Genomic DNA, 105,781 nt, shown 5'->3' with positions numbered 1-105,781 from the left:
GCAGGACTACAGCTGAACATCAAGAAAACAAAAGCAATGACTACAGGAGAATTACACAACTTAAAGGTTGACAATGAGGAAATTGAAATTGTTCAAGACTTTCTATTCCTTGGCTCCACCATCAACCAAAAGGGAGACTGCAGCCAAGAAATCAGAAGGAGATTGAGACTGGGAAGGGCAGCCATGAAGGAGCTAGAAAAGATTTTGAAGTGTAAGGATGTGTCACTGGCCACCAAGACTAGATTAATTCATGCCATCGTATTCCCTGTTACTATGTATGGGTGTGAAAGCCGGACAGTGAAGAAAGCTGATAGGAAGAAAATAGATTCCTTTGAAATGTGGTGTTGGAGGAGAGTGTTACGGATTCCGTGGACTGCCAATAAACAAATCAGTGGGTTATAGATCAAATCAAGCCTGAACTGACCCTAGAAGCGAAAATGACTAAACTGAGGCTATTGTATTTTGGTCACGTCATGAGATGACAAGAGTCACTGGAGAAGACAGTCATGCTAGGAAAAGTTGAGGGCAGCATGAAAAGAGGAAGACCCAACAAGAGATGGATGGACTCAATAAAGGAAGCCACAGCCTTCAATTTGCAAGATCTGAGCAAGGCTGTCAAAGATAGGACATTTTGGAGGACTTTCATTCACAGGGTCGCCATGAGTTGGAAGCGACTTGACTGCACTTAACACACATACACACACAGCAAGAAGCAGAGGTGGTTTGCCATTGCCTTCCTCTGCAAAGTCTGCCTTGGTGGTCTCCCTTCCAAGTACCGACTCTGCTTACCTTTCAAGATCTGACGCCATCGGGCGATACCACGCTGCCTCCCCTCCCTTATGGCATTACCAGGAACATTAAGAGCCGTCCTGGAGCAAGCTGAGACAAGTGGTCTCTGCAGGGCTGGCACAGCACAGGGTCCACTTGGCTCAGACCCAGGCACTAGTCATAGTGGCAATAGGGAGAGCGAAACCTGCGTCTGTCCGCACTGTCGCCACTGCCCAGGTCTAGGTTATCATCAGGGCGACCCAAACACAGGAAGCTGCTTCATATTGAATCGGACAATTGACCTATCAAGGTCACTACTGTGGATTCAGACTGGATGGAGCCCTCCAGGGTATCAGGTACAAGTGTTTCGTATCTCCTACTACCTCGTCTGCTTTTAATTGGAAATGCTGGGCATTGAACCTGGGGCCTGCTGCATGCAACACAGATGCTCTTTCATTGAGCCATAGGGTACTTTCGCTCACTTTCACCCCTCCTCTGTCTCGGTTGTTCCTTGGAGTTATGCTTGAGTTTCCCCTCCATTAGAGATGACCTCGCTGCCCGCCCTCACAAATCCTGGGACTTCCCGTCCCTCTATTAACCTGATTCTTCCCTCTCTCCTTAGCTCAGCCCACTTGAAATCCCCGTGCATAAGGCAACGTTTGGGACATAGAAGCTTGGTTTCTCTCACAGCAAGCATACAGCCAATTACAACACAGCTTGTCAAGAGGCGGGGATTCAAATGCTTCCTGCTTCCTTGGAGTTCTTTCTGAGTAAAAGGCTTTTTAAAACGAGGCTTGGGTTTCTTCCCCCCCTTTCGAATAGCTTTTTTTTGTTCTTAAAATGTTCTTTAAATGCTTTTTTATGTGGCAACTGGGTTTGGGGGGGGGGCTTTTGTCTCACTACAGCCAATTACAAAGCAGCATTTCAGGGGGCGGGGATTCAAATACTTCCTGATTCAAGCTTGGAGTCTGCGGGTGCATAGACAAAGTGTGGGTCCAGCGAGCAACAAACCTCAGGTAAAACTCCCATGCATAAACAACCTTAGTCGCTCCCCTGAGGTTCAGCTTGCTCCTTGCTGCCAGTGGCCCACTGGGAACTTTCCCAGGTAAGTTAAAGAGCCAGCTCACCCCTAGGCATTTACCCATTACACAAAAGCACAGGATGGCCATTCCCAATGTAAAGCCTCTGTCTTATTGTATCAACATTCAATCACAATAAAACAGTTGGAAGTTGAAGATTCAAAGCAGTTTGTTTTTATTGGCCAATACACAAAAAGCTTGGTGAAAATTGCCTAAAGCGCAGAGCAATTTCCACACACATCAAAGGGTTGCAAGCATGGATATAGACTTTGATAATGGGTGGTCACAGAGACGTCATACACACATAGACTCAACTGTCCAATAAACCCTTATAGACGTATGAGCACCTATTTGCATATCCAATAGAAAATGCTCTTCAAGGCGTTCCCTAATGGTTAATGAGGAAACACAAGTTTACATTCCAGGATGACACTTCTTGTTTTAAATCAAAGCTCCAGGCTTAATTAGAGAACCTGCTTGTACCAAGTGAGAATGACCTCACTTAGTCAGTTGCAGGTCAATCTGACCCAGGTCTCACAGTAGCAAATGTCTGTTGACCAAAGATTGCTACTTTACCCATCATGCATTGTGATTCTAGATCTGTACATAAGAATATATATGTGTGTGTGTGTGTGTGTGTGTGTTATGCTATGTGAATATGCATATATGTGACAGAATATATGTTTTCCCTATAAACTAAGTTAATAAGGCATTTCACCAGGAACACATGAAAAAGTATTCAAACAGAGAGTAAAACGGGAGCAAAGTAGGTATTGTGGAGGCAGACACTGTAACCCTACCTGAGAGGAAAGAGTATAAGTGATAATTGTGATCAAGGAATGGTTGAGGAGCAGTAAGGCTATTGTCTGAGTAAGGTAAATGGGTCTGTCACTGAGGGTTTGCCTCAAGTGGCATCTGATGAGGAGTCGAGGCCTTTGAGAAAATAATGTTAATGTTCCTTAATGACTGCAGATGTTTCTTCAATGGGAGCTAATTGTGAGGAGATGATCTACAGATAACCGCCCTGTTCAGGGGCAGGTCAGAGCTTGGAGAAGCAGCTAGCTAGAAAAGGAAGCACAGGCCTTTAATGCATGGCTGTTTCCCTCCCGAGTCGCGTTCACCCCTTTGGGTCTTTGTTGCGGTTATGCATGCTGTTTCTGACCGTCAGAGGTCCCCTCGCTCTCCCCCTGCCTTTCCCCGCGTTTTGCCCGCGTTTTCAAATTTGAGATAAAACAGGTCCCAGAAAACGTGGGCAAAACGCGGGGAAAGGCAGGGGGAGAGCGAGACAACCTCTGACGGTCAGAAACGGCATGTATAACCGCAACAAAGACCTGAAGTCTTCGGAGGGGTGATGGAGAGGAAAACGACAGTGCATAAAAGACTACAGTCTTTCTCTCCATGCTCTGATATGTGGAGTAGGGCATCAGCAGAATTCTAGGGTGCCTCTTTGTCTCCAATTGTGCTCTAAGCGCAGTTACCACAGCTTGCAAGTGCGTTCTCTCTGTCTCTCCCCCTGCCTTTTTCCCTGTCAAGTCACAGCTGACTTATGGTGACCCCTGGTGGGGTTTTCAAGGCAAGAGACAGTGCAGAGGTGGTCTGCCTTGTCTGCCTCCACTTCACGCCCCTGGTATTCCTTGGAGGTCACCCATCCAAATACTGGCCAGAGTCGAAGCTGAGAGTTTGTGACCGCCCCAAGGTCACCCAGCAGGTTTCCACGGCACAGTGGGGATTTGAACCTGGGTTTCCCAGCTCCTAGTCCGACACCTTAGCCAGTACACCACACTGTCTCTCTCTGTCTCTCCCACCATCACCAAAAAAAGAAAGAAAAAAAGAAGTCAGGCCATGTAGCACTGACCCTGGAACACTGCCCCATCAAGGAAGCAGGGGACAGTCTGATTCACATGGCTTTATGTCCAAAGGAAATCCATTCCATAATCGCTCCATCTCTTGCTTCCCACCTTAAATGAAACAGGAGTTTGAAGAGTCAAGGCACAGCAGGAGCCCTTTTATGAGTTGGCCGCCAAATGCTTCAGCTCTCACGCAGAAGCAGCTGGTATATCCTAAATTCAGTTTTCCCATACAATACTGAAAAGTGCATTTCTCTCTCTCGTGCAATTTGCAGTCGTGCCTTATTATCGACTGTATTTCTATTCTATAGTCTGTTCTGTTCTGTCAGGGATGCTCTAGGCTGATCCTGCATTGAGCGGGGGGTTGGACTAGATGGCCTGTGTGGCCCCTTCCAACTCCATGATTCTATTATTCTATTCTGACTTTCCGGAAAGGCACTCAGGACAATGCATGTAAATAAAGTGCCCTCAAGTCGCAGCCAACTTGCGGTGACCCCTCATGGGGTTTGCGAGGCAAGAGATGAGCAGAGGTGGTTTGCCATTGCCTTCCAGTGTGGTGTAGTGGTTAAGAGCGGTGGACTCCAATCCGGAGAACCGGGTTTGATTCCCCACTCCTCCACATGAAGCCAGCTGGGTGATTTTGGGTTAGTCACAGTTCTCTGAACTTTCTCAGCCCCACCTACCTCACAAGGTGTCTGTTGTGGGGAGAGGAAGGGAAAGAGATTGAAAGCTGGTTTGATTCTCCTTAAAAAAGGTAGAGAAAGTCAGCATATAAAAAAAAATCTCTTCTTCTTCCTCTGCATATCAACCCCAGTCTTCCTTGTTGGTCTCCCATGCAAGTACTAACCTGCTTAGCTTCTGATATCTGACAAGCTCAAGGCTAATCTGGGGCATCCAGTCTGCCACACAATTAAATGGATCTCACCTTTTACCTTGACAACAGTATTGTGAGGAAAGTTAGGTGGGGAGAGTGACTGGCGTGGCCCCATTTCACCCAGAGAGCTTCATGGCAGCATGGGAATTTGAATCCAGGCCTTCACAGCCCTAGTCTAACACTAATGTCTGTACCAAACTGGGCGGATATGATTAATGCAGCTGGAAATGAACGTGCTTTGTATCCAAGCTAGGTTTCATGATTGCATTCTTAGATCAACGTAAGCCCAACTTGGGTAGGAGACGCCCCCCCAAAGACACTTGCTAGGCAAGAGGTAAGATGGGAGCATGGTACTGGCAGGCATTCCTCATGGTTTGGCTGTGCTCTGCTCATGCGCATGGCTGCCAATATTGCACTGAAGGCATTGTGAGTCTAAAAAGGAATGCTTGAGCCAAGGACTTGCTCCTACACACATTACTGGCATTTTAGAGAGCAAAAATATCCCATGTCTTGGAATGTCAGTCCCATCTTCCTGTATCTGTTACTGGCCAGAGCTCAGGCCCAGCTCCTCTGGGGCTACCAATGAATTCAAATTCAGGTCTCTGCTACATAGGGTTGTCAATCACCAAATGCTAACTGGAGATCTCCTGTTATTACAACTGATCTCCAGCTAGGGTTGCCAACCTCCAGGTACTAGCTGGAGATCTCCAGCTATTACAACTGATCTCCAGCCGACAGAGATCAGTTCACTTGGAGAAAATGGCCACTTTGGCAATTGGCAATTGGCAAATTGGCAAATGGCATTAAAGTCCCTCCCCTCCACAACCCCTGCCCTGCTCAGGCTTTGTCCCAAAAACCTCCCGCTGGTGGCAAAGAGGGACCTGGCAACCCTACCGCTACACCATGCTGGCTCTCAAGCATAATATTATGGAGAACGTGAGGTATACAGATTTTCAAGTAACAAATATGGCTGTTAATAGCTCTAGGAAGGGTCGGGTTTAATAGTGTACCATTGCAAAGTTCTGCAGGATACACAGGATCTAGCCCTTTTTCCTTCCCTCCCTGTACAGCTGCAGTTTACTTTTTAAAAACAATGGGAATTTCCAGTCACGAATCACGCATCGTCTTATCGAGCTTGACCCCCAGCTCAGCCAAGATAATTGTGAAGCCCAGCAGGCCTGTCCAGGGCATTTTATGAACTGACTTTGCAGTCTTGAATATTGACCCATAATCCTTTTCAATGCACTGGGGCACCTTGACAGACAGGCCTATACTAACATGGTTCCCTGAAGGCAGAAAAGGTTCACAGATGCTGGCTGAAGGCCTGCCCTACTTAAGAACATAAGAAAGGTTATGCTGGATCAGACCAAGGTCCATCAAGTCCTGCAGTCTGTTCACACAGCAGCCAACCAGGTGCCTCCGGGAAGCCCACAAACAAGACGACCTCAGCAGCACCATCCTGCCTGTGTTCCACAGCACCTAAGATAATAGGCATGCTCCTCTGATCCTGGAGAGAATAGGTATGCATCATGACTAGTATCTATTTTAACTAGTAGCCATGAATACCCCTTTCTTCCATGAACATGTCCACTCCCCTCTTAAAGCCTTCCAAGTTGGCAGCCATCACCACATCCTGGGGCAGGGAGTGCCACAATTTAACTTGAAATGTGAATGGAAAGAAATGGGTAGAAGAGAGTGCAGCGCTCAGAGCGCATGCTTCAATTCTGAATACAGCCACATCTCAGTTAAACGTGTCAGAAGGGTGTGGGACCAGGAGGGTTGTTGATTCAGAGGTGTCCGGTTCGATGTGCCAAGCATCCAACAAGGGGAAAGGCGCTGAAGCTCTTTCCTTATTATCCATCCTCTCTCCTAAGCAAAGGGAGGTCCAAGTTACACACACTGATCTCATAGAAAAGGCCTCTCTGTGTGCCACAGCCACGCAAACATTTTCTCTCCCTCCCAGATGCTCTGAAACTCCAGCAGTTTCTTCCACCCAAGTCTCAAACTGGTAACTAGGAGACGGAGCCAAAAACACACTTCTTGCCTCGCTCCCATCCATTCATGACTTTTAAACACTAATCCCCTTTGTACCTCTCCTCCGGAGCCAATCCTCGCCTGCAGCCCATTCAGCCTGGTACAGAGTTTTCTTGCAAGCTTCCTTTAAAGGACGGGGAAGGGAGGAGGGGAACATTAAAAAGAAAGGTTGGGGAAAAAAGTCGTCTTTTCTTCCTGTCCCGATCTCGGTCTGGAGTGGAGAACTGTGTTTGTATGTTCTGTGTCTTTGCAGCAGAGTAAAGTCAGGGATTTCAGTGAGAGCAAGAGCCTGTCTGTCACAGCCCTAGAGCAGCATTCATTCCCAAACAGTGTATGCCATTCACGGGCTGCCAGGCCTGGACGCAGAATACAGCTGAACTCAGAAGGCTGCGAGAGGCTGAGAAAAAGGAACGGAGGTGGGAGAGAAGGACACACCAGGCGGATAAGAGAGGCAGAAAGAAAATGGAGGATGGGTGGGGGGGGGGTTGCCAACTGATCCCCCTTTATAGCAGCCTGGCTTGATCCTGTGTCTCACTGAAGACAGTTTGCACAATGCCTAGATAAGCATGATTATTACAGTTGCCAACCTCCAGGTACTAGCTGGAGATCTCCCACTATTACAAGTGATCTCCAGCTGACAGAGATCAATTCACCTGGAGAAAATGGCCGTTTTGGCAATTGGACTCTATGGCATTGAGGTCCCTCCCCTCCCTAAACCCTGCCGTCCTCAGGCTCCGCCCCCCAATTCTCCAACTTTCCCAACCTGGAGCTGGCAGCCCTAATGATGATTGTCTGCTAATGGCTGCAGATTAAGCTGTTGGAAGCACAGGAGCCAGTTTTCAAAAAGAGCTGGCAGCCCTCATTAAAAACTAGGAATGAGAAAACACAAGAAATAAAGGTCACAGGCACAGAAGCATATATTTTAGGCTTAACTTGCCCCAACCCTGGAAACTGTAGGGCTTAACATTTGAATAAGTAGGTAGCAGAAAATAGCTTCTAGTCCTGAATACGGCTCTCAGGCTGCTGTTGCTGCTTACCCAAGGCCATTTGAGAAATTAAGCACTACATGGACCAGGCAAGCCCTATCTCATCAGATCTTGAAAGATAAGCAGGGTTGGCCTTGGTTTGTACTTGGATGGGAGACAAGTAAGGAAGTTCTGGGTTGCAATGCAGAGGGAAGCAAAGGCCAACCAACTCTTGCCTTGAAAACCCCTTGAGGGGTTGCCATAAGTTGGCTGCAACGTGATGGCCCTTTCCGCCACAGTATCTTCCAACAAAAGCCAGATCAGGTTAGGTACTCTGTTTGGTATTTTGTTAAATATTTTGTTATCATGGGGGCAGACAAAAAACAACTGAAGCCAAGCAACCCCTTGATACCAGATGATTCGAGCACTCTGCTACATGATTTTTAGGGTTGCCAACCTCCAAGTACTGGCTGGAGATCTACTATTACAACTGATCTCCAGCCAATAGAGATCAGTTCACCTGGAGAAAACAGCCGCTTTGCCAATTGGACTATATGGCATTGAAGTCCATCTCCTGCCCAAACCCCGCCCTCCTCAGGCTCCACCCCAAAAACCTCCTGCCGTTGGTGAAGAGAGACCTGGCAACCCTAATTATTTTGTAAAAGTTCATTGCACAATTTGTTTTCTTGAACACTTAGAAAATAAATGTGGGTTCGTTTCCCAAGTCTGCATTGACATATTAAAACGTCATACAAATCGGACTCCCAGTTTGGAAGCCAAGGTGGAGGGGGAAAAAAACTCCATGTGGAAGCAACCCAAATTTCTTAGAGCTCCACATACTCCATATGGTACCAAAGCCAAAAAGGTGATGCTTTCCTGGTGAGACATACAGAACAACCCTTCATGTGTTACTTTTTTGGTTGTTTGAGAAGGACCAGGTGCAAAAGCAAGTTCACAGACAAGCCATTCCAGTCCCAGCACAATGTTAACTTGCTGTAATTTTCAAACATCCCTAGAAAGCAGTTCTACCCACTCAAGCAAATACAGTTCTCAGGTTAATTGGTGTTTTTACAGCATTCTGGAAGACAGAAATGCGGCAAGTGAAAATCCTCCTGACACAGAGTAGTACAAAAAAAACTTAATCTGCTATATTTCTTCACAATGGGCTGCTGTTTGAACAAGACACCCTTTGCCTTTGTTCACATTAACACAGTTTAAGGAGTAGTCTATAGCTTTAGGCAAGGCAAGTTCACTCCCTTCCTGGGACTCTGCCATTTCAGAATTTACACTTAAATCTCCCCCTTTCAGTTATGACCTAACCATAACTTCTACAGAGCTTTAAGAAGGTATGCGACGCGGACATTGTTTCTTGTCCTGACACAAGTAAATACGTGCCTTTGGGTACTTTGGAGACAAATCAGATTTTATTCCAGCATATGTTTTCATAAAATAGGGCTTACCATGCCACAAGTAATATTGCCAACTCTAGCTTGGGAGAATCATGCAGATTTCCAACCAGTGCCTGGGGAGGGAGCTCAGCAGGGATGTGATGTCAGAAGAAGAGTTGGTTTTATATGTCGACTTCCATAGAATCATAGAGTTGGAAGGGACAACCAGGGTCATCTAGTCCAACCCCCTGCACAATGCAGGAAACCCACAACCACCTCCCCCCCACAACCCAAGCGAATCCCACTCCATGTCCAGAAGATGGCAAATATGCCCTCCCTCTCATCATCTGCATAAGATCATAGAATCAGCATTGCTGACAGATGGCCATCTAGCCTCTGCTTAAAAGCCTCCAGGGAAGGAGCACTTACCACCTCCCGAGGAAGCCTGTTCCACTAAGGAACCCCTCCAACGGTTAGAAAATTCTTTCTCATGTCTAGATGGAAACTCTGATGATTTAATTTCAACCCGTTGGTTCTGGTCTGACCTTCTGGGGCAACAGAAAACAACTCAGCACCCTCCTCTACGTGACAGCCCTTCAAGTACTTGAAGATGGTTACTTTCTCTACCACTTTCTCCCTCCCTCTACAGCTGCAGTTTATGGGAATTTCCAGTCACCAATCGTGCATCATCTTATCAAGTTTGACCCTCAGCTCACCCAAGATAATTGTGAAGCCCAGCAGGCCTGTCCAGGGCATTTTATGTACTGACTGTGCAGTCTAGAATATTGACCCAGAATCTTTTTCAACGCACAGGGGCACCTTGACAGACAGGTCTATACTAACATGGCTCCCTGAAGGCAGAAAAGGTTAAATCACCTCCCCCCCCCCCACAAAAGGCCCCTTGGGAGGTGGGTGGGGCGGAGAGAGTTCAGAGAGAACTGTGACTGGCCCAAGGTCACCCAGCAGGCTTCATGGGGTGGGGTGGGGAAACCCACCCGGTTCACCAGATTAGAGCCTGCCACTCATGTGGAGGAGTGGGGAATCAAACCCGGTTCTCCAGATTAGAGTCTCTCCCCCCTAATCACCACTTTTAACCACTACACCACGCTGGCTCTCGGAATCCACCATCCCAAGAGTCCACCGTCCAAAGCTGCCATTTCCTCAGAGGAACTGATGTCTGTCATTTGGAAATCAGTTGTAATTCCAGGACACCTCCAGGCTCCACCTTGAGGTTGGTAACCTCAGTCACAAGATGCCTGCTTGTTTTTGCTGCAATGGACTGACACAGCTACCTTACTGGAATTCTTTCCTGACAGAGGCTCTGTGCTTTTAAACATTCATATTACAGACAGATATTCTACAGGCAACTTTTCCAGGCTTAGGAATGAAGTTATCTTTGTTTTTTGAACTTTATAACTTTGCAACTATGAATGTATTAACTAGAACATACAATTGATCCTCTTTTGTATTTTTTCTTTTTCTTTTATTTTCTTTTTATTATTGTATTTGTTTGTTATGTTTTGTGTTATAAAAAAAAATAAAAAATAAAAAGGAATGAAGTTACGAAGTGCGGCCTGTGGACTTTCTGTCACAAAGTCACAGAGCACCTATGAAGAAAAAAAAGGTCACATTTCTACCATGTAGGTCAGAAGTCACTCTAACCACTACACCACCCTGGCTCCCACACATTAAATAATAAATTCCATACCATAGAACTCCCGTACCTTAAACAGGTAGACAATGCATTTTTGTCCATCAGTAGGGTTGCCAACCTCCAGGTACTAGCTGGAGATCTCCTGCTATTATAACTGATCTCCAGCCAATAGAGATCAGTTCACCTGGAGATAAATGGCTGCTTTGGCCATTGGTCTCTATGGCATTGAAGTCCCTCCCCAAACCCCGCCCTCCTCAGGCTCCACCCCCAAAACCTCCCACAGGTGGCGAAGAGGGACCTGGCAACCCTAGCCATCAGACCAAACTATGCTGGGGGAAGCCTCACCTGTTAAATGGCTGCCTGCGACCCAGCGACTTAAAAAAACAAGAACCCAGCCAGAGGGAGAAAAAAGAAAAGGTGCTCTTGAGGCAGCGTGGTGTAGTGGTTAACAGTGGTGGTTTGGAGCGGTGGAGTCTGATCTGGAGACTGGGTTTGATTCCTCATTCCTCCCCATGAGCAGCGGAGGCGAATCTGGTAAACTGGATTGGTTTCCCCACTCCTCCACACGAAGCCAGCTGGGTGGCCTTGGGCTAGTCACAGCTCTCTTAGAGCTCTCTCAGCTCCACCTACCTCACAGGGTGTCTGTTGTGCGGAGGAGAAGGGAAGGCGATTGTGAGCCGGTTTGAGTCTCCCTTAAGTGGTAGAGAAAGTTGGCATATAAAAACCGGCCATTCTTCTCCTCCTCCTCTAATTTTCACAAATTAAGCACCAGTTTTGTGCTAGCAATTCCCTCTTCCCCTGCTGGTTCATAAGACGAATGTGGGCTGGTGGTGTGAGGACTGTTTGCACAGAACCCGGGCCAGTACAGGAAGATTGGCTCCTGTCAGGAGGAAAATGGGGGAAAGGCTGAATCTCTTCCAGGCAGCCTTCCAAGAACCACAAAAAGCTCCCCCAGCTTGCACTCCCAAATGAAACATGGAAATTAGTCGGTTCCCTCATTACAGGCACCTGGGAACCAGAGAGCTCCTCAATAATTTCTATAGCCCTTTTTTTTTTTTTGGTCAAAGCCGAGGCAGTCAACATGAAGCAAAACCACAGCTCGATAGGGATTCTTTTTCCTGGATCGTAGTTCTGCCAGAAGATCACACCAAGCTCCCTGCCCAGAGCCAAAGTATGACCCTTTGGGGAGCGAAACACTCACAAGAGGGCTTTCTTTAGACTTGGCTCATGCCGGCCTGAGTCACAAGGCAATTACGGCCTTGCTAAGGTAAGGAAACAGCTCAGTAACCCCCACCCCAAAAAAAGCTTCTAAAGACTCCCCCATTCAGGCAAGTTTTACGGGTGATAGTTTCCAGTTTCCTCAAAGTGTTGCAAAGCTTGAAAGGAAGCCACCGCTAAATTAATAATTAGAGCCCTTGAGGGGGGATGTCCGATTTCTTTCTAGGAAGCGTTCAGGAAATTGGCTAACAAAAACGCTCATAAAGCCAAACCTTACAACTTTTGTAGCCTCCGCAGCTTCGCCAGAGCGACCCGGGGTTTCTCAATAGGCCCTTTTGTAACCGGAGCGTGTTCCCAAGTTACAACCAAAGGGGTTCCCAAGACCAACCTCTCTTTTCTTCAGCGTGGGAGAGATGCGAAAAGGGTTCTCTGAAGATGAAAGGGGATAATGAAGGAGCAGAACATCCAATCTGATGGAGGAGAGCAGCTGTATGATAAGCTGCAGTTCGCCAGGTGTAGGTTTTTCGGGTATGGAGAGAAATTGTGTGTGGCGGGGTGGTGGTGGTAGGGGTAAGCTGGAATCCTGACCAACATTTACGTCTATGAATCAGGGAGAATCAAACCTGGAGAATCAAATGTGAACCAGAAATTGACATGGGCATTTATCTAATATGAACGTGAATTGAATATTATATTGGACCACAAGCTGAAGAAAGCTCTTCCAAAATGCAACTGGGTTGACCTTGCGTCCTTGTTGGGTCCACCCTTTGTTGAGTCTACCTTGCTTTCCTTGTCTGATTCACCTTTATACTTGTACTTGTACTCAAAAGTTTGGCTTCTATAGTTCTGTACATACCTGCTGTGTCCGGTTTTCTATGGTTTGCATGTATGCTCTATTTCGTTTCTAGAACCAGCGTGGATGCTGGTTGTTCTTTATGGTACCAGAACCTTATTTTCTGGCTCATTTTTTTCAACTTTTTTTCAACTGATTTCTGTTTCTGCCTTTTTGTTTATAGACGATTTGTCAGCTAAGCCTATTGTGTGCTAAGGCATGAAGTTAATGCCTTTGTTAATTTCCTTTTCCCGTTGGGAATATATGTATAAATTTCTTTAATTTATTCCTGACTATCAGTAAATTCAGAACTATTTTTTGGGTGTTTAATTTGAGCCTTCGTGCTGTATATTTTTTATAGCTGTGACTACTTTCAGCACAGGTTTTCGTTTAGGGTTGTAACCTCCACATAGTGGCAGGAGATCTCCTGCTAATACAACTGATTACCAGCCGATAGAGATCAGTTCCCCTGGAGAAAATGGCTGCTTTGGCAATTGGACTCTATGGCATTGAAGTCCCTCCCCAAACCCCGCCCTCCTCAAGCTCCACCCCCAAAACCTCCCACCAGTGGCGAAGAGGGACAACCCGGGGGGGGGCAGAGCTTCACTTTTGGGATGTCTGCCAGTCATATTACCATTCAAAGGTACCAGAGGCCTGCCCAAAAGAAGGTGGACATTCTGAAAGTAGATATTTACACCCCACTTCCCCGCCCCACAGGGACCCACAGCCACTTACATCATTTGCCTCCATTTTGTCTTAAAAACAAACCTGTGAGGCAGGTTCGTGACCGGCCCAAGGTCACCCAGTGAACTTCCATGGCAGAGTGGGGATTTGAACCCAGGTCTCCCAGATCCTAGTCTGACCCGTTATCCACTATATCATACTGGCTCTGTTAAAAATGCTGCGGAAATAATAAATAATAGACACCTTAACACTGTGGTACTTATTCTGAAGCTCACAAAGAGCTACATTAGCAATCAGCATCAACCAAAAAAGCCACCTAACCTTTACTTTCATCCTTGGCATGAGGCGAGGGTTGCCAACCTCCAGGTAGTAGCTGGAGATCTCCCGCTATTACAACTGATCTCCAGGTGATAGAGATCAGTTCACCTGGAGAAAATGGCCACTTTGGCAATTGGACTCTACGGCATTGAAGTCCCTCCCCAAACCCTGCCCTCCTCAGGCTCTGCCCAAAACACCTCCCGCCAGTGGCGAAGAGGGACCTGGCAATGCTAAACATGAGGCCCGCCTGCACCTCAAGGGAGGCATGCTGTGTTCCTCTGGCAGTTGCTGTTTCAAGGTGGGAAGGAAATCAACTGCCAACCACAAGCTCCACCGAGGCAAGGGCCTTGCCCACTTTCCTGAAACATGGGCAGGTGCCACGTCGGGGAGTAATGCTCAGAAGATCAACAGGAGACTTGTCAAAGAGCTACTATCACTTCAACGTGTAAATGCTCAGAATCTGTTGAAAGGAAGATCGCTGGATGAATTTCAGAAGAAATGGACGCCTTATCATGACTATGCAAAACTGAAAGTGCAACATTAAGTAGGAGATGAATAGGATTGCCAACTTCCAGGTACTAGCTGGAGATCTCCTGCTATTACATCTGATCTCCAGCCGATACAGATCAGTTCACCTGGAGAAAAGAGCCGCTTTGGCGACTGAACTCTATGGCATTGACGTCCCTCCCCAAACCCCGCTTTCTTCAGGCTCCGCCCCCAAAACCTCCCGTTGGTTGCAAAGAGGAACCTGGCAACCCTAGAGATGAAAGATATTTGTATTTAGCAGTATAGTAGTATGTAGGTATTAGATGGTATTAGATGAAGTGGTTATAAAACAGGGTTAGTATGTAGTAGAAAGTGGAGAAAATAATTATAGTAAAGTTAAATTAAGGATGATAAGCATCGTTAATTAAAGATACAATATATATTGTTTATAATTTTGTAATTTAGAGATAAGAGTCATTATAAATTCGGAATTGATAAATAGTTAGACTAATACACAATGTATTCACAATCTAAACGGAATTAGCTGTGTTGGTTCTAGAAGAGTGCATTGATAAATCTATTGTAAGGCTTTAAAATAGGGCTTTTGCAAAGGCAATTACTTACCGAAATCCCCAGAAGTGTGAATATACTGTATGTATGTGTATCTCTGTAATTGTTATGTTTTTAAGTGAAACTTTGAATAAAATATTTATTAAAAAAAAAGTGTTAATGCTCAGAAGTGTTTGCTGATATACCCCTGAGCCCTGCTGCTTTGTTGCCCTATTTCTCCCCACCCTTTCCTCCTGCCGGTTGGGTAGGACAAGTAGAATTTCCCCTGGTTCCAGGGGGTGGAAGAAGCAAGCAAGGGAACATTCAGTGGGGCAGTTGCGGAAGGCACCGTTGCGTTCTTTTCACTGCGGCGAAGCTGTTGGAGAAACGGCAGGACCGACTCTGCCGCGAGGCAAACAAGGCAGCAAATGTACCATGACTCACGGAGAACAATTCCGTGAGAAATGTCTCCTAAATAAGGACTGTAGAAAGGATCAGAAGCAGCACTAAAAGCACGGTAATTTTATTTCAGCGAGGCTATTGCAGAACATCTCTGAGGGGTCTGAGTCTATTAGCAGCAAGGATGGTACTGTAGTTTAATTTTCTACCTCGGGCTCTAGTCTAAAACATCTCCAGCCAGACAGTCCTAACTGTGTCTCTTCAGGTGTGGCACAGTTGTTAATAATGCTGACGTTGGAGCTGCTCTCCTTCCGTTATTGCTGTTTTTCACTCTTTGAATGAGAACTAGTGTGCACGGAGCGGAAAAAATGGCCACCATCCCTTACTGGTAGGATTGCCAGCCTCCAGGTATTAGCTGGAGATCACCTGCTATTACAACTGATCTCTAGCCGATATAGATCAGTTCACCTGGAGAAAGTGGCAGGTTTGGCAGCTGGACTCTATGGTGTTGAAGTCCCTCCCCTCCCCAAACTCTGCCCTCCTCGGGTAAAAGGTAAAGGTCCCCTGTGCAAGCACCGGGTCATTCCTGACCCATGGGATGACGTCACATCTCAACGTTTCCTAGGCAGGCTTTGTTTTACGGAGTGGTTTGCCGGTGCCTTCCCCAGTCATCTTCCCTTTACCCCCAGCAAGCTGGGTACTCATTTTACCCACCTCGGAAGAATGGACGGCTGAGTCAACCTTGAGCCAGCTACCTGAAACCAACTTCTGTTGGGATCGAACTCAGGTCGTGAGCAGAGCTTGGACTGCAGTACTGCAGCTGACCACTCTGCGCCACGTCCCAAAAACCTCCAGCAGATGGCGAAGAGGGACCTAGCAACCCTACTTACTGGGCAGCCCAGCTGTTATGGAAGTCACAGGCTCTCTGTTCTTTCCACCCGTAAAACAGGCACACCCATCTCACAGAGTTGCCCATGTGAACATGAAGAATGGAGGCAGCCATGCGGGGCCATAGCAAAATCCGCAGATAAAAGCCTTGAATTACTTCTTTAAAAGACCTAGCCTTTCCACGCTATGCTGTATTATTTTGGTTGGTCTAAATAAGAAGGTATTACATGGCTTTTGGTTTGGGGCAAATTAACATGGTACCTATTAGAAAACATTTTACTCAGACAGACAGAGCTCTACATGTTAGAGGGGGGGTGTGTGCCAGCAAACACAAACCCCAAGGTATACACAAAGCTTCCGCTTTGTGCAAAGAAATGAGGAATGTGGAGGGGGACAGGTCAGGGCACCAAAAATTCCACTCATTGGCAAGGCTGGCCTACTCTCTCATTACTCAACCAGGTTCCACAGCCATATTCTAAATAATGGGAACACAGAATGTGGGACTGGATACAGGATACTCCTTCCTGCCAGGAATTCCGAGGAGCTACTAGATCGGTGGCAATAGATCATAATGCTACAGAGATCGAGCAATTGCTGATTTTGCATTCAAAGCCCCCCAAAAGCCCTCCAGTGCTGGTGGGGGGAATGGCAGCCAGGGGAAGGTGGGGGAAACTGCTTCGTGGATGCTCTGCTACCACTGTGAATGTGTCTGTATTTGCTGTAACCATGAAAGCTACATGGAGAATTGTCCACAGGTGGAAGCAGGCCAAGTCCAGCAGCAACAAGGAAACGAAGTCCTGACTAGTAATTCATTGTTAACAGGGCCCTATCTTTCAATGGAAGTGGGGTGAAGCGGCCAGCAAATTGGCTCCACCTACTAACTCCTGTACGACTCAGAAGGTGGGCGAAGGCTGCTTTGAACCTTCTCTGTCCCAGGGTGAACTACACAAGCATTACTCTCGTGGTACCTCCCCCAAGGACATTGCATTCTATGGATAATAACTTGCTGGTGTTTGGGAAGGACTTCAATGCCATAGAGTCCAATTGCCAAAGTGGCCATTTTCTCCAGCTGAACTGATCTCTTATTGGCTGGAAATCAGCTGTAATAGCAGATCTCCAACTCATACCTGGATGTTGGCAACCCTACCTATTGAGCACCTGTTTTATTAAGGTTTACTAAGGTTTATGTTGTTTAATGTATATGCATTATGGCTTGTTGTATTATGGTTTTAATAGAGCCAACGTGGTGTAGTGGTTAGGAGTGGTGGTTTGGAGCAGTGGACTCTGATCTGGACAACCGGGTTTGATTCCCCACTCCTCCACATGAGTGGCAGACTCTAATCTGGTGAACCGGGTTAGTTTCCCCACTCCTACACATGAAGCCTGCTGGGTGACCTTGGGCTAGTCACAGCTCTCTTAGAGCTCTCTCAGCCCCACCTACCTCACAGGGTGCCTGCTGTGGGGAGGGGAAGGAGGTTGTAAACTGGTTTGATTCTTAAGTGGTAGAGAAAGTCAGCATATAAAAACAAACTCTTCTTTTTCTACTGCTCTCTAATTAAGCGCCATCTGTTGTTTTACTTTGGCTTATGTTATTTAATATGTTTAATGTATTATGGCTTGTTGTATTATGGTTTTAATGTTGTTACCTGCCCTGAGCCCGGCTTCGGCTGGGGAGGGCAGGGTAGAAGTCTAAAGTAATAATAATAAGTAATAATAAAATACTGCATGTACTGCATGCCTGAGAAAAAGGCAAAAAAAAATTTTTTTTAAGCCTCGTTGTACAGCTTGAGAGCATTCTCCCCGTGTAGTGGGCATTTTCTGTCAAGGTGGACAGGAGAAAGAGGCTTCTCTCATGCAGGAGAAATAAGCTTGAACGAGGCTGAATGGGGACAGATGTACAGCCTGAAAGGGCTTGATTGAGCTCCAGGGCTGCCGCTGCCAATTCCTTGGGTAAGGCCTGGAGTGAAGACTAGTGCTACACACCCTCAAAATGTTTCCATGACAAAAATATAAAACTCCTTAAGGGGTGAACTCCCTGCCCTGGGATGTGGTGATGGCTGCCAACTTGGAAGAGTTTAAGAGGGGAGTGAACATGTTCATGGAGGAGAGGGCTATCCATGGTTACGAGTAAAAATGGATACTAGTCATGATGCATACCTATTCTCTCCAGGATAGGAGGAGCATGCCCATTATATTAGGTGCTGGGGAACACAGGCAGGACGGTGCTGCTGCAGCCGTCTCGTTTGTGGGCTTCCTAGAGGCACCTGGTTGGCCACTGTGTGAACAGACTGCTGGACTTGATGAGCCTTGGTCTTATCCAGCATGGCTTTTCTTATGTTCTTATGTAACTTCTGGCAAAGCTAAGAGATGTGTCGAAGGAGAAAGAACCTGAGACAATGGGAACAGAGGATACAGCCCACAAAGTCTAAAAAAAAAAATGTCTCACAGATAGCATAGTCGCTATTATCCAACTGCTACTTGGTTCCTTTAATTTTAGAAAACTATCTACAGTTAATAATGATGCTGTGAAATGGAGCTTTCCAGTTCACAGAAAACTCCCAAGTCCCATTTGTTCGTGAGCTCTTTGGAAATACAGAAGATTTCATGGGCGCTACTTTCTTTCACTGACTACATGGAACATGTGAAGTGCAAAAACATGGCGCCGTCACCAAGAAACAGGCCCTGTGAATGGTCAAATCCCCTAAACATGTTTACAGCACACCGCTCTTTTTCCCTTTTGAGAAATGCACGTTGCCTTTTTACTAAATGGCACTGGCACACCTCTGCAGATGCTGGGGCAATTTCACAAAAGCACCTTAAAAAAAATGATAGGAGAAGGACCCACCCGAGCTTGGGGAATGTCATTTTATTACTCCAACACATGATTTTTAGGCTCAATTACCCTTGAGGAGTACATAGAGGGCAGGAAGCGCAACAGCAAAGACTGTGCATGTGAAGGCTGTGCTGTAGATCGAGTTCCTCTTCATTTGCGCTTCCAGTCTCCTCTCTGTGTTGCACAGCTCTAGAACCACATCTTGTACCTCCCAGGACTGTCTGTTCCCTTCCACAGAAGGGCTGAGTAATACTCTTTCCCCAGGTGCGGGAAGAGTGGCACTTTTTATGTTCTGCACCTCGGAAGCCATTTCCCCGAAACTCTTTTCCAGGTTGCTAAGCTGCTGTTGCAGGCCTCCGAGCAACGAACTCATTTGTTTGGAGTGGCTCAGCTGTTCTTTGATGGAAACTAAGAGGGGGTCTGTTTTTAGCGGGGGGCTCGGGCTGCCTTTGGCTGAGGAGGCCCCCTCCTTCGCTTCCTGTGACGTTACAGTCACAACGTTCAGGATGCTCTTCAGGCTGGCGATGAGACCGCTCAGGTCCCTCTGCTGGGAGTCGTGGCTGGAGGCCTGTTCTCGGATAGCTTCCTGAAGGCTTATTGGTCCCTTTTGCGCCTCAAGAACCAGGGCTTTTAACTCCTGCAGCCTAACACGGTTGACGTACGTGGAACCGAGGACTCCGATAACGGCCCCCAGTACCGACCCGATAATGGACCAGTTCTTTGTTTTCTCAGCTCTCGTTCGCTCTTTCTCGTGGCTTTCCCTCACAGCGGCAGAGAAGAGAGAGAACATTTCTCGCTCAGATTCCTCGGCAGTTAGGTAGGTGGCTCGGTACCTCTTCTCTTCCTGTAAGGTATTGTCAAAGAGCAGCACATTAAACTTGGAGAAACCCAGGAGTTCCATCAAAGTTTATACAGAGCATCAGGATAGGTTGATGTTAGGGTTGCCACCTTTTCAAGAAGCCCTGCTCCTGTGTCTAACAGCAGCCTGAGGGGCTAATGTTTATCTCTGCACCAGGAAAGGCTTTACCAGCCAATTTCTAAAGATCAAGCTGCTATTACAAGCTGCTATTATGCAGCTTGTAATATTATTATGCAGGAGCAGACCGGACTCTCATTCATCTGGGCTTTTGGCAACCCTAGGCATTACAGCTAAAAATCTGGAACAAGCTCAGCACGCAGAAGGTATGAGTTTCAATCCCCAGCAGCACCACTTGAAATGACTGACATGAAGCTGCCTTATACTGCAAAAGACCCTTCATCTATCAAGATCAGTCTACTCTGATTGGCAGAAGCTGGATCAGACCAAGGTCCATCAAGTCCAGCAGTCTGTTCACACAGTGGCCAACCAGGTGACTCTAGGAAGCCCACAAAAAAGATGACTGCAGAGGCACCATCCTGCCTGCCTGTGTTCAACAGCACCTGATATAATAGGGCATGCTCCTCTGATCCTGGAGAGAACAGGTATGCATCATGACTAGTAGCCATGAATACCCCTCTCCTCCATGAACTGTGTGAACAGACTGTTGGACTTGATGGGCCTTGGTTTGATCCAGCAAAGCCTTTTGTATGTTCTTAAGGCTGGCAACCACTGGTCTAGATCAACATCTCTCATCCGGTGTTGCAAAAGGGGAGGCTGCCAGACTAGATTCTGGGAGATCCCTGGTTCCATGACAGAGCGGAGACTTGCAGTTTCTTGAGTGTCTTTGGGCCAGTCACACACTCTCAGCCTACCCTACCCCACAGGGGTGTTGTGAAGATAAAATGGAGGAATGCTGCAAGCTACTTTGGGTCCCCGCTGGGGAGAAAGATGGGGTATAAATGAAGTAAATAAATAAATCCAACGTTACAGGAGGCTGATTATGTGGGCACATGAAGTTGTCTGGCTGCCTGCCTGAGCCATTTCACCTCTGGTAACAAGCAAACTAAGATCCTTACCTACAGAAGTAGAATCATAGAATCACAGAGTTGGAAGGGACCACCAGGGTCATCAAGTCCAACCCCCTGCACAACGCAGGAAATACACAAATACCTCCCCCCCACACACCCAGTGACCAGAAGATGGTCAAGATGCCCTCCCTCTCATCATCTGCCTAAGGTCACAGAATCAGCATTGCTGACAGATGGCCATCTAACCTCTTCTTAAAAACCTCCAGGGAAGGAGAGCTCACCACCTCCCGAGGAAGCCTGTTCCACTGAGGAGCCGCTCTGTTAGAAAATTCTTCCTAATGTCTAGATGGAAACTCTTCTGATTTAATTTTAACCTGTTGGTTCTAGTCCGACCTAGCAACAGAAAACAACTCGGCACCCTCCTCTATATGACAGCCCTTCAAGTACTTGAAGATGGTTATCATCATATCCCCTCTCAGTTTTCTCCTTTTCAGGCTAAACATACCCAGCTCCTTCAACCTTTCCTCATAGGACTTGGTCTCCAGACCCCTCACCATCTTTGTTGCCCTTCTCTGGACACGTTCCAGCTTGTCTACATCTTTCTTAAATTGTGGTGCCCAAAACTGAACACAGTACTCTAGATGAGGTCTGAGCAGAGTAAAGGGATACCATCACTTCGCGTGATCTGGACACTATACTTCTGTTGATGCAGCCCAAGACCACATTTGGGGCTTTCTGAGAATATGGAATCCTGTCCATCCTAGGGAGTAACTGTTTAAGAAATACTGTTTTTGCCCTTTGCCTCTTAATATCCAGGCCTGAATTTTGTTTGCACAAGCCTTAACGTGGATTAACAGCCCCCATCCTACGCTGAAAGAGTACGCTCACTCCAGATAAGGCTCAACTAATCTTCACGAAGTTCACAGGCTTCCGGCGCCGCTTTTTATTGAACCGTAGCTGCACTCCTTTTCATTGTGTGTTTTTCTCACAGTCATCCATGCCTTTAACTCAAAATGTTCTCACAATCACTTCTGGGGTTATGGATCGTCATGGTACCTCCTAAAGAAGAAAAATACTTTTTTGGGGAGTGGGGGAGAATATAAAAAAACAAGTCATACCCTATCGTTTGGTCTGAGACCAGATCCCTGTAGCTTGGCTATACTAATAAGCAGAAGAGCGCTGACAGGCAGCTCTAAATACGTTTACTCACAAGTAAATTTCAATGGGATTTACCACACCGTAAGTACATTTAGGACGGTGGCCTTATTTTGAGAAGATGCCAGGAGCTACGGATTCCTTTTCAATTACACCACAGGGCAGCGCAAGGCCCACAAACTATGTGAAAATATGTATCCATCACTTCCGTCTCCTGTAGGCTTTTATTGCAAATACCTTTGGCTCATTCCTGCGACACAGTAAGCGATCTCGTTTCCTTTCCGGCTGAAAGCCTGCAAATCCCCCTAAAAATTTAAATTTTAAGCTTCTTGGTATGGGGATTTGGCCTTGTGTACGTGACAGAAAAGCCAAGGTGCCCACGCTCTGAAGAAAGCGTCGAAGGAAAGGGCTCGCTGTTTGGACTAGCTGCCTGGTCTCCACATGAGGACCAGATTTCCATCTAGTAAATGTTTTATCCATCTTTTCTTTTAAGGAAGTTTGTGTGTCTCTCTTTTAACTGAGGGGACAAACATGCTCTTCAAAGGCAGGCGGTGGGACATTCATGGAACGTTATTGGTTGTTCAAGTCGGAGAAGAAGAAGAGTTGGTTTTTATATGCCGACTTTCTCTACCACGTAAGGGAGAATCAAACCGTCTTACAATCTCCTTCCTTTCCCCACAACAAACACCCTGTGAGGTAGGTGGGCTCAGAGCTGGCTTCATGTGGAGGAGTGGGGAAACAAATCCAGTTCACCAGATTAGCCTCCGCCGCTCATGTGGAGTGTGGAATCAAACCCAGTTCTCCAGATCAGACTCCACCGCTCCAAACCACCGCTCTTAACCAATACACCACTGGGTAGTCAATGAGGCCAGTTTATCTGGGCCACAGAATATGAGCTCTGTACGTGGAGGAATATGGGAGTCTGGTGATTATGTCCCTACCCCACATATTGAATTTCATGACTAAAGCAGTGGTCTCATCAGTAAGTTCTTACACAGAGCAACTATTTTATTGCTTTTTGGAAGGACCTGATGTTATGGCTTGTGCATCCCCCTGCCTCTTTTCACAGACACTCTAAGAAGAGCATCAGGATGAGATCACTCGGTAGTGCAGAAGATTCCTTTTTAGCACTGGCAGATTTAGAGGCCTGCGACATGACCGGGATGGATCAAATCGATTTAAATCACAATTTAAATTACTCGTCAGTAAGACTAGATTTAAATCATGGTTTTCTACATAAACAGCACTTCCCATGATGTTGTTTCATTCAGACAACCAGGCCTTGCATTTCTTTGTTGCAGTGTTTGCATTTTGCACACATACCTGCCTTACCCATAGGTAGAGGAACTTCATTAAAATATTCCCAAACTGGGTGTCTTTTATGGCCTACTGCCATTACTGGTTTTCTCCTCCAGGAAGAAAATAATACGATAAACCTCAGGCTGTACACACAAAGATCCCAAGACTTGTGCAGAATTCTGCTCAAAAGGTTTCCCCATCATTTTTACTGATGCCCCTCCCTCCTCACACTTAGCTCCTTGTGCAGATCTATTCCATTCCAATCAATCTTCTATTCATTTAACTTATTGAAACTTAGCACTTAAGAGGTAAGGGGTTGATTCTGTGTACACAGATTTGCAAAGGAGCAATGGGATTAAGGTCTTTTTCTCAACTCTTGTATGTTTATTTTATAATATTTTTTGCTGTGAAGAGGCATGTTATCTCTGCAGGCCTAAATTCTCAGTTTCGAGAACTAAAAAAACCAAGCATCTGTGATAATACCTTCTAGATAGAAAAAGCTGCCCAAAATAATTTTACAGAAACCTCTAGAAGAGCTTGAAATTGTGAATGGATTAATGGAATTCATTTACTAAAAAAAAGGTAAACATTGCATCAATGTACAGCATCATGCTACATAATTAAAAACTAATCCTTATTTCATGACAAATAACCTTTGGACTATAATGTAGGAAACTATCTTTAGATAGATTTTTCCCTCAAAAAGCATTTTATCAAAAAATCCCATTTAAACTAAAAAAATCCAATTTTTTTAAACCGTTTATTTTTATCCACCCTGCACATTACTCTGATATCCCATGCTTGCAGCTCAGCATATTCCTGTGATTGCCAGCTTTTGAAAGGTGGGCCTGAGATCTGTAAAGGGAGACTGAGCAAATATTTCTGGTGTTCACTGCCCTCTACAGCTTATTGTCACTATCTGATACTAAGGAAGTCACAATAAGGTATGTCAACGAGCCAAATGCAGCTTAATGTGGCACAAAAGTTTGGGTCTGGAGACGGGTTGGCGCATGGCCAACACACATCCTCATTTAAAGCAAATTCTTCTTGTCCCTAAAGGAAGAATAAAGCTTCTAAGCCTTCCACGCTGTACATGGGAAGTCTTCCCTAGAACTCCACGCCACAAATCAGAGAGCCTGTTTGGTGCAGTAGTTAGAATGCTTCGACTAATATCTGGGAGACAGGTGTTCAAATAACCTCCCTGCCCTGACTCTCGTGGGGTGACCTGGGGCTACGTGCTCTTGGCCTAACCTGCCTCACAGTACTGTTTGTGAGGATAAAATGGAAGAGGTGAGACTAAAAGGTGCCCTGTGTTCCTGGGAGACAGGATGGGGTATTAGGGTGGCTACAGAAAAAAATGTCCTGCCCCCAGGGTAGTGTCGTGGTTAAGAGCGGTGGTTTGGAGCGGTGGACTCTGATCTGGAGAACTGGGTTTGATTCCCCACTCCTCCACATGAGCGGCGGAGGCTAATCTGGTGAACTGGGTTTGTTCCCCCACTCCTACACATGAAGCCAGCTGAGTGACCTTGGGCTAGTCACAGCTCTCTCAGCCTCACCTACCTGACAGGGTGTCTGTTGTGGGGAGGGGAAGGGAAGGTGATTGTAAGCTGGTTTGATTCTTCCTTAAGTGGTAGAGAAAGTCGGCATATAAAAACCAACTCTTCTTCATAAAGGCATAATGGGATGTTTTGTCCCAGGTAATGTTATTTACCTCCATGCCATGAAAAGCTTCAACTTCCCATTTCTACCCATTAAGCCACTATGGCCCAGGCTAGCCTGATCTTGTCAGATCTCAGAAGCTAAGCAGGGTCAGCCCTGGTTAGTATTTGGATGGGAGACCACCAAGGAATACCAGGGCTGCTATGCAGAGGAAGGCACTGGCAAACCACCTCTGTTAGTCTCTTGCCATGAAAACCCCAAAAAGGGATCGCCATAAGTCGGCTGCGACTTGACGGAACTTTACACACACAAAGGGATAGGACGTTCTTTCTCTGAGGTTTTGGCAATCCTGGATAAAAACTGACCTATATGTAGAACTTGGCTGGGAATCGCCACAAACGAGGCCTGCCTCTCTCCCTGTGCGTCCCCCACCCCTACATCCCATTTGTCACTCACGCTATTACAACCAAGACAGAGAAACTGGTATTTATGAATGGTTAGCATTTCATAAATTTCACACGGCTTTTAATGCCATCTTCAATGCAATCATATCTGCATTTGGTAAAAATCTGTTCCAGGGATCTCGTCAGATCTCAGAAGCTAAGCTGAGCTGGTACTTGGAAGAGAGACCTCCAAGGAAGACTGCAGAGGAAGGCAACAGCAAACCACCTCTGGTTAATCACTTGCCTTGAAACCCCCACCAGGGGTCGCTATAAGTTGGCTGTGACTGCGGCACTTTAAGGTAAAGGTAGTCCCCTGTTCAAGCGCTGGGTCATTATTGAGCCATGGGGTGACAGTGCATCATGACGTTTACTAGGCAGACTATGTTTATGGGGTGGTTTGCCAGTGCCTTCCCCAGTCGTCTGCACTTTACCCCCAGCAGTCTACACTTTACCCCCAGCAAGCTGGGTACTAATTTTACCGACCTCAGAAGGATGGAAGGCTGAATCAACCTTGAGCCAGCTACCTGAAGCCGACTTCTGTCGGGATCACATGAACACATGAAGATGCCTTCTACTGAATGAACACATGAAGATGAACACATGAAGATGCCTTCTATCCTTGGTCCATCAAAGTCAGTACTGTCTACTCAGACTGGCAGCGGCTCTCCAGGGTATAAGGCAGGGGTCTTTCACATCCCCTAATTGCCCTTTGACTGGAGATACTGGGGACTGAACCTGGGACCTTCTGCATGCCAAGCAGAGGCTCTACCACTGAACCACAGCTCCTCCCCTCTCAGGTTGTGAGCAGAACTTTGACTGCAGAACTGCAGCTTACCACTCTGTGTCACGGGGCTCCCTTCGCAGCACTTTACACACATACAAATCTGTTTCGGTAGCCAATTCTGTTGAAATCAGTGCTGCATTAAATCATTGGTGCCTTCAGAGTCTCCATCTGGAACATATGCATAAACGCCTGTGCGAACACATCTGTGCTGCTGGGGAGGAACTCCATCTGCCTATCTAGAAGGTAGCGACAGCTAGACTAACGGGATCGCAGCGCTTCCCTCTTCTGCCACAAGGGCTCTCCCTCCACGGGAATACGGGATAGTTCTGTTCCTTGTAGCCTGAAGCAGGTATGGAAGGAAACAAAGGAGAGAATGGAATATCTCCACCATGAATCCACACAATGCACAGGAGACATAAGGTGGCCCAGCGCACGCGTGTGATCCATGCACACTGGCAGCTTCTCCCCGTGGCCTTCTCTGCTGCTAACTAGGTCACAGGAAAAATGTTTATTAAATCCCCGCAGTTTAAAAAAAAGACGAAAAACCCAACAAAACAGCTTAGCCTTTTGCAAGCCCACAAACCGAACTACGCTATGACCTGCAATTAGAGAGACGAGTAAAATGGGATTTGATGGGCTGGTGGCCACAAAGCTTATTTGGTACCAGACTCCAGTTTATTTTCGAGCAGCTGCTTCTAATTTTCTATGGAAAGCCCAAGGATCAGCACATGGATCGTGTGCCCAATGATGTGGGGGGCTGTGACTGCAGTTGACAGGGAAATTAACACAAACAGCGGATTGGAACACAGTCCCCTGATCGACAGCTTGAAATCATGCATGTTAGCAAGTCCACATCAGTCGGTGGGAGTTACTGACAAGTTAAGGGCATATTGCAGTGAACTCTTAAAGTGGTAAAGCTGAAAAAATGCCTTCACACTCAGACCTTCCACCTATGAAGGGCATTGGTCTATTGGAGACGTGATAGAGGTCTATAAAATTATGCATGGCTTGGAGAGAGTGTAATTCTAGAATGCAGGGTCATCTGCTTAAGCTGGAGAGTGAGAAATTCAAAACAGACAAAAGGAAGTCTTTCTTCATACCACACATTCCAGAAGTCCAGTGGCATCATAAAGATTAACAGCATTGTTCCAGTTAGTATAGCAGACTCTGAACCTATGCCTGTGATTCTACCCCAGGATAAAACACTCTGGGGGACTGCAACATTAATGAGAGACTGATAAAAGGAAGTATTTCTTCACACAACACACAGTTAAATTGTGGAACTCCCTGCCCTGGGATGTGGTGACGGCTGCCAACTTGGAAGGCTTTAAGAGGGGAGTGGACATGTTCATGGAGGAGAGGGGTATTCACGGCTACTAGTCAAAATGGATACTAGCCATGATGCATACCTATTCTCTCCAGGATCAGAGGAGCATGCCCATTATATTAGGTGCTGAGGAACACAGGCAGGATGCTGCTGCTGCAGTTGTCTTGTTTGTGGCTTCCTGGAGGCACCTGGTTGGCTACTGTGTGAACAGACTGCTGGACTTGATGGGCCTTGGTCTGATCCAGCATGGCTTTTCTTATGTTCTTATTCTGACTACCAGCAGCTCTCCAGAGTGTGGGGCTGGGGACCTTCACATCACTTGCTTCCTGATCCCCTCAGCTGGAGACAGAACCTGGGACCTTCTGCAAGCACAGCAGGTGCCCTGCCACTGAGCTACGGCCCTCTGAAGGACATCTTCACAGAACGCAATTATTAGCTTATGGAATTTGCTGCCACCAGATGTGGTGATGGCCTTGAGCTTAGAGGTCTTGAAAAGGGAAATAAGGCACTCATGCTGAAGATATCTATCAATGGCTCTTGTTCATGCGAGCTAAACGAAACCTCCATGTTCACAGGCAGCATGCTACTGAACTGCAGTTGCTGGGAGGGGGCAAAGAGTGGGGGAGGGCTGCTGACACCTTGTTTGTGGGCTTCCTGGAAGCTTCTTGGTGGGGAGGGGCTGTGGCTCAGTGGTAGAGCATCTGCTTGGTGTGCAGAAGGTCCCAGGTTCAATCTCCGGCATCTCCACTTAAAGGGACTAGGCAAGTAGGTGATAGGAAAGACCTCTGCCTGAGACCCTGGACAGCCACTGCCGGTCTGAGTAGACAATACTGACTTTGATGGACCAAGGGTATAGGGCAGCTTCATGTGTTCATGCGTTCACTGTTAGAAACGTGATGATAGACTTGAAATAGCATTGACCTGATCCAGTGGGACTCGTTATGTTAAGTAAGAAAGCTATTTCAGGCAGAAGACACAGATAAGACCCTTTCAAAGAAAAAGATTAAATTTCCTGGCAATTATTATGGTATCTTGAGTGTTTATAGTGACAGCTATTATGCAACCCAACCTGTATAGCAAGTTATGCCTAATCACCGACCTAGAAGGCAGACCATCCCAGAATGGTGCACGCACAAAAAGAAGAAAAAGAGAATTTAACAGTACTGCATTCTTTCAACCTGCGGTGGAACAAAGTGGGATAAAGAGATTTTACTCAAGCCTCTCCCGCAGTCAAACTAAAACGATCCTGATTTGGGAAGAGAAGGAACACAAGGCCAATTGAATATTTCTTCCAGAAGAACCCCGTCTGTTCAGGAGTGAGGGCAGGTTCACTGAATCATAGAGTTGGAAGGGACCACCAGGGTCATCTAGTAGTCCAACCCCCTGCACAATGCAGGAAATTCACAACTACCTCCTCCACATACCCCCAAGTGACCCCTACTCCATGCCCAGAAGATGGCCAAGAGGCCCAGATGATGGCCAAGGTTAGCGGAAGGCAAGACAAGTGGAACCAGACAGTGGGCCGGGAAGAACATCAGGTGACCAGAAGACTGGGTGTGGCACAGGCAAACAGGTCAGTGTAAGCCTCTTTTCTCAAACCGTGTTGAAGGATGGGACACAAGATGCAAAAGCCAAGAACCGGGGTGGGGGAGTCAATCTGAGGTTGTTGCTTACATGGTCCATCTGCCGCTTGCCGCTCTGCTATGGAGGCAGGACAGGCTCAGCAAAAGACTTGGCTCAAGACCCTCTGCAACACAGCAGGCTTCATGTGGAAGAATGGGGAATCAAACCCGGTTCTCCAGATCAGAGTCCACTGCTCCAAACCACCGCTCTTAACCACTACACCACAATGGCTGTTTTCAGAATGCCCAGTCACAAAGAATGCTCAGGCAGGCTACAGTGTTATCACAGTTCAACATCTGAACTAGATGATGCAAATCAAATCATTAGGAGAACTATTTTCGCACAGAATTTGTGATGTCCCGCTGTCCTTCCCATGTCCTTTCAAAACAGCAAAATCACAGAGTGATTTGGCCCAAGATCCACACAAAGAAGATGTTTCCGCCACAAGAAGCATCTAAAGGCAAAAGCGAACGTGGGATGTGGTTGTGTCATATCATGCCAAGTGGTCTTACCTGCAATAACCGGTGCTCCAGAGTCGCCAGCTCCAGGTACTGAGAGTCATCCCGTGAGACTCTGTCTAAACGGTCCCGAATGTCCTTCAGTTTGACCTGCTGGGACTCCCAGGTTTCACGGGCTTCTCGTACAATCCCTCGAGCTACCATAAACTTTTTCTCAGCCTGGAACGGAATGAGCAAGGAAGAAACGTTTTACCATTTAAACGTCCACCAACAGAATCCACAGAAGTTGCAGTGCCTCTTTTCGCTTTAACAGTTTCTTTTTTCAGGAGTGTGGGGTAAAAATTAAGAATCAAAAGAATGCAGGTTTTGATTTTCTCCAAACAGCTGCTGGATTGGCAGTCCCTACGTGCCTCTCAGGGTCAATTTATACATGAAGTCTTAAAAAAAGGTAAAGGTCCCCTGTGCAAGCACCGGGTCATTACTAGGCAGACTTTGTTTACGGGGTGGTTTGCCAGTGCCTTCCCCAGTCATCTTCCCTTTACCCCCAGCAAGTTGGGTACTCATTTTACTGACCTCGGAAGGATGGAAGGCTGAGTCAACCTTGAGCCGGCTACCTGAAATCAACTTCGATCGAACTCAGGTCGTGAGCAGAGCTTGGACTGCAGTACTGCAGCTTACCACTCTGCGCCACGGGGCTCCTACATGAAGTCTTACTCAAGTCCTAAAAGCTTTCCCTGATCTGTCCCAGTCAGGGACAGACTGGCCATTTAACTTATAGGGAAATTTGCTGGTAGCCTACTCCTCAGTGTTTGGGCTGCAGAAACTTTATGGATTATTAATCAACATTTCAACACCAGTGGTTTCTTGTGCAAATAACTTGGGGAACTCATTGTCAGAGCAGGCAGTGATTAAAAGAAGACTTGCTCAAATTCACTATTACAGGATACAAATAACGAGCAAATGCAAAAAGCAAAAGTGTTGATAATATAACACAAAACCACAACAGTGACAGGTCTGCCGGCTAGTATCCTGTTTCGATATCCTTCTTTGGACTGTAACTGTAGCTATCATCAGAAATGAAGTAATCCTTTATGACATTTATGTAATACGAAACAATGAAACCATAAATTCAATTAACACGCGCAGTGCAGATGGCTATGGACTGAAGTTGTTTTTGCTTTTGTTCATACTGTTGTGGTTTTGTGTTGTATTATCAACACTTTTGCTTTTTGCATTTGCTCGTTATTTGTATACTGTAATGCATGTTTTGCAATTTATTTGAACCTTTGTTGTTTATTATTTTGTAAAACTTTGGAGTAACTACAAATTCACTATTAGCCATGATGGCTTAAGGGAAGACTCCATGTTCAGAGGTACAGGCAATATACCTTTGGATATCAGTACTGGAGGGCAACAAAGGGCATTCACGCCTTCTTGTGGGCCTTCCAGGAGCAGGCACTGTGTTAAGCAGGACGTTAGACCAAAACTTCTTAAACTGTGGGTCACCACCCCATATGAGGTCGCGTAACTGAATGTAGGGGGTTGCAGTTTTTTTAAATTTTAAAATAAATTTCTTTATGATTTACTATCAGTAAATGTTTGATTTGTATACCTATTTTAAATACCTATACACCTGGGGTCGCGTAAAAATTTCTCGGGCGAAAAGGGGCCACGAGAGGAAAAAGTTTAAGAAGCCCTGTGCTGGGCTAGATGAACCAATGGTTTCATCCAGTAGCGCTGCTCATATTTTCTTATGGCTTGGGGAACTGCTACGACAGAGAGAAGATGAGGTGTCATTTTTTTAAGGTTGCCCATTCCAGGCTTTTAAAAATGGACGCTACAATAGGAGTTCCGCTGTGAGATGGATGGTTCTCTTAAGGCAGGCCAGTCTCGGCCTCAGGAAAGTCACCTGACCCTAACGACCCCACAGTGAAATTCTCTGTTTCCTTACAGAACCTATCCACCCTAGAAAACGCTTAAAGTCGATAGCAGCACAAGAAGCTTGAAAACAATAACTATTTCATTTTTCCTAACACTACCTCTGTCACGTTTCCCTGCGCCTCTCGAACTTCATTGAGTCCAACAAACTCCTCATATTTAGCCCACCAGTTCTGGGCAGCTGCAGAGATTCTCTGAAGGGCACTTCTTCCCAAAACCTTCCCAGATTCTTTTAAGCGATGGAGAAGGCTTGTAACTACTTCCACAGGAGTGTCAGCCTCAGGCCTCTTGGAGGCTGGTAAACAGTATGGCCGCACGGCATGCACTCGTGTCCTTGGACTTCTCAGAGCGAACAAACGATGGTGCCGCATAGTGCGGCACAAGGACAGCAGCCGTGCCATGACGCCTCATCAAACCTGAACGTAAACCGAGTTCATCGTGGACAATGCCTACAAAGATATAGAAGCAAAGCCATAAATGTTGCCATGTCAACAGTTGGCTAAAATCTCATTGATATTAAAAACAGAAATTCCAACTATAAAAATATAAAATTCATAAATACAAGTATAAAATACATAAAATCCTAAGAGGGCGCTACTTTATACACAGGTAGTAAGACATGTCATCCCAGCAATTTGCGGCTATGGTAACCCTTGGATTTTCATCCAAGAGGAGCTTCCTTGCCCTCTCTGCCTGTTAGTCCACGGCTGGATAAATTTGCCACGAATCTCTTCATAGTAAGGGCAGTGAATGAGAATATGCTCCATGGTTTCTACATCCCCTATACCACACCGGCATAATCTCTCAGAGATGGGGATTTTTAATGTTGCCATGTTAAAAAGGCATAAATAAAACTCTTGAACTACATCTATTGAATGCAGATTTAGGCAAGTATCTAGAACAACCTTGAAATATTTAATTTTTGTTTTCAGGATCACAGCAACTGGGGTGTGTGTGATATGGATCCACAGATAGAGATATTTCCAGAAAATCTGAAGCTGTAGAGAAAGTTTTTTGTTGTTGGAGGGAGGGTTTGGAAAATAAGAGAAATTGTGGGAAATGTGGTCAGCTACTACTTTATTCTACTACTCTGTATCTCAGTCAGCATACACAATTGTATTGTTTGGCATATTTAGGAAATTTAAAAGTAGAAATGTCTTCGTTGTCCATAAGCAAAATTACAAATACATGCAGTTCTAAAGAGAGATATGCAAACTATAGCACCTTAAACTGCTTTAGCACATATATATTAACTTTCATCATCCAAGAGGGAGGAGAAAATGTACAGGGAAAACAGGACTCAGTTGTTGTAGTAAACAAGAGAAAGTGTCTTTCTTGGGCAGAAACAATTTTATACAATAACACAATAGGACAAGAAGCAGTATTGGGGACGACGACATTTTTTCCACATGTCAAGCTTTTACATTTCCCCTCACAGCATACTTAAAAGAGGCAAAAGAAATACTTGCAAAACAAAAACTTACCCAAATGATCTACACCTACTCTGGAATGGGCTGAATCTAATGTGACTCCCTTGGCAATCCACACCAACTACTGGGTTAAAGAATACATGTATCTAAACGTTAAACCTTACTGAATCTAGCCCCTAAGCCAGAAGTTGAGCCTCCTTTGCCTCACTAGATCATTATTCATCCTCATTAGGACTGTGGGACTTCTTGAAAAACCCGGACAGAGACTCTAGAGCTTTATCAGCTGCATAACAGACAGAAAAACATTCAACAACTTATTTATTTTATTACCTTTTACCCCGCCCTCCCTGGCCCAATTGCCAACCATTCTGGGGAGGGCGCAGGGGGGGGAGGGGCTTGAAAGGAAGAACTGCAGCCATTAATTATCTCCTGTAATTATTAAAGCAGAGGGGAAAGTGGCAATCCTGTTCCCAACTTGCAAACTTGGAAGTGAGCGACTGCGGAATTAAGCACATAAGAAAAGTCCTGCTGGATCAGACCTAGGCCCATCCAGTCCAGCAGTCTGCTCACACAGTGGCCAACCAGGTGCCTCTAGGAAGCCCCCAAACAAGACGACTGCAGCAGCACCATCCTGCCTGTGTTCCACAGCACCCAAGACAATAGGCCTGCTCCTCTGATTCTGGAGAGAATAGGCGATGCATCATGACTAGTATCCATTTTAACTAGTAGCCATGAATACCCCTCTCCTCCATGAACATGTCCACTCCCCTCCTAAAGTCTTCCAAGTTGGCAGCCATCACCACATCCTGGGGCAGGGAGTTCCACAATTTAACTATGCAATTCTTTAACAATTCTACTACCATGCGTTGAATTAGGGCTGCATCTCCTCTGCAACACCCATTGCTCTGCTCCTTCTTTAGCACTGGTGTACCCATTAGCCCACATTTGCCCCTCGGCATCCCCACCCTCCTGAATTCCATTGCTTCAAATTTAAAATTCTACGTCCTCTCCTGTCACTCACTTTGCCTTCTTCCTCCAGCTCGCGGGCGAGGGCATTACCCAGGTCACGTGCGCCAACTGCCTGGCAAATCTCAACAGGAAACGGCATCAAGGTTCGGGCGGAAAATGAAGTATGGGTAGATTTGTCATGGTCGGCAAAAGGCGGGAGCAAAATGGTGGAACTGATTTTAAACTATAGGGCCGACGTAGATGAATTTGTAAAACAGCCAGCCATTAGTTGGTTAATTATTATTTTTTAATACAAAATGTTCTTGAAAACGAGAAAACCGGTTATAATTTCCGGATGCTCACAGGATGGTGTCGCTCTAGGACCCCCACGGGAAAGAAAGTTTTGGCCAGAAAACAATAAGATGGGGATTAGCTTTGATAGCAAACGTATATATTGTATTTAAATATGCAATTTAAATTAAGATGGAAGAGAGTGAGGGGAAAGTCATTTTATGTTTTAACGACTATAATTTTATGTTTTAACTACTATAATTATTTCCTTTTTATGACCTTATTAAATTCTAAATAACTGATGTTTTTTTTCTATATGTGAATGAAATGAAGACTAATACAAATTTATTTTTTAAAAAAAACGGACACCGGAAGTGCGAGAGGTCGTCTCGGTCCCCATCGGGAACTTCCGGCGCGAGGACGCGTCTCCTTATTTCCAAGGGGATGATTTGACCGTAGAGACGGAAACGGATAGAGCGACGCTGGCTCTGACGTTGGCAACGGCTCGCGGCGGGGGGGTGGTTGTTTTTAAACCGGAAGCTTAGTCGTTTGCCGCTCTAGCGTTGTGCTCGCTCTCTGGTCAAGCTGGTCTGGCATTTGCCCCTGTGGTTGTCTGTGAGCCGCCGCTTCTGGCCGGTGGGGTGTTTGCTTCTCCCGCCCTTCCTGCGCTCCAGGGGCGGTTGGTGCCAGAACCAGGCAAGGGCCGCTGCAAGCAAGCAAGCCAGCCAAGCAAGCAAGCACTCTCTACCATGTCGGGAAGAGACGGTAACGATGGGTGGGGGCGCGGGGGTCGGTGTTGTTAGCAACGTCATGGTGGTGGGCTTGGTTCTTAGAGGCTCTGACGTTTGTGCACGAGAAAGGGAGTGTGGCTATAGAGGGTAGGGCAAAGACGGAGGAGCCCAGGACTACCTCACAGGGAGGTTGTCGCGAGGATGAATGGGTAGGGTCGGAGCCCGGTACGCTGCGTTGAGCTCCTTGGAGAAAAGGTGGGGTCAAGCTGTGTTAGTGCGAAGGTTTGGCTCGGTTGGTGCCAATAGCAAAATTAGGTGGTTGAATTGGGAGAGAGATGAATGGGTTGTGTATTCGGGAGAAAGGTTATCGTTTAGCCCCTTGCATGGGATGCTGGTTTTCCTCTTACAGGTAGTAGAAAAGAGCAAGAGTCCAGTAGCTCCTTAAAGACTAACAAAAATATTTTCTGGCAGGGAATGAGCTTTCGTGAGCCACAGCTCACTTCTTCAGATACTTATTCGTATCCTGCCAGAAAATATTTGTGTCTTTGCTACTGGACTCTTGCTCTTTTCTACTACTGCAGACAGACTAACATGGCTATCCACTGTGAATTATCCTCTTACAGGTAATCATTCAAAATGTCAAAAAGTAGGATCCCTGCCCTACAAGTCGGGACTATGTTCAGTCTTCTCAGGCCTCCGCCGCCTCATGCATGGGTACACCAGGCCTGCAATTGGTTGGGTGATGATGGGATGTGCCTTTTGAGATGAGGAAAGAAGTGATAAATACTGGCGTGTGTACCTAAAAGTGAAGGTTCGTGTAGTGTTTCTCTACCCCGTATTCTGATCTGCCCTCCTCTGCTGTTACTGCAGGTGGCAAGAAAAAGCCCTTGAAGCAACCAAAAAAGCAATCAAAGGAAATGGATGAGGTATGGATGGACAAGGAGGCACGGGGGAGGAGCTGGACCGGACTAAAGGGTGGGCTTGCGTCATTTGGGAAGACTGGTAATCCTCGGTGACACTGCAGTTTGGATTAGCCTCATGAGCCAAAAATAACCAGTTTCCGTTGCTCATGTGGGAGGCGCATTCGGCAAGGTGTCACCTGTCGCTCCAGATTTCTCTGATTATGACATCATGTGCTTGTGTTGACAGTTGCTCTTTGGAGAGGTGGGCTTTTTCTGTCTCGTTTTCTTCCGTATAAAAGGGACAGCTCTCTTTAGCGGAGTATGGCTTTTTAAAGTGATAGTGCATATTTGATATGGGGTTGACCACCATTGTTAAATGTCTTCACAGGAAGACCGAGCTTTCAAGCAAAAACAGAAGGAGGAGCAGAAGAAGCTGGACGAGCTGAAGGCCAAAGCTGCTGGGAAGGGCCCGCTTAGTAAGTGATGTTCTTCTGTGCAAAGGAGGGATTATCCTGAGGATTATGACTGCTGTGTAAATATAGAAGGGGGAGATGAAGGTTAGGTTAAGGGTGTGGGGCAGGAGGGGGTGCCCAAGCTCATTCCAGGTTGGGCATTTCCAGTGCTTGATTGTGTCCCTTTTCTGGCAGAAAGCAGCCCCATCTGAATAAGCAGATGCGGTGCTGTCCACCTTCTTGCACCTGACATTTTGCAGCATGCTGACACACCGCAAGTGCGGCCGACTCTAATCTGGAGAACCGTGTTTGATTCCCCACTCCTCCACATGAAGCCTGCTGGGTGACCTTGGACCAGTCACAGTTCTCTCAGAACTCTCTCAGCCCCACCTACCTCACAAAATGTCTGATGTGGGGAGAGGAAGGGAAGGCAATTGTAAGCCGGTTTGAGTCTCCTTAAAAGGTAGAGAAAATCGGGGTATAAAAACCCACTCTTCTTTTTGTTGTGGGGTGCCTTGATGGGACCCAGCTGCTGGCTTTTTCCAACCTTCACACTGAATATCACTCTTGTCTTGCAGCCCATTTTAGGAGACACTTCCACTGAGAGACGATTTTTTTTGTTTACATCCATGATTCACATTGGCTTGCTGACCTCTAATAGTAATATGCACGGCAAAAGGGTTGTGTGCAGGTTATTAAAACAACTTGTAATTACTTTGATAGTTTTCCTAAATTGGAATGGGCACACAAAAATTCAGAGTGCCAGATCGTGCAATCTAGAATAAAATAGGCCTTATTCCTTGTTCTCACATCTCCCTTAGAAGCAGGTATTTTTAGACTTTCCCCCCTCTGCAGCCCTCAGTGGGCAGGTGGGGTCATAATGGGAAGGGCTTTCTCCCAAGAGAGCAATCTTAGGCACCCTTATTGGGATATAAATTCAATTACAAGCAATAATTCTAGCTTTCAAGCAACATGCATAGGATAAAGCAATAATGGAGATCCGGAATAATCTAGACTGATTGAGGCTTTAAAGATCAAAATTGGCGCCTTAAGTTTTGGCTTGAAAGTTGCATACTTTTTGAGCGTACATCTGCGTCATCGGAATGCTTGATTCTGCTTTGGTCATCAGAACTGGATGTCTGCAGTTTTTTTTTGTAATTTAGCCCGAAGTTCATGACATTCTTAAAAAAGCTAAACAAACCAGAAATACAATACACCGTGACAAAAACCCCACATTAACAATTAGTTACTTCATCAAAGATTGAGCCAGTAACAAACAGTTATGTACAAGAATTACAAATTGTGGCCAAATAAGTAAATAGCCAAAATATTAACAACAGTGTTTATAGCAGTAAGGTGTTTGCAGTAGTAGGTACAGGAATCCAGACATAATCCTGTTTTGAAAATCTTCATTGGCTGAAGCTTAATTCTTGATATGCTGTAATACATTACAGCTTCTGGTTTATTCATTAAAGTGGCAGGTTATTTCTCTGAATTGCAGTCGAGACAGTTCTTATAGCACTTGGTCAACCCTCAGATCTGTTTTATTTTTGCTTTTGTGAGGTCTCCAACCTTGAGAAGTCCCAAAAGAAATTTGCATTGTTCCTGGAAGTCTGACATATCTGATATTGTTTGGCCCACTGGACAAGTACCTTGAAAAGCAATCTCCTTTCAAAAGTTCCACTAGTCCTTTCTCTTGTAAACTGAAGAGCTCCTGCTGTTTCGCTGGCTACCTCTAGATAGCAACATGGTACAAGAAGCAACATGGCTTCCTGATTGAAGTCCTGGCCATTGAATGCCTGCTAAAAGATGAAGCTTTTACAATTGGGGGTAGATGTGGACTTAGATCAGTTCAATAAAGTGTACCACAGTTGTAGGGCAGCCACTGAGAAGATGTCAGTATGTGCTTGGAACCGTCAGGGAGAGCCAGTGTAGTGTAGTGGTTAAAAGTGGTGGTTTGGAGTGGTGGACTCTAATCTGGAGAAGTGGCTTTGATTCTGCACTCCTCCACATGAACGGCAGACACTAATCTGGTGGACTGGGTTGGTTTACTCACACATGAAGCCAGCTGGGAGACCTTGGGCTAGTCACAGCTCTCTCCGAACTCTCAGCCCCACCTACCTCACAGGGTATCTGTTGTGGAGAGGGGAAGGGAAGGTGATTGTAAGCCGATTTGCTTCCTCTTTAAGTGGTAGAGAAAGTCGGCATATAAAAACCAACTCTTCTCCTGGGTCAAGAGACAAAATGGCAGTTTTTGCCTCCAGTATATTTTTATAGTTTAAACAAAAAAGTGATCTGAGGAATTTGGGGCTAAAGCCCCCAAGGCTTTCTAGATCCAGGCCACCACTTGAACTGCCCAGAAGGTGCACATGACCGAATGCAAGCGCTGGAGTACCAGTGTAACTCTGTCTATGACCCTGTAAGGAAGTGGGCTATGGGCCAAGTGAAACAGGTAGAGAGGAGATAGAAAGAAGCTGCATGTCTTGCAGCGTTTGCAGAACTTTCTCTGGAGTTCATTAATACCATACCATTACCTGTTCTCTCAGACACTACAAAAGTATTTTCTGGCAGTTTCCTTCCGTGCACGTAGATGAAGTGAGGAGGAAAGGATGCCGTGAACCCCAGGCCAAGAGATGGCATTTTTGTTTGCTCCTGGTAGAACACGTTAACTCTGCTTGCGGCTAATGCTTAGTGGTGTCTTTCTTCTTGCAGCTGGAGGTGGTATTAAGAAGTCTGGTAAGAAGTAGCAGGTTGGATGGACGACATGGCAAGTGAAGCATTTTGTTCCCCTTGGACGCTTGGCAGCGGGACAGAACTCATGTTGTAGGATATGTTAATTTGTGCACCTTTGTACTTTTTGTTCAAACAAAATAAATGGGGGGTTGGTTGGTTAATGACTGTTCTCTCTTCACCTTCAGCATGTGTTATTACCAAGATGCCAGTATATCTAAGGTCTGAATCTGTTTAGAATCACCAGTGTCCCAAAAATTCAGTCGTTCAGTGGCAGTAACCAGTGTCTAAGTATTAACTGCCACATTTCTTGCCCCGCCTATGCTTCAATGTACCATTTCAGTAGGAATCTTTATGGGGAAAACATGGATTCCAATAAAGCTGTCAGGGTCCAGAAGCACATCTTTTTGAAAAGTGCGCTGTAAACAAGATCTGGCCAGCCACACATGCAGTTGGATTTATTTTAATAAACCTGTTAACCCACAAATGTTTCGCCGTTTCTGGCTTCATTTTAAAAAATGACTTTAAAGGGAATGGGAGGGGGGAGAAAACCACGCTGTTCTGAACGCCCCTGAATTCTCAAGGGGAAATTCCTGGAACAGGCAATGCATCTGAATTGCCTACAGGGAATGTGAGATTGCTCCTTCCCTACTGAGCAGCAGTGTTGAGGTGCAGTCAAACCTTTGGCAGGGAGGCAATGAAGGAAAAAGGGAGGGGCAGTGATAGCACAGGATCACTATGAGCTATGGGAGTTGCACATTCTCCGGCTCTCAGCTTTTCTTCATGGTTTTTTTAATTGGTTCTGGCCCCACAAGGCTTATCCCCTGGTTTTTGCACCCGTTTTTGTGTCTTTAGTTTTCACTTGTCCTCCCTCCCTGGGAGGGGGTCTATTTCTTCTAATAACCACTTTTTTCTTTCTTTTTTTGCTATTAAGTCAAGCTGACTTATGGTGACTAGTGGTGTGATTTTCAAAGCAAGAGACTTTGGGAGGTGGTTTGCCATTGCCTGTCTCCACGTCACGACCCTGATATTCCTTGGAGGTCTCCCATCCAAATACTTGCCAGTGTCAGGCCTGAGATCAGCAAAGGAGTTCATGATCTTTCCTCTCATCTTACAGAATCCTCTTTCTTTGAGGATTCAATTACCACAGCACAGGCTGCAGCCCTCTCTACTGGTGGTGGGAAGTGCTGTCACGTCGCAGCCAACTTATGGCATCCCTGTAGGGTTTTCAAGGCAAGAGGTGATCAGAGGTGGTTTGCCATTGCCTGCTTCTGCATCACAACCCTGGACTTCCTTGGGGGGGGGGTGTCTCCCATCCAAGTATGAACCAGGGCTGACCCTGCTTAGCTTCCGAGATCTGATGACTGCCTGGCCCATCCAGGTCAGGGCTACTCTGCTACACTGTGCTGTTACCTGTGATGGTATCTGCCCCCTTCCATCACTGGCCAGAGGGAGGGGCAAGTCCTAGAGGCAGCTTCAGCCGTTTACTGCTTCACCGTGCTCAGGCAGATGAGAGATCTGCAGCTGTTTCCTCTGGGTGTGTGTGTCTCACTGCTGCCCCAAGTGGAAGTGGAAAAGGGCATCTAGAGGTCATTCAACCTGGGGAATTATTGGGGGAGGGGCCATGGCTCAGTGGTAGAGCCTCTGCTTGGCATGCAGAAGGTCTCAGGTTCAATCCCCTGCATCTCCAGTTAAAGGGACCAGGCAAGTAGGTGATGTGAAAGACCTCTGCCTGAGACCTTGGAGAGTTGCTGCCAGTCTGAGTAGACAATACTGACTTTGATGGACCGAGGGTCTGATTCAGTGGAACGCAACTTCATGTGCCCCAAGGAATTGGCCTTGCCTTTGAGGCCGTGGGCCCTGCCTTTGCAGCTGTTGTCTTAGCCATCATCCACAGGTTCCAGTTGTGCCACTGGTGATCTCTTTGTACCACAGCTCCTTCGACAAAATTGTGAAGAAGTTCATTACACGTGAGTGTTGGACGATATCCATAAGCAAGAAGCCAAATATTAAAGTTCAGGTTCACCAACCGCTATCAAGTAGGTTTTCGGTCTTCATTCATTCAAGCCTAGATCTGCTGACTTCCCATGAGATGATTGGGATGCTTGTCTTGGGCATTGTTGATGAGCAGCCGTGGCCGGGGTGGTGGTGGAATGAAGCATGCCAAGGAACTGTGACCTGGGCATTTCCACCTTCTCTGACTTCTTTCACTATAAAGTAAGGAGGGAAAGGGTGGGGTGAGTTTAGGTCTCTGTTACAAAACCATCATTTATATCATAACAATTTCTGAACTTTACTTTCTGATTATCATATGAATTATCAATGTAAAAAAATGGAGTCAACAGCCTCTGGAAGGGTCAGAATTCTTGCCTCATCTCAAGTTTTGCAGCACACAAACCGGCCAGTCCCTGCGACAAAGATTGAATGGACATAAGTCTGACATCAGAAACCACAACATTCAGAAACTAGTGGGGGAACATTTTAACCTTCCAGGATATTCAGTTGCTGATTTAAGAGTAGCAGTTCTCTTACAAAGGGAGATTAGAGAGAGATGGCTGAATTACAACTAATAATGAAGCTCAAGACTATGCATTCTCCAGGACTTAATAGAGATTTGGGATTACGGTCTCATTACCAATGCTGACTTCTCCTCGCCTACTACCCCTCTGCATATCACACCTAATCCAATCACGCCTGCTGATGTCATTTACTTGCTTTTTACATTGCCATTGTGTGTCTAATTCAATTGTCCCTACTTAAGGATAGATGGAATCACATTCTAGCTGTATCTGTAGAAGTGAGCTGCGGCTCACGAAAGCTCCTACCCTGCCAGAAATTTTTTTAGTCTTTAAGGCGCTACTGGACTCCTGCTCTTTTCTACTGCTAGTGACAGACTAATATGGCTATCCATCATGATCTATCTCAAGTATTCATTTTCAAGATTATGAACTTTTCTATCCTTCTCTGCCCCCAGGGAAATGCACTATTCAAGTCCAGCTGCCCACGGTGGAAACACAAGGGCACAATGCAGAGAATGTCGCAGAATGGGTACCGAACACCATGCTGAATGTATTCAGCCAGACAGAAGAGGATATCCAGTGAACCTGCACTTGATTCTGCCCTCTGTTTCCCCCTCACTGTCCCATGTGCTTAGTGACAGAATTCTCACATGCCGTGTAAAGGTTAAGGGTTTGCTGAGTATCAAAAGAGAGCCTTGGAGTTCCTTCTAAACTTCCTCTGCCTTTTGGGAGCCACAATTGCTGCACTTCAGGCTGCCAGAAATGCAGATCTGGGGGTAGTATGTTTTGGCCCATTGCTTCTTACATGGCTGATGGGTGGGAACAGGCTGAGCCCCCAGGAATGAATGGAAATACAGGATAAAGGAGGAAAAGGGATCGCAGCCACTTCAATCTCTTCTTTTTCCACCACTGGGAGGGTGGGGGTCCTTTCTGTCCCAGCTTAGGTTATTCTGTTTTTGTCACCTTTTACTTTTGGTTCCCATCTGTTTTTAGCAAGTTTAAGAGTTTCCTCAGTCATCCATCCAGGCTTTTCATTTCTTTTGGCTATAGGAATGGTCTTTGTGCATTCTTCCTTGATAATATCTCGTTTCAAACTATAGTTCTTCTGGTTCGCATTCACTTTAACTTAGTAATGTAAATCTGTTCTTTAAACTCTTCAGGAATGTTGCTTAGATTGTATTATGGCATTATGAATGTTTTGGTGTTCTTCTTCAGCTTTATTCTAAATTTTGGTATTAACAGTGGTCTGTACCACAGTTGGTTCCTGGTCTTGATTTAGCAGAGAGAATAGAGCTTCTCCATATTCTGCTTCCATTTATGTAATCTATTCGATTTCTATCTGCTGATCGGTTACCTAAAACGTGTTTACAATGAACAAATTGTTTCCTTCACAGAATGCTATGAGTCGCTCTCCTGCTTCATTTTGTGCTTTGTTTCCTACGTTTACGTTCCAGTCACCTATGATTATAAGCACATCTTTTTTAGGTGTATGACCAATTTCTTCCTGGACATGTGCATAAAAGCTTTCCATTTCTTTCTCATCAGCAACTGTAGTTGGGGCATAAACTTGAACAATGGTTATGTTGATAGACTTTCCATTAAATCTGATATTATTCGGTCAGACTCATTCGGCATTAGCACAGTGGGGATCCATTTTGGGAGCAAGAGCAGTAAGTAGATTCTGACACAGCCAAGAGTTTGAATGAAGACAAGCCGCCTGAGCTGGGAATGTCTGCCAAGACATAGGTCCCACACGCTCAGTCAAGAGTCTTCTCGATGTCCGCATTTAGCGCAAGAGAAGAAGAGTTGGTTTTTATATGCTGACTTTACCACTTAAGGAAGAATCAAACCGGCTTACAATCATCCTTCCCTTCCCCACCCTACAACAGACACCCTGTGAGGTAGGTGGGGCTGAGAGAGTTCTAAGGCGTCATGCGGAGGAGTGGGGAAACCAACCCAGTTCACCATATTAGCATCTGCTGCTCCTGTGGAGGAGTGGGGAATCAAACCCTGTTCTCCAGATTAGAGTCCACCGCTCTTAACCACTACACCAAGCTGGCTGTCAACAAAGAGCCCTCATAAAGAAAGCCTATTTGCCTACCTGAAAATTTACAACTTAATGGTACACAATGACACATTGACCCATCAAATAAGTGTCTAAAAATGTTGCAAGTTCACCTAGCCCAACGTGAGTGCAACCTTTAGTAAATATGCCCATTGAGAAACTCCCAATCTACTCAAACCAATAGGATGATGGGGTTAGAATACCGAATTGTTGAACGGGCTGTACCATTTTACAGTGAATGGGGAATCTCTCTTTTGAACGCTCCTCCATATGAAACAAAAACTCATTGTTTTGATGTGGTAAACCAGAGGTTCGTGGAGGAGAAGGAGACCCGAGACCGTTGTTTGCAAGAAAACAGTTATTTATTCAAAGCAGCTGCTACCCAGAGCACTCTACCGAGTAAAAATCTCTGAACCCTGATTGTACTGAGGAAGGGATATTTATCCAAATTCAAGATATGACAACCCATCAACATTCAGGGTAAAGCTGATGGCACTCCAGACATGGAGGCGGCAGTATAGTAACAGTTTCCCCCAGTTCTTGTTATGGTTTATTGCAACCCTCCATGACTCTTGCCCCAATTCCTTAGCACACAGAGATACCCTGCCCAACAACGAGCTATTCCCAGGCTGTCCTAATACATTTCAATACATTTTACAGAGAGGAAAAGAGAGTACTGCAGATCGCTAAATCAGTGGATCTTCCATAGTCAGGGGAAGTCTACCCTGCTGCCTCAGTTTCCAAATAGAAAAGCGGCAAGACAAGCCAAGCACAGGGTGGTTTTCTTCGATGTGTCCTTTTTCTATTTTCTTGGGGTGTTTTGAAAGGCGATCAAAGCTGGACAGGCGATCAAAGCTGCCCTACCCTCCCCCCCCCCCTAGCCTGGAAATGGTACAGACCACTCGCCCACGTTGTTTGGCCCTGCTGCACGTGGCAGGAGTTGCCCGGGGAGCGATTCCGCCTCGCGGCCACTGGGTGGCTCCGGCTGCGCTTCGGCAGGGGGCTGCCCGGCTTCTGGGCTGGTGTCCGTGGCTCGGGGGGTGGGGGGTAGGGGGTAGTGGGTGGGGGGTGGAGCCTTCTGGGCCAGACCTCCAATGCTGCCGCCTGCAGCCTCCATTGTGAGCAAGGGGAGTCCCATGCCGGGCAAGCGCTCTGCTCTTCCGGGGAGACCGATGTCGCTCTGCGCCCAACCCATGCGGCGACTGTCGCAAGCTGGAGCCAGGTCCTTGGGCCAGATCTTGCAGCAGATCTTAGCTCTTGGACAGAGGGAAATCCCAGGTAAAGGTGGTGGAAGAGGAGGAGGAGGGAAGGGGGGGTGGAGAGAGAGGAAATGAGGATCCACTAATAATTGATTTAGCTTGTGTAATTCATTAGGCAGATTTAAGGCTGCGAAGCGAGTAACTTCCAATGCACTTAAACCTGTTTTGGTGTTAATTTTATGGCAGTGATCCTAAGATCTCAAGCTAAGCAGGGTCGGCCCTGGTTAGCATTTGGATGGGAGACCACCAAGGAAGACCAGGGTTGCTGTGCAGAGGAAGGCACTGGCAAACCACCTCTGTTAGTCTCTTGCCATGAAAACCCCAAAAAAGGGGTCGCCAAAAGTCGGCGGCGACTTGACTGCACTTTACACACACACAAACACACATTGTTTGTATAGCTAATGCCAGTAAAGGCTTCGTATTCGAGAGGAAATGGGTATACAAAGAGCGCTTCCTACCCGCCCCTTTGCTTCGGGGTGGGACACGTCTCTGTCCCATTCAGGGTTACTGCTCATGCCTCACGTGCTGTGAGCAGAAGAGATCCTGGGTGAGGGACTAAGGGAATGCTTACTTCAGATCACTTGATCCGAATTAGTTATACCACAGCGCTCTTTGAATCAGCGCTGCAAATCCCGTTAGTTCTGATTACTTTATACCGTACCGTTCTTGGGTTCAGCGCTGCAAATCCCCTTAATTCAAGTTAGTTGTACCACACACCACTTTCACACACGCTGAACAATGCCCCCGCAATCCACTTTCAGTGCACTTTGCAGCTGGGTTTCACTGTGTGAAATGGCAAACTCCACTTGCAAACGACCGTTTAAAGTACATTGAAAGTGGGCTGAAAGTGCATGTGAAAGTGCCCACCGTTCTTGGAATCAGCGCTGCAAAACCCCCCCCCCCCCAAAACCCCCCTCTCATCTTGCCCATGCCACTGAAGGACCATTTCGGTACTGAAAACTTCAGGGCCCTTGAGACACTTCCTGTATGAACTTTCTCTGCTTTAACTACCTTCCTTTGACACCGGAAGGCGCCCTCCCCGCCCTTTACCCCTTGTCTTTCTGGGACAGTGTTGATGACTGGCTCCTTCTGTTTGCAGGTGGAATTGAATGCGCTACACTGTTCAAAAAGAAATTCAGCTGTTCAAAATAAATGTGGTAACAGTTTGGAATGTCTCTTTGCATCCTTGTGATGAAGAGAGCCGCGGCACCTGAAAGACTGCTTAGTTTATTCAGATGTGCGCACTTTACCTGGAAGTAAACCCTTGCCTATACTCACCCATGTCACAGGAAACAAGGCCAGAGGTTTTCAGACTTTCTCATTTGAGGGAACGCTTTCCAGATTGGTATGTTTGCATGGAACTGTCTGTGTTGCAGACGATTCTGGGATATATTCCAAGCCTGGGCTATGCATGCGATGAAATGCACCAATCGAGTTTTGAGGTGGTAAAATGGACTCTGTCATGTCAAACTGAAGGGTCCTATTTACAAATTCTCCCCTACATAAACCGCTCCCTGCCGCTAAGAAAACTTGTACGGTAGAGGCTGGACTGCCCTGACCTGGAGGGCCCCAGGCTAGCGCGATCTTGACAGATCTCAGAACCTAAGCAGGGTCAGCGCTGGTTAGTACATGGATGGAACACCTTAGGGAAGGCCAGAGTTGCTGTGCAGAGGCAGGCAAAGTCAAACCACCTCTGTGGGGTCACCATAAATCAGCTGCAACTTAATGGCGCTTTCCTCCGCTGGCGATTGGACTGAGCTAGACTCTTTCTCACGTGAGCGCTAATTTTTCTTTTCTTTTTTTAACTTTTGCGGAGGGTTTATGTGAGGGAGCATTCAAAAACGCTCTCCTTCACTTGCACTCCTAAGTGAGTGGATTCCTACCGCATCATATTGCTGTATGTATAGCCCCCTTCTGGATGTACACCTTAACGTGGTGAGGGGGTAACGTGGTGTGTCAGCGAAGCTGGGAGCAATACCGAAAGGGGTCTAGACTCTATCAAGAGACTAAACTCCTAGCAGAGTCACTCACGACGGAATGGTCACAGCTGAGACACCAGTCGAAGATGCGTCCACCCCCTTAAGGGATCAATGGCCACATCCGCAGAAGAGGACAGGCAGTTCCAATGGGGAGGGGGGCAGAGGAATCCCTGAAGGTTAGCTACTGGGCAGCAGCAGTAGTGGAAGGTGACACTGGCGGAGGATCTTTCGTAGACAACGGCAGTGCCACTACGGCTAACCCTGGTTAGTACTGCGCAGAAGAAGGCACTGGAAAACCACTTCTGACCAACCTTTACCTTGAAAACCCTATGATGAGACAATCCAAAATGAAAACTCAATAAAGGAAGCCAGAGCCTTCAGTTTGCAAGATCTGAGCCAGGCTGTCAAAGAGAGGACATTTTGGAGGACTTTCATTCATAGGGTCCCCATGAGTCGGAAGCGACTTGACGGCACTTAACACACACATAGGCCAGGCCTCAGTTAATGCTACTTGGGCCCAGGCTTGTTGGGCCCTGCTGTCACCCCCAAACAATCTGAGAATGCGACTCTGTGTTACAAGGAACGATCAAAAACGGCGGGGAAGTCATCTTTCAGCAAATGTTACTTGGTGTCACTAATCTTTTGTTTTAAAAATTTATTAAGAAAATATGAGAATATAACAATAAAAGAAAATGGAAATATAACATTACTAAAATACTCATAATACAAATTCTTGAAAAGAAACTAAAACGGTGCTGCTAATATAAGTAAAATGCCCATAACAGTGAACCAAGCAATACTCTTATCTATTTATCTAAAATCCACATGATTATTACGTCACTCCCTCTCTGTGATTAACACATTGTGGTGTTTTTTCCATCCTTGAAATTGTTAAATTCCAGCGAGTGTCCAGTTCTTCTGTATTTTTGTCATTGTTATAATACGTCAACTTAATTAAAGCATAGGTTTCTTTAACCTTATCAAGCCAATTATTTAAATAAGGGAATTTATTACTTTTTCAATATCTCGCCAAATTTGTTCTAGCAACAGTTAGTATATGGAAAAACGTAACTCGAATATCCTTTGATTTAGCTAGAAAGGTGTCTCTAATCTTCTCAGGGAAGAAGCCCTGATAAGACTCTGAAAACCCTCAATGTTCTTTGGTATAGTTTGAAAACTAGGTGGCCTTTAAGGTGTCACAGGATTCTGCCTTAGTCCACTTTGGTGACAAATCACAAAATCACAGAAAGTTGGAAGAGACCACAAGGGCCATCCAGTCCAACCCCCTGCCATGCAGGATCCCACAATCAAAGCACTCTTGACAGATGGCCATTCAACCTCTGCTTAAAGACCTCCAAAGATGGGGACTCCACCCCCCCCCCAAGGCAGCGCATTCCACTGTCGAACCCCCCTCACCGTCAGAAAGTTCCTCCTAATGTTTAGGTGGGATCGTTTTTCTCTTAGTTTAAATTCATTACTCTGTGTCCTAGTCTCTGAAGCAACCGAGAACAAGCTAGTTCCCTCATTAACATGGCATCCCTTCAAATATTTAAACATGGCTATCATGTCACCCCTTAACCTTCTCTTCTCCAAACTAAACAAACCCAGCTCCTTAAGTCTCTCCTCATAGGGCATGGATTCCAAACATTTGACCATTCTGGTCGCTCTCCTCTGGACACGCTCCAACTTGTCAACATCCTTCTTAAATTGTGGAGGCCAAAACTGGACACAGTATTCCAAGTGAGGTCTGACCAATGCAGAATACAGTGGTAGTATTACTTCCCTTGATCTAGACACAATACTCCTACTGATGCAGCCCAGAATTGCATTGGCTTTCTTAGCCTCCATATCACACTGTTGACTCATATTCAGTTTGTGGTCCACTAAGACTCCCAGATCTCCTTCACATGTACTGTTGTCAAGCCAACTATCTCCCATCCTGTACCTGTGCCTTATGTTGTCTCCTTACAGTTCTCCCTATTGAAATCCATTTTATTGCTTATGGCCCAGCTCTCCAGTCTATCAAGGTCATTCTAAACTCTGACCCTGTTCTCTGGGGTATTAACTACCCCTCCCAACTTGGTGTGATCTGCAAATTTGATTATCATGTCCTCTATTCCATCATCCAAGTCATTTATAAAAATATTAAATAGTACTGGTCCAAGTACAGACCCCTGTGGCACTGTGGTGACTGTTTGCTTGGGGCCAGAAGGTTGCTTAATAAACATCCGCGTTACACTGGAGCCATCGTCCTGTGGTGCAATCTTGTGGGAAATGTATAAGAACGAACCAACCACATGGCCCGTTGTTTTCGCTTTACAAGGATTGGGTGTTTTTCTTCACCGTAACTCATGTCTGAATTCTTCCATTAGGTGAGAGATTTGGAAGGGAAAATATTTCAGCCTTCAGATCGGAAACACCAGGCAAGATCTCTCCAAAAAGACCTCCCAATGACGACGTTCCTGAGCACCCAGATCAAAGTAGTTCCTTCAGGAGTTTGGGGAAAGGGCCGCAGGCAATTGTTACGGAGGGGACGGAAGGCAGAGAGAGCCACGAGGGCGTAAAAGTCAGGAAACGCAAAGGGGCCGTCGTCTACCGGCAGGCCCACATGGGGGAGAAACCAAACATCTGCATTGAGTGTGGGAAAAGCTTTCTCCAGAGCTCAGATCTCATTAATCATCGGAGAATTCACACGGGAGAGAAGCCCTTTACGTGCCCAGACTGTGGGAGGAGTTTCAGCATGAGCTCAAACCTCCTTAGGCACCGGAGGACCCACACAGGGGAGAGACCCTATAACTGCACTCAGTGCGGGAAAAAGTTTACTGATAAATCAACTCTGATCCAACACCAGAGAACCCACACAGGAGAAAAGCCTTATCAGTGCCTGGACTGCGGGAGGACCTTCAGCCGTAGCTCCCATCATAAAAGACACCTGAAGAGCCTGGCAGGAAAACATCACGGCCAGCGTGGCCATCTTGAGAACGCAGCCAGCAAGGCCTCCCCTGCCCTGAGAAAGGCGGGACAGGCCAAGAAGACTGTCCCCGTCAAGTTCCCAAACACATGCGCAGAGTGTTGGCAGAGCTTCAGCCAAAACTCAGACCTGATCAAGCACATGCGCATCCATACCGGGGAGAAACCGTACGTTTGCGGCCACTGCGGCAAGTGCTTCAACGTCAGCTCCAACCTTAACCGGCACCAGAGAATCCACACGGGGGAGAAGCCCTACGCCTGTTCTGACTGTGGGAAGAGCTTCACGGACAAGTCCACCCTCACCCAGCACCATCGCACCCACACGGGAGAGAAACCTTACCGATGCACTTACTGTGGGAAGCGTTTCAGCCACAGTTCTCACCACAAAAGGCACGAGAAAATCCACATGGGGGAGAACCCGGCCGTGTTCATGCCCCTGCAGGCCTACCCCAATCAAATGTTCTCAAGCGCGCAGGTTTCTTGAGAAAGATGGAAGCCTGGCTGGGTCTGTGTGGCAGGGGGAGATCGTGTTCTCTGGCAATCTCAACCCACCCGCCTATATGACTCCTCTTCTTAAACTGACTGGAAACCCAATACCTCAGAACAGGATGTAAAACTCCAGTATTAGACCCTCTTGCTTGGGGGGGGGGGATTTCCTAAGCATTTAATTTTTCTGTCAGTGCAATCCTGAGTTACAATTAAGCCCATTCACTTCGGTGAACTGTGAAGTGTATAATTCTGTTTAGGATGACATGGTGAGATTATTACTTTTTTTTTTTTTTAAGCGTAGACATTGTTATAATCATGCAGGTATTCGTAAAGCTTTTGTAACTCCCCAGTGTCTCTTCCCCTCAATCCTAAACTTAAGTAACCTCTTGTAGGAGTGAGTTCTACACGCTAACAAGACATCATCTTTTAATCAAATACATAATCTCTTTGTTTACCTTTTTCTTTAGTGGTGATTTTTTGGGGTCAAACATTTAACAAGTCTTAAGTATTAAACTATGTCATAGATATGTAACCCCCCTTCCCTCCCAGTCCTCCCACAGTGTGGTTTTGCCTCTGACCTGAAGGGGGTAATAATATGCTGTGAAAGAGGCAGTCAGAAATCCTGGCCTGATTCTATGGCATAGTCGGGCACGGAAGCTCTTCTGCTCCTGTCCAGGAATTTTTCGGTTCCCCATTATCTGTGCCCCACAGCTTCTGGGCTGTAACCTGGGGATGGGCCACAGCCTATAGTAATGGCAGAGCATGTGTGCTTCATGCAGGAAGTCCCAGGTGCACTCTCCATTTAAAGCAGGGGTGTCAAACTCATGTGTTACAAGGCTGGATATAACATAAATGTCACTCGGTTCACAAGGTTGGAAGAGACTCCAAGGGCCATCCAGCCCAACTCCCTGCCATGCAGGATCCCACAATCAAAGCACTCCCGACAGATGGCCATCCAGCCTCTGCTTAAAGACCTCCAAAGACGGGGACTCCACCACCCTCCGAGGCAGCGCATTCCACCAGCGAACAGCCCTCACTGTCAGAAAGTTCTTCCTAATGTTTAGGTGGAATCGCTTTTCTCTTAGTTTAAATCCATTACTCCGTGTCCTAGTCTCTGGGGCAACAGAGAACAAGCTAGTTCCCTCGTCTACATGACATCCCTTGAAATATTTAAACATGGCTATCATGTCACCCCTTAACCTTCTCTTCTCCAGACTAAACAAACCCAGCTCCTTAAGTCTCTCCTCATAGGGCATGGATTCCAGACCTTTGACCATTCTGGTCGCCCTCCTCTGGACATGCTCCAACTTGTCAACATCCTTAAATTGTTGGGCCATGCCTTGCCAGCACAGATCGGAGGTGGGGGTGGCTGCCTCGGCTAGCATGCGGGCCAGATAAGAGCTCTCAAGGGGCCAGATCCGGCCCGCGGGCCTTATGTTTGACACCCCTGATTTAAAGGATCTTCTCAGATAACAGGTGCATGGATAGGCCTGAGATCCAGGATAACTCCTGCCAGTCAAAGCAGACAATGCTGGGCAAGATATGTGTGTTAAGTGCCATCAAGTCGCTTCCGACTCATGGCGACCCTATGAATCAGTGTCCTCCAAAACCGTCCTATTTTTAACAGCCGGGGGGCTTATTGAGAGACAAAGGACTGGGACAATGAAGGCAGTGGAGAATCATGGGAGATTAGCAGGGATGCTTGGGCAAGGTAGGGGGGCCAACCTCCAGGTGGCACCTGAAGATCTCCTGCTATTACAGTTGATCTCCAGGTGAGCAAGATTGGTTTCCCTGGAGAAAATGACTGCTTTGGAGGGTGGGGCTCTATGGCATTATACCCTGCTGAAGTCCCTCCCCTCCCCAAACCTTGCCCTGCTCAGGTCCACCCCCCCAAATCTCCAGGTATTTCCCAACCCCCAGTTTGCAACCCTAGGGCAAGGGCATCTCTTGTCTCCAATACTGTATGGTGCGAGAGTAAGCACCAATGTATGGGAGAGAAGGGAAGGGTATATGAGGAGGGAATCATTGAGGTCCCAAATAGGAAATCTTCTCTCCCCTGGCTCATTACCATTTCTTAAACTAATACCAATAAACTTCAATATTGTAAAACCAGATTTAAGGTACCCCTGATTTAAAAATATATATTAATAGCAGCCATTTAAGAAATTCCTGACAAAACACCAGTCAGTAGCTCAGACCAGCACAAACAACCAAACTTGGAAATCTCTAGCAAGGCCAATAAACAAACAGGAACGAGGGCGCAAAAAATACACATGTAGGGAAATAAGACAACAGCTGGGGGGCGTGGGAGACCCACAGTTTAACTAAAGGTACGGGACAATGTTTTCACTCAGTGCCTGTCACAATAAGAACATAAGAAAGGCCCTGCTGGATCAGACCAAGGCTCATCAGTTCCAGCAGTCTGTTCACACAGCGGCCAACCAGGTGCCTCTAGGAAGCCACTAACAAGACGACGGCAGCAGCACCATCCTGCCTGTGCTCCACAGCACCCAAAATAATAGGCATGCTCCTCTGATACTAGAGAGAATAGGTATGCAGCATGACTAGTATCCATTTTAACTAATAGCCATGAATACCCCTTTCCTCCATGATCATGTCCACTCCCCTCTTAAAGCCTTCCAAGCTGGCAGCCATCACCACATCCTGGGGCAGGGAGTTCCACAATTTAACAATGCGTTGTGTGAAGAAAGACTTCCTTTTATCTGTTTTGAATCTCTCACCCTCCAGCTTCAGCAGATGACCCCGCGTTCTAGTATTATGAGAGAGGGAGAAAAGCTTCTCCCTGTCCACTCTCTCCAAACCGTGCATAATTTTATAGACCTCTATCATGTCTCCCCTTAGCCGCCTTCTTTCCAAGCTAAACAGCCCTAAGCCCAGGCCTTTCTCTTGTTGCCTTATTTAATACGTATTTGCCAATAACGAGATCCTCAGACTGGAGAGTTGTGACCCACCTCAACACCCACACCCTCCTGTTATGTTACTATACCAGGTGTGATGTAAAGTATTTCTTTTATTAGTATGTCTTATTTTACAATCCTGCGCCATCAGCTATGAATCAGGACCTCTTTTCTTTGGATCCTACAGAACGTAGGATCCAAATGTAGGAATGTAGGCTTATACAGGTAGAGAATAACATGCAAGTCACATACAACAAAACACATAAATTTGTTCAGTTTCTGTGACCTGTAATAGCTTCCTAAGAGCCCTGTGGCGCAGAGGGGTCATCTGCAGTACTGCTGTCCAACCTCTGCTTGTGACCTGAGTTCGATCCCGACGGAAGTCGGTTTCAAGTAGCCGGCTCAAGGTTGACTCAGCCGTCCATCCTTCCGAGGTTGGTAAAATGAGTACCCGGCTTGCTGGGGGTAAAGGGAAGATGACTGGGGAAGGCACTGGCAAACCACCCCATAAACAAAGTCTGCCTAGAAAATGTTGGGATGTGACATCACCCCATGGGTCAAGAATGACCCGGTGCTTGCACCGGGGACCTTTACCATTTTAAAAATGTCTAGTGTGTGGGACCTGGAATTCTCCTAGAATTACAGCTGAGCTCCAGAATACAGGGGTAAAGTGTAAACGACTGTGTAAATGACAAACCACTCTGCAAACATAGTCTGCCTAGTAACGTCACCTTTATCTTTAATACCTTCCTACTCTTTCATTCATAGGGTCGCCATGAGTCGGAAGCGACTTGACGGCACTTAACACACACTCTTAATTGCATACATTTACCAGAACTGGGAGGTGAGTTATACTGAATGGTTACAATGTTGGCCCTTTCAACCTGTCAAACTTAAAAGACAATAACTGGACAGCTTTAAAAATTTGCTGGTTTTATCGAGGAACAGCAGTCAAAACCTTCCTTGTCAAAAAGTATACACCACAGTCCCTACTGGACTCCCTGCCCAATCAGGATACCTCCTATCCCTTCTCCCACCAAACACCAATTTCCTATTTGTCCCTTAGTTGCTGTGCTTCAGTGGCAGAGTATCTGCTTGGCGTGCAGAAGGTGCCAGGTTCAATCCCCGGCATCTCCAGCTAAAGGGACCAGGCAAGTAGGTGATGTGAAAGGCCTCTGCCTGAGACCCTGCAGAGCCACTGCGGGTCTGAGTAGACAATACTGACTTTGATGGACCAAGGGGTCTGATTCAGTAGAAGGCAGCTTCATGTGTATTTTAACCTCCTGGGTTTGTTTCTTCACTTCAGCATTCCAGTCAGCCTTTTTGAAGCTGGTCGGTTCATGCTGAATGGGGCAGAAATATTCTCCTGTCCATCACAGTGCCTGCAACCCCAAAGGCTAGTCACCAGGTCAACTGATGTAGAGAGGACCTTCCACAACTGGTGTGCCACAACTGAAAAGGCACACTGGAGCTCCCCTTAGAAACCGCCGTCACAGATCTTAGCTGGTGGGCAGGTTGTATGGGAGGAGGTGGTCCTTTCATTGAGTTTTCCTTTGCCCATGATATGTCACTCATTTCACAGGGCTTTTGGGGAAACAATAAACCAGGGATGCTAAAGACAGCTACCCTTAAAGTCATATAGGATAATGACAGCCCAATGTATGTTTTTTTTCCCCAAAAGGTTGAGGCAGGGAAGCGTGCAGACAGGGATTGCTCTGAGACAATCAGATTATCAACAATACATAAAAGACAGGCAAATATAGTAGTCTAGATTGCTATCTTTATGGCCTGAAGAACATGACTGTACATGGATAATCAGTAGGAAACATGCATACCATAGTTCAAGCAGCCTTCTGTGCTTACTTTGTATATGTGTACAATCTGGACCCTGGGTTTATCTGTGGACACATGTGAAATGGACTCTGCAAATGTGAAACATGGGAACGTGTGTTTAGACTGCCTGTACACACACTGAATGCCTCCAATGTCTGCCGTAGCTATGCCCTGAAAGGCAGAGAGAAGGATAAAGGAGAACATATATATTAAAAAATTAACATTGGGTCTCATTATTTTAGCTTGGGTTTAAAGCTGGATCTGAAAAAGCTGAACACTACACTGCACTACAGTGCGCCGAGGGGTGCGTGAGTATGCGAGGTGAGGCAGACCTGTGGCATTTCTCCCTCAACGAGCAATTTCTTTGGCCAGATCACTAGTTCTGTTCCTACTGTGATAAAGAAAACCGCCAAGATTAGACTTGTGTGTGTCTTCAAGTTAGGCTTTTCTTTGCTTTTGTATAGGACAGGGTTTAATGGGATCCTGGGTTCAGTCAAGAATTGCCACCTCTCGCTTGGGAAATTCTTGAAGATTTATGGTGGTGCCTGAGAACGGCGGAGTTTGAGAAGGGAAGGAACTCAGTGGGGATGTGATGCCATAGAGTCCCCAGAAATAGTGGGAAATTTCACATACTTTAATGGAAGCCATAGAGGCCATTCTCTGAAGGGGCTATTTCCTCCAGGCCTGATTGCTGTAGTTTGGACATAAGGTTGCCAACCTCCAGGTGTTGGCTGGAGATCTGCTATTACAACTGATCTCCAGGTGATGGAAATGAGTTCCCCTGGAAAAAATGGCCACTTTGACAATTGGACTCGATGGCATTGAAGTCCCTCCCCTCTCCAAACCCCGCCCTCCTCAGACTCCACCCCCAAAATCTCCAGGTATTTCCCAACCTGGAGCTGCCAAACCTATTTGGACACCCAGTTGTAATTCTGAGGACGCCATGTGCAAGCCTGATCTGGTCAGATCTTGGAAGCTAAGCAGGGTCAGCCGTGGTTAAGACTTTGATGGGAGACCACTTTGATGGGAGACCACCAAGGAAGTCCAGAGTTGCTGTGCAGAGGCAGGCAATGGCAACTTTACTCCTGCCCCAGGCCTTCTTTAAAAAAATCGGCGTGGTTCCGAAAGGTTTGGGAACCACTGGTCTCTAAACCATATTTAAATCGGAAATGTATGGACAGGCTGCGGCTTCCTTTACGGAGTCCACCCACCTCTTAGATCAAGACATATCCCTTAACATTTCCCAAATGAAGTGCATTGGCACAAGACGTTGTCCGTGCCTCCTGTCCTCCCACAAATTCCCACGTGGTCCTTTGGCTGTATGAATGCAGCCAGCGGGGCCAGCGCCAGGGTCCGCCCCTGTTGCAAACCCGACCGGGGCCGAGGGGAAAGGGAGGGCTGCAGCCAGCAGAGGGCTCCGGCGGCGGCCGCCGCGCCCAGGCGGCCGCCGCTCTCTTTGTCTGCTCGGGGTCCGAGGGTTGCGCTTCCTAGGTCGGCTTCCTCCATTGCGAGGCCGAGGGGGGGGGGAAGCCCAGGCCCGGCTGGGGGGACCTTCTCTTGCAACGCGGCCGGCGCCTGGAGAGAGCGAGAGAGATCCCGGGGACCCCCCGCACGTGGGGACGGCGGGCGGGCTCTCCCCGCACGGGCTCTGATGCGCGCCTCCCAGGTGCGGCGGGGGTTAAGTCGTGTTGTGGCATCACGGCTGAAAAAAGAGCTGGGAATCAGGGGGGGTGGGGGGTGGGAGAAAGAGGGGTCGGCTCGCTGTGCAGATTGTAACCCCCCCCCGTTGTGTGTGTGTGTGTGTGTGTGTGTTAAGTGCCGTCAAGTCGCTTCCGACTCATGGCGACCCTATGAATGAAAGTCCTCCAAAATGTCCTCTCTTTGACAGCCTTGCTCAGATCTTGCAAATTGAGGGCCGTAGCTTCCTTTACAGAGTCAATTAATTATGTTGCGTGTGTTAAGTGCCCTCAAGTCCCTTCCCACTCATGGCGACCCTATGAATGAAAGTCCTCCAAAATGTCCTCTCTTTGACAGCCTGGCTCAGATCTTGCAAACTGAAGGCTGCGGCTTCCTTTATTGAGTTTTCGTTTTGGATTGTCTCGTCGTAGGGTTTTCAAGGTAAAGGTTGGTCAGAAGGGGTTTACCAGTGCCGCCTTCTGCACAGTGCTAACCTTTATTGGGTCCATCCATCTGTTGTTGGGTCTTCCTCTCCCCCTTCTTCTAGGTAAAGGAAAAGGTCCCCAGTGCAAGCACCAGGTCATTCCTGACCCATGGGGTGACGTCACAGGGTTGGTATGCCAGTGCCTTCCCCAGTCATCTTCCCTTTACCTCCAGCAAGCCGGGTACTCATTTGACCGACCTCGGGAGGATGGAAGGCTGAGACTCATGGCGACCCTATGAATCAAAGTCCTCCAAAACATCTATCTTTAACAGCCTGGCTCAGATCTTGCAAACTGAAGGCTGTGGCTTCCTTTATTGAGTTTTCATTTTGGATTGTCTCATCGTAGGGTTTTCAAGGTAAAGGTTGGTCAGAAGGGGTTTACCAGTGCCTTCTTCTGCGCTGTACTAACCTGGGGGGGGGGGGTTACCGCACTTGTATTCCCAGCCATGTATTAAGAGTTTGAAAACGTTATAAAAAACGCTGTCCGCACTTTCTGTGTATTCCCAGCGATGTATTACGAGTTTGAAAACGTTATAAAAAATACTGTTCGCACTTTGGCCCCTTTAGCTGTGAAGACGTCTTCCAACCGTTTTTTAGCCGTGGTATCCAAAACCCCTTTTAAAGCAATGTCTTTTATAACATTTTCAAACCCTTAATACATCATTGGGAATACAAAGTGCAGTAACCCCCCAGGGTTAGCCGTAGTGGCACTGCCGTTGTCTACAAAAGATCCTCCGCCAGTGTCACCTTCCACTACTGCTGCTGCCCAGTAGCTAACCTTCAGGGATTCCTCTGCCCCCCTCCCCATTGGAACTGCCTGTCCTCTTCTGCGGATGTGGCCATTGATCCCTGAAGGGGGTGGACGCATCTTCGTCGGGTGTCTCAGCCGTGACCAGTCCATCTTGAGTGACTCTGCTAGGAGTTTAGTCTCTTAATAGAGTCTAGACCCCTTACGGTATTGCTTTGACAGCCTTGCTCAGATCCTGCAAATTGAAGGCTGTGACTTCCTTTATTGAGTCCATCCATCTCTTGTTGGGTCTTCCTCTTTTCCTGCTGCCCTCCACTTTTCCTAGCATGACTGTCTTTTCCAGTGACTCTTGTTGTCTCATGACGTGACCCCCCCCCCATTAATATACCTTTAATGGAATATAGGTCTGTCTGTAGATCAGATCACGCGAAGTGATGGTATCGCTTTACTCTGCTCTGGTTAGACCTCTCGTAGAGTACTGTGTTCAGTTTTGGGCACCGCAATTTGAGAAGGATGTAGACAAGCTGGAACATGTCCACAGGAGGGCAACAAGGATGGTGAGGGGTCTGGAGACCAAGTCCTTTGAGGAAAGGTTGAAGGAGCTGGGTATGTTTAGCCTGGAGAGGAGAAGACTGAGAGGGGACATGAGCACCATCTTCAAGTACTTGAAGGGCTGTCATATAGAGGAGGGTGCCGAGTTGTTTTCTGTTGCCCCAGAAGGTCAGACCAGAACCAACGGGTTGAAATTAAATCAAAAGAATTTCCGTCTAGACATTACGAAGAATTTTCTAAGTTAGAGCAGTTCCTCGGTGGAACAGGCTTCCTTGGGAGGTGGTGAGCTCTCCTTCCCTGGAGGTTTTAAAGCAGAGGCTAGATGGCCATCTGTCAGCAATGCTGATTCTATGACCTTAGGCAAATGATGGGAGGGAGGGCACCTTGGCCATCTTCTGGGCATGGAGTAGGGGTTCACTGGGGGTGGGGATGGGGTGGGGAGGTAGTTGTAAATTTCCTGCTTTGTACAGGGGGTTGGACTAGATGACCCTGGTGGTCCCTTCCGATTCTATGAAAGAGGGGTCAGGTCGCCACAGATGTAAACCCCCCCCCCCGGTTAAGATACCTTTAATGGAATATAGGTCTGTCAATAGATCATAGGTAAATGAAGCTTCCATGTTCAGCAGCAGTATACCTTTGAGTGTAAGCAACAGGGGATGGCCGTGTCGACCATGACTTGCTTAGGAACTTCCCAGGGGCCGCTGAGGGAGTCTGGATAAGATGGCCCTTTATTTTGAGTTTGTATGTTTAGTTTTGCACCCATGGGGTGGGGGTGAGCGTGTTACAGCGTATTTGTGGAGAGGTCGGTCACCTCTTCTCTCTCAGCGCTGCAAATGGGAATAATGGCTTTGGCAGTTTGAGAACAACTTTGCTTAGTGCCACCTCAAAAGTTCATGGCAGAGACAAGGTTTGACGGTGCTTTCCACCACCACTGAGCTGACCTTGGCTATGTTCCCTGGGACTGCAAAATTGTACCCCCTTTATCAGGTATCATTTAGTTCTTCATGTGAACCAGGACTGGCCCTGAAGGTGCTATCCCATGCTACTAAGGCCGATAATACTTGAATGAGCGCCTTCAGTAGCATCACCCCCCACGATCGTTGCCAGGAAAGAGGATGATGGGGAAAAACCCACGTGATTCGTAGCCTCACAAGTAGATGGCACAGGTAGGGTTGCCAACCTCCAGGTACTAGCGGGAGATCTCCTGCTATTACAATTGATCTCCAGCCAATTGAGATCAGTTCACCTGGAGAAAAATGGCCGCTTTGGCAATTGGTCTCTATGGCATTGAAGTCCCTCCCCTCCCCAAACCCCGCCCTCCTCAGGCTCCACCCCCAAAACCTCCCGCCGGTGGCGAAGAGGGACCTGGCAACCCTAGGCACGACATTTCATCTCATTGTAACGGTGCCCAGGCTACTTACAAAGACAGACTCAGCAAACACGCACAGGTTTAGGCTTCTAGTGTTTTTAATCCATGGTCGATAGATACATATTAAAATTAAGTGGTTCTCACAATAACAGTTACTTGAAAATTATGCTTCCTCAGGTGACAGTGTGGTGGCAGAAGGAGAATATTGGGCCATGGAGGACAGATGGCAGAGCTCTTCTTTCTAAATGTTTCAGAAGATGCTAACCACCAGTCCCGAGTACAGCCAGCCCCGCGACCGCAGCCACCAAGCTAAAGGAGTGGAAGAAGGGATGCCCCGGTCCCGCCCCATGAAAGCCGTTCGAGGCATCAGAAAACGCAAAGACTTTGTGGTGCATCAGGGCACTCAGACGGAAGAGAAGCCCAACATTTGCATCGAGTGTGGGAAGACTTTCAGCCAGAGCTCCAGTCTGGTCAACCACCGGCGGACGCACTCCGATGAAAAGCCCTACAAATGCCCCGACTGTGGGAAAAGTTTTGGAGTCAGCTCCAGCCTGAACAGACACCAGAGAATCCACACAGGCGAGAAGCCCTACAAATGCCCCGAGTGTGGGAAAAGATTCAACGACAAGTCCAACCTCACCCAGCACCAGCGGATCCACACGGGCGAGAAACCCTACAAATGCATCGACTGCGGCAAATGCTTCAGCCGCAGCTCCCACAAAAAGCACCACCTGCGACACCCGCTGGGGAAGAAGCTGAAGAAGGGCGCTCAGGCGGATGGTGCTTGCGCTGCGGCCAGCACAAAGCCGAAACCCAAGCGGAAAGTGGAGGTGCTGAATACCTGCACGGAATGCTGGCAGAGCTTCACCCAGAATGCCGATCTCATCAAGCACATGCGCATCCACACCGGCGAAAAGCCCTATCAGTGCAACATCTGCGAAAAGAGCTTCAGTGTCAGTTCCAACCTGTTCAGGCACCAGCGAATCCACACGGGGGAGAAGCCATACGTGTGCTCGGACTGCGGGAAGCGATTCACCGACAAATCCACCTTAGTTCAGCACCAGCGAATCCATACCGGGGAGAAGCCCTACGCCTGCAGGTTTTGCGGCAAGAGTTTCAGCCACAGTTCCCACCACAAGAGACACGAGAAGATCCACAAGGGAGAATACTCTTTGTTAGCTTTCCCTGCCCCGATGATCTAACCCCAGGTACTGGAGGAAAAGGACAGGGACTGCTAGTGGGCATCTGTTTTCGGAAGCATCCTAATTGTTTTCAAGGCTAGCAGCTAAAGCTTGAGGTTAGGATGGGGTCATGATCTGATTGCCAGACCACTGGATCTCAGTTTAGTGATTCTTGGATCAAGCCCTCTTGTTGAAAATAGAGCTCTCTTTTCAAAAAGGGATCCTCCAAGCGAGTCAGCAAAATGGCAAGGTAAAGATTTTCCTGGACTGTACCACTTGAGACTATGTATGTATGTGGGCGGCGGGGGGCCGGGGAGCATGTATCCTCCTCATCGACCAAGCTGGAACCTTTCTCCCTGATGTAGTAGTTCTCCACATACAGGGAGGAATATTTTTTTGTAACATGGAACAGTTAATCATAAATGCAGTCTGAAACGGCATATGCCAAGAAAGGATCGGCAGCGGGATTTTGCTACGTGTGTTTATTGGCCTTTGGTCTCTATGCAGAGGCTCTGCCATTTTCTTTCAGAGGTTGTTCTGGCTGTGGATTAACATCTTTACTAAAAACAAGCTTCTTACTCCCACTTGGAAATTGTTGAACACCCTCTGCTTCTTGCTAACCTCAAACGCTTCCTGTTTTTTTTTTTTTTAAGATCTGTTTTTAGAGCTACATACAGACTGTGGTTCTTCCACTGTGTAAACATTTCGTCCATAAGCTAAGGAGCTTTGAATAAGCATGTTCAGACCTCGAAAGCATTGCGCGGGGGCCGTATCCTTCTTTTCAATGTACTTTTCATAGCGGCGAGAGGGAAAGGCACCGGAAACTCCGGCCCCCACCGATTCCAGCTTCCAATGAAGACTGAAATGGAACTCTGAAACCTCCTCAAAGACCCACGTTCAGATTTTCCTGTCCCTTGGAGAATATTATTAGTTACGTCAGGACATTTTATGCGTGGCATTTGCTCTTTGTATAAGGCCTCTCTTTGTCAATCCTGGTGTATCAAAGATGAAATCGACCCTTTGCCCTTTACAAACTATTCCTCCATATAGTTGTGGATTTCGATTAAAAACACAAACAAAAATATTTCCTGTCGTATTCTGAGTGTGTCCTAAAGGAAGCACGGACCAGGTTTTCTTGTCTCAGAAGGATGAAACAGCAGGGCACCCCTTTCACCCTGCTACATCCCACTCACCATATTAAATGCTTGCTATATCTCAATTATTTTACCCTATCTCTTTAAAAGCGTGGCTGAGCTGAGTGCTCAGTCGTCAGGGACACAGAAATGTATAATAAGACGGGGACATTGGGCTTTCTCTTTGTGTATTAAATTTGCATAGAATTTGCATGAGGTACATTAAAATGGCACGTGGAGGATACTGGCCCCAGAGTTTTAAGCTCTATTGCACTCCCTGCCCCAGGATGTGGTGATGGCTGCCAATTTGGAAGGCTTGGAAGAGGGGAGTGGACATGTTCATGGAGGAGAGGGCTATCCATACGGGTATTTTGTCTGCTGTGCTGAATCTCCAGTGCTCGTAGATTGTTTTAAAACCTTGCCTTCCAGAGTTTATTTTGGATTGCAGCAGATGGGTGGACGAGTTTGTCTTGGAAGGTTCATTTTACTGACTGTAGATGAATCAAAAGATAAATACGCTCTTTGGGGTGGAGGGAAAACTTCTGTTTCCCAGGGAAAGATAAATAACTGAGCTTTGCTTTTCCAGCAGTGGCCAGCCAGATGCCTCCAAAAATGCAAAGATGATGTTCCCTCTGGTTATCTCTGCCTTGAATCTGGTATTCAGAAGTACATTTTACTGTCTTTGTACACAGAGGCATCATTCCATCGATATGGCTTAGAAGCAGTGATCTCCTTGTTATGAATTTGTCTGAAATTTTTGGAGAACACGTTGCTACCTCCACACTTTGGGCTGTGAATTCCATAAGCGAATTATGTGAAGAATTTCATTTTCTTCAGAGGTGACTGCCAATCAGCTGTATTGAGTGACCTGAAATTGTAATAGGAGGGATAAACATTTCCTTCTCTTCAAAGCATTTGAAAATTTCTGAACCCGTTTCCTCTCTCATGCCTCCTCCTCCTCCTCCCTCTTCAGTTGTTGCTCCTCCTCATCAAAATTGCAGCCTCAAGCTGCTGAGTTCTTTTTAAAAAATATTTTATTAGGTTTTGGGGTAATACATAGAAGGAAAGGGGGTAAGGAACAGTTATCTTGACATGTCTTATTGGGTTAGCATCTAGGACAGTTGTAATAGCTGGAGATCTCCAGCTAGTACCTGGAGGTTCTTATATAAATTACAGCACACCTGCTTCACCTTCAAAATATCAAATAATTTTTTTTGACATGAAACCAAAATTTAGTGTATGTATATCTATTAAGGTTCAAACCAGGAGGTCGGTAAAATGAGTACCCGGCTTGCTGGGGTAAAGTGTAGACGACTGGGGAAGGCAATGGCAAACCACCCCGTAAAACATGGGAGGTTTTGCCTTGGGTTTGCCGCTGTCTAGATGCACATTTTCCCCATCCAAATTCTCAAAACTCAACAATAAGCCCCTTGGCAGAGTTTTGAGAATTCAAATGGGGAAAATGTGCATCTAGAGAGCGGCAAATCCAAGGCAAAACCTGTGCATAAATGGCCATGGTGTGCCTAGGAAATGTTGGGATGTGACGTCACCCCATGGGTCAGTAATGACCCGGTGCTTGCACAGGGGGACTACCTTTACCTTTTACCTATGTTCTTAAACAGGGTTGGCAGAGAAAGGCAATGGCAAAACTCTCTTGCCTTGTGGGTTGCCCTAAACAGGGGAGGGGCTGTGGCTCAGTGGTAGAGCATCTGCTTGGCACGCAGAAGGCCCCAGGTTCAATCCCTGGCATCTCCAGTTAAAGGGACTAGGTAAGTAGGTGATGTGAAAGACCTCTGCCTGAGACCCTGGAGAGCCGCTGCCGGTCTGAGTAAACAATACTGACTTTGACGGACCAAGGTTCTGATTCAGTATAAGGCAGCTTCGTATGTTCATATGTTCAAGTTGGTTGCGACTCGATGGCCCTTTACACACACGATACAGAAGTGAAGCCGGTCTACCTGTACCTCTTGGTGTGTGTGATAAGTGCCGTCAAGTCGCTTCCGACTCATGGCGACCCTATGAATGAAAGGCCTCCAAAATGTCCTCTCTTTGACAGCCTTGTTCAGATCTTGCAAACGGAGGGCTGTGGCTTCCTTTATTGAGTCCATCCACCTCTTGCTGGGTCTTCCTCTTTCCCTGCTGCCCTCAGCTTTTCCTAGCGCGACAGTCTTTCCCAGTGACTCTTGCCTTCTCATAATGTGACCGAAATACGGCAGCCTCAGTTTAGTCCTTTTCGCTTCTAGGGTCAGTTCAGGCTTGATTTGATCTAGAACCCACTGATTTTTATTTATTTATTTATTTTGGGCCGTCCACGCTATCCGTAACACTGTCCTCCAACACCACATTTCAAAGGAGTCTACTTTCTTCCTTGAAGATCATTCACAGTGGGTAGCCGTGTTAGTCTGTCTGCAGTAGTAGAAAAGGGCAAGAGTCCAGTAGCCGTGTTAGTCTGTCTGCAGTAGTAGAAAAGGGCAAGAGCCCAGTAGCCGTGTTAGTCTGTGTGCAGTAGTAGAAAAAGGCAAGAGCCCAGTAGCCGTGTTAGTCTGTGTGCAGTAGTAGAAAAGGGCAAGAGTCCAGTAGCCGTGTTAGTCTGTCTGCAGTAGTAGAAAAAGGCAAGAGCCCAGTAGCCGTGTTAGTCTGTGTGCAGTAGTAGAAAAGGGCAAGAGCCCAGTAGCCGTGTTAGTCTGTGTGCAGTAGTAGAAAAGGGCAAGAGTCCAGTAGCCGTGTTAGTCTGTGTGCAGTAGTAGAAAAGGGCAAGAGTCCAGTAGCCGTGTTAGTCTGTGTGCAGTAGTAGAAAAGGGCAAGAGTCCAGTAGCCGTGTTAGTCTGTGTGCAGTAGTAGAAAAGGGCAAGAGTCCAGTAGCCGTGTTAGTCTGTGTGCAGTAGTAGAAAAGGGCAAGAGTCCAGTAGCCGTGTTAGTCTGTCTGCAGTAGTAGAAAAGGGCAAGAGCCCAGTAGCCGTGTTAGTCTGTCTGCAGTAGTAGAAAAGGGCAAGAGCCCAGTAGCCGTGTTAGTCTGTGTGCAGTAGTAGAAAAAGGCAAGAGTCCAGTAGCCGTGTTAGTCTGTTGCAGTAGTAGAAAAGGGCAAGAGCCCAGTAGCCGTGTTAGTCTGTGTGCAGTAGTAGAAAAAGGCAAGAGTCCAGTAGCCGTGTTAGTCTGTCTGCAGTAGTAGAAAAGGGCAAGAGCCCAGTAGCCGTGTTAGTCTGTCTGCAGTAGTAGAAAAGGGCAAGAGTCCAGTAGCCGTGTTAGTCTGTCTGCAGTAGTAGAAAAGGGCAAGAGCCCAGTAGCCGTGTTAGTCTGTCTGCAGTAGTAGAAAAGGGCAAGAGTCCAGTAGCCGTGTTAGTCTGTCTGCAGTAGTAGAAAAGGGCAAGAGCCCAGTAGCCGTGTTAGTCTGTCTGCAGTAGTAGAAAAGGGCAAGAGTCCAGTAGCACCTTAAAGTAGAAAAGGGCAAGAGTCCAGTAGCCGTGTTAGTCTGTGTGCAGTAGTAGAAAAAGGCAAGAGTCCAGTAGCCGTGTTAGTCTGTTGCAGTAGTAGAAAAGGGCAAGAGCCCAGTAGCCGTGTTAGTCTGTCTGCAGTAGTAGAAAAAGGCAAGAGTCCAGTAGCCGTGTTAGTCTGTCTGCAGTAGTAGAAAAGGGCAAGAGCCCAGTAGCCGTGTTAGTCTGTCTGCAGTAGTAGAAAAGGGCAAGAGTCCAGTAGCCGTGTTAGTCTGTCTGCAGTAGTAGAAAAGGGCAAGAGCCCAGTAGCCGTGTTAGTCTGTCTGCAGTAGTAGAAAAGGGCAAGAGCCCAGTAGCCGTGTTAGTCTGTCTGCAGTAGTAGAAAAGGGCAAGAGTCCAGTAGCACCTTAAAGTAGAAAAGGGCAAGAGTCCAGTAGCCGTGTTAGTCTGTGTGCAGTAGTAGAAAAAGGCAAGAGTCCAGTAGCCGTGTTAGTCTGTGTGCAGTAGTAGAAAAAGGCAAGAGTCCAGTAGCCGTGTTAGTCTGTGTGCAGTAGTAGAAAAAGGCAAGAGTCCAGTAGCCGTGTTAGTCTGTCTGCAGTAGTAGAAAAGGGCAAGAGTCCAGTAGCCGTGTTAGTCTGTCTGCAGTAGTAGAAAAGGGCAAGAGTCCAGTAGCCGTGTTAGTCTGTCTGCAGTAGTAGAAAAGGGCAAGAGCCCAGTAGCCGTGTTAGTCTGTCTGCAGTAGTAGAAAAGGGCAAGAGCCCAGTAGCCGTGTTAGTCTGTGTGCAGTAGTAGAAAAAGGCAAGAGTCCAGTAGCCGTGTTAGTCTGTCTGCAGTAGTAGAAAAGGGCAAGAGTCCAGTAGCCGTGTTAGTCTGTCTGCAGTAGTAGAAAAGGGCAAGAGTCCAGTAGCCGTGTTAGTCTGTCTGCAGTAGTAGAAAAGGGCAAGAGCCCAGTAGCCGTGTTAGTCTGTCTGCAGTAGTAGAAAAGGGCAAGAGCCCAGTAGCCGTGTTAGTCTGTCTGCAGTAGTAGAAAAGGGCAAGAGCCCAGTAGCCGTGTTAGTCTGTCTGCAGTAGTAGAAAAGGGCAAGAGTCCAGTAGCACCTTAAAGTAGAAAAGGGCAAGAGTCCAGTAGCCGTGTTAGTCTGTGTGCAGTAGTAGAAAAAGGCAAGAGTCCAGTAGCCGTGTTAGTCTGTGTGCAGTAGTAGAAAAAGGCAAGAGTCCAGTAGCCGTGTTAGTCTGTCTGCAGTAGTAGAAAAGGGCAAGAGTCCAGTAGCCGTGTTAGTCTGTCTGCAGTAGTAGAAAAGGGCAAGAGTCCAGTAGCCGTGTTAGTCTGTCTGCAGTAGTAGAAAAGGGCAAGAGCCCAGTAGCCGTGTTAGTCTGTGTGCAGTAGTAGAAAAAGGCAAGAGTCCAGTAGCCGTGTTAGTCTGTCTGCAGTAGTAGAAAAGGGCAAGAGCCCAGTAGCCGTGTTAGTCTGTGTGCAGTAGTAGAAAAAGGCAAGAGTCCAGTAGCCGTGTTAGTCTGTCTGCAGTAGTAGAAAAGGGCAAGAGCCCAGTAGCCGTGTTAGTCTGTCTGCAGTAGTAGAAAAGGGCAAGAGCCCAGTAGCCGTGTTAGTCTGTCTGCAGTAGTAGAAAAGGGCAAGAGTCCAGTAGCACCTTAAAGTAGAAAAGGGCAAGAGTCCAGTAGCCGTGTTAGTCTGTGTGCAGTAGTAGAAAAAGGCAAGAGTCCAGTAGCCGTGTTAGTCTGTGTGCAGTAGTAGAAAAAGGCAAGAGTCCAGTAGCCGTGTTAGTCTGTGTGCAGTAGTAGAAAAAGGCAAGAGTCCAGTAGCCGTGTTAGTCTGTCTGCAGTAGTAGAAAAGGGCAAGAGTCCAGTAGCCGTGTTAGTCTGTCTGCAGTAGTAGAAAAGGGCAAGAGTCCAGTAGCCGTGTTAGTCTGTCTGCAGTAGTAGAAAAGGGCAAGAGCCCAGTAGCCGTGTTAGTCTGTCTGCAGTAGTAGAAAAGGGCAAGAGCCCAGTAGCCGTGTTAGTCTGTCTGCAGTAGTAGAAAAGGGCAAGAGCCCAGTAGCCGTGTTAGTCTGTCTGCAGTAGTAGAAAAGGGCAAGAGTCCAGTAGCCGTGTTAGTCTGTCTGCAGTAGTAGAAAAGGGCAAGAGCCCAGTAGCACCTTAAAGTAGAAAAGGGCAAGAGTCCAGTAGCCGTGTTAGTCTGTGTGCAGTAGTAGAAAAAGGCAAGAGTCCAGTAGCCGTGTTAGTCTGTGTGCAGTAGTAGAAAAAGGCAAGAGTCCAGTAGCCGTGTTAGTCTGTGTGCAGTAGTAGAAAAAGGCAAGAGTCCAGTAGCCGTGTTAGTCTGTCTGCAGTAGTAGAAAAGGGCAAGAGTCCAGTAGCCGTGTTAGTCTGTCTGCAGTAGTAGAAAAGGGCAAGAGTCCAGTAGCCGTGTTAGTCTGTCTGCAGTAGTAGAAAAGGGCAAGAGTCCAGTAGCACCTTAAAGTAGAAAAGGGCAAGAGTCCAGTAGCCGTGTTAGTCTGTGTGCAGTAGTAGAAAAAGGCAAGAGTCCAGTAGCCGTGTTAGTCTGTGTGCAGTAGTAGAAAAAGGCAAGAGTCCAGTAGCCGTGTTAGTCTGTGTGCAGTAGTAGAAAAAGGCAAGAGTCCAGTAGCCGTGTTAGTCTGTCTGCAGTAGTAGAAAAGGGCAAGAGTCCAGTAGCCGTGTTAGTCTGTCTGCAGTAGTAGAAAAGGGCAAGAGTCCAGTAGCCGTGTTAGTCTGTCTGCAGTAGTAGAAAAGGGCAAGAGCCCAGTAGCCGTGTTAGTCTGTCTGCAGTAGTAGAAAAGGGCAAGAGCCCAGTAGCCGTGTTAGTCTGTCTGCAGTAGTAGAAAAGGGCAAGAGCCCAGTAGCCGTGTTAGTCTGTCTGCAGTAGTAGAAAAGGGCAAGAGCCCAGTAGCCGTGTTAGTCTGTCTGCAGTAGTAGAAAAGGGCAAGAGTCCAGTAGCACCTTAAAGTAGAAAAGGGCAAGAGTCCAGTAGCCGTGTTAGTCTGTGTGCAGTAGTAGAAAAAGGCAAGAGTCCAGTAGCCGTGTTAGTCTGTGTGCAGTAGTAGAAAAAGGCAAGAGCCCAGTAGCCGTGTTAGTCTGTCTGCAGTAGTAGAAAAGGGCAAGAGTCCAGTAGCCGTGTTAGTCTGTCTGCAGTAGTAGAAAAGGGCAAGAGCCCAGTAGCCGTGTTAGTCTGTCTGCAGTAGTAGAAAAGGGCAAGAGTCCAGTAGCACCTTAAAGTAGAAAAGGGCAAGAGTCCAGTAGCCGTGTTAGTCTGTGTGCAGTAGTAGAAAAAGGCAAGAGTCCAGTAGCCGTGTTAGTCTGTGTGCAGTAGTAGAAAAAGGCAAGAGTCCAGTAGCCGTGTTAGTCTGTGTGCAGTAGTAGAAAAAGGCAAGAGTCCAGTAGCCGTGTTAGTCTGTCTGCAGTAGTAGAAAAGGGCAAGAGTCCAGTAGCCGTGTTAGTCTGTCTGCAGTAGTAGAAAAGGGCAAGAGTCCAGTAGCCGTGTTAGTCTGTCTGCAGTAGTAGAAAAGGGCAAGAGCCCAGTAGCCGTGTTAGTCTGTCTGCAGTAGTAGAAAAGGGCAAGAGCCCAGTAGCCGTGTTAGTCTGTCTGCAGTAGTAGAAAAGGGCAAGAGCCCAGTAGCCGTGTTAGTCTGTCTGCAGTAGTAGAAAAGGGCAAGAGCCCAGTAGCCGTGTTAGTCTGTCTGCAGTAGTAGAAAAGGGCAAGAGTCCAGTAGCACCTTAAAGTAGAAAAGGGCAAGAGTCCAGTAGCCGTGTTAGTCTGTGTGCAGTAGTAGAAAAAGGCAAGAGTCCAGTAGCCGTGTTAGTCTGTGTGCAGTAGTAGAAAAAGGCAAGAGTCCAGTAGCCGTGTTAGTCTGTCTGCAGTAGTAGAAAAGGGCAAGAGTCCAGTAGCCGTGTTAGTCTGTCTGCAGTAGTAGAAAAGGGCAAGAGTCCAGTAGCCGTGTTAGTCTGTCTGCAGTAGTAGAAAAGGGCAAGAGCCCAGTAGCCGTGTTAGTCTGTCTGCAGTAGTAGAAAAGGGCAAGAGCCCAGTAGCCGTGTTAGTCTGTCTGCAGTAGTAGAAAAGGGCAAGAGCCCAGTAGCCGTGTTAGTCTGTCTGCAGTAGTAGAAAAGGGCAAGAGTCCAGTAGCACCTTAAAGTAGAAAAGGGCAAGAGTCCAGTAGCCGTGTTAGTCTGTGTGCAGTAGTAGAAAAAGGCAAGAGTCCAGTAGCCGTGTTAGTCTGTGTGCAGTAGTAGAAAAAGGCAAGAGCCCAGTAGCCGTGTTAGTCTGTCTGCAGTAGTAGAAAAGGGCAAGAGTCCAGTAGCCGTGTTAGTCTGTCTGCAGTAGTAGAAAAGGGCAAGAGCCCAGTAGCCGTGTTAGTCTGTCTGCAGTAGTAGAAAAGGGCAAGAGTCCAGTAGCACCTTAAAGTAGAAAAGGGCAAGAGTCCAGTAGCCGTGTTAGTCTGTCTGCAGTAGTAGAAAAGGGCAAGAGCCCAGTAGCCGTGTTAGTCTGTCTGCAGTAGTAGAAAAGGGCAAGAGTCCAGTAGCACCTTAAAGTAGAAAAGGGCAAGAGTCCAGTAGCCGTGTTAGTCTGTGTGCAGTAGTAGAAAAAGGCAAGAGTCCAGTAGCCGTGTTAGTCTGTCTGCAGTAGTAGAAAAGGGCAAGAGTCCAGTAGCCGTGTTAGTCTGTCTGCAGTAGTAGAAAAGGGCAAGAGTCCAGTAGCCGTGTTAGTCTGTCTGCAGTAGTAGAAAAGGGCAAGAGCCCAGTAGCCGTGTTAGTCTGTCTGCAGTAGTAGAAAAGGGCAAGAGCCCAGTAGCCGTGTTAGTCTGTCTGCAGTAGTAGAAAAGGGCAAGAGCCCAGTAGCCGTGTTAGTCTGTCTGCAGTAGTAGAAAAGGGCAAGAGCCCAGTAGCCGTGTTAGTCTGTCTGCAGTAGTAGAAAAGGGCAAGAGTCCAGTAGCACCTTAAAGTAGAAAAGGGCAAGAGTCCAGTAGCCGTGTTAGTCTGTGTGCAGTAGTAGAAAAAGGCAAGAGTCCAGTAGCCGTGTTAGTCTGTGTGCAGTAGTAGAAAAAGGCAAGAGTCCAGTAGCCGTGTTAGTCTGTCTGCAGTAGTAGAAAAGGGCAAGAGTCCAGTAGCCGTGTTAGTCTGTCTGCAGTAGTAGAAAAGGGCAAGAGTCCAGTAGCCGTGTTAGTCTGTCTGCAGTAGTAGAAAAGGGCAAGAGCCCAGTAGCCGTGTTAGTCTGTCTGCAGTAGTAGAAAAGGGCAAGAGCCCAGTAGCCGTGTTAGTCTGTCTGCAGTAGTAGAAAAGGGCAAGAGCCCAGTAGCCGTGTTAGTCTGTCTGCAGTAGTAGAAAAGGGCAAGAGTCCAGTAGCACCTTAAAGTAGAAAAGGGCAAGAGTCCAGTAGCCGTGTTAGTCTGTGTGCAGTAGTAGAAAAAGGCAAGAGTCCAGTAGCCGTGTTAGTCTGTGTGCAGTAGTAGAAAAAGGCAAGAGCCCAGTAGCCGTGTTAGTCTGTCTGCAGTAGTAGAAAAGGGCAAGAGTCCAGTAGCCGTGTTAGTCTGTCTGCAGTAGTAGAAAAGGGCAAGAGCCCAGTAGCCGTGTTAGTCTGTCTGCAGTAGTAGAAAAGGGCAAGAGTCCAGTAGCACCTTAAAGTAGAAAAGGGCAAGAGTCCAGTAGCCGTGTTAGTCTGTCTGCAGTAGTAGAAAAGGGCAAGAGCCCAGTAGCCGTGTTAGTCTGTCTGCAGTAGTAGAAAAGGGCAAGAGTCCAGTAGCACCTTAAAGTAGAAAAGGGCAAGAGTCCAGTAGCCGTGTTAGTCTGTCTGCAGTAGTAGAAAAGGGCAAGAGTCCAGTAGCACCTTAAAGTAGAAAAGGGCAAGAGTCCAGTAGCCGTGTTAGTCTGTGTGCAGTAGTAGAAAAAGGCAAGAGTCCAGTAGCCGTGTTAGTCTGTCTGCAGTAGTAGAAAAAGGCAAGAGCCCAGTAGCACCTTAAAGTAGAAAAGGGCAAGAGTCCAGTAGCACCTTAAAGACTAACAAAAATATTTTCTGGTAGGGTAGGAGCTTTCGTGAGCCACAGCTCACTTCTTCAGATATCTGAAGCTCATACATCTGAAAAAAAAATATATCTGAAAAGATATCTGAAAGCTCCTACCCTACCAGAAAATATTTTTGTTAGCCTTTAAGGTGCTACTGGACTCTGGCCCTTTTCTACTTTCTTCCATGTCCAGCTTTCACACCCGTCCATAGTCACAGGGAAGACGATGGCATGGGTGAACTTGATCTTGGTGGCCAGGGACCCACCGCTTGGTCCTCCCCTGCAAACCGCCTGGAGTCCCCTAACAGAGGCAGGCAGGATGCACATGGGGTGCTATTCATAAATCACTGGGGCCGGTTCCTTGAAAGCCCCGGCCGAGCGCCGCCGTCGGCCAGCAGAGGGCCCTGGCATGGCTGCGAGGCTTGCTTTCTTTTCTTTGTTTGTAGGGTCAGCCTTTAGGATTGAGTTTCCTGGGTCAGAGGTAGCTGCTGCAAAAGCCGTCGCCTCCTCCTCCTCCTCCTCCTCGCCTCCTTCCATTGTGGAGGGGGGGAAACCCGCGCTCGACCACCAGCTCTCCTCCAGCCGAAAGGGGGGGGGGAAAGATCTCCCTCCAGGAAGGGTCCTCTAGCAGCCTTCAATGCATTGGGGGGGAAGAGGGGGGCGCGGAGGGGCTGATCCGGGCAGGGTCGGGGGGAGGGCTCGCCCCCTCCCCACCACTAAGCTCTGAGCCCAAGCAGGGGTGTTTTTTTTTTTTTTTGCATTAGCCGCACAAAGGCGCCCTCCTTCTCCCCCACCCCCCACCGACCCAGCCCCCTATTTGTGGGGGTCGCCACCGGAGAGGGGGACTCCGCCGCAGCTGCCTTGGCTGACCCGCATGAGCTCTGGCTGCCTTGATCGCCAGGTAGGGATGAGCAGATCCCCCCCACCCCACCCCCACTCCCCAAGCGTTGCAAAACGAGAGAAGAGTGGCGGGGTGGGGGTGGAAAAATGCACCCGTGTTTTTTTTGGGGGAGGGGGGCTTAGGTTTGCCCCTTTGCATCTGGAGCAATCCAGGGCTCGGGGTGTGTGTGGGGGGGAGAGACATGGCTCCGGATGGCCGTGCAGGGGACCGGGTCGCTCCTCGCCGGCCCTGTTGGCTCTAGCCCTGTGCCTTCAATCTGCATCCTCCGTCGGGGCAGATCTCTTTCCTCTGGGGGTCAGAGCGGAGCCTTGCAACATGTGGGGTGCTGAGGAAGGAAGAGTGGCTCTGGGCATGGGCAGAGAGCCTTTCCCTCCCGCCTCCGCCGCGGCCCTGCCGGCACAGCACCCTTTGGACTTAGGGCTCTGTTTCCGGGGCGCAAGACCCATGCCAAGGGTGTCCTGTGTTCAGCATGCGCACGGGCCCTATACAAATTGCAGGGCTTGCGAGCCATGTGCATGACAGCAGCGGCTTGTGGTAGGTACCGGTGTGCGTCTCGTTGGTCAATGATCCTGTCGGGTTGCGCTGTGTTCCTGGAAAGGGCCCCCAGTGTGCAAAGCAGATCTCAAAAGGGTTTGAGGTTGGGGGTCCCGCTGGAGGACCCGGTTCTCTCTTCTTAGAGGGAGGGTTGCCAGCCTCCAGGTACTCAGCAAATCCAACATAGCAGAAAAAAAACAAGCATTCAATAAATGCAAAGAATGTCTTTGTGCAATTTGGGCATATCGTTAACATGCAATTGTACAATCATTGTCTGTGCAATACTATGCAGGATAAATCGTAAACAACTTGTAATTACAAATGTCTGAATCACAACCAAAAAGTCTTTTTTTGCGGGTATCTCGCCGAACTTGCACCAAGGAGACGTGGATATACTCTCAATAGCGTCCAGACTTGGTGGTGGAAGTAGCAGGCATCTTTCGTTGCTGCTGTTTGGAGTATATTAACTCCTAAGTAGAACGAGTGGCAATAGTAGATCACGTATATATATAACTACAGGGTGCCGGATATTCCCTGTTTCGACCATTAGGGGGGGTCTTCTTCAGCTATATCCACGTCTCCTTGGTGCAAGTTTGGCGAGATACTCGCATAAAAGACTTTTTGATTGTGATTTAGACATTTGTAATTACAAGTTGTTTATGATTTATCCTGCATAGTATTGTCGAAGGCTTTCACGGTCAGAGTTCATTGGTTCTTGTAGGTTATCCGGGCTGTGTAACCGTGGTCTTGGAATTTTCTTTCCTGACGTTTCGCCAGCAGCTCTGGCCGGCATCTTCAGAGGAGTAATACTGAAGGACAGTGACAGTATTGCACAGACAATGATTGTATAATTGTATGTTAACTATATGCCTAAATTGAACAAAGACATACCTTGCATTTATTGAATGCTTGATTTTCTGCTATTTTGGATTTGCTAACTAACTGTACAGCAGGCTAACTTTTATTTACCTAAGCCTCCAGGTACTAGCTGGAGATCTCCTGCTATGACAACTGACCTCCAGCCGATAGAGATCAGACAGTTCACCTGGAGAAAATGGCCTCTTTGGCAATTGGACTCTATGGCATTGAAGTCCCTCCCCTCCCCAAACTCCGCCCTCCTTAGGCTCCACCCCCAAAGCATCCCACCGGTGGGGAAGAGGGACCTGGCAACCCTCCTTAGAGAGAGAGGAACTACTTTGAAAGCAGGCTGAGGTCGGGGGGGTGTGCCGGCTAATCTTGAAGGGTCCCTTATGGGGGATGGTCAGCCACCTCTTGTCTGAAGGAGCAGGAAGGGTTGCAAAACTGACCTTTCTCAGCATTGCGCGTCACTCCTTATATCGCCAAATGAAGGGGCAGCAACTGGCAGCCCGGGAGCGAAATCCAGCCCTTCCAGAGGTGCCAGCTGCCTGCTCCCCCTCTCCAGAGAGCGGTCGGGCTTTGGCAGCGAGGCATTCAGTGCCCTTTGCGCCCGCTCAGAGGATCCTGCGGTGTATTCTTGCGTCTTGTCATCGGCTGCATCTGAAACGAATGGCAGGCACTGCTTTTGGCTTGCGGGGCTGCTCTGCGTGAGGTTGGCTGTAGGCCATTTCATTTTTGTAAGTGTGCCAATGACTCTTGAGGTGCATCCCATGTTTGGCATGCCTCACCCCCTCCCAACAAGAAGGACTAGAAACCTACGCTTTGAAAAAATATTTTTAAACCTCCTTAGTATTCTTAGGCCGCTGAATGCCGCCAGCAGTACCATTTGGTCTTTTCTGTCCTTCTGACACACACAATACCCAGAAGGCAGCGCAACTGTAGTGCAGAGCTGAGCAGCCGGCCCTCCAGAGGCTTTTTAGCTCTATGATTTTGTTCTAAATGCTCCCATCTAGGCAGAAATAGCTGGTCTGTCTTCCTAAGACAATCAGAAGCAATTGACCGAGATATATCTCTGTGTCTGTCTGTCTGTCTGTCTGTCTCTGTGTGTCTGTCTGTGTGTCTGTCTATATCTCGGTCAATTGCTTCTGATTGCAATTGCAATATATCTCGGTCAATTGCTTCCGATGGCTATATATATTGCCACTGCAATCAGAAGCAATTGACCGAGATATAGACAGACAGACAGACAGATATATCCAGTTCCTGATTGAAGGCTGGTTCCTGCATCCCTTTTTCTCCTGTTTGCATCTAAGGAAACAGTTAAACGTTGCGGAAACATCCAAACGTGGCACTGACATAATTTGCTTTGGGGGGTGCCACTATTTCCATGCATCAGGTTGACTGTGAAAATTGTAAGTTTAGAGTTGGACAAAGGTCCTGGCTGTGATGATGTCGATTAATTGGTTATTTGAGAATTGTCCTTCCCTGCTCCTTTAAAAAAAGCAATGTTGTTGATTTCCTGCCAGGTAAGAAGAAGTAACAAAATGAGCCACATGGAGGAGAACTTTAGCCCGGAGGAGGCTCGATCGCAGCTCGTGACCAAACGTAAACTCCTTAAGATGTTAAGCTTAAGTCCCGGACACAGTCACTCTCGCGGAGCTGAAGTGAGGGAGAAGAAAATTCAGTCCATGACATGGCCGGTGAAACCCGTTCAAACCATCAAGAAACGCAAAGTCTTTTTGGTCCATCGGGGGACTCAGACGGAAGAGATCCCTGACATTTGCATCGAGTGCGGGAAAGTGTTCATCCAGAACTCGAGCCTAGTCAGTCAGTGGCAGGCGCAGCCTGAGGACAAACCACACAAGTGCTCCGAATGCGGGAAAAGCTTTACAGTCCGCTCCAGCCTGAACCGGCACCAGAGAATCCACACAGGGGAGAAGCCTTATATATGTCTCGACTGTGGCAAACGGTTCAATGATAAATCCAACCTCACGCAGCACCAGCGAATCCACACAGGTGAGAAGCCCTACGAGTGTATCGACTGTGGCAAAAGCTACAGCCGCAGCTCACACAAGAAGAAACACCTGAAGGACGCAGTGGAAGAACAGATGGAGACCTGTGCCCCGGATGAGGATGGTGCCGACGTCAGCGGTGGCGGCAGCGAGAAACCGAAACCAAAGCAGAAGCCGGAGGTGCTGAACACCTGCTCAGAATGCCTACGGAGCTTCAGCCACAACGCTGACCTTATCAAACACATGCGCATCCACACAGGGGAGAAGCCCTACAAGTGCAACATCTGCGAGAAGAGCTTCAACGTCAGCTCCAACCTCTTCAGACACCAGAGGATCCACACGGGCGAGAAGCCGTACGTGTGCTCCGAGTGTGGGAATTGCTTCACTGACAAATCCACCCTGGTTCAGCACCACCGGATCCACACTGGGGAGAAGCCTTACGCGTGCCGGTATTGCGGCAAGTGTTTCAGCCATAGCTCCCACCACAAGAGACACGAGAAGATCCACAACAGAGAGAACCCATTGTTCGCTTACCCTGTCCCGTTGTTTTAACAGGTTGTTGTCATGGTGTGGGAGGGAGCAGGGGGGGGTCGGGGACCGTGCGCCTCGAGCTTACTACTTCGAAGGATGCAGAAAAGTTTGATTGATAGGAGACCACCAAAAGACTCATCTGTGACGCAATAGAACCACTGGATATCAATGTGTTATGTCTACAGTATCTTTAAGAGGTCCGAATGTGCTGTATGTTCCAGAGGAAGCTCCAAATTTAAAGAATGTTGGCATTCACAATCAAACGGCAATTAACCTAGTTGAATAGTGTGAATGCTTGAAAACAGAGTTCCCTGCCTTTGAGGTTTGTGCTGCTGAATGCTGACAGTCCCGTTCAAGTGACAGCCGGCATTCATCAGCTGAGTTTTGGCATGTGCTGGCATTCACACGTGAATATCAACCTTCACCAAAGTATGGACATTCTCTGTAATATATCTAATAGTTTCAAATAGTTTCTTGAATGGAATTTCAGAATGTTGTATTGTAACATTTGGATTTTAGTCAAGGTGTGTGTGTGCACGCGCTATCAAGTCACAGCTGAGTTATGGCGACCCTGTTGGGTTTTCAAGGCAAAAGAAGTGGTTTGCCATTGTCTGCCTCCACATCACTACCCTGGTAGTCCATGGAGGTTGCCCATCCACATACTGACCAGGGCCGATCCTGCTTAGCTTCTGAGATCTGAAATCCAGGTCAGGTTACTCAAGTTAATGTAGAATTAATACACTGATATTCAGTTGTTGCATTGAGTTGTGGGTGAACCATCTGTGGATTCCACTCCAGGGTATTTTGGTTCGCTGGACCTCTGGTTTTTTTTCCTGGCTCGTCTGACTACCTACGCAAACAGGGCTGCAGGTCTCTCTTTTGAGAAAAAAAGACTCCCAATCTCTATGCAAAGACTCTCACGTGATGGAGAACCTGCCACTTCCCTTAGGAGATAGTGCTAGTGGTAAATTAATCCTAGTAGCCTTATGCTTTGGGGCTTAACTTTTGGATGGTAGCTCCCAACCATTGGATCATGCTATAATAATTGTCTGATAAATTAGAAAAAGCCCATATTTGGTAGAAATCCATGTGCCAAGTAGGTTTCTACAGAAAATTCACCTTACAGAATGTCTCTGGGAAGCTAGATAGGTTGAATTCTCTTGAGGCCTCCACAAAAGGCATGTTTTTCAGACCCTGGAACTGTGCATTCCCCCCCTGCCATTTGCTGTACTTTTTCAGCAGCGTGGCTAGTAGAAATGGACATTGGAGGCAGAAGAGGCATATAGCAACAGGAAGACAAAATTGTGCTTCTGACACCTTAGAGACTGAGTGGTTATTGTGGCCTGGGATTTCAAAGACAACAGTTGCCGTTACTTGCTCACACAGTGGACTGAGAAGGTGGACGGGTGTGTGTGTGTGTCTCTGTAAGGTACATAAATATATATACACACATGGGTTAAAAACCAAATTAACAAGATGAAAACTAAAGGTAACACAACCTGCCCAGATTACTGGACCACTAAACTTATGAAAGCAAAGCCTAATGAAATAGAGGACTGTTTACCTTTTCGTAGGGAGTAAACCACCCCAAATCCTTATTCAGATCATGAGAAATGTAATCAGATTTGTTAACGAGTTCCTGTTCTTTTAGAAGTCTTCTTAATTTAAGAATCGCAGCCCTACGGACCAAGAGGGAGTGTTCCGGAGGGCTGCCACATTCACTTGTTGGTTTCTGTATGTTCCCCTCTGTCACCTGGTTTATGTCCAGAAGTGTGCGATCGATTCTGATAAAGTTAGTGGTCCCTCCAGTCAGATTGGAGAAAAGTTTTTTTTATTTGGATCTCGACTCAGCCATGGACCCAGTGGGCAAAGTCACTACCTCTGTGTCTCTGCTGCTCCTCGGTAAAAACAGGAGTACCGATGGTTTACTTAGCTGGGTAATTGTGATTAACTATTGAAATAAGGCACCCACCCTGAGTGTTAGAAGTAAGGTGGGCCTACGAATTTAGATCTAACAGAGGTAGCATGAAACGGAAACTATGAAAGTAACACAATGGAAAAATTTGGAATTAGCTGTCCATAGAAGACTGTTGTTTGCTATATCTAAGTAATTTTTGTGGTTAGCTTTTATCCTTTTCTGTAGGCATCCTTTATGAAAATGTTTGTCATTAATAGAATGTCTGATAGGAAACCTAACCTTGGCTCTTTTGACATATTATAGCAGTCGATTCTACAGGTTAATTAAACATTTTGGACTATTGGCCTTTTTTTTTGTTAACCATCTTCAATGAGATCTAGGGGGGGCGACGGACGGTGTCCTCTTATTCTGCAAATACAAGGAAACAAAACCCCAGCGTTTCTAGACCTATCCATGTGTCCTGCATTCATTCTCTCTGAATTCATTTTTTTTTAAATTCTGTCTGCTGTTTGTGTTTTGTATTCCAGAGGGCAAATGCTTGGTTAATATAGAGGGCGTTAGAATATTTCCACTATTATCTGTAGATTATTCTTTTTTCAAGCATTGAGTGTTAAAAGTTTTTGTTTTAAATTAAGTCAGCCTTACACAACATCACACATTCTGCTGCCCTGTCCGACCCACACCATTGTTAAAATTCACCTGCAGTGCTATCGTAGCCTTACAGTTTGTGATTTGGTGTTGGTACGGGCCTTGATAAACTCTCTCCGAAGTGTTTTTATGTGCTAAACTTTGGATTAGGCCACAGTGATCTGTCTCCTTTGAAAACCACCAGTCGTGGACCCAAAAGTTAAACTGAAATCCAAGAGGGTATTTTTTGTTTTTTTAACAGATCAGTAGCCATGTGAGAAGGCTGCCCAGAATCCTGAGTCAGCAAATCCTTTTGTACTTGCACTGGCAAAGAGGATGACTTTTTAAAAACAGCTTAGATAAATAAACGGAAGATAGGTCTATCAAGGGCTATTAGCCATGCCAACTAAGTAGAACCTACAGATTCTGGCTGAATGGAGTGTCCATGTACCAAGGCAGAGCATGAACACACGAAGCTGCCTTAAATTGAATCAGACCCGTGGTCCATCAGAGTCAGTATTGTCTACTCAGACTGGCAGCGGCTCTCAAGGGTCTCAGGGAGAGGTCTTTCACGTCACCTACCTGCCTAGTCCCTTTAACTGGAGATGCCGGGGATTGAACCTGGGACCTTTTGCATGCCGAGCAGATGCTCTACCACTGAGCCACAGCCCCTCCCCTCATCTCTGGCCCCTGATCCTAGTGATGGTGAACTTCCATCAGGGCCTGCTATCAAGTTTCCCAAGGGCATCTGACCAGCCACTGTTGAGTAAAATCCTCATGCTCTTATGTGCATCAGACAATGTATATGGACTACATGTGTCCTTCCCCCTCCCATATTCCCATATTATTATTCTTGATACTTCTAACCTTAGTGGGGACTGAGTGAAATGTTTTGCCAGAACCCCACAAACATTTTTTCTAGTACTTGGTACCAACCTGTTCCTCTTTACTTCTGCCACTGTGTTTCCCGATGTACAGAGTTACTCTCCCACTCTCCCGGGTGTTCCCCAGTGCAAGGGTTTCAACAGTGGGCACAGTAAATGGGGGGTTCTCACACGAGATCTCAACAGGGTGCTTTATGGAAGACCTGGGGTTTTAGATGGGGGGGGGGAAAGAGAGTGAAGTCAGCTTTTCCCTGAGTTACTGCAATTAATTTAGAGCACAGCAATGTGTATATGTAGTTCACATCTTTCCTTTAAAAAAAATTAGGTGATGTGGTGTAATAATTTTCAAGCAAGCCTTGGTATTGAAGTGAATGGAGTTATAATAACTTAACTGACATAGTATCTAAGCATTTCCCTGGTGAATGAAACCTTAATTAAAAACAAAATAAACTAAGGTTTGCTATTGTGCTATCTGCCTTCTTTCCCCCCTTTCTTGGTTCTGAATGCCTTCAGCTGTCATGTTAATGGCTTACATTACTTGTTTGACGTAAGTAGGGTTGCCAACCTCCAGGTGGTGGCTGAGATCTCCCGCTATTACAACTGAGCTCCAGGTGACAAAGATCAGTTCCCCTGGAGAAAATGGCTGCTTTGGCCATTGGACTCTATGGCATTGAAGTCCCTCCCCTCTCCAAACCCCACCCTTCTTAGGCTCCTCTCCCAAAATCTCCAGGTAATTCTCAACCCCGGAGCTGGCAACCCTAGATATAAGAAATATGGGCTCCATTTCAAAGGGGAACACATCCCTCTGCTCATAACCTGCTTGGATGTCTGAATTGTTCAGAGGTTGGTCATATTCTGCCCTTTCCAGGTTGCATCCTGGAGATTTACCTTTACCTGCTTTAGGAAAAAATGGAGACTGTTTCTGCTTTTCTTGGTGGTTCTTGCTCAGCACTGTCGCTCACCCCCTTCCTCCACCTTTTATAGATAAGAGGGAAGCCACAGTTTGGGCCCCACCTAGATCTCTCTCTCTCTGGTTAATTTTCACCAATTCCTTCCTCTCAAGGCACCTCTGAACAACCCCCAACATGCTGTTCCTGGGGCAATGAGAGATCCCCAGGAATAGCTGGGGTGGGGCTGGCAAAGATCACCCCCTTCTTTGCAGCCTTGGAAATCTAAGCGGGATCCGAGCCACTGTGTCCTTCTGCAGGCAGGGAAATGAGGGGAGTGACCTACCCTGGTGAGAAACTTGGCAGGAGGTATGAGGGCAGCTTCAGTTTCCCCTGTGGCAGGACAATTCAAAGTACAAACAGATCACTTGTACCCGGGCACTTCTGTTAGGGGACCTTTTTCCACTCTGGCAGCTAGCAGCAAATTGGGAATCTGATCTTTCAAATGGGAATCACACTTCTGTGCATGAAGCATGTGTTGAATATGATGGAAGCAGAGTACATCCTCCTAACCATCGTTGGAATACTTGTTGATTTTTGTTTACGGGGATGCAGGGCACATGCAAATAGGATTTGCTAAATATAAATAAGCCTGACCCATCCACACGCTCAGGATGACAGGTTTTGAGAAAACGATACTATTGCCCAATGAGGCAACGATCATGGAGTAATACGTTGATGTTCCTGTGAATATACAGTTGCTCAAAGTCTAGGGTAGGGTTGCCAAACTCCAGGTACTAGCTGGAGATCTCCTGCTATTACAACTGATCTTCTGCCGATAGAGATCAGTCCACCTGGAGAAAATGGGCGCTTTGGCAATTGGACTCTATGGCATTGAAGTCCCTCCCCAAACCCCACCTTCCTCAGTCTCCGCCCCAAAAATCTCCCACCAGTTGCGAAGAGGGACCTAGCAACCCTAGTCTAGGGAGAGTCAGTGTGGTGTATTGACTAGAGGCTGAAGTAGAATTAAGACCAGGGAAACCTTAGTTCAAGTCTCCACTTGGTTGAAAAACTCACATCATGACACAAAGCTAGTCATTATCCCTCGGGCTAGCCTACCTTGCAGGGTTGCTATGAGGATTAAAAAGAGAGGAGGGAAGATCCATGTGTGCCATCCTGGAGCAAGTACGGGATAGAAAGACAAAATGGGATTGTAGGCCTTGTAACATCTAATGAGCTGACGATTTGATGCAGAACATTTCAGAAGAGAAAGACTTAGTGGTGAGAATCAGGTCTTCTTTACTGGAGGAGTTCGGGCCCATTTTACACTAAACACTAGCGCTGTGAGCTAGGGTAAGGCTGAGAGTGAGTGACTTGCCCAAGGTCATCCATTGCACCATTTCAGAACAGTGTGGGGACCCGAACCCATGTCTCCCCACCTGTTCGTCGCACATTTCTATCCACTACACCTATTGCTTACCACTGCAAAGAAGTTATTATGAGCTGGGAAGGTGAGGTTTGTGTGATTAAAATGCTCCATGGAGGCGATGGGAGCGCCGAGGAAGTCCGCAGGCACCTCTGGGTACCCTCTGGGCACGTCCCAGTTTCTCACTCTTGCTAAACGTCCCGGTTTCTCACTCTTTTTTCCGGTCAGTGAAATGGGGGCCTTTTTCACAAGGTGAAGATGGTGACGCGCGCTGTCCTTTAACATTCAAACAGCAATACTTCCCCTCAAGTCCTGGGGCCAAACCGGGTGTGACATGGGCCGCCATGTTTTCTTCGTATATCTGTCCCGTTCATCCGTGATGTATGTGTGGGGTTTCTTATGGGTCAGGGAAGCTGTGGACGCCTTCCACTCTGGCACCTAAAGGTACCTGACTTCTGGAGTCAGAGCTGGGTTTGGAAAAAAGACTCGAAGTGACAAGAATGGGAGGAGGTTGAGTGGGGAAGGTTCTGCTTCCTTCATCCAGGAGCTCTTTTTTCATGTTTGCATAAATCCCACTTTGGGTTGCCAGGGCCCCCCCGGCCACTGGTGAGGGATGGGGGAGTCGGGTTGCCATACCCAGGTTGGGAAACTCCTGGGCATTTGGGGATGGAGCCTGGAGAGGACAGAAGAAGAGAAAGAGTTGGTTTTTTATATGCCGACTTTCTCAACCACTTAAAGTAGAATCAAACTGGCTTACAATCACCTTCCCCTCCCCACAACAGACGCCCAGTGAGGCAGGTGGGGCTGAGAGAGCTCTAAGCGAGCTGTGACTAGCCCAAGGTCACCCAGCTGGCTTCATTTTTAGGAGTGGGGGATCAAACCCGGTTCTCCAGATTAGAGTCCACCGCTCTTAAACACTACACCACGTTGACAGGGATTTCAGTGGGGAACAATGCCACCCTCCAAAGCATCCATTTTATCCAGGGGAACTGATCTCTGTAGCCTGGAGATGAGCTGTAATTCCGGGGGATCCCCAGGCCCCACCTGGAGGCTGGCATCCCTAGTCCCACTCTATTTTGGTGGCCAATGGGGGAGAGAAATGAATAACCCAAGTGGGTAGACAAGAGGATAAACAAACATGGCTGCCCCTGCCAGGGGTTGGATCCTGCTGTAAATTCCCACTAATGGAAGAGGGGAGATTTTTGCCAGTTCCCCTCCCGCTGCAGACCCCCGCTCAACCCTTGTGCTGTTGGATTTCGGGCTACAGTGGGAGGGGGGAGGCAAGCAGACTTTGTCCCACTGACAGACCCGACCCTTAAAACCTCCCAGATCGGAAGGGGGGACCTGGCAACCCTGGTGATAGCAAGTCATCCAGCGGTTGCTGTTGGGCCTGATCCCAACGAGTCCTTCCTCAAAGGGCAATTGTAGCCCTGGAAAGGGCCCTTCTCCCTCTTGCTGACAGAAACCATGGCTTGAAGACTGGCAATACTGTGTGGTTGTCTAGTCATGACCACTGAGGACATTCATTTCTTAAAGCTACAGGCACTGCTTCTATTACTTTGGGGGTTTTGACCCCCAATGTATTTTTTAAGATATCACATTTTTCTGCAAACCTACTGCTTTCCTCAGGTTTGTAGAAAGATATGTTTTATCTATTCATGGCTCCAGTCTCAGACTCAGTTATCCACAAATGGTACCCCGTTGAGAATTAGACATATCGATAGTTACAAGGTCTTAAACAAGTTTGCCTACTTACAAAGGAGCACAAGCTGCACGGTACAAGATGGGCCGATGGTCTGACCAGCTCCTCAGAACTTATGTCTAATGGCTTCATTTAGGTGTGACATCAGGCATATAAAATAAAGAAGAAACCAGAGAGCCAGCATGATGTAATGTCTAGAGTGTCAAAGGATCTGGGAGGCCAGGTTGAAATCCCCACATGGCCACAGAGGTTCGCTGGGTGACCTTGGGCCAGCAGCTTTCTCAGCCTGACCAAACTCACAAGGTGGTTGTTGTAAGGATAAAATGGAGGGGAGAATGATGATGTAAACAGGGTTTGGGTCCCCGTTGGGGAGAAAAGTGGGGGTATAAATAGCTAAATAAATCAACGCATTCCGATCTCACAAAGTCACTGGCACCTAGGCGTGCTACATTAGCCCAGCGTCCTTCCAAGCTGCAGATTCTGGCTGGGCACTTTTGATGTGCAGCTTAATATGAGGCCAAAGCACAAGGAAATCTGCAGAAGCCAGGTTTAAAACAAACATCATGCCAGAGAAGACATCACATTTAAACCAGATTTAAACCCAGATTTAAACCCACTGCTGCCTGATTCTTGTTCTGGCCTTAGGGTCCCTCTTCGCCACCGGTGAGAGGTTTTTGGGGCAGAGCCTGAGGAGGGCGGGGTTTGGGGAGGGGAGGGACTTCAATACCATAGAGTCCAATTGCCAAAGCGGCCATTGTCTCCAGGTAGGGCTGCTAGGTCCCCCCCTCTCCTCCGGCGGGAGACTTTTGGAGCAGAGCTGGGGTGATCTCGCATGTGCGCTGACGCCCATGCACGTCAGTTTTGGTTTACAACTGGAAGTGCTGCCTCGCAAGGGGCCTTATACAACTCAAACTCCCAGTTTGAGTGGTAAAGAGCCAATGGCCCCTTGCAATGCGTTTACACCCAGAAGTGCCGCATCGCAAGCGACCCTTTACCACTCAAACTGGGAGTTTGTAAACCGGAAGTGAAGTGCCACGGTGTGTATGCACGCATGCACATTTGCCCGCCGACCCTCAGCTGGTTGCCAGGCAGAGGGGTAAACTGCCGGGGGTTTGCCTGCCACCACCGGGCATCTGGCAACCCTATCTCCAGGGGAACTGATCTCTATCGGCTGGAGATGAGTTGTAATAGCAGGAGATCTTCAGCTAGTACCTAGAGGTCGGCAACCCTATGTTTAAACCAGACCTCCCACTGCTTGCCAGTTTCTTGTTCTGGCCTGTAAAGTCTCTCTCTCTTCCAGCTGGTGCCACAGATCTCCTGTCATTACCTTTCTTCATATTGCAGCGCACAGGCTTCTGCTTGTGCTGACTACCACCCCCCATATCCCTGCAGTTAGCATCTTCTTGGTGGGGAGGGGGAGAGGCAGCTGTAAATAAGGGGGGGAGGGCTCCTTCCTTGCTGCCACCAGAGCGCCCTGGCTATTGCTAAGGGAGGCATTTTCTCTCCCTCTTTCCTTAACATTTTCTGCTCAGCCTTCTCAAAGATTGAGCCTCCTGGGTCAGAAGCAGCAGCAGCAGCAGCAGCCTCCATTGTGAGCTCCACTTCTTTGCCTAAGTAGCTTCCTCCCTCCCCTCCCCTCTTTTCCTGTGTGGTCTAGGCTTGGGTGTGTGTGTGTGGGGGAGACCTTAATCCAAGTGTACCTAAGGTGGGGGGATGCCCTGAGCTGGAACAGCCAGCCTGTCTCAGGGCAGCCATTCATGTCTGAGCAGGAGATTTCCAGGGGCTTGACCAAAAAAAAAGAAAACACAGCTCAAAGAACGGCTGGGATTGGGTTAGGAGAGTCGCTGCCTTCCATGCCACAGTGGCCGCTGCTGGCTCGCGCTCCGTTGTGCTCCCTCCTGCTCGTGCCTACAGGAATCATCCAGCTGCAAAGCGGCTTTCCAGAAATTTGGGGAGAGAGGAAAACGGGTTGTGTGCCATCGATGGAGAGTCTTGCTCTGATGAGCTAATCTGAACTGGCGTAAAAGGGCCTGCTTGCACAAGGCGGAGGGCCAGAGGCTACCAGTAGGGTTGCCAACCTCCGGGTCGTGGCTGGAGATCTTCCACTATTAACAACTGATCTCCAGCCCACAGAGATCAGTTCTCCTGGAGAACATGGCCGCTTTGGCAACTGGACTCTATGGCATTGACGTCCCTCCCCTCTCCAAACCCCACCCTCCTCAGGCTCCGTCCCCAAAATATCCAGGTATTTCCCAACCCAGAGCTTGCAACCCTAGCTACCGGTAGTGCACAACCCTAGCTACCGGTAGAGCTACCAGTAGCTCTGCCTTTAGAAGGCTTTCAACGTTCAGTCCCTTTCAGGCTGGGGAAGATTGGTGCGTCTGAGACCTGGAAGGCTGCTGCTGGTCTCTGTGTGGAAGCAGCGTGTGGCATAAACTGAGCTAGTAGGGACAGGTTCTGACGGCATACTGCTTAAAGGCGTCTTTGTTTGTCCCTTGTTTTTCCAAGCCCATGGAACATGAGGGCGGTCATTAAGGATGATCCAGTGGATGCTTTGGTTAACCCATTTCCAAATCTGCAAGCAATTTGCTGAGCACTAGACTTTTTCTGTGCCTTCCTCTTGTTTCTTTACTTTTTGATTTATTTAGTATTCCCTCCCCGGCCCTTCCTCCAAAATGCTCAGGGCAGCACACATAGTTGCTCCTCCTTCTCCCGTCTTATATTCAAAACAACAACCCTGTGGTGTAGGTTAATCTCAGCGCAAGTGACTAGCTTGAGATCACCCAGTGATTTTCTGTGGCAGAGATGGGATTTGAACCTTAGGTCCCCCAGATCCTAGTCCAGCACTATAACTGTTACACTACAGTGGCTTTCCTCATTCCTTTCTTTTAGGGAAGACAGGCATTTCAAGTTGAGGGTTTATTCTCAGGTCCCTTTCCTTTCCCAACAGGGTTGCCAACTGCCAGGTAGTAGCAGGAGATCTCCTGCTAATTCAACTGATCTCCAGCCAATTGAGATCAGTTCACCTGGAGAAAAAATGGCCACTTTGGCAATTGGGCTCTATGGCATTGAAGTCCCTCCCCTCCCCAAACCCTGCCCTCCTCAGGTTCCACCCCAAAAATCTCCCGCCGGTGGTGAAGAGGGACCTGGCAACCCTATTTCCCAATCTTCTTAACACCCATTGTGGAAAATATATGGAATGGAGTCAGAGATGCACATCACCATAGTCTGCAAATTGTAAAAATAGTTAAAAAAATAGATTGGCTTTTGGTAGCTGGGGCCCAGGCACTTACTAAAAAATAAAATTCATCATTTATGATGATGAAGAAGAACAAGAAGAAGAGTTGGCTTTCATTTGCCGACTTTCTCTACCACTTAAGGAAGAATCAATCTGGCTTACAATCACCTTCCCTTCCCCTCCCCACAACAGACACCCTGTGAGGTAGGTGGGGCTGAGAGAGTGTGACTAGCCCAAGGTCACCAAGCTGGCTTCATGCGGAGAAGTGGGGAAACAAATACAGTTCACCAGATTAGCCTCCGCTGCTCATGTGGAGGAGTGGTGAATTCAATTCCGGTTCTCCAGATCACAGTCCACCGCTCCAAACCACCACTCTTAACCACTACACCTCGCTGATAGTGTATTTTTCACCCACACCCTGATTTTATTAACAGAGAGCTGACAAAAAGGATTTCAGGCCCCTTTTAACTGTAAGCAGGAAGTGGGGAGATGATTATCTGGAGAAGGTATGTTTCAAAACCATGGAAAAGTCAGATGCAGATCTGAAACATCGGAATAAAATCCGGGCAATTCACAGAAGGTCGTCTTCTACTGTGAATAGCAGCCATACAGTGGGAGCTCAGACAGAGAAGGTCTTTTCCTGGCTCCTGAAAAGGACAATGTCAGGGCTTGAACATGGATGCTTTTGCATACAGAGCCACAGTCCTTTATGCATTACAGAGCTGTTCAGGTGCTGCCATTTCTGGTTGCTTATCTACTTGCAGTTTGGGAATAAGAATGGGGGGAGGTTATTTATTTATTTACTTACTTACTTCATTTACACTCTACCATTCTCCCCAGTGGGAACCCAAAGCCATTTGCATCCTCCTCCTCTCCTCCATTTTATCCACACAACAACCCTGTGAGCTAGGTCAGGCGTAGAGTGGGAGAAAACGCATGGTCGCTTTAGCCTCCTTTAATCCCTGTTTCAGCCAGGATCCAACCAGGATCAAACACATGCGTTTCGTGGAATGTGTGTTCGATCCTGTCTGAATCCTGGTTGAAACAGGGATTAAAGGAGGCTAAAGCGACCATGCCCTGACCTGGATGGCCCAGGCTAGCCTGATCTTGTCAGATCTCAGAAGCTAAGCAGGGTCAGGACCCCTGGTTAGTATTTGGATGGGAGACCACCAAGGAAGTCCAGGGTTGCTGTGCAGAGGAAGGCAATGGCAAACCACCTCCGTTAGTCTCTTGCCATGAAAACCCCAAAAGGGTCGCCATAAGTCGGCTGCGACTTGAAGGCACTTTACACGCACACACAAAGCGACCATGCGTTTTCGCCCAGTGTGTGACTGGCAGAGCGGGGGATTTGAACAGGGACTCCCAGATCTTAATCTAACGCTATGAACACTACACCACACACTGGTAAGGTGGGGAAACACTGATGGATTGATTGAGGTGTCGTGTCTTTGCCCTGCCAAGTCTGATGTTAAATTGTTAGGGTTGCCAGGTCCCTCTTCGCCATCAGTAGGAGGTTTTTGGGGCGGAGCCTGAGGAAGGCAGGGTTTGGAAGGGGAGGGACTTCAATGCCATAGAGTCCAATTGCCAAAGTGGCCATTTCCTCCAGGTGAACTGATCTCTATCAGCTGGAGATCAGTTGTAATAGCAGGAGATCTCCAGCCATCACCTGGAGGTTGGTAACCATATAAATGGTTCATAAATGCATGTTCAAATGCATGCATGTCAGGGAGGGGTGTGTCCAGTTATCAACTAGCCCCCAGGAGCTTTTCCATGCTCTCATTGCAGTAAAATAGGAGGAGGAGGAACCTCTGTGTGAGTGTGTAATTCAGAAGTGATAGTATTTTCCTTTCAGGTCATGTTTTAAATTTGGAGATTGGGACCCAGGGTATGTAGAGTATCAAGGGGGAAGCATAAAAAAGTTGCATGCTATTTTATGGATGGACCTGTATTATTACAATTACTGTTGATGCCCTGTTATTTATGAGCATGTGCATGCATGCATGCACGCACTTGCTCATTTGGATAGCAGTACCACTTTGTGAAGCTCTGAGGAACTTATGGTCTAAATTTTGACAGAGGGGGAGGAAGGGGAAGATGAAAGGGTTAAAGGGGGAAGAATCTGTACAGGTGCAGTCACATGAATTTAAGCTTCATTTCAGTTCTGTCAAAGGGTTAAGGCCTGGTTCACACATGCGGGGGAATGAGATGGCAAAGGCTAGAAGAGAATAAATGGACTGTAGGAGACCACAGGGGACCGATTAGGGTTGCCAGCTCCAGACTAGGAAATACCTGGAGATTTTGGGGGTGGAGTCTGAGGAGGGCGGGGTTTGGGGAGGGGAGGGACTTCAACGGCATAGAGTCCAATTGTCAACGTGGCCATTTTCTCCAGGGGAACTGATTTATATCGCCTGGAGATCAGTTGTAATAGCAGGAGATCTCCAGCCACCACCTGGAGGTTGGCAACCCTAGGTCCGATGCCAGCTTTGAATGCTCCTTTGCATAAAAACACTCCAGGCAAACAGAAAACTAGCATGCCAGGGGGAAAGGTTCTAGCCCCCTCTTTGCTTGCGGTTTCTATTTGCATGGAGTTTTTCACATAGGGAAGCATTCCAAAATGTGATCCTTCATCTGCTGTCTGCGGTGGCCCTTCCAGCAGATTCTCATCCAAGGCTTCCCAGAAGGGGTGTTTTTTTTGAGGAGGGATCAGAAGGAAAGAATGTTGCAGAGGTGTTCCTTGCTTGCAGGGAGATCCAAGTATAAGGTCCAGCAAGGAGGACCTGGAAGAGACCTTTGGATGGCTGAAGGCGGTGGAGCTGAGGGATCGAAGGTCCCACTCAGGGCTGAGGGGTAAAGCTGGGGGAGACACTGGAGGGCTTTGAAAGAAAGAGACATTTGTATTGAACTGGAGTGGGCATGGGGTTGCCAACTCTGGGTTGGGAAATACCTGAACATTTGGATGGGGGTGGAGCCTGAGTAGTAGGGTTGCCAGCTTCCGGGTACTCCTGCTATTACAACTGATCTCCAGCCGATAGAAAAACGTTCCCCTGGAGGAAATGGCCGCTTTGGCCATTGGACTCTATGACATTGAAGTCCCTTCCCTCCCCAAACCCTGCCCTCCTCAGGCTCCGCCCCAAAAACCTCCCACCAGTGGTGAAGAGGGACCTGGCAACCCTACTGAGGAGAGCAGGGGTTGGGCAGGGAAGGACTTCAGTGGGGTATAATACCATAAAGTTTGAGTTGCCAGGTCCCTCTTCGCCACCAGTGGGAGATTTTGGGGGCGGAGCCTGAGGAGGGTGGGGTTTGGGGAGGGGAGGGACTTCAATGCCATAGAGTCCAATTGCCAAAGCGGCCATTTTCTCCAGGGGAACTCTTCTCTATTGGCTGGAGATCAGTTGTAATAGCAGGAGATCTCCAGCTAGTACCTGGAGGATGGCAACCCTAGTGGAGAGGGGTGGGTGGGAGAGGGGATTGGAAGGTGGGTTAAGTGGTGGTGGTGGTGAAGAGAGAGAGGATGGAGGTGGATGGGGGCCCTATCCAGTTCACTTTTGAGAAGGAAAGCAGCTTTAAATGTGTGCATGCACCATCTGAGCTGGAAACAGATTCCAGAAATCCTGAGTCCATCCACCCAGCCTTGCTCCCAATTTCTAATCCCCAGTTCTGTCCCAGGTCACAACCAAGCCTATCAACACATCACATCTTTATCTGTTGTTTTGCACATGCTTAGTTTGTAGGGTTGCCAACCTCCAGGTGGCGGCTGAAGATCTCCCGCTATTGCAACTGATCTCCAGCCGATAGAGATCAGTTCACCTGGAGAAAATGGCCGCCTTGGCAATTGGACTCTATGGCATTGATGTCCCTCCCCTCTCCAAACCCCGCCCTCCTCAGTCTCCACCCCCAAAATCTCCAGGTATTTCCCAACCCAGAGCTTATTAGTTTGTTTCGTCATCCCTCTGTATCTGTGTGTGTGTGGGGATGTTCACTGCCTCTCTAACTCTGGATGAATGATTCCCATCTGGATTCTCTCGGTCTTTCCCCTGCGTGGCAGGCACAGCGTTGGTAAGGGGGAGGTGAGTCTTTGGCGGCGACCGTGGGGATGCCCCCCAAGAAGAACAAAATTCTTACTACAGTGAGCACCACAGTAAGCCAGAATGCAAGTGGAGAGAGAAAGAAGAACAAGGTGAAGTCGGAGGTCCCACTCCGGAGCACTATAGAGGAGGAGGTGGCAGTAAAGAAAAAAGAGATGCCATGCCCACGTCAGGCAGTGCCAGCCAAAGGGGTGCGTACCAACCTCTGCTCAGAGTGCGGGAAGAGTTTCCTACACAGCTCGGATCTGGTGAACCACCAACGGATTCACAGTGGAGACAAACCCTTTGTGTGTTCAGAGTGCGGCCACAGCTTCAGGCAGAGTTCGACCCTGATCACTCACCAGCGCATCCACACCGGTGAGGCCCCTTACGCCTGCGGCTTCTGCGGCAAGCGTTTCCGGGTCAGTTCCAACTTTGTGCGCCATCGCCGCATCCACACCGGGGAGAAACCTTACACTTGCCCCGTTTGCGCAAAAAGCTTCACTGACAAGTCGACACTGACCCAGCACCAGCGTACGCACACGGGAGAGAAACCGTACCGCTGCCTGGACTGTGGCAAGAGCTTCAGCCGCATCTCCCATCGCAAGCGCCACTTGCGCAACCCGCCCACCCATGGCTGCTCTCGCTGCTCCCATCGCCCGTTTCCATCTTCACCAGATGGAGGCCGTGACACACTCAAGACCACCAAGGAAGCAAAGCAACGGAGACTTGCTGTCCCTGCGGCTGAACCAGCCATCGAGATCCCCAACACATGCACGGAATGTTGGCAGAACTTCAGCCAAAACTCAGACCTGGTCAAGCACATGCACATCCACACGGGGGAAAAGCCCTTCCACTGCAGCAGCTGCAGCAAGCGCTTCAGTGTCAGCTCAAACCTGACCCGACACCAGCGCATCCACACCGGGAAGAAGCTGTATGCCTGTGATGCCTGCGGCAAGTGTTTCACTGACAAGTCCACCCTGACGCAGCATGAGCGCACGCACACAGGCGAGAAGCCCTATATCTGCCTCTACTGCAGCAAGAACTTCAGCCGCCGCTCTCACCACAAGAGGCATGAGCGCACTCACACATCTGAGGATAACTCTCGGGCCTTTTTCCCACTCTGGCACTGTCTTCCATCACAGACTTTCTAGCACATGAAAGAGGCAAGGAGGATGGGGAGTGGCTCAGTTTGTAGAGCATCTGCTTGGCATACGGAAGGTCCCAGGTTCAGTCCCCGGCCTTTCCAGTTAAAGGGACTAGGCAAGTAGATGATGTGAAAGACCTCTGGCCTGAGACCCTGGAGAGCTGCTGCTGGTCTGAGTAGACAATACTGACTTTGATGGACCAAAAGTCTGATTGAGTAGAAGCTTCATGTGTTCATGGGGTACCTACAGTCGGGAAAGTGGGAAGGAACAGACAGATGCCACATGACAAAAAACAGTGTACTTCCATCGTCTCTAAGCGTTAGGGTTACCAGGTCCCTCTTTGCTATCAGCAGGATATTTTTGGGGCGGAGCCTGAGGAGGGCAGGGTTTGGGAGGGGAGGGAATTCAATGCCATAGAGTCCAATGGCCAAAGCGGTCATTTTCTCCAGGTGAACTGATCTCTATCAGCTGGAGATCAGTTGTAATAGCAGGAGAACTTCTGCTATTACCTGGAGGTTGGCAACCCTATGGAGGGTTTGAAAGACAATAGTTTTTGTTCTTGGGTAGTTAATAAGTTCTGGATAGGGACAAAAGATAGCCCGCGCTCTAGGGTTGCCAACCGCCAGGTAATAGCGGAAGATCTCCTGCTATTACAACTGATCTTCAGCCGATAGAAATTAGTTCACCTGGAGAAAATGGCCGCTCTGGCAATTGGACTCTAAGGCATTGAAGCCCCTCCCCTCCCCAAACCCCGCCCTCCTCAGGCTCCACCTCAAAAACCTCCCGCCGATGGCGAAGAGGGACCTGGCAACCCTACCGCGCTCCCATTTCCCCCTTTTTGATTTATTCACTTAATAACGTATACATGAAGACATGTTTCTAGTTCCTCTAATAGTTACATTAACCTTGAAAATGTGAAACAGAATGTAAATGAACACATGTGTTGCCTTCCCTGGGGCTTTAAGAACGTCCTGATATACTACACCCTCTGTGTAGTTCCTGGGGGTGGGGGAACTTAGTCATAAAATGGGAAGCTTTGCTACACTGCTCCCAAGTGGCTGGTGATCAGTAAGTACAGAGACGTGTAAAAAGGTAAAGGTTCCCTGTGCAAGCACTGGGTGACGTCACATCCCCACGTTTACTAGGCAGACTTTGTTTGCGGGGTGGTTTTCCAGTGCCTTCCCCAGTCATCTTCCCTTTGCCCCCAGCAGCAAGCTGGGTACTCATTTGACCGACCTCAGAAGGATAGAAGGCTGAGTCAACCTTGAGCCGGCTACCTGAAACCGACTTCCGTCGGGATTGAACTCAGGTCGTGAGCAGAGCTTGGACTGCAGTACTGCAGCTGACCACTCTGCGCCATGGGGCTACAGAGGTGTGTAAACCGCCCCAATTCACTTATTTGGTGGATGGAGATTCTTGCTGACCTGTCCTCAGAATATAGGGAAAGACAGAATAGGCGTGGTGAGATGATACCTTTTTATTTGAAAGGTTTGAGCATTGTTTTCAATAGGTCCATCTTGGTAGACCTACACTGCCTTCAACTTTTCCAGTGACTCTTGTCTTCTCATAATATTACCAAAGTATGATAGCCTCAGTTTAGTCATTTTAGCCTCTAGGGTCAGTTCAGGCTTGATTGGATCTATAACCCACTTGTTTGTTTTTTTGGCGGTCCAGGGATGCTAATCTGGTGGACTGGGTTGGTTTCCCCACTCCAACACTTGAAGCCAGCTGGGTTTCCTTGGGCTAGTTACACTCTCAGCCCCACCTACCTCACAGGGTGTCTGTTGTGGGGAAGGGAAGGTGATCGTAAGCCGGTTTGATTCTCCCTTAAGTGGTAGCAAAGTTGGCATAGAAAAACCAACCTTCTTCTTCTAGGTTAGGCTGATAGATCCAGCAAGCTTCAGGAATTAGAATCCAGGCTTAGTCCAAGTATTATACCACACTGGTTCTCACAGTGCATGATGGCCAGACTCTGGATTGGTTTATCATTGATGCCTACAATTGTGTATTCAATGTGTGCCTAGAAGGGCATGGATTTTTCTGTTGTTACTACCTTGTATCTTCTTGACGGTATTGGGCTTGAAGAGCCAGTGTGGTAGTGGTTAAGAGTGGTGGAATCTAATTCTGGAGAACCAGGTTGGTTTCCCTATTCTCCACATGAAGCCTGCTGGGTGACCTTGGGCCAGTCACAGTTCTCTCTGAACTCTCTCAGCCCCACCTACTTTACAAGGTGCCTGTTGTGTGGGGGAGGATGGTGATTGTAGACCACTTTGAGACTCCCTATGGTAGAGGAAAGTGGGGTATCAAAACCAACTCTTCTCTTCTTCTCTTCTTGGTGGATCACCAGTAATTCAATGTTATATTGTGACTTGATTTAGAGAAATCTCTTAAAGCACATCAGCATGGATTGGAGGAGTGGAGAGGACATTTTTATCCTTCAGTCCTAATAGTAGAACTTGAGGTCACCCATGAAAGTGAGTGCCGGTAGGCTCTGGACCTCTGCCCAAGCTATTGGATAGCTGCTGCAAGTCAGAGCAGACAGCAGTAAGTTAGATGGATCAGCAAACTGCCTCTGCACCAGGGAGCTTAACATCTTTTCTGTCAAAATAAAGTATTTTGGGGGCACAATTTAAGAAGGATGTAGACAAGCTGGAACGTGTCCAGAGGATGGCAACGAAGATGGTGAGTTGTTTGGAGACCAAGTTCTATGAGAAAAGGCTGAAGAAGCTGGGTATGTTTAGCCTGAAGAGGAGAAGACTGAGAGGTGATATGATAACCATCCTCAAGTATTTGAAGGGCTGTCATACAGAGGACGGTGCAGAGTTGTTTTCTGTTGCCCCAGAAGGTCGGACCAGAACCAACGGTTTGAAATTAAAAGAGTTTTCGGCTAAACATTAGGAAGAACATCCTTTTTTTTAATAAATATTTTTATTAGTTTTCAGTATTAAGTAGGGTTACAGGAAAAAAGAAAGGGAAAGGGAAAACCATCGGTTAAACAGTATTTAACATTAAAAAAAAAGAATGCATGGTTCTACCCCCTTATAAGGTTCAATATTACAGTCATTTATTAACATAATACATTTGATCGTCCATTGTGGTTTTCATATAACTCCTAAGATTTTATTGTTATTTTTTAATTTTGATATATTCATAGAAGGAATTCTATTTGTCTTTATTTGGTCTTTGAATATCTTTTTGTAATATTGCTGTTAGGTGTGCCATTGTTATATATTCGTAGGCTTTGTCTATCCAAGTTCCAATTTTTGTTATTTTATCTGTTTTCTACAGTGATGCTAGAACTGTTCTTGCCGCTGTGATTAAGTATTTTAGTATGACCTGTTGGTCTTTACTGTATTCGTCTGGTGTTTTACTCAAGAGGAATAGTTTAGGATCGTATGTTATCGATTGACCGATGGTAATTTCTATATTCTCATGTATTTTCTAGGAAGAACCTGACAGAGCAGTTCCTCAGTGGAACAGGTTTTCTCGGGAGGTGGTGGGTTCTCCTTTGGAGGTTTTTAAGCAGAGGCTAGATGGCCATCTGACAGCAATGCTGATTCTATGTACTTAGACAGATCATGAGAGGGAGGACAGGAAGGGTTGCGTCAGTGTTTGGCTCTCGTGGCCCTTTCTTACATACCCAGGGTAATGCCGATCAACACTTTGGGGTCAGGAAGCAATTTCCCTCCAGGCCAGATGGGCCAGGGATCCTGGAGGGTTCCCCCCCCCCCGCCTTCTTCTGGGCATGAAGCAGGGGTCACTGGGGTGTGTGGCGGGGAAGTAGTTGTGAATTTCCTGCATTGTGGAGGACTAGATGACCCTGGTGATCCCTTCCAATTCTATGATTCTAAAGTAAGACTGGACCCCACCACCTTTTACAGAAGCTGAATGGCAGAATCCATATGGGATATCCAAAGACTAGTGTTCAGTCCCTGGCACCGATGGTAAACAATGTCTGATAGCAGATCTAGGGAAGTTCTTGGATTGAGGCTTTGCGGAGTCTCTATTAAAACAGAATTGTGTCTCTGTAAGAGTTCTTCTTGTCATCACAATTGTACTTATTTATGTCCAACATTTCCATCTTGCCCTTCCAGTAGGCTTAGAGGAGCTCACAAAAAGAGGTTAAAATTATACCAATGCAGGAAGCTAAAAATGCAACCACGATGAAGGAGTAGTAGTTGGTTTTTATATGCTGACTTTCTCTACCACTTAAGGAATAATCAAACTGGCTTACAATCACTTCCCCCTCCCCACAACAGACAGATGAGTGGCGGAGGCTCCTCTTTCAGGGTAGGTGGGACTAAGAGAGTGTGACTGGCCCAAGGCCACCCAGCTGGCTTCACATGTAGGAGTGGGGAAACAAATCCAGTTCACCAGATTAGCCTCCGCCGCTCATGTGGAAGAGTGGGGAATCAAACCTGGGAAGCGTTCCTACTTTCCCCTCTGGCTGTGGAGACTTCTTTTGAACTATATTTCTGTGTATATAGCCTTCGTGGCTGGTATAAGTCAATCAGAACTTTTGTCATCTAGTGCTATTTTGCACGCGCGAATCGTCATTGTACATAGAAATCATATTGAGTGTGATGGTTGTTTGTATTGTCATCATTGCACTGTCACCTCTGGTGTATGGACACATGATTCACCATGTCTTTTGTATAGTTGATTTTGTAATATAGAATTTGTAATTACCTTTGAGCCTTGTGCTAGTGTTTCTCTTTACCTTATTAGTATAGCATAGGTGTTAATTGCTCTCCTCCACCTGGGGGTTGGCAACCCTAACTACACTTCATGAACTCAAGGACACCTTACGCCGCTGTGCGCTACAAGGAGAGGACCAGAAAGGGTGGATGTTGCTTTACTGCCTTTGAATGACTGGGTGAAGACTTAAGAATTAAATGAAGATTTAGGGTTGCCATCACAGGGTTGGGAAAATAATGGGGGGGGGGTAAAGCCTGGGGAGGGTGGGGTTTGGGGAGGGGAGGGACTTCAACAGGGTATAATGCTATAGAGTCCACCCTCTGAAGCAGCCGTTTTCTCCAGGGGAACTGAACTCTGAGGTCATTTATTCATGGAAGGTTTTGCATTGGGTTTGTCACTCTATAGATGCACATTTTCCCCATCTGAATTCTCAAAACTCTGCATGGCGGCTTATTGTTGAGTTTTGAGAATATGGATGGGGGAAAAGGGCAACTAAAGAGTGGCAAATCCAATGCAAAACCTTCCATGAATAAATGTCCTGAGTGTGGAGATCCATTGTAATTACAGCTCTCCAGGCCCCTCCTGGAGGCTGGCAGCCCTAAAAGATCAATTCATTTTATTAAAGTATGCTTTCATTTATTAAACAAAGATTGCATTAAAGATCAGGAGTCTGTTCGTGACTTTCATCGAGACTGGGAGAGAAATCGAAGATCTGGAACGTTATTCTCTAGGAAACCTTCCTCTGCTGTTTATCAGTAGGGTTGCCAGGTCCCTAATAGCAGGAGATCTCCAGCTGGAGGTTGGGCAACCCTATTTATCAGAAGCCAGTGAAAGTGGTCCAAGGGACTGCCCCAAATCCCGAACATCCCCAAAAAGATTTTGAACGCCCCCCCTCCCCAAATTTGTTCTTTGGCTCCTGGAGGGTCGTAGCACCCCCGTTCCCGTTAAGAATCACCACTCGGGGTAATAAATGGGATGCAGTTTCCTTAGCGGTGGCCACGAGAGGGCTGTCGTGATTCCAGGAAACATCTCCCCCCCCCCCCTTCCTCCATTCTGGATTTTGAGGTTGGGCTTCCCAGGTTACAGGGTTGTGCTGCTTCCTGTCATTCCTCCTCCTCCTCCTCCATTGCGACCCCCCCCAACCCGAGAAGAACCGGGCTTGCAGCCCTCTTACCCCAACTGGAGGCGATCTGTGCTAGGGGGACGCATTGACCCCTACCCTCTCTGCCCCGTGCGGATTTTCAGCGCAGGTTTCCCCATTGTCCCGAATCCCAGGACAAAGGGGCGCTCCCCTTGTCAATCAGCCAACAACCCCCCCCCCAAAAAAATTGTTGCCTTTTTAACTTATGCACGGATCTTCTAAAGATCCCCCCGGAGCTGATCTGTTAAGGGCTCACGCCAGGCGCTACCAATACTGGCAGCCGTCCCTGCAAAGAGGAAAGGACCCGGCACATCTCCGTTGACGCTGCTCCGCCTTCTTACTCCCTTCCCGGAGAAAATAATGTAAGCGTGGCTGTCTTCTCTAACATTTCCTTCCACCCATCCAAGATGCATGCAAGAAGTACAAGAGGCAGCCCTACCCGACTGCTATACCCGGCTCTGTAGTAGGGTCGTCAGGTTTAGACCCTGAGGGGTGTACTGTTCCTTTAAGAGATGAAAGGCAGACTGAATTTCTTTAAGAGATGAAAGGCAGACGGAATTCCATCGAGGGGGCAAAGTCTCAGCTGACTTAGGGCTACCGGTAGGGTTTTCAAGGCAAGGGGACAGAAGTGGTTTGCCATTGGCTGCCTCTGCACAGCAACCCTGGACTTCCTTGGTGGTCTCCCATCCAAATACTAACCAGGGATGACTCTGCGTAGCTTTTGAGATCTAATGAGATGGGGTTAGCCTGGGACCTGAGGTGCAGCTTTTCCCACAACCGGGTTCGATTCCCCACTCCTCCACATGAGCAGCGGAGGCTAATTTGGTGAACTGGATTTGTCTCCCCGCTCCTCCACATGAAGCCAACTGGGTGACCTTGGGCCAGTCACAGCTCTCTCAGCCCCACCTACCTCACAGGGTGTCTGTTGTGGGGAGGGGAAGGGAAGGGTGATTGTAAGCCGGTTTGATTCTTCCTTAAGTAGTAGAGATAGTCGGCATATAAAAACCAACTCTTCTTCTTCTTCTCCTCCTTCTCCTTCCCTTTTCCACTGCGCTTAAAAGCGCAGGAGCCTTCTCTAGGTCCAGACTTGGAGGCCCTCTATAAACAAGGGAGCTGGTCAAGATGAGGGTTGGGGAAGGTCTGGCCTTGATAAATGAGCAATAGAGATGAGGTCAGTTACTCTGTAGCAGGGCCATCGCTGTTGTCTCTCTCCCCACCCCACCCACCTTTCTTCCAGTGACACGCAGACAGAAAAACGGGTGAATCGCCATCACCATGTTCACTGTGTGCTGAGGAAAACGTCGTCAGTTGAATTTCTGCCTGCCACACAAAGGTGCAAGAATGCAGTTTAAAAGAAAGCATCGGCCTCTCTACGGAGGTCCATTAAGTTGGTCAGGGGTGCTGGAGAAACCTGTGTTAGCAGCAGTCTGAATTGAAGTTGAGAAAACGAACTCTTTACGAAGAACCCCCTCCCCCCAGGGCAAATGACCATCTTGCCCAGGGTAGCAGTGGGTCTGGAAAACTCTAAAAGAACGAACCTGGGTAGCCTCAGGCTATCTTGATCTTGTCAGATCTCAGAAGCTAAGCAGGGTCGGCCCTGGCTAATATTTGGATGAGAGACCTCCTAGGAATACCAGGGTTGTGATTTGGAGACAGGCAAAGGTAAACTGCCTCTGAATGTCTCTGGCCTGGAAAACCCTATGGGGTCGCCATAAGTCAGCTGTGACTTGACGGCATTTCCCACCACCAAAGAACGAAGCAAGGCTTTATTGGTACGAGGGTGGACAAAGCAGGCTGTTGAAAGAAAGAAGGTCCTAAAGGAAAGGGGAACAAGGGACAGAATGGGTTTTGGGGTGCCATAATGGCCTTTTGGGATTCCTGACAAATTAACTCACAAAGTACACTGCAGGGCCCCTGTAGATTTGCTAGTACGCACTATGAACTGCTCTATGTCTGTTTTTCTTTATCTGAACAGGTTATGGAGCTTCAAGTGTAACCTGAGTTGGGGGGACTCTTCGGTTTCAGTGCAATCCTGTACAAGATGCCTCCAAAACGGACCAGAGGGAAAGCTCCTCAGGTCTCAGGTCAGAACAGAGGACTGAAAAGTCAGAGAAAGGCGGAACAGCAACAGAAGAACCGTGACCTTCTGGAGGGGAAGAGGAAAGTGGCCAGTCTCGATAAAAGAGCAAGGAAGCGCAAAGGTACCACTGCCCCCCAGAGAACCTGCTTTGGAGAGAACCCAAACATCTGCACCGAGTGCGGGCAAACCTTTGCCCAGAGCTCAGATCTAATTAACCACCAGAGAATCCACACGGGCGAGAAGCCCTACAAATGCCCCGACTGTGGGAAAGTGTTCAGTATCAGTTCCAGCCTGAGCAGGCACCAGAGAATCCACACTGGGGAGAAGCCGTACCTTTGCTCTGAGTGCGGGAAAAGCTTCACCGACAAGTCTACCCTGGTTCAGCACGTGCGAACCCACTCTGGAGAGAAGCCCTACAAGTGTATTGACTGTGGCAAAACCTTCAGCCGCAGTTCCCATCACAAGCGGCACTTGAAGAGCCCACCGGGGAAGTGGCTGGGGAAATGCAGTCACCCAGAGACCAACACCACCAACGCTTCTGCTCCTGGCAAAGCCAAGAAGTCCAGAGTCTCCAAGAAGCAAACATCTCCCTTTGAAATCCCCCACACGTGCACGGAGTGCTGGCAGAGTTTCAACCAGACCTCCGACCTGGTCAAGCACATGCGCATCCATACGGGGGAAAAGCCCTTTGAGTGTAACCACTGTGGGAAATGCTTCAATGTCAGCTCCAACCTGATCAGGCACAAGAGAATCCACACGGGGGAGAAGCCCTACACCTGCTCTGACTGCGGGAAAAGCTTCACCGACAAGTCCACCCTCACCCAGCACAACCGCATCCACACGGGGGAGAAGCCCTACACGTGCACTTACTGTGGGAAAAGCTTCAGCCGCAGCTCCCACCACAAGAGGCACCAGCGCATCCATGCAGGGGAAAACCCGGTCTCTCTTCTGCCCTTGTGGCCTTACCCTAACCAAATGTACTAAGAGTCATGTCCATGTCTTGAACTCACGTGAACACACGAAGCTGCCTTCTACTGAATCAGACTCTTGGTCCATCAAAGTCAGCATCGTCTACACAGACCGGCAGCAGCTCTCCAGGGTCTCAGGCAGAGGTCTTTCACATCACCTACCTGCCTAGTCCCTTTAACTGGAGGTGCCAGGGATTGAACCTGGGACCTTCTGCATGCCAAGCAGATGCTCTACCACTGAGCCACAGCCCCTCCCCTTGATGTGTGGGATAAAGTTTTCAGGAGACCGCCATCCAGCTGAATCGCAGAGAACGGCCACACGGCACCTCAGCACTTCCCAGGGTCTCATGGAGTTACTCATTTCCCATCCCCCTGCAGTGGTGAAAAGAGAATGCCAGCATTCTGTGACAGAACAGAGACAGCGCATCTGGAACTCGCAGCTCTTCAGACCCCAAATCCATCTTGAGCCATTTGAAGCACACTGGACTCTGTAACGAGGGCTTTCCCCGTTTCCCTTCAGGAAGGGTCCAGACCTTCCCTAAAACACTCCGTTTTATTTAATGACATCTGAAATATGCAGGGTATAGATTTTTTTTACTCCACAGGTAACATTAATTTTAATTGCAATGTAATAAAAGTAGTCATAATGTACAATGTTTCTCATATATACCTGTTACGGGACTGAACCTGTTTTCACCATGGGTATAGTAAGAGTGTGGCCTTTTCTGAACACTTTGCACCACTAGTCTACACAGTTCTCTTGACCTCCTTTTGGAAGCAACAGGAAATTTCCTGCAGATTGACCCCTGGGTGTTTGGTTTTCTTTAAGTGGCTTTGAATTGCATTTTTATAATTGGGGGTTTGTCTTGTGTGGGCCCCAAATGAGGCAAATAATGCCCACTGGAGCTGTGTCAAGTTGGCAAAATGGTTCATGGGAGAAGGCTGGAGCCCCTCCTCCTTCCCCAGTGCTGTGGTCCTGCTCCAGATTGGTCCTTGCTTGGGGAAGAAACTTCCTTTGCAGCTAGAGTTGCCAACTCTGGCTTGGGGAATTCCTGGAGGTGGACCCTAGGGAGGGGAGGGACCTCAGTGGGGGTATGATGTCCACCTTCCAAAGCAGCCATTTTCTCCAGGGGAACTGATCTCTGTCGTCTGGAGAGCAGTTGGCAATCCTGGAGATCTCCAGACCCCCACCTGGAGGTTGGCAACCCTGCCTGCAGCTGTCATGTGACTATGGAGAAAGTGCGTCCAAGGGTTTCACCGACCCAACTTGTGGCCACAAGTGTATTGTGTAGTTTAGCCCTAATTTCTGGAAGGAGTTTGGTAAATGCCTTGTAACAAACAAAATTGAACACGTGAACACATGAAGCCATCTTCTACTGGTCTATCAAGGTCAGTATTGTCTACTCTGACTGGCAGCGGCTCTCCAGGGTGTCAGGCAGAGGTCTTTCACATCACCTACTGCCTGCTCCTTTCAACTGGGGTTGCTGGGGATTGAACCTGGGACCTTCTGCATGCCAAGCAGATGCTCTACCTCTGAGCCATGGCCCCTCCCCATTGAGCAGATGGAAGTTCAGTGATAAAAAAGCCTTCGCCTGCTAAATTTGTACCTGCAATCTAGGTTTTAAAGACAGCAGTATAATTTACAGACCTCGTGAGATCTACCCCAAAAGATAGAGTTAAGTGCTCTGAGAGGCAGAAGCTTTTCATGGCGCCGAGGTAAATAACATCCCATTAGACCTCTATTACAGGAACAAGACATTTTTTTCTCCAGTCCTGTTGGCAACCCTATGTACATTATAAAAATCAATCCACTCTGCCAACCAACCCCAGCCTGAAGCAGCCCTATTAATCCTTTTTCAGAATAGTTAGATGATTATTTTTAAAATACGAAGGCTGGAAAAGAACCAAGGTGCTAAGGGAAAGGTTGCAACGGGCAGCTATCAAGGGAATTTTGAAGCCAGTCCTCAAGGAAACGGGGAAGTGGTAGTTGGCTGGGGCGTTGTGTGTGTGTATGTGTGTGTGTTGGAGGAACCATTAGCTTTCAGCGGAGCGTGAAGGTGGTTCAACTTAAAAATAAAGGCGAAGAGCCTGTGATACAGACCATTGCTGGTATCCTGTGACTCAAAATATTAATTCAAGTATCCAAGGGTCGTAGACAGCCAACTCACACATGGTGCAAAGGCTGGGTCTTGCATTCCCACTATGTGTCAGATATAATAAAGTCACCTGTGAGTTGTGGGCTCTCAGTGTGGTAGCAAATTTGGTTAGAAACGTGGCATGCGTGGAGAAGGGGCTTCAGACTCCCCCTCTCCCGCATCATCTGCCCAACCTGAAACAATCCTGGAGGAAGTGCTATGTGTTCCCTGGGATACACGTGGGTTTCCCCAGCAGGCCAAATAGCATCCCTTGGACCGTTTCGAGTTGGGCAAATGAAACAGGTGCCATCAACATGGGAATTTGGGGAGACGCCGCAGTGCAAATCAAGTGTGGCTGTCACACTTGACGCAGCGGGAGGACCCCACGCCTGACCTGGGTACTCCATTATGTGAATCGGCTGCGCATAGATGGTCTTCTGTAGTGGCCACTGCAAGCGCAAGCGCCAGAAAGCTGTCAAACGGAGCTGACAGAATATGCCCATATTGTTCAGATTTTATACCTTTTTCGCTTATGGGAACCTTCACCACATTGATCTTTGCCGTGTACTGACAACGGACCCTCATGCCCTGCAAAGAACTCTGGGAAGTATTCTAGGCTTCGTATGCCATTCACCAGGGTGTGTGAGCCAGGCCGGCTGGCCCTCACTCCTTCGCAGAGGCAATTTTTAACAAGAGAAGCTTGCCAAGTATTAGCAGTTTTCTTGAGCAACCCCTGCTTAGCTTCCAAGGACTGCTGCGTTTGTTCAGAAAGCAGTATGAAAACCCCTGCCGTGAAGGCTAGAACCTTTCAAATTAAAAAAAAAAACGACTCTCAGGAATGTGAAAGATGTGAGCCAGGATCATAGAAAGCTGAAATCCAAATTCTGATCACAATCATAGCCATACAGCCAATTGGATCTATCTCGTCTTGACTCAACACCTTGTCAACCAAAGAGATACATGCTGTGGCAGGAAATCTTCTCATTCACCTTCGGTGCATTGAATGTCCTGGTCAATGAAGAACCTCTTATGCTTGGAGTAAAAGTGAGGTCTTGTTTAAATACTGTGTTGAACAATGTGCCCCATCTATAAGGGCAGGGATTCAGTGTCCTAGTTTTACCTATTAGCATGTCTTTTCTTTCTTGGCACACAAAGAGGAGGGAAAGATTTTAATTCCTGAACATGGGCATCACAGAGTCGCTTTAAGATGTCATTTTGTTTTTCCCCTGCAGCACATCTGCTTGAGTCATCAGGAAATATCTACCTCGAAATGGTGCTTTTTTTCATAAAAATGGCTTGCTGGATTAAACACAGGAAGCCGCCTTATACTGAGTCAAGCCACTGGTCCACCTGGGTCAGTATTGTCTACCCTGACTGGCAGTAGCTCTCCCAGGTCTCAGGCAGAGGTCTTGAACATAATCTAATAACTGATCCTGGAGATGCCAGGGATTGAGACTGGGACCTTCTGCATGCAAAGCAGATGCTCTGCCACTGAACTAAGGCTCAGCCCCAACTTTGTTTTATGAATAAATTGGAAAATAAGCTTATCTGTAGGGCCAGAATCAGCACTGGCATGGCTGAGCAGCTGCCAGGACTCCACAAGGGCCCACCACTGACCTCTGACTGCTGCGGCTCATCTCCTTTAACTAGAGATGATGGGGAGTGAACATGGGATCTTCTGCATGCCAAGCAAATGCTCTGCCACTGAGCCACAGCCCCCAAAGCCAATAACCATCATGGCCAGCCAGATGCCAGATGCCCATCATGATGCAGATGGCCCTTGTTCTGGTAATTAGATAATACACTGCCTCTTAACCTACACATCTCATTCTGAGCTATTCATTGCATTGAAAGAGCATTCTTCCATAATCTAGCCACACATCTGCTCTCTGCATGTATCAGTGATGTACAGTGGTCTACATCACACGGGTAAATGTACTGGAGGCTGCTGTGTGGTCTTAGGGCAGGGGGTTGAACTAGATTGCTCTCAGGTCCCTTCCAAGCTTATATACCCGAAGCTGCCTTATGTGGCTTCAGACCATGGGTCTATCAAAGTCAATATTGTCTGTTTTGGCTAGCAACGGCTCTCCAGGGTCTCATGCGGAGGTCTTTCGCACCACCTGCTACCTGGTCCTTATAACTGAAGATGCTGGGGATTGAACCTGAGACCTTCTGTGTGCCAAGCAAATGCTCTGTTGCTGAGCCATGCTTCATTCCCATATATTTGGCTTGCTGGAGTGAATGGCACTGGTAGCTTCTGCCATCTTGTTATTAACCGAATGACGTAGACATTTATTTTCACACTACGAATGCACTGTAGAGTTCTAATCAGGCATTATGTTTCAGGACCTCCAAGGGCTCAAAGAGAAGCAAAACCAGACACATAGGTGTGGATCCCATGAACTGCCAGTAGAAAGCACTGACGTTGTGGGATCTTCTCCACCCTCCTTCCCCCCAACCCCCCGAGAGCCATTTCCAATCCCAGGCAAGTTTAATTCCGGGGTCACATGGAACACACATGAA

General features: G+C 47.5%; 6 protein-coding genes and 1 long non-coding RNA gene across 7 annotated transcripts; 6 read left to right on the top strand and 1 right to left on the bottom strand.

The window, feature by feature from the left end:
* Positions 1 to 18,877: 18,877 nt before the first annotated feature.
* CCDC51 (coiled-coil domain containing 51) lies at positions 18,878 to 31,790 on the bottom strand. The gene is made up of 3 exons (XM_056866887.1): positions 31,491 to 31,790; positions 29,506 to 29,670; positions 18,878 to 19,660 (listed from the first exon to the last, which is right to left on the bottom strand). The coding sequence occupies exons 1-3, from the start codon at positions 31,788 to 31,790 to the stop codon at positions 18,878 to 18,880; spliced, it is 1,248 nt and encodes a 415-aa protein (XP_056722865.1).
* A 2,994-nt stretch (positions 31,791 to 34,784) lies between these two features.
* On the top strand, positions 34,785 to 39,076 carry LOC130493187 (uncharacterized). The gene is made up of 4 exons (XR_008933965.1): positions 34,785 to 34,823; positions 35,660 to 35,715; positions 36,080 to 36,167; positions 38,856 to 39,076. It is a non-coding gene; the product is annotated as an uncharacterized LOC130493187 (long non-coding RNA).
* A 5,517-nt stretch (positions 39,077 to 44,593) lies between these two features.
* Positions 44,594 to 50,149, top strand: LOC130474813 (zinc finger protein OZF-like). The gene is made up of 2 exons (XM_056846511.1): positions 44,594 to 44,735; positions 49,068 to 50,149. The coding sequence occupies exons 1-2, from the start codon at positions 44,594 to 44,596 to the stop codon at positions 50,147 to 50,149; spliced, it is 1,224 nt and encodes a 407-aa protein (XP_056702489.1).
* Positions 50,150 to 59,992: 9,843 nt separating this feature from the next.
* LOC130474802 (zinc finger protein OZF-like) lies at positions 59,993 to 60,937 on the top strand. Its single transcript, XM_056846502.1, has one exon. It carries the CDS (start codon positions 59,993 to 59,995, stop codon positions 60,935 to 60,937), a length of 945 nt encoding a protein of 314 aa, XP_056702480.1.
* A 14,415-nt stretch (positions 60,938 to 75,352) lies between these two features.
* LOC130474791 (zinc finger protein OZF-like) lies at positions 75,353 to 76,363 on the top strand. The gene has a single exon (XM_056846493.1). The coding sequence runs from the start codon at positions 75,353 to 75,355 to the stop codon at positions 76,361 to 76,363; it is 1,011 nt and encodes a 336-aa protein (XP_056702471.1).
* Positions 76,364 to 91,117: 14,754 nt separating this feature from the next.
* On the top strand, positions 91,118 to 92,242 carry LOC130474780 (zinc finger protein 250-like). Its single transcript, XM_056846483.1, has one exon. It carries the CDS (start codon positions 91,118 to 91,120, stop codon positions 92,240 to 92,242), a length of 1,125 nt encoding a protein of 374 aa, XP_056702461.1.
* A 7,874-nt stretch (positions 92,243 to 100,116) lies between these two features.
* LOC130474769 (zinc finger protein 3-like) lies at positions 100,117 to 101,147 on the top strand. Its single transcript, XM_056846472.1, has 2 exons — positions 100,117 to 100,542; positions 100,813 to 101,147. The coding sequence occupies exons 1-2, from the start codon at positions 100,117 to 100,119 to the stop codon at positions 101,137 to 101,139; spliced, it is 753 nt and encodes a 250-aa protein (XP_056702450.1). The 3' UTR covers positions 101,140 to 101,147.
* The last annotated feature ends 4,634 nt before the right edge of the window (positions 101,148 to 105,781 follow it).

Source organism: Euleptes europaea, chromosome 1 (genome assembly GCF_029931775.1).
Source record: "Euleptes europaea isolate rEulEur1 chromosome 1, rEulEur1.hap1, whole genome shotgun sequence".
Taxonomy (NCBI): Eukaryota; Metazoa; Chordata; class Lepidosauria; order Squamata; family Sphaerodactylidae; genus Euleptes; species Euleptes europaea.
This window is presented reverse-complemented; position numbering and strand designations above follow the sequence as displayed.

Bases quoted from the DNA above. Each gene is read 5' to 3' on its own strand.
- CCDC51 (XM_056866887.1), bottom strand. From the start codon at position 31,790: ATGGCACGGCTGCTGTCCTTGTGCCGCACTATGCGGCACCATCGTTTG. The intron at 29,671-31,490 runs GTAGTGTTAGGA...ATTCCGTTCCAG, and splicing joins CGCAGGGAAACGTGACAGAG to GCTGAGAAAAAGTTTATGGT. The intron at 19,661-29,505 runs GTAAGACCACTT...AATACCTTACAG, and splicing joins TGGAGCACCGGTTATTGCAG to GAAGAGAAGAGGTACCGAGC.
- LOC130474813 (XM_056846511.1), top strand. From the start codon at position 44,594: ATGCCGGGCAAGCGCTCTGCTCTTCCGGGGAGACCGATGTCGCTCTGC. The intron at 44,736-49,067 runs GTAAAGGTGGTG...TTCTTCCATTAG, and splicing joins TGGACAGAGGGAAATCCCAG to GTGAGAGATTTGGAAGGGAA.
- LOC130474802 (XM_056846502.1), top strand. From the start codon at position 59,993: ATGCTAACCACCAGTCCCGAGTACAGCCAGCCCCGCGACCGCAGCCAC.
- LOC130474791 (XM_056846493.1), top strand. From the start codon at position 75,353: ATGGAGGAGAACTTTAGCCCGGAGGAGGCTCGATCGCAGCTCGTGACC.
- LOC130474780 (XM_056846483.1), top strand. From the start codon at position 91,118: ATGCCCCCCAAGAAGAACAAAATTCTTACTACAGTGAGCACCACAGTA.
- LOC130474769 (XM_056846472.1), top strand. From the start codon at position 100,117: ATGCCTCCAAAACGGACCAGAGGGAAAGCTCCTCAGGTCTCAGGTCAG. The intron at 100,543-100,812 runs GTGCGAACCCAC...GACCTGGTCAAG, and splicing joins AGTCTACCCTGGTTCAGCAC to CACATGCGCATCCATACGGG.